The sequence below is a fragment of the Anabrus simplex genome, chromosome 5 (genome assembly GCF_040414725.1).
Source record: "Anabrus simplex isolate iqAnaSimp1 chromosome 5, ASM4041472v1, whole genome shotgun sequence".
NCBI lineage: Eukaryota > Metazoa > Arthropoda > Insecta > Orthoptera > Tettigoniidae > Anabrus > Anabrus simplex.
In genome coordinates, this window is record NC_090269.1 from 275159975 (window position 1) to 275304153 (window position 144179).

Below are 144179 nucleotides of genomic sequence, written 5' to 3' on the forward strand. Positions count from 1 at the left end.
TAGGGAAGCAATGATAATTCCCAACACACGTCTACCATTTAGTGGATGCCTTCAAAATAATAATCATCACTACCGCATTAGAAACTCTCAAATCGCATATCGTCAATTCCAACTATTTATATCAATGACATATCCAGTGAAACGAAATTCAATACATCAACCATGTGTTCTAAATGGTCTTTTATCCTTGAGGTCACATTATCTTAATATTCTTACGGACTTTACGTAACAAGTCACTAGACGTTTACTACCATGATTTTTAACCTTTACTAGAGTCGTTTTCACTTGGGATCTTACTAGAAATCTACGGTGCTTCACACAGTAGTCGTCTCAAATTTCGGATTGGTAGCGGAAAACACTACAGCCTATCTCAATACAGCCTGTTTCCTAAATACTTCCTCGGAAAAATATAGCCTGTCTCAAACTCATTCTCCTCGCCTTATCCCAGCGGTATCACTTAAAATCCAGGCTTCATTTCATCTTCAATATTCCTATCCCTCTCATCTCCACATACATATAAATTCTTCGCTCTCAATCCTTTTTTCTTATATTTCCAAGACCCTTTTTCATAATTCAATCCTCTGGTGAAAACAACGATCACTATATAACACACCTCTTACTTTACTGTTATTACGACATTCGGACCTCGAGAATCCAAGAACACACCGCGATTTTTCTCGTATCATTGATATACACGATGTCCCAAAATTTTACTTCCCATGAATAAATGTAACTCTATCGAATTTCACTGAAATTTTCTTTGAATGCCTGCGATCCTTGTAAAAATATACTGGTTAAATGCACTTTTAACATAGAAAAAATTCTTTATCCCGCGGTAGACATTATTATTATTATTATTATTATTATTATTATTATTATTATTATTATTATTATTATTATTATTATCGACAAACATTTCCGAATTCAACTGATATTTGAAATTTAGATATTCGCCACGACTAATTTACACTTATAACTTTCCAAAATTCCTCGCTTTGGACAATATCTCATCGAACATTAACACCAAATTTAAACGTCGCATTTTACAGTTTCTTGACGTGAAATTTACACACTGAAATTTTCACACGCTGACCAAAAATTACAACACCTTTCGCCTGATAATTACAAATATCAACCCGACAATCATCTTGAAAAATTTGTTGGGACAGAACAATAAAATCTAACTACGACATAATACAAATATAGACAGACCTGCACAATGGAGTCATTCCCAGTATTCTGGCTACATCGTCGCCAGCTGACCTCGTGCCTTTAGCCGTACATATGCACAAAGAACATTATCATTTCCAACATCTCACTCTTACAAACACTGCCTTTTTCACACGATATTAAATTACCACACAAATCACGCACTTTTCTCTATAATTTAGACCACGAACTTCCCTCGTTCTGCAGTCAACTGCGACTGTCTGGTTCGTTCCCAAAGTTGTCTCTCTCTGTTACTCCAACAAAACAGGTGTTCAACAGATAAAGAAAGCAGAACTACTTTGAATAGCTTCCCCAACTCTCTTACCACTTTCAAACGTACATGAGGTGATATAATAAAATCTGCTGTGTATATTTTAACAAACGCCTACACTTTCATAGTCCGTTGGCAAACATTCAGAACTTTTCAGTCACCTTCTCTTGCTAACCGAGTATGTGGACCTCAGCCACGGACATGTATTTAGTTGTTTGTAGATCAATCTGGTGCAATTTTCCACTGACGACGGGCGTAAGCTCCCGCTGGTTCAAGATCCAGATCGACACTGACACGGTGGGGGGTTCCTTTTATAATCTCAGGAGGGACGCTATCCACACTATTAAACTTGATTGCGTAATCTGCCAATTTTGCGTCCAATAGACCGATTTTTATGAGACTTGTCCCAGAATTCCGGACAGGCTTGTAATTATTTTAGATGTTAATCTTATAATTTTACCACACTCACAACAGGGGAAATAAATTATTTCTGCCCTGCGTTTCGCGCGTTTTCTTCATCCATTGACCTTGGCACGTGGAGCTAGTTCACTGATCTGACGCTGACATGTACTTAGGCTTAACTGCATTTATGTTTTTCCCTGGGGGCTCTGTCTTCACGTAGGGTTTACGAATAATTTAACTTATTTATTTCTTTATTTACTGTATTGCCAAAATCCCTCGTTATATAGAATTCCGTGAATTTAAAGAATTATCGGGCACTCGAGGTCCGCCGAGGTGTCACGGTATTTCACGAGCTTGCTGCGGGTGAGGTCTTTCCCATGCGACATCGGGGCTCTTAGGAGCGCAACATGGCTGCCCTCAAAAATAAAAGTAGCTTGTTGATACGAAATAAATATTGAGAAAAAATATTTTTCTCGCCGTAGAATTATGGGTTCAATATTTGCGAAGTAAGTTGCAGTAGGCCATCTTTCTTTTAAAGAGCACTATAGTAGACAGAGTATGGTAGCCCATAACCGTACCCTTAATGATAGGCAGTATATTATAATTATAATAGGTCCATTAATAAATCATATTTCAATACAGAGCAACGTGTGAAATTTTATAGTATTCAGCAACGACCAGAAATAATTAATTTTAAAATGAAGTATATAGAAATGTAATGCTCGGCTCCATAGCTAAATGATTAGTGTGCTGGCCTTTGATCACGGGGGTCTTGGGTTCGATTCCCAGCAGGGTGGGGAATTTTAACCATCACTGATTATTTCCGTTGGCACGTGGCTAGGTGTATATGTCGCCTTCATCATCATTCCATCATCATCATTCCATCATCATCATCATCAAGATGCGCAAGTCGCCTACGGGATTCAAATAAAAAAACCTGCACCTGGAGATCCCAACATGCCCTCGGACACTCCCAGCACTAAAAGCCATATGCCATTTCATTTTAGAAATATAGTTACAGAATTGGCGTACATTACAAAATACCAGTAGCTCGCGAAAATACCTTATTTTACAAATGTGTCATCGTAAGCAAATTCGTGAAGTCGTCCCGAGGTGGTGTAACTAATTTCAGGCACAGCCCTAGTGCAAATGAGCTGTATATACCGTTTTAACCACACAGCAGCCCCAATGCCAATCTTACATTTCTGGCAGTATAGGGCATCAAACAGGGAACCATAGGACGGTGGATAATAGCGCTAACCTTTATACTAAGGGCGTGGACTTCATCACTAGTACTATAAATACAGAAATAATATGTAAATAATCATTCATTGGCAACTTTGAGTGATTTTGATTTTTCTCTCGACATGCTGAGTTTTCTTGATAATGAATATGGGGTTTCAAAATCTTGAATTTCAATTGGTCCAACATCAAGCCTCTGCCTTTTTATCGGAAAAAGTTCTTCTAATTTGCTCCCCTTGTTAAATTCCCACGTTTGAGATGCGAGGACAAGATCATTCACAGGGTTTTTTATTTTTTATTTATTTCTTTCAAAAGAGGCACCTGAGCCAAGGATCATAATGGTGCAGTAAAATTAATTACATTTGGCAACAAAGAGGAGATTTGAGAACATCAGCTTCTAGGATAAAAATATGATATACTGTACAATTAATAATGATAATAATAATAATAATAATAATAATAATAATAATAATAATAATAATAATAATAATAATAATAATAATAATAATAATTACATTTGGCAACCAAGATGAGATTTGAGAACATCAGCATCTATGACAAAAATATAATATACTGTACAATGAATAATAATAATAATAATAATAATAATAATAATAATAATAATAATAAGGTATCATAGCGATAGAAATCAAATATGAACTGCAGTGATATAGTATATTAAATCAGTACGCTATAGGCTTGGCACTTTTACCTTTAGAAAATTAACAATCTTGGTTTTAAAGATGGGTAATTTAGCGGCTCCTCGAATATGCTCAGGAAGGCTATTGAGAAACTTTGCAGAGAAATGCCATAAAGAATTAGTGCCATACTTAGCAGACTTTGATGATTTACAGTGAATTTTAGTAGATCCTCTTGTACTGTATGAATGAATATCAGAATTCAAGTTGCAAAGTGTGTTCGAATGAGTTTGTCCATTTTTCAATTTATACGACATAATAGCTGAAGCTTTCTTACTAAGACCATCTAGTGACAGCACATTACAATACTGGTAGACCTGTATGGTTGGTGTTAAGGTGGGTAAGTTGAAGAGTATTTTCAGTGCTCTTTTCTGTAAGATACTGATCTTTTCAAATTGTTCTTTACTGCAACATGCCCAGATATGAATCATGTAATTCAGGTGGGTTTCAATTACTGCATGATAAATACTCTTCAACAGTCCACGAGAAACTTTGTATTTTAATCGGCTGAGTACACCAATAGCAGGAGTTATTCTATCACACTGCACTGTGATGTGATTCTCCCAAGTTAGCGACTCATCTATGCTAAGTCCTAGAAATTTGGTTGATTGAACTCGAGGTATCACTTGGTCATAGAAACTTAAGTTGGTGTCCAGAGGAAATGTACATAATGGTTTGTTAAATATGATATAGTTAGTTTTATTATGATTTATTCTTAGTCGGTTTGTAGTATACCAGGTCTGAACTTTTTTGCTAGTTGCTTTACGTCGCACCGACACAGATAGGTCTCATGGCGACGATGGGACAGGAAAGGTCTAGGAGTTGGAAAGAAGCGGCCGTGGCCTTAATTAAGGTACAGCCCCAGCATTTGCCTGGTGTGAAAATGGGAAACCACGGAAAACCATTTTCAGGGCTGCCGAAAGTGGGGTTCGAACCTACTATCTCCCGAATACTGGATACTGGCTGCACTTAAGCGACTGCAGATATCGAGCTCGGTAGGTCTGAATTAAAGATATGTCATGTTGCATCTTTTCTTCAAGATTATATATACAATTCCTTGTGTAGAAAATATTTGTGTCATCAGCAAATAATGACAATTTGCCGAACAGCGGCAAGTTGCCAATATCGTTGACAAATACAAGAAATAATATTGGTCCTAGAACAGAACCTTGAGGCACACCAGTTGTTAAAGTCTGCAACGTGCTTTCTGCTCCCATACAACTAACGAATTGTACCCTGTCTCTGAGATAATCTGTAAACCTGTTAAGTGCTAAACCTCTAACCCTGCTACTTCCAACTTCAGTAGCAGAATGTTATGTTCAACTGTGTCAAATGCTTTATGAAGACCTATAAAGAGGCCTGATGCTACCATACATGAGTCTAAGGACTCCTGTAACTTAATAATAATGCCTTCCACAGCATTGTAGGTACTAGAGTTAGGCAAAATCCATACTGATATGGATAAAAATAGTCATTACATTGTAGGAATTTTAATAGCTCATCTTTAACCACTATCTCTAGGATTTTTGATACAATGGGAAGGACTGATATAGGTCTGTAGTTATAAAGATCAAATTTATCAGACCCTTTATACACAGGTATGACCTTGGCAATTTTTAACTCACGTGGAACAATACCTTCACTTAACGATTTGTTGATTAACTTTGTAATGCATGGAATTAAATGGACAGCTAGACTCTTAAGTAGTTTATTACTAATACCGTACACATCACTACTGCTGCTATTTTTTTAATTTTCTTATAATTTCTGCAACGTCAAGGTCATTAGTAGGTTTCAAGAACAATGCATTACTTGGCCCATTTCCAATATTAGGTGATTTGTGGGTAGGAGTATTGGTACTAACTTTTTTCCTATATTAATAAAATGGTCGTTCAATAATTTAGATATTTCTGCTAGACAAGTCACAACATTATCTTGAACTTTGAGTTGGAAATTCCTGTTTTTGTTAAAATTTGATGTTAAGACTTCATTGACGATTTTCCAAGGATTGTTTTTGGCATTACTTAATCTATTTAAGAAATATGCATTTTCCAACTGTCTTTTAAGTTTAGTCACCTGATTACATAATATTTTATAGTCATTTATCAATTGCTGTGATGCATAATCACAGCCAAGTTTTACTCTAAGTTGTTGTCTTTTTATTTTACCGTAAAGTTTATTCTTTTAGTCAATGAGGCTGGAAAGTGTCCCATTCATCTATGGGCAATATTGACTACCTTTGAATGTCTTATTATTTGGTTTATTATTCTGATTTATAGGCCTACTGCTACTATTGGCTTCCTGCAGATAATTGTTAAGTTTATTTACTATCACATCACAACTATCACCTTCACTGATGATCAGAGGATTGGTAGACATATAAGCATTCGTGTTCTTCACATTACATGTTTTTGGTTTCAAGTATGAACTTTCTGTTCTTACTTTCGGTAACAAATTGATATCGCAGACTAATAAATTATTATCACTATAATCATTAATTACTGTTTATTATACAGTTTCCACCTACACAGCTTATTGACATAAACATGATCTAACAGACTAGCTGTACCGTTAGTAATCCTGGTGGGAAATCTGCTGTTACATGGATTTTCATCATAGCATTCTAATAACCTCTTAAGTTCAGACGTTAGTAGACAGTAAAACACATATAATTACTGTATTTATTCCATATGTCCTCAAGTACATTAAGAAACTCTTTGGAAAATTTCAAATGGGGATTATAACATCCCAAAATAAGAATATTCCTCTCCAGACCGTTCACTTTAACCAATAAAAAATTGTACTGAGTACCAGGAGTGTTAATCGAAACTAATATTTTAGCTTTATAGGGTTCTTTAATGTATGTAGCAATCCCTCCCCCTCTATCTTTTGTTCTGGAACAAAAATAACCTTCATAAAATTACAGATTATAATATTTCTCATCTTGTGGAAGTAACCATGTTTCTACTATAATAATGATTTCTGGCATCTGCACATCTACAATTAAACTGGTTAAGTTTAGCCATTTATTACGGATACTTTGCGAGTTAGCATAAAAAATTCTCAGATAGCAATCTCTGGTTTTAAGTTGTCTTAAGTTTGTAAACTGAGCCTTACAATTTCCATATCATAATTCAAGCTGGATTAAGAACATCTTCTATATTTCGTATGCTTATCACATTAGAGTTGTCCTCTTTCCTAACAAAAATCTTACCTTCCCGTGTCCACACATACTTATAACCTTTCATTCTTAAATCCTTGGCCCTCTTAAGAAGACCTTTGACTCTGGGTGTAAGATGATCATTGATGTAAATCATATGATCTGAAGCACTGAAGCCCACTGCTACAGATGATATCTGCCGGACATTCTTCTTTGCTGCCATAAATTCCTGTTTTTTCCATGTGTTCACAAATTTGACAAAGATGGGTCTGGGTAGTGTCTGGTTTGCCGAGGGAATTCTGTGAGCAATGTCTACATCACACTTATTTAACTCAAATCCAATAGCTTTACCAATATTTGTCACGACACTATAAACGTCTTCAATCGGAAGTTCTGGTACGCCATGGATTTCAATATTGTTTCTCCTTAAGTATTGGTTAACATTCTCCACTCCGTCATGGGAAGCGGCCTTCATCTTGTGAAGTTCCTGCTGAAGTTCCTTGATCCTTTCATCCCGTTTATTGATTTCCAGTTTTAAGTCTTCAATTACTTTAGTATTGAAATCAATACTTTCCTTCAGCCTGTCAATAACTCTGACAACTAACCGTTCCATAATTGAATCTAAAAATGTTGACTCACGAAGTATTTTATTCACCGCGGCCGACAGATCCTCTGAGTGACTGTTTACATTAGGTGGAGTCCTCACATTCCCATCCACTGCACTGAGCTACTGTGGCTGTTTATGCTCCAAGCTTGCCATCTCCTTGCTACCGCGACTCTTTTGTTTGTTCATGGATATAACCTCGAACAAAAATTCCGATCTGAAACACTGTTCACACTTAGTTCACGAAAAATAAATGTTATGTCTTGTTCACCCGTGACAATTTTAACACACACAGGTCGTTGTTACATACAACTCAGTAACCAAGAATCACTAATATCCACACGAACACAACAAATCTTCAGACCAACCACCAGACATCATTGATAGGGGGAACTGACTAAAAGTTTTCAGTCCGTCGAACAAGCAAGTTCAATATAAATATTACACTATAATATACCTGTAAAAACATATTATTAAACAAGGAAAGAGATTTCGTTCTTTGCAGTGTGTATTGTAACGGACTCTTCACCTCACCGGCAACTACTGTTATCAACCTCGCCACGCACATAACCTTTTTCTACAATTAATATGGACTTACCTTCATCTGGATACACACCACATTTTCTCTTCAACTGGAATTTATATACTTATGTGGATTTGCACACATCATACCTTGCACGAACTCTGCCTTATCCACCTTTCCGATCGACGATAAACTAACCTCCCTTTCGCTGCCTGATGTCATGTGACATCGTCCGCTTTGTCACGCATGCTCCACTAACTTCTGGAATATTCCAGACATATGTCTCATTATTCCACACTATAAATACCCGGCCTTCCTCTGAATGTGTTGAGATGGACTTTGGCCTGTGTGGAGGGAGGAACCTTTAACATCATCTCCGTCTTTAGCGACATGTGCCCTGGACTCTCCATTTTTGGGCAGAACTACTTGGTTCAAGATGAGGTATGACAAACTAAAAATGTCTTTATTGTAAATAATGCTGTGTTGCATTTGGAGCTATTTTATTTGCAAATTTTGACTGGGAGCAGTGCATTTCCAGGCCGAGATTTTACTTGCATTTTCAATTTCAAAGCCTCTATTGACTATCCAGTGACTGTTTGCTTTCAAAATGTGCGTGTGGTATATCCGCAACTCTGCGACTCCTATACACACTTGTGGTTAATGCTTCACCATGTATGTTTTGGTACACTTGGAGACTGTTTCATTATTGTATACAGTGACTTAAGCCAGTAGGACAATCTTTATTTGTGCCTATTTTCGGGTGTTAATTGAAGAGGTGGCAACTTTCACATGACATTAGACTTTGCTTTGTAGACTTCATGTTGGTATACTTCAATCTGGTAACTGCGAACATTCTTTCTTATTCTCGTTGTTCAACATTTTTCTTTAAACTGTATTCATCCCCTTTTTGTCCATCCCTTCCCTCTCCTGGCCCCTTTTCATATTTGCTTTCATTTTCTTGAATATTTTACTCTTGATGTAACTATTTGTATTAATTCTGGTTGGGAAACTTCCGTATTTGTACTGACTTCTATTCTTCTAATATTGTAAGAGTTTGATTTGATTTTTCTAATATATATATATTTCCAAATTTTTATCTTGGTTTTTCATCTAATTTTCACCTGTCATGTCCCTTATTTCTCCTGCCGTTTTCTTTTAGCATCGTTTCCACTGCGCTATCTGTGTTTATTCTGGAATGTTTATTTGAAGAACCCTTTTTACCACGGCCTCAATTCTCAATTTGGCATTTTTTTCATCGCGTAAATTTATTCCCTACTGTTTGTAAGCACTCGGTGTCACCGATACTTTGGATTTCCCTTGGCTGGATTTATGAATAAATATATTCATATATGCATATACCCCCATTGAGGGGTTTTACACATGGTAGCAGAGTATAAAGTCGCAGTTTACTACCACTCTAAATCTTCACCCTGTTACTGCCTTAGTTCTTTTGTTTCTTTCTTCTGAGGTTTAGTGGTTTTCCTCGCTAGACTTTGCTTTTCTTTTTGTCATCTCTTTCAACATGGCTTATTTTTCTGATAATTTTTCTCCTTATACTTCAGACACTTCAGACATTTCGTTTGATCTCCATTTCAATTTTTCGGATCCAAATCCTTATACTAATATGTCTTATAATCCTTTTCTCCCTTGTAATTCTGATCTTACTTCCACGTCTAGTACTCTTACTACTACTGTTTCTTCTAGTTCATCCTCTGAACCTTTACCAACCCCGCCTCAACCTAACACTCCTCTCTATCCTGATCTTTCTCTTTTTACTGCCGAATCCAAACTTCCACTTAATCAAGCACCTCCGCCTTCTCCCCATAAAACTCAACCAGCACAGCATTATTCTCCCGATTTGCGCACTCCACCACCATCCCCTTCTCAGCAATATTTTTATGAATCTCCATATCATCACACACCTTCTTCACATCAACCACTTAATTTCCATATTTTGACTAAATGTCTCGATCAGGTACCCCTCATTCAGTCTACTGATCCTGATACTTTGACACAGTGGCTTTTTTTAGTTCGCAAATTTCTACAGACGGACTTGGCTCCATTTTCCCAATTGCTTTCGTTGCTTTATCCAAAAACCTCTGGTCATCTTAGTAACTTTTGGCTCCAGTATATGAAGTCTTCTCATGATTGGGCTCATTTTCGCTCGGTTTTACATACTTATTTTCTGCCTTATGAAATTAGACAACAGCTGAGTAACAAATATATTAGACGTCATCAACGTCCAGAGGAATCAGCTTACGATTATCTTGACTCCATTATCGGCTATTCTGATGTGTTAGCTATTGCTCAACATCCCCAGGAAATTATTTCTCTTATTCGATTTTATGCCTCTCCAGCTTTCCGCCAAATCATCAATCCCTTTACGCCACCCACTACTATTCCTCAGCTTTACCACATTGCTCAACTAGATATTCTAAATACCCGTAGCAATTTTTCTTATTATTCGTCTACCCCACCTCCCCAGTTTAACACATCAACAACTCGCATGCCTTCTACCACTCGTTCACCTTCTCAGAGTGATATTTCTCGCCTTCGCTGTTATCGGTGTCAGGCTATGGGGCACCTCGCACGAAATTGTACCAATTCTACCTTGGGAAACTTCAATTCCCGTCGTCAGTAGGCAGCTCACGACCTCTTGGGCAAAATCTGCCTTATGTTTCCTCAACTTTCTCGCCTGCTACTAAATCACAGTCGTATACTCTTGTACAGTTACATAACATTCCCTCCTTAGCCTTCTTAGACTCAGGTTCTGCAATTTCCCTCATCAGTTTCTCCTTTTTTCAGCAACTTTTACAAACGCATCCGCATCTTCAATTGCGCCCTTCTACCATCAGATGTCTTTCCATATCTCAGCACACTCTTGAAATCATGGGTCACCTAAAACTTAATGTTAAAATTTCCCAATTTTCTTGGCCGTTTGAATTTCAAGTGGTTAATAATTGTTCACTTCCTGTTATTCTGGGATATGATTTTTTTGCTCATACTGGCCTTATTTATAATACTGCTATGGCCTCTATCTCTTTCTTTTTCAATCCACACGTTCAAATTCCTTTGGTAGACCCCCTCGATTTCCCTATGAACCATGTATTCAGTCATCAGCATATTTATGCCACTGCTCCCCAACTAGATGCAATTGAGGCCTTGAAATCTGAATTTGCCGATGTTATCACAGATACTTTAGGCTCCGTTGTTAATTATCTGGCTCACATTGATTTACTTGATGAAACACCTGTTCGTTCGTCTCCTTACCATCTTAGCCCTCCTCGGATGGCCAAAATGGATGACATTATTGACAAAATGCTTCTGGATGGTACCATTGTCCCATCTTCTTCCAATTATGCCTCTCCGGCCTTTCTTGTCGACAAGCCTAATGGTTCTTCGCGCCTGGTAGTTGATTACCGTAAATTAAACTCCAAAATCCTCTATGACTCCTATCCTATTCCTAAAATGCAAAACGCTTTCCACTTTTTTTCTAAAGCTAAATATTTTTCTCTTTTAGATCTCAATTCTGCTTACTACCAAATCCCCTTGGACTCTCGGAGCAGTCGCCTTACTGCTTTCATCACCCCAAATGGCCTCTTTCAGTTCACAAAAGTTCCTTTTGGATTGAACTTGGGGTCACAAATCATGCAGAGATTAGTGGATTCCTTATTTTCAGATTGCAAGTACAAATTTCTCTATCCTTATATTGATGACCTTTTAATATTTAGCCCAGATTTTGAGTCCCACATGTCGCATCTACACCAAGTTCTTTCCAGGCTACGTTCTATTGGTCTGACAGTTAACCCCTCTAAAATTTCTCTAGCTCAAACTTCTATAAAGTTCTTAGGTCACATTGTGTCATCTCAGGGAGTAGCTGTCGATCCCGAACGTACTTCGGCTATCTCTAATATTCCACCTCCCAAAAATCTCAAACAAACACGCACCTTTTTAGGCATGGTTTCTTTCTACCACCGGTTCATTCCTAACTTTTCTCACATTGCTGAGCCTCTCAATTATCTGAAACGTAAAAACGTCCCTTTCATTTGGACTCAATCTCAACAGGACGCCTTTCTTCAGCTTAAGTCTCTTTTGATGCATGCTCCCATTCTTCAATTTCCTGATTTCTCCCTACCTTTTGAAATACATACTGATGCTTCCAATCTTGCTGTGGCTGGTGTTCTAACTCAGGTCGTTAATGATGTTCCTCTACCTATCGCCTATTTCAGTCGACTTCTTTCTCCTACTGAGAGAAAATATTCTATCTTCGAGCGTGAAGCCTTGGCTTTATTAAATTCCATTGAACACTTTGCAGAGTATTTGGAACATAAAGAATTTCTTGTCAAGACAGATAATCAGGCTCTCTCATGGTTGTTACATAACGCACCTAAAATTGGTAGAACTGGCCGTTGGCTCATGCGATTGTCCAGATTTAAGTTTTCCCTTAAATTTATTTCTAGCACTGAGAATTCTGTAGCTGACGCTCTTAGTCGCTTATTTGACACTTCCACTCCTCAGTCAAGTACTACTGACGATTTACCCCCGAATCTTTCTATGATGCCTTCATCTTCCTCCATTCATGCGGTTCTTTCGTTAACAGACTTTCCTCTTTCCTTTCAATCCTGTCAGTCGCATCAGCTCACCGATCAGTTCTGCATCCAACTCAAACAATCCATCTCTGATCCCTCTTATCAGGGTCCCTTTACTATTTTTAAAGATCTCTTGGTTTACAAACCCACTAAGAAAGCTTCTCCTAAAGTGGTGCTTCCTCAGGCTCTTCAACCCATGATTTTACAATATTATCATTCCTCCCCTGTGGGCGGGCATCTAGGCATCACTAAAACGTACAACCGTATTGCCTCTCTTTTCTTTTGGCCTCAAATGCGCAAATCTATTCGCACTTTTGTTCAAACTTGTGAATTGTGTCAAACATCTAAACCTTTAAACATAAAGTCTGCTGGTCTTCATTCTGCCCTGCCACCCACTCATCCTGCCCAAACCTTTTTCATTGATCTAGTTGGACCCATAGTTCGTTCTTCTCGTGGCAACTTGTACATTTTTACCTTGTTGGATGCCTTCTCAAAATTTCTAGTCCTTCGACCCTTACGGAAATTCTCTACTAAGATTATCATTAATTTACTCACTGAACAAATCTTTCCTATTACCGGTTTGCCTGCTAATATCGTTTCTGATAATGCTTCTATTTTTACTTCAAGTGTTTTTTTAATATGTGCTTTCAGCTGGGTATCAAGCGTATCTTGACTTCTCCCTACCACCCTCAGTCCAACACCGTGGAAAGGTATCACCGTAATCTCAAAGTTGCTTTATCTATATTTCATAGTTCTTTCCAGAAAGACTGGGATTCTCATCTTTCTTCTTTGGCGTTAGCCTTTAATTCTAGTATCAATAGTTCTACTGCTCAGACTCCGGCTAAGCTTTTTCTTGGTCGTGATCTTCAAACTCCTCTTTCTCTAACCTGGGATCTGCACAACCTCCTTGAATCTTCTGATCAGCCATCCTCTTCATCACTCTGGAAAGACGCCTTTGATCAATTGTTAAAAGCTCAACAGGTCCACAAAAAAGCTTATAATGCTCGTCATAAGCCATCCACTTTTAAAATTGGTGATTTAGTCCTCGTTGCTAATCATCCACACAGCTCGGCAATTAATGCCATTTCTGCCAAACTTGCTCCTCGATGGCTTGGACCATACCGTATTTTGTCTTTCCCTACTCCTGTCACTGTATATTTGCAATCCACTTCTGATTTGTTTGATACTAAAAAACTTCATCTAAATCAGCTCAAGCGCTTTCATTCTTGAAAACTTTCATATCTTGATTTTCTTTTCTTTTGCCCTGTGTTTTTCTTTTCTTGTTATTACCTCCTCTTCTTTCTGCTTTTTTTTTCTCTCTATTCTCCATCTGGTCTGGTAATGTCTATTGCTCCCAGTGTTATTTATTTATTTTGTTCCTTTCTTTTTCTTTGTTTGTCTGCCTCATCCCCCCCTTCTTTTCTTTCCCTTTATGGAATTTCCTTTTTTTTCTCCCTCCACACAGGTTTCTCCAGTCTCCCTCCCAGCCAATTGGCACAGGTTGTAATGGGAGTGTACATAAAACTTCCCAACCATTTTATTTTTCTCTTTTGTAATTGTTCTTAAATTTTTTAAATTTTCTTGTCATTTGTAATATTTATATTTATATTTCTATGTTAATTTATCACTACCCTTTTCTCCTTACCCTTTTCCCTTTGCTAACGCGTTAGCCCTTTTCTTGTTTCCTTTCCTCCTCTACCTTTTTCTATTTTCTATTTCTCTATTTAGGCATGTTTATTGTGTTTGGACATTTTTCTGCCGCCTCTTGTTTTGTTTTGCAGTATTTTTTCTCTTTGATATACCGTTGCGGCTGCTATCGACCCCCGCTCCAGCTCATGGAAGGGCCCTCCATTGCTGTTCCTGGGGCCGCCTCGCCGTCGCCATCCAACTGGATCTTCCGCTTCTCATCTTCCACCAGTCGCCTTCATTTAACTCCAGCTGCTTCAACAACTACAAAAAAAAAATCCTTTGGATTTTTTTCTGGTGCCCGGCGGATGATGTAACGGACTCTTCACCTCACCGGCAACTACTGTTATCAACCTCGCCACGCACATAACCTTTTTCTACAATTAATATGGACTTACCTTCATCTGGATACACACCACATTTTCTCTTCAACTGGAATTTATATACTTATGTGGATTTGCACACATCATACCTTGCACGAACTCTGCCTTATCCACCTTTCCGATCGACGATAAACTAACCTCCCTTTCGCTGCCTGACGTCATGTGACATCGTCCGCTTTGTCACGCATGCTCCACTAACTTCTGGAATATTCCAGACATATGTCTCATTATTCCACACTATAAATACCCGGCCTTCCTCTGAATGTGTTGAGATGGACTTTGGCCTGTGTGGAGGGAGGAACCTTTAACATCATCTCCGTCTTTAGCGACATGTGCCCTGGACTCTCCATTTTTGGGCAGAACTACTTGGTTCAAGATGAGGTATGACAAACTAAAAATGTCTTTATTGTAAATAATGCTGTGTTGCATTTGGAGCTATTTTATTTGCAAATTTTGACTGGGAGCAGTGCATTTCCAGGCCGAGATTTTACTTGCATTTTCAATTTCAAAGCCTCTATTGACTATCCAGTGACTGTTTGCTTTCAAAATGTGCGTGTGGTATATCCGCAACTCTGCGACTCCTATACACACTTGTGGTTAATGCTTCACCATGTATGTTTTGGTACACTTGGAGACTGTTTCATTATTGTATACAGTGACTTAAGCCAGTAGGACAATCTTTATTTGTGCCTATTTTCGGGTGTTAATTGAAGAGGTGGCAACTTTCACATGACATTAGACTTTGCTTTGTAGACTTCATGTTGGTATACTTCAATCTGGTAACTGCGAACATTCTTTCTTATTCTCGTTGTTCAACATTTTTCTTTAAACTGTATTCATCCCCTTTTTGTCCATCCCTTCCCTCTCCTGGCCCCTTTTCATATTTGCTTTCATTTTCTTGAATATTTTACTCTTGATGTAACTATTTGTATTAATTCTGGTTGGGAAAATTCCGTATTTGTACTGACTTCTATTCTTCTAATATTGTAAGAGTTTGATTTGATTTTTCTAATATATATATATTTCCAAATTTTTATCTTGGTTTTTCATCTAATTTTCACCTGTCATGTCCCTTATTTCTCCTGCCGTTTTCTTTTAGCATCGTTTCCACTGCGCTATCTGTGTTTATTCTGGAATGTTTATTTGAAGAACCCTTTTTACCACGGCCTCAATTCTCAATTTGGCATTTTTTTCATCGCGTAAATTTATTCCCTACTGTTTGTAAGCACTCGGTGTCACCGATACTTTGGATTTCCCTTGGCTGGATTTATGAATAAATATATTCATATATGCATATACCCCCATTGAGGGGTTTTACAGTATTTCCTTGTTCAACAGTGTGTTTTACAGGTATTTTTAGTGTAATATTTATACTGATTTTGTGTGTTCGTCAGACTGAAATGCTTTTAAGTTACAACTGAGACGACAATGGAAAGTATGGCTTCCTTCTTAACAAAACATTTACAGGGTTGATTAATTCTGAGTGAACTGCATAATTAACAACTGAAATATACTTACATTTCTCTCACGGAGAGCATTCACGGGAACAATCGCCAGCTGAGCAGCATTTACCTTCGCTAACATGTTACGGTATTGTATTAAAATAGGCCAAAACTATTGTTCACTCTATTGTTAGTTCCTGCGAAGTGTTTTTTTTTGTAAATATGACCACTTTCTGCAAGATTGGAAGAATTAGGCCGATAGCTGTAATATAAAAAACTCTGAAGTCAGACTGTCGGCCATTGCGACACACGGGGCGACTACAGCAGATTGCGCGGCAACGCACGATAACTTACAATGTTCACCACACGCAGCGCAGGGGTGCATTTCCCTCATTAACGCACGGAGCCTATACTTACTCAACAATTCAGATCAATTTTGGTGAGTGAAGGACAGGTAGACTTGAAAGGCTATAGATGAAGCAAGTTTGAATCATTGGTAAGTCACCTTGGAAATTTTTCAGATTCTAGTGTTACAGTCAGTGAAAGACTAATTATGATAATCAATTTCTTTAAAAAATGCTCTCAAAGTGGATAGTGACTCCAACAAACTGAAGGTTAATAAAATAATATTTGCATTAGAGCAACTGGAATTATGTGGACAAATCAGTTGTGTTATTCCGCAAAATTATTAGTATGGACTGCAAATATTTCCATTTTATTCCTTGGTGTATATCATTTCCTCAGGTTTACAAATGTGATGACTTCGCCTCACTCTGTGTACTTGAGGAAATTTTTTATTAAAATAGGTCCGAACTGTCCACACATTCGGCCTTCACAGAAAGCATTATTGGAAGGAAAAGTAAAACTTCTTAAGGAACACGAAAAAGTAGTAACAGTGATGTTGGATGAGACTTATATAAATTCCAAGTTCTCGTACAAAGCAGGTAGTACACTTAAGAAAATGGAAATTGCAACACCATGAAGGCATTGGTCGTTTGTATTGATTTTCAAGATATGCAACGATGCCATGTAGGTATGTAAACGATCAACGTTTCAGACCCATTGGATTGTTGCTACAGGTCTCCCCACGTGATTGGCCGCGGAGGAATCAACTCCAGTATACGGACTCTGATGTAGCGTAGTTGACTTGCAGTCTGTGCAGTGAAGTGTTCCCCGTCAAACACGCCTCGACGACAGAGAAGAGCACGCTATCAACAACCCGCTCGGGCTCGGATAATTGGGCTGTTTGAGACTGGATTATCGCTAAGGATTGTCGCTGCACATGTTGGCCGACAGGCATCTACGGTACAACGTGTATGACAGTAGTGGTCAAATGAAGGTACCCACACTCGTAGGTCTGGCACAGGCCCAGCGCGACAGACAACTGTGAGAGAGGATCGCCGCATCATTCGGATGACCCGGCTGGAACCCCGTGCAACAGCAGCGCAAATTCGAGCAGCTGTGGCACCCCACGTTACACAACAAACAGTTGGTAATCACCTGCGTGCAGCTGGCTTACGAGCCCGTGTCCCTGCAGAAGGTGTTCCATTGACCACAAAACAGCGACGTGTAAGGCTGGCCTGGTGTCGAGAAAGATCGACGTGGGTCGGCGAATGGCATAGGGTCGTCTTTAGTGATGAATCACGCTTCTGTCTTGCCCGCAGTGATCGCCGGAATCGTGTGCGCCGACGTACCGGGGAGAGGGGCCGCCCAGATCTTATTGTAGAGAGGCACACAGGGCCAACACCAAGCATTATGGTCTGGGGAGCTATTGACTTTAATGTGAAATCACAATTAGTGCTTGTTCAGGGCACTATGACTGCTCGACAGTGGTTGATACGGTACTCAATCCAGTGGTTGTCCCTATGATGGAAAACATTGCTGATGGGATGTTTCAGCAGGACAATGCCCGGGTTCACACTGCACGCATCTCCAGAGAAGCTCTCCACTACATCACAACCTTAGAATGGCCCGCCAGATCCCCGGACCTCAGTCCTATAGAGCATGTGTGGGACATGATGGATCGACAACTGGATAACCGTCCCCAGCCACCCACAACTCTGGAACAACTGACCCGTACAGTGCAGAAAGCATGGGCCTCAATTCCTCAGGAAGCGATCCAGGGCCTTATTGACTCCATGCTTCGACGAATTCATCAATGTATTGCAGCTCGTGTAGGGCACACCCTGTATTGATTTTTGTCCAAACTTGCCTTCAGAGGGACTTGAAATCGTAATCATCGAATCACAACTGAATACTCGTCCTGCATGTTCAATTGCAGCAACGTAGCACCAATCCTTCTGGGTGTTGCAATTTCCACCTTCTTCAGTGCATTTATGGAATGGCGGAAAACTGTTCGCAGGTAGACCCAGCAAGTACCATGCAGGTTTTCGTGTATTCTTCCTTATCTTCTGATTCAAAGAATGTGGTAGGACTTTTCCCTCTAAAGAACATGAATGCTGACAACTTTTCAATCAATCAATCAGACACTACCGATCTTAATTTATTGCAGTCGTTCAGGTGGCAGATTCCCTATCTGTTGTTTTCCTAGTCCTTTTTTAAATGATTGCAAGTAAATTGCCTGTTATTGAACATCTCCCTTGGTAAGTTTGTCCAATCCCTAACTAACCTTCCTATAAACGAATATTTCCCCAAATTTGTCCTCTTGAATTCCAGCTTTATCTTTAATTGTGATCTTCCCTACTTTTAAAGACACCACTCAAACTTATTTGTCTACTGACGTCATTCCACACCATGTCTCCACTGACAGGTGGAACATACCACTTAGTCGAGCATCTCATCTCCTTTCTCCCAAGTCTTCCCGGCCCAAATATTTTAACATTTTTGTAACGCTACTCTTTTGACGGAAATCACCCAGAACAAATCGAGCTGCTTTTCTTTGCATTTTTTTAATTGCTGAATCTAGTAATCCTAGTGAGGATCCCATACACCGGAACCATACTGTAGTTGGGGGTCTTACCAGAGACTTATATGCCCTCCCCTTTATATCTGTACTACAACCCCTAAATACTCTCAAACCATGTGCAGAGATATATATCCTTTATTTACAATCGTATTTATGTGATTACCCCAATGAAGATCTTTCCTTATATTAACACCTAGGTACTTACAATGATCCCCAAAAGAAACTTTCAACCCATCGACGCAGTAATTAAAACTGAGAGGACTTTTGCTATTTGTGAAACTCACAACCTGACTATTAACCCCTTTTATCATCATACCATTGCCTACTGTCCATCTCACAACATAATCGAGGTAATTTTGCAGTTGCTCACAATTTTGTAACTTATTTATTACTATGTCCAGAATCACATAATCTGCAAAAAGCCTTATCTCTGACTCCACGCCTTTAAACGTGTCATTGATATATATATATATATAAGAAAACGTAAAGGTCCAATAATAATTCCTTGAGGAATTCCCCTCTTATTATTAAAAGAACAGATAAAGCTTCGCCCGCTCTAATTCTCTGAGTTCTATTTTCTAGAAATATAACCACTCATTCAGTCACTCTTTTGTCTAGTCCAAATGTACTAATTTTTGCCAGTATTTTTCCATGATCTACCCTATCAAATGCCTTAGATAAGTTAATCGCGATACAGTCCATTTGACCTCCTGAATCCAAGATATCTACTATATCTTGCTGGAATCCTACAAGTTGAGCGTCAGTGGAATAATCTTTTCTAAATCCAAACTGCCTTCTATCAAACCAGTTATTAATTTCGCAAACATGCCTAAATAATAAGAAAGAATGTTTTCCAAAGCTTACATGCAATGCATGTCAAATTGACTGGCCAGTAGTTTTCAGTTTTATACACAGGGGCTACTATAACAACTCTCAATCCATTTGGTATAGCTCCTTCGTGCAAACAATAATCAAGTAAGTACTTCAGATTTGGTAATATATCCCAACCCGTTGTCTTTAGTATATCCCCAGAAATCTTATCAATATTAGCCGCTTTTCTAGTTTTCAACTTTTGTATCTTACTGTAATTTGTCATTGCTATCATAGGTAAATTTTAATACTTCTTTAGTATTAGTCACCAACTCTATCTGCTCATTATGCTTGTAACCAACAATCTTTACATACTGCTGACTGAATACTTCTGCCTTTTGAAGATCCTCACATACACACTCCCATTGTTCATTAATGATTCCTGGAATGTCCTTCTTGGAACCTTTTTCTGATTTAAGTACCTATACATACACTTTTATTTTCATTAAAATTTGTATGACCACCCATTATGCTTGCCATCATGTTATCCTTAGCCGACTTCTTTGCTAGATTCAAGTTACTAGTAAGTTCCTTCAATTTCTCCTTATTGCCACAGCCATTTCTAACTCTATTTCTTCCAACCTGCAGCTCCTTCTCAGTCTCTTTACTTTTCTGTTATAGTATAGCGGATCTTTACCATTCCTTACAACCTTTAAGGGTACAAACCTATTCTCACATTCCTCAGCAATTGCTTTAAACCCATCCCAGAGTCTGTTTACATTTTTATTTACCGTTTTCCATCGACCATATTTACTTTTTACAAACTCCTTCATGTCTGTTTTATCAGTCATATGGTACTGCATAATAAACCTAATTTAATACCTACCTTCCTTTCTATCACATTTACTTTTAACTACGACAAAAACAGCTTCGTGATCACTAATGCCATCTATTACTTCGGTTGCTGACTCGTTGGCTGAAAGGTCAGCGTACTGGCCTTCGGTTCAGAGGGTCCCGGGTTCGATTCCCGGCCGGGTCGGAGATTTTAACCTTAATTGGTTAATTCCAATGGCACGGGGGCTGGGTGTATGTGCTGTCTTCATCATCATTTCATCCTCATCACGACGCGCAGGTCACCTACGGGTGTCGAATAGAAAGACCTGCACCTGGCGAGCCGAACTTGTCTTCGGACACTCCCGGCACTAAAAGCCATACGCCATTTCATTTTACTTCGGTTGCTTTATATAGATCATCTGGTTTTACCAGCACCCCACCCAGAATATGCTTCCCTCTAGTTGGTTCCATCACATTCTGAATCAGCAGCCCTTCCCATATTAACTTAATTGCCATTTGTTGGTCATGCTTCCTGTCGTTCGCATTACCTTCCCAGTTGACATTTTTTAAATTGAGATCACCCGCTACTATCACGTTCCTTTCCATATCCTTTCCCACGTAACTGATCATCTTATCAAATAATTCTGAATCAACGCCAGAGCTCCCCTTTCCCGGTTTGTACACTCCAAAGACATCAAGTTGCCTATTATCTTTGGAGATGAGCCTTACACCTAGAATTTCATATTTCTCATCTTTAACATTTTTGTAGCTTACAAATTCTTCTTTCACCGGAATGAATACACCCTCTCCTACCATTCCTATCCTATCTCTACGATACACACTCTAGTTCCGTGAGAATATTTCTGCATCCATTATATCATTTCTCAGCCATGATTCAACTCCTATTACAATATCTGGTAAGAATATATCTGTTACATTACTTAATTCTATTCCTTTCTTTACAATACTTCTACAGTTGAGCACTAACCTTTTAAATCTAACTAATGAAGTTATAAAAGTGATGCATGAAGTAGGACTTGTTGTTTGCTTAAGTTGTGACAATCATAGGACCAACAGGAAAATGTTTGAACTTTTACGTCGTGGTTTCTTCAACCCGACTATAACTAACTCGTACGATTCATCCAAGTGCATATTTCTTTTGTCTGATAATGTACATTTACTATAATGTATTAGGAACAATTGGTTAAATAGACCTAATGAGACCTTTAACATCCGTAATGTTCAGGAATTATTTGACGCAATTGCTGGCGTGTGTAGTATTACTGACAGTGCAGTTAACTGTGGATACACCACTGTCGCAACCAAGTTTTCTGATTTAAAGGACTTATTTCATTCTAAAAGGATATGTTACTGAAGTTGGAACCAAATTTATCCATACGAATACAAAGAGGAAAAATGTGTATATTTGTTTGTAACGGATAGACTCAAAAACTATTGAACCGATTTTAAAAATTACTTCACCTATAGGAAGCTACATTGCCAGTGAGTAACATGGGCTTTATTTTATTTTCAAAACGATTCGATGGGGTGCGCGATGGGGGTGAGATGTAAACATATAAAAATAATAGTCTAATATATGCTACCCCTGCTCTAGGAATCGGATAAAGAAATGAACTGCCGTAACCCTGGCAACGTCAGCTCCAGTATTCTACAGGATTACAGCAACGAGATTATCTGCAATATATCACAAAAACCTAACATGTTACAGACATGAAAATTGGTATTTTGAATCTCCTTTAAAAATATATGAACACACTATTTTTTTAAAATACACTTAAGGGGTGAAATAATAAAAAGCAGGTGAATTTTGAAAATGAGTATCTTCTTTTTATTTTACCGCTGTTCCCACACCTGTGAGGTCGCGGTTGCGAACTGTGTTCCACATGTGGATTTGTCCCTGTTTCACGGCTGGATGCTCTGCCTGACGCCAACCCTATATGTAGGGATGCAATTACTCTTGCGTGTTCCTGTTGTGGTTGGTAATGTGGTGTGTTGAGTTAATATGAAGGTGAGAGTGTTGGGACAAACACAAACAACTTGTTCCTGCAGTAGAAGAATTAATCACACGTGATTAAAATCCCCGACCCAGCCCGGAATCGAACCCGGAACCCTGTGAACCGGAGGCCTCAATCCTGACCACTCAGCCAAGGAGTGGGGCAGTTTTTTAAATGAGTATATATACAGCATATATCATAAACTTAACATGTTACAGACATGAACATTGGTATTTGTAATACCGGTACCCTTTAAAAACAAAGAAGCACATACTTTTTGTTTTCGGAAAATCAACTTAAGCTGGAGATGCAAAATAAGTGAAGAAGGAGTTGAATTCTCTTTATGAGGATACTTATGTCTCAAAAACTAAGATGTTGCAGATGTGAAAATTAGTATTTGGAATCTCCTTTAGAAATAAAGAAACTCTTCTTTTATGACTTAAAGGAGGACTGTTTCTTACATGTACAGTTCTATGTCGCATGTTCCAGATCTAGCTCCGCCAGTAGCCTGGTCATCTTATCCCCAAAAGTCAATGCCGCAAATGTGGTTTACAAAGAGTTTCTGGGGTAAATGAAATGCAATTTTTCGGTGAGTTTTCATACTTTAGGGATTTTCAGATAATGTCTTAGTGCAGTACCGAGGAACAATTACTTTTATCAACTTACAAAATCCTCGCGAGCGAAGCCATGGGTAACAGCTAGTCTTCTATATAGAGGCAGAATGGAACCCTAGCAGTTAATATTTTCAATCTAAAGAATATCGCTGCATTGGAAATGGTAAAAGAATCAACGGGTGGAGATTTCGATTGGGACTGTGCAGATTTTGAAAATCATTACTAAGTGGTGGAATATTTGCAACGTGCAGCACCCAATGAAATTGAAATATACTCCAAAAGACGCTGCAGATCCTATCACTGGCCCTGATGATCCAAAAATTTCATTTCTAAAAAGTTTTAAACTTTTTCTTGATATCTGGCACATATCTGTCACTGATGGCAAACTGACCCAGGAAACGTCTATTGCCTTGGCTCATACGCTTGCAGCAAAGGTTGGGTTGTGTAGGTACGTCTTCAGTAAATATGACTTTTCATACATACTTACTGCTAAATTGCAAACTGGTGGATTGGAAGGAAGTTTTAGTGCCTACAGACGGCTGAGTGGATGTACCTACAATGTATCAGTAGAGCAGATTTTAGAATTCGAAAGGAAACTTAAAGTATTGTGTATGCTGAAACTTAAGTCTGCACAACTTAAAGAGTTTTCTTTGAAAAATTTCTCATTGGCCGTTAACAAATTTTTATAGGTAGAAAACAACATTGAAAACTTAGAAACTTTGAAAACAGCCCTGGGATATTTGGACAGTATTGCGATTACCTCAGAGACACACAACGTTTTGGTTTGTATTGCAAGTTACACTACTTTTAAATTTACAGAAAGTTTAGGTACCGGTAGTGAATATTCTGCGCTGCAGTCAGAATAAGAAATGAGTGAACTTTGTGATTCAGATTTATATCCCTACTTTACTCCGCTAAACAGTGGTGGACTGAAGCGCCCTTCACCCATTCTTGAATTTATGCGTATTCAGATGTTCAGATTGTTCCAGGTTCTGATTAGTGAAGTTTATGAACAGGAATTTTTAAAATTAGACTGTCAGCAGTATGGATTGTTAACCTTAGTCATGCAGCTAAGTGAATGCATAATTAGTAACTGGGACGATAATATGCAAACATGGTACCCCATTAAAATATCATATTAAGAAGTGCACAAAAATTCTCTCTAATATTTTTATAAACAATTGTATTCAAGTCTTAGAAGAAAACAGTGCTTCTAAAGACATAGCGAGGAAACCAGCAAGCCAAAAATCTAAACAAACGTTGATGACCTTTATGAACTGAAACTGCAGATACAAAAACAGATGAAACGAAGTAGCAAGAGATCCAGTAATAATGTAAATGTTTCGAGTAAGTTCTCTTTTTGTGTTTTTGTTATTATTATTATTATTATTATTATTATTATTATTATTATTATTATTATTATTATTATTATTATTATTATTGAAATTTTTACGAGAATTTTTTTACATAATGAGCTGTGGGTACTTCTGATGTTGCATTGTATTTAATGTAAGGTTAATAATGCTATTTGTCGACCTATTATCTTATTTGCAGTCCGGAGTTTCATATGTGAAAATGTTTTATGGTGTGTCTGTGGCAACCTGACCTTTATAAAGTATTTCTTCTACTAAAACTGCAATTGGATTTACAATAGAATTACGCGATGACGATAATTTTGGTGTTTAATTATTCATATTTTGAGTTAGTTACTTGCATTTCATGACGTTCTTTTAGTTAACTAGGAGTGAGCACGCTTAACCTATTCCTCAACCTCTCATGTCGCCCACAAATGTATTTTCCTGTATTTCGGTTAGCAGGCACATTACAGGAGGCCAACACGACATTTCAAGGAGAAGAATAAGAAGTAGTTAGCAGGCAGTGGTAGTTAGTCTTGGTCTTGAATTTCTAAGAAATCTTCAGGTATTGCCAACATTACGTTCGTGAAATTTAAGATTTATTTTGACAGGAGGTTAGTTTGTAAATAACGGTCGCATGTAACATGGCTGTCAATAACAACACTGAGCCTGTTACTGATTCAAAAGACAAAGTTGAAGTATTATTCGATAAATACTTGATTTTAAATGAGGAATTACTGAAATGTGGAATAAGTGTAGAGGACTTGCAAGAGATATGTTTCCAGGGCGAAAAGCTACGAAAACCTGCTCTGCGATCTTTTACATGTTCGGGGGGTTTGGTTATGGCTGTAACACTTGTTGCAGCTATTTGTGTGAGTATTTTACTGAAAATACCTGTCATTGATTCTTTAATGAGAAGTACAATTGGTACACGGTGTATTTTACCAAATAATTACTTCGTGTGGGAAGCAACAAGACCTGAAACTGATTGTAATATGTGCAAAAATGTTAATGACGTGTTAGTATTTGAAAACATAACCCAGAATGAATTTAAACATTTCGCGTATTCTTCACGACCTATGTTAATGAAAAGAGCTGCGTTGCATTGGCCGGCAATGAATACTTTTAACTATCATTTTTTAAGGAATATGTACGAGAGCATTGAAGGTGCATATGAAAGTGTAGAAGAAGAATGCCAAATTTTAACTTTCAAGACTGAATTTAAATCCTTGGCTGACGTTTTCGCTATGCCAGAATCGAGAGTTCAGCTTTTACCTGGAGAAAAACCATGGTATATAGGTTGGTGAGTATCATTCATTTTTGTAGTAAACTTGATATAGTTTTGTTTAGTAGTCCCTGCAAGCCTCTGCTGTTAAGTACATAAAACTGACTTTATAGTATAGACAGTGGTATCCTTCGCAAAAAAAAAAAAAAATTCAGCAAAACATGTGCTCAGGAGAAAGAGGATAGTCCAAAATAAAGTTAAATGTATTCTCCAGTTTCTTGTATATGAAGACAGCCCTTTCTTAACCCGTAAAGACTTCCCTGGATGAAATTTCACCCAACAAAATTTTGTTTTACCTACCTGCTGTAAGTTGGCAAGCCGGCACTGAACTTTCTTTTAGGAGTAGGAGTGTAAAGGAAGCAGCCATGGCCTTAATTAAGGTACATACCAGGTGAGTTGGCTGTGTGGTTAGGGGCACGCAGCTGTGAGCTTGCATCTGGAAGAAAGTACCTAGGTTCGAACCCCACTGTTGGCAGCCCTGAAGGTGGCTTTCCGTGGTTTCCCATTTTCACACCAAGCAAATGCTGGGGCTGTATCTTAATTAAGGTCATGGCCGCTTCCTTCCCACTCCTACGCCTTTCCTACCCCATCGTTGCCATAAGACCTATCTGTGACGGTGTGACGTAAAGCTAGTTGTAAAAGAAAAAAATAAGGTACAGCGCCAGCATTTGCCTGGTGTGAAAATGGAAAACCATCTTCAGGGCTGCTGACAGTGGGGTTCAAACCCATTATCTGCTGAATGCAAGCTCACAGCTGCACGACCCTAACCGCACATCCAACTCACTGGTTATGAAAATACTAGAGCAGTACCTATTGCAAGTCCTAAGTTATCTAATTCCAGCTAAAAGTATGACTAGTAGGAACCAGCCTGGACAATGTGGTGCTGCATCCCAGGCTGCAGTTATCCAGTCTCTCACGATAATACGCTGTTCTGTTCTCAACCTGAGTCTTGATATGATCTCTTATCTGTCATTCACCTGAACCTGATCATCATAGACTGGATAAACTAAAATTTGCATATCTAAATGACCTCTATAGGCCTGTTGATGGGTAATCTTTCCCTCACCAGAAAACGTATCCCATTCTAATTGTAATTGCTACACGCACCAAAAAGCAAAAGCGATAATGCTTCAGCATTGTGTCGTCGTTCCCACCCACCCACCAGGTTGAAATATACAATACACAATTTAGATAGTTGAACATTGTAAAGCTTAGCCTACATCATGTTACATATAAAAGAGATAGAAATCTAGAGCCACCTGGACAACATCCGTAAATGCAGATCAGTGGTTACTGATTGATTGCCAGTGATGAAATGAAATGGCGTATGGCTTTTAGTGCCAGGAGTGTCCGAGGACATGTTCGGCTCGCCAGGTGCAGATCTTTCGATTTGACACCCGTTCTCAGTTCAATACGGACAAAAAATGAAATTCTTAGATTTAAATTGACACCCGTAGGCGACCTGCGCGTCATGATGAGGATGAAATGATGATGAAGACGGCACATACGCCCACCCCCCATGCCAGAGAAATTAACCAATGATGGTTAAAATTCCCGACCCTGCTGGGAATCAAACCCGGGACCCCTGTGACCAAAGGCCAGCACGCTAACCATTTAGCCATGGAGCCGGACATTGCCAGTGCTGAGGGCTGACCTGTCCACCCTAAAAAGTTTGTTTACTTTTATAGTAAAATTTCACGGAACAAGCAACATTTTCCAAACATTTGGCTGAATTTTATTCAGTGTGGCATTACTTCCAGAATTCAACACAGATTTTGTTACCAACTAGAGAACAATGAAAACTTGTAAACAATCAAACCATTGTCTCCCTCCAAGAGGTTCTGTGTTATAAGCACTGCTTATGTGTTACACCAATGGGTTTTGTCCCTAGCCAGGTCGTGCGCAGGCCAATACAGAAAGAGCGCTTCAGTAACAGTTGGTGACATTGTCTAAACAAATAAGGCACTAACAATGAGAGAAGATCATCCTCTGTGCCTAGTGCAGCGTGCTCTCAGGGCATTAGCAGAAGTACATTAGTGAAGTTCTACCATAAAAGCCTAACACTAACCGTTAATGTCATACTTCACTCAGCATGTGTATACTGTAGCTATATGCTGCCTTCGCGACACTCGAGCGGCCACTGGATGAATTAAATGTGGACTTGCCGCTTCATTTAGCTAAATTGAATCATGAATGTAGGGAGTAAGAAAGTACAGAAAGAAACAGGGAGGGGAAGTTTCAGACTGTGTTGTGTTGTAGGGTATTCCAATAGGTACAGAAATACTGCTTACGTGATATTCTATTCTTTCGTAATCTATAATCTTCATTTCCGTATTGACGAACTACACAATTAGAAATAGGAAAGGATTTCCACCTATCAATACTTGTTTATTGCACTTATTATGCTACAGGACCGGTTTCGACCCTTTACATAAGGTCATCCTCAGCTGAACCATGCATACATATCTATGTGACGAAGCTATGATTAAGATAGTATTGTCAAAGGAATGCCATACGATAATAAACATTAGGTGACATCCAAATGGGGCATGTCGTAACGTGAACTGGCATATATGTCACTATGTACAACAATGCATTGTATGTCTAAGATCTTAAAATTAGTTGATAAAACATATCTCTCTTGAAACTAACATATATACACTGACTGACAGTGACAATGCAACACCAAGGAGGAGTGGTTCGAAAGGGATGAAAGTTGGGGAAAAAACAGAGACGGCACGGATGAATAATTGATGTTTATTTCAAACCGATATGCAGGTTACACAATGTGCACGGCATCGACTCAGTAGGATGTAGGACCACCGCGAGCGGCGATGCACGCAGAAACACGTCGAGGTACAGAGTCAATAAGAGTGCGGATGGTGTCCTGAGGGATGGTTCTCCATTCTCTGTCAACCATTTGCCACAGTTGGTCGTCCGTACGAGGCTGGGGCAGAGTTTGCAAACAGCGTCCAATGAGATCCCACACGTGTTCGATTGGTGAGAGATCCGGAGAGTACGCTGGCCACGGAAGCATCTGTACACCTCGTAGAGCCTGTTGGGAGATGCGAGCAGTGTGTGGGCGGGCATTATCCTGCTGAAACAGAGCATTGGGCAGCCCCTGAAGGTACGGGAGTGCCACCGGCCGCAGCACATGCTGCACGTAGCGGTGGGCATTTAACGTGCCTTGAATACGCACTAGAGGTGACGTGGAATCATACGCAATAGCGCCCCAAACCATGATGCCGCGTTGTCTAGCGGTAGGGCGCTCCACAGTTACTGCCGGATTTGACCTTTCTCCATGCCGACGCCACACTCGTCTGCGGTGACTATCACTGACAGAACAGAAGCGTGACTCATCGGAGAACACGACGTTCCGCCATTCCCTCATCCAAGTCGCTCTAGCCCGGCACCATGCCAGGCGTGCACGTCTATGCTGTGGAGTCAATGGTAGTCTTCTGAGCGGACGCCGGGAGTGCAGGCCTCCTTCAACCAATCGACGGGAAATTGTTCTGGTCGATATTGGAACAGCCAGGGTGTCTTGCACATGCTGAAGAATGGCGGTTGACGTGGCGTGCGGGGCTGCCACCACTTGGCGGCGGATGCGCCGATCCTCGCGTGCTGACGTCACTCGGGCTGCGCCTGGACCCCTCGCACGTGCCACATGTCCCTGCGCCAACCATCTTCGCCACAGGCGCTGCACCGTGGACACATCCCTATGGGTATCGGCTGCGATTTGACGAAGCGACCAACCTGCCCTTCTCAGCCCGATCACCATACCCCTCGTAAAGTCGTCTGTCTGCTGGAAATGCCTCCGTTGACGGCGGCCTGGCATTCTTAGCTATACACGTGTCCTGTGGCACACGACAACACATTCTACAATGACTGTCGGCTGAGAAATCACGGTACGAAGTGGGCCATTCGCCAACGCCGTGTCCCATTTATCGTTCGCTGCGTGCGCAGCACAGCGGCGCATTTCACATCATGAGCATACCTCAGTGACGTCAGTCTACCCTGCAATTGGCATAAAGTTCTGACCACTCCTTCTTGGTGTTGCATTTGCTCTGTCAGTCAGTGTATATGTACAAGATGAGGATAACTGAGACAGACATGCGGCAAAAATGCATTCAAGCAGTGAATCGTAAAAAGTAAGTTGTCTTTTTTCACTCATTGACAGCAATTACATATCTACACAAAAATATATTTTCTTCTTTCTATTAGCCGAGATGGTTCACGTTGGGAACTAACACTACACTGGTCATCCTGAAAATCCTGCATATGTCCCTACAATCTTTCCAAAAGAATATAAGAAAAGGAGTATTTCAAATAATTTGGCTGCTGAGCGTTTCAAAAGAGCGGTAAATAGAACAGGAAGAAAAGAATGAGCTCCTGGAAGTAGATGGTTACAGTAGGTGTAAATTAGTGAATGCATTTACGGAAACTGACATAAGTAATAGTGTAACAGAAGAGTTTGTTTTTATCTGCATGACTGATGGTAATGATATTGCTACTAAAGCTTGTTTTCCCATCAGCTTGGGCCTAGGTAGGATATTGTATAAAAAGATAAAAATGATGGTGGATTAATTGAATTAATAGGCTTTGAAGGTTACTTGTCCATTAAAGAAGATTCCAAACGCTGTGATCTGACAGGTGTAAATACAGAGGTTTTCAATTTAAAGAAGTTGCTCGATCAAGCCTGACATACCACTCGATAAGTTAAATGAATTTTTTACTGAAGAAAGAACACCACCTAATGTACTAAATTCCCCAGACTCAGTACCCGACTCCGTTATGAACCCTTTACCTGACCAAGAACATTTTACATTTTGCCCCATTACTGCTAATAAAGTTAAAAAGGTATTATATTCTATCAAATCAAAAGCCGGAGGAGTGGATGATATCCCTATAACTTTCTTACACAACATTATTGGTGCTGTTTTACCCATTATTACCCACATTTTTAACTACTGCCTTAAAAATGGAACCTTTCCTTCACTATGGAAACTAGCCAATGTTATCCCTGTGCCTAAGAAGCCTGATCCCTCCGTACCATCCGACTACAGACTAATTTCTATCTTACCTGCGATTTCCAAAGCACTCGAGCGTCTGGTTCATGAGCAGGTGTTGGAATACCTAAACAACCATTCTCTGCTAGACCAATTGCAATCTGGCTTCAAGAAGGGACACAGCACAGCAACTGCCCTGCTTAAAGTGACTGATGACATACGACACGCAATGGACCAAAGACTGCTGACAGTACTTACTCTCCTCGATTTCAGTAGCGCATTTGATACTATAAACATCCAGACTCTACTAAATAAGATGCAATCTTACTACTTCGATCAACGAACTATTAATTTCTTTTCATCGTACCTCAAAAATCGCGCGCAACGAATCATAACCCTTGATCAAACCTCTCACTGGCTAACCAGGAAGGAACTCACGCCGCAGGGTAGTGTTTTAGGCCCAGTGCTCTTTATTTTGTACATAAACGACATTTCATCTAATTTAAAGAATTGTAGCTACCATCTTTATGCGGACGATTTACAAATTTATTGTCACTGTAAGACCTCTGACTTGCCTCATGCCATAACAGGCATCAATGCTGACCTTCAGCGACTTAATGCTTACTCCTTGAAAAATTCCCTCCTTCTTAACCCCTCCAAGACACAAGCAATCATTATTGGCTCTCAAAAATTGTTGGCCACACTACGGTACGAAACTATTCCTCCAGTTATACTGAATGGTAGAGTTATTCCATTCAGCCAAACTGTGAGAAATCTTGGAGTGACAATGAACGAAACATTAAATTGGACTGAATATATTAAGAATGTGTGTAAAAAAATATTTTCGATACTCCATTCGGTTAAAAGAAACAGCGATATTCTACCTTGTAATGTGAGAGTCAAACTCATGCAAACGCTAGTGCTTCCCGTCCTCGACTACTGTGACGTCATTCTGGTAGACGCAACAAAAGAGCAGACTTTGAAACTTCAGCGAGCGCTTAATTCTTGCCTTAGATTTATATACAGTCTGAGTTATGATACGCATGTCACCCCATACTATCACACTATTTCATGGCTGAAACCTGACAAACGACGAACGTATCACATACTGATACAGATATACAGACTGCTATCTGAAGACAAACCACTATACATTTCTTCCCAGCTTAAGTATTTGTCCTCCTTTCACAGCAGTAATACCCGCTCTGGTTCCTCCCTTTCTATTCCTGTCCACCGATCCTCTATGTACAACAATTCCTTTGTTGTGGCGGGTTCTAGACTTTGGAATTCCCTGCCAGTCAGTGTCAGAAATTCCACCTCATTACCTAAATTCAAGTCTGCTTGCCGAGACTACCTGCTAAATGCAGCTGACTAACTTGTATGACTGGAAGATCGAATGAATGTGAGTTAGAAAAGTGTAATGTATTTTTGTGTAGGTTATTATTTACTGTATAATATGATGTACTCAGACTGTATTCACTACAGTGGTTAAGTGTAAGAGAGGGCCAAGAGCCCTAACTTCGCCACCTACAAAGGCATAATAAATAAATAAATAAATAAATAAATAAAAATTACTAAAGCAAATCGCTTTCTTATTTTTTTTAATGATGAAAACTGGTTTGTCTTATTCAGCATTAAGAGTTTTGTTTGGTATTCATCACACTACAGTGTCTAGAATTATTACGGCAACAGTTATGACTTGCAGCAACTATGACGAACTTTGTTTTCTGGCCTAGTAGAGAAAGTGTCAAAGAAACTATGCCCTCAGAATTTTGAAATAAATATCCACATTCCAGAGTAATAACAGACTACAGAAATAAGAGTTGAACAACCAAGCAGAATTTGGCCATAGAATATATCTGTACTCACATGTTTATTTATTTATAATTTTGCTTTACGTCGCACTGACACAGATAGGTCTTATGGCCTAAGAGTGGGAAGGAAGCCACCGTGGCCTTAATTAAGGTACAGCATTTGCCTGGTGTAAAAATGGGAAACTACGGAAAACCATTTTCAGGGCTGCCAACAGTGGGGTTCAAACCCACTATATCCCGGATTCAAGCTCACAGCTGCGCACCCCTAACTGCACAGGCAACACGCCCAGTTGTACTCACATTATAAGGGATGTCACACAGAGAAATTTCTCATTGGAATAACACCAAATAGTATCATCAGCTTTAAATTCAAGTGCTACAGAAGGGCCAGCGACACATTTATTACTACTAACAATAGCAGACTGCTGTCATCGTTAGAAGCCAGTGATGAGATAATGGCTGACAAAGGGTTCCCTCGAATAAAAATACGCATACCGACTGTTTAGGAAATGAACAAGACTCTCAATGTTGCTAGTGTCTGAATTCACATCGAAGGATGTATTCAACGTATTAAAATAATTCACATTTTAATTAAATTACCTATCGAACTTCTCCCATATGCGGATAATATAATTCATAAGTGCTGTGTTAACTAATCTCCAAAACATTATTTATTTAAGAATGTGGAGCCTCCGTGGCTCAGACGGCAGCGCGTCGGCCTCTCACCGCTGGATACCATGGTTCAAATCCCGGTCACTCCATGTGAGATTTGTGCTGGACAAAGCGGAGGCGGGACAGGTTTTTCTCCGGGTACTCCGGTTTTCCCTGTCATCTTTCATTCCAGCAACACTCTCCATTCTCATTTCATAGCATCTATCAGTCATTAATATAAATCACTTTGGGAGTGGCGACCCCATCGTACTAATAGCCTATATATGATTCATTCATTACATCCCTGACCCGGTCAATGACTGGAAAACAGGTTGTAGGTTTTCATTTTTTTTTCACTTAAGAATGTAGAGCCTTCGTGGCTCAGGTGGCCGGCCTCTCACCGCTGGATACCGTGGTTCAAATCCCGGTCACTCCATACAAGATTTGTGCTGGACAAAGCGGAGGTGAGACAGGTTTATCTCCGGTTACTCTGGTTTTCCCTGTCTCCATTAACATTTCATCTCATCAGTCAGTCATTTATCATTGCCCCAGAGGAGTGCAACAGGCTTCGGCAGCCAGCACATTTTCCTATCCTTGCCGCTAGGCGGGGGCTTCATTCATTCCATTCCTGACCCGGTCGAATGACTGGAAACAGGCTGTAGATTTTCATTTTTACTTAAGAATGTAATTGGAACTTAAGAACAAGTGGCAAGTAACAGTGCAAATATCAGAACTTGGTACCGCTAGGTATCTCCTAACTTTGTGGCAAAGTAATCTTGGAAAAGGAGCGTTCATTGTTGATATAATAAAATACAATTGCAATGTGTTTATATGATCCTCCTCCTGCAGGCAAGAGACATTCTCCACTTAGAACACTGCGCTCTGAATCAATCCAATAAAAATTGGAAGTTTCTTATTTACTTAGTGCAAGTGGAATGCAAACGGAATGGATAACAAAAATATACACAATTATACAGTTACTTGGAGTTTACAGTGTATGGTGGTAGTGTCACAGATGTTTGCCATATCACATTTGCAGAAATAACGGATATATCATTTCTTATTTCCTTCACTTCATTTTTATGTTCACTTACGCACAAAATTTGACCCTTAGAAAGTTACACAAATCCATAATTTCTTAATACCACTCTGGAACAACTCAGTAGACGCAAGATCCACATTTAATTCGCCTCAGTAACGCTGTGCGTTGCCACTAGTACATCACGCTTGGTGCCTGTAGATCACCTACATTGGCTACATTTACCTTCTGCATGTCAAATATGATGGCCATCCAAACGTCAGCATGATATTTAAGAAAGTATTGATGGGCAGGTGGCCGTTAACCACTATCTTTAGGACTCCATTCAGGTATAATTCTTAAATATTTATTCTTCTTCAGTAGCATATCTTGAGATTATAACTTAGTACAGTTGTACTAGGTCTAATTAATGCCTTTAGTAGACTCATGTTTTTCATTACCTGTATGACATATAATATGCTTGGCTCCATGGCTGAGAGGTCAACACAGTCTGAGCCTGCTGTCCTTGGGGCTCAATTCCCAGCGAGTAAATCTTAAATGGTTAATTCCCTTCAATTGGGAACTGGGTATTTGTGCTGTCCCCAGTGTTGTTTTTAAATTCTGTGGTGGTACTCAGTATAAACTGATATAAACTCTTTGTGTTACCTACATCATTTGTTTGACTTGCTCCAATGAGATTGATTCAATAAGGATGTGAAATATGTAATGAATGGTGTTTTGTTCATCCTATTGTTTATTCAAACCAAATAAGTCCATATATTCTGCAATTGCATAATGCAGGGCCTCTCAGGTTGCATGCACTAGTGCATTGCGCGGTGCAACGTGCAAAAGACTACTTCGCTTGATTGACCAAAGTGCAGACCCTTACTCCTCGATTTGGAGCAATAGCGCTGTCACTCTTCTTTCTCCACACCTGTTCCCCTCTTCCTGACTTGCTCCAAATCCGAGCTGAGCTTAGCCAAGTTGTCCCAAGACAACGCACTGGTCTGAGCCGAGTGGGACCAATGCACTGTGCACAGGACCTGTGCGCCTCAGTTTGCGCGCGTGAGATTTTGGGCATTTGAAAGTCCCTGGCCTATGTGTCCATCATGGATAAGTTGATACAATCGCTATTTAAATATTGGACAACTCCACTAGAAAATGGCAAGACACCACCCGAACTTCATTTCCAAAGAATACTCTGAACAAGCTTAGATCTCATTAGATTACAGTCTCCTACATCAGCTTTCCCGAAAGGAACTTCAGCAATTATGAAATTTTACCCAACTGGAATGATGGTTCTATCATGAAATTACATGGGCTCTCATAGCTGAAAATTTGGAATCAGTGTTGAACAGCTCAGAAGGCTTTATTTAGTAGAACTGGGCCATGGATATATCATCAAACATTACTTCAACAAGTTACGATCTTACAAGGTGCATAGGAAGGAGTAACACTTTGGTTTCCTGCCACTGGCCCAGAGGAGCACTCAGATCGAATGAGGATTGCCTCTTCATACCGGTGACTGATGGTCCAAATTCCTCCCCGACAATGAGATGAAGTTGCCAGATCTCCCATTGTACTGGAAGAGAACTCTCGTGTGGAGACATTGTGGAGGATGTCCATACCTTTTATGGACCTAACTCTTGATCGTTGATTGATGAAAATAAGGCAATCTGTTTTCTGCTTGGACCTATGACATTCACATCAGTCAGGGAAGAATTGTGTCTAAATAGAAAGCATTGCTGGCAGTACAAATTATAAACTGATATAAACTCGTGTGTTGCATCATTTGTTTGACTTGTTCCAATTAGATTGATTTAATGAGGTTTGAAATATGTGATGATAGTGATTATGTTCATTCTGTTATTTATTCAAATATAGAACTACATAGGTATCATCCATTTCCCTCTTCCAACTCCTGCCAGGTTGAAATGCTTATTAGATCTTCCTCTATCCAACCACCGTCAATCCTCCTTAACAGTGCTCCAATCCAGATTTCTTCTAATTATGCTATGCGTGATTGTTTTCACCCACCATAGTCTAGGCCTGCCTCTTGCCCTTCCTCCTATCTGGGTCTCCATCATCTGCTTCGGCTTCCATCCTGTTAATATGTCCAAAACATCTAAGTTTCTTCCTCTCCATTCTGCCGTAAAGCTTTCCCACTCAGATTTCCTTCCTGATGTCCTCATTTCTTACTCTGTCCTTTCTTGTCTTTCCTATCATACTTCTTAAAAATTTAATTCCACTGGCCTGAATTTAATTCTCCTGCCTTTTTCTGTGTCCAGATCTCCACTGCATACATCAGTATTGGACAGCAATAGATTTTTTTTTTACGTCACACTGACACAGGTAGGTCTTATGGTGACAGTGGGACAGGAAAGGTCTAGGAGTGGGAAGGAAGTGACCATGGCCTTAATTAAGGTGTAGCCCCAGCATTTGCCTGGTATGAAAATGGGAAACCACGGAAAGCCACCTGCAGGGTTGCCGACAGTGGTGTTCGAACCCACTATCTCTCGAATACTGGATACTGTTAAAAGGAGAACAATAAAACTTTGATTTCCACCTATTCAATACATTAAAAGCAATTATAAAATTAGGATCTCATCCTTATTTTATTGCTTAGTTATAGAACATGTTTTGTTCATATTTTGAACATCTCCAGCTATAAATATTCTTACAAGGTTAAATTGGTAACATTGTTCTAGAACTTACACTTATGGTTTGCCATTAACAAACTTATCCATAATAAACTTTAAAATACCTCTTAAATATAAAGTGTTTATATATTATGTCGTCTTATTGAAAATGATATGACTATTTGTTGGGTTTGAAACTTTAAAACCTTATTCTAATATTTAAAATACAATGCCATTAGTTAGTCTCTGTATAAATACATTTACAATATGTTAAATTGCTAAATGTCTTAAAATTATTTGTTGAATATACATTAAAACATTTTGTTACAACTGGTGTAAACTTTTTCACATGTTGTACCATATGGAATTATATCTTGATACACTCTCAAAACAGCTGAGTTTAGGCGTGAACATTATTCTTTTCGTCCATAAAATGACAAAACTGATGCGCACTGTTGATTATAGGTTGTAAATTTTGTCCTACTTTAAATATTTTAGTCAAATTCTTTGAAATATTGGTCTTCTGCTTGTCGCCTTTGCCCTCCACCAGGGTGAAGGTGGCAACATGCACCCCGCAGAAGATCTTCTTTCTCACCACTTATTCCACATTCCTGGAGTCCATGCTGACCGCAAGGTGGACACCCTTCTTCTCCTCATTGTGGTCATAGATTCTCCAGCTACTGGGGTTTAGACCATGGTTCTGGCGTGCCATTCTTCTCAAAAGGACATCGTTGTCCTTTGGTTGTCCTGGTATCCAGACCATGACTCTCTTGTAGGGGAGGAGTTTATCCATGCCCACAATTGTGAGCCTGGCTCCTTCCCACGTCTATATATCTATAACAAGACTAGAGAGCCATGCTACAGTCTTGTTGTTCTCTGCAATAATGGTGGCCACACCTCTCAACAGATAGCAGTCCAGGAACTGAGGCTTAATTGGTCCCTGCTCCGGAAGCTCATCTATCAGATTGGTGATAGCCTCCTCTACAGACTCCACCTGTTTTTCAGTTAGCTGCTGGTCAGGATATCCTTCAGGCACTATGGTCCTCCTGATCCCAGCTTTAGCTATTCTGGCATACTCCACCTTAGGTCTTTTGTGGGCTTGCCGATCTTCTTCTTGGGTTGCCCCCGACAGGAGTCGTTTTCCCACTGGCGTCTTGGTGGGAGGAATCCGCTGTGTCCTGGAAGCAGAACCAGTTTCAGGGTCCCGTCTCTTGTGCCCATTAGATCCCCCCGCAGTCGCCGTTGCCATGGCAGTAGAAGGCCTCTCAGCTCCAGGAGTTAGGCCCTCTTTGGCCTGCTCCCGGGCCTTTAAAGCCTTCTTGTACCTTTTCTTCTCAGCACCGGAGCGCTGTTTCTTCTTCTTCCTCTGAACTGGAAGATTCCCCACCTCTAGAGTGAGCTCTCTTACGGTCAAGACCGTGCTGTCTGAGGATATCTCCAAAGAGTCCCCATCGGTTGTTGTCGAGCTAGTGTTTCTCTCAGAGGCCCCAGAGGAGCTCTCCGGTTTTTGGGTTGCTACAGTACTCATGTAGGTCCCACGAGTAGCTAGGGAAATATGATTTTCGCCCAGGCAGAGCCCTGCATACCCGGGTAAGGGTACTTACTTCGAGAGGGCGCCAGGTATCTTGAAGGCTCCGTTCAAGACACATCTCCGATGTGCCATGCACCCCATCGGCACGGGTCGCGTTACACCTTAGGGTTGGGTGGTGCTTTAGCTTCCTCCTCCTTGTATACCGAATGGTTACCCAACAGGGCTCCATTCGGCGTCTCAAGAAAGGAGCTACTAGTCCCCCTCACCACGCAGAGGATCTTCAATTGAAGAGGGTAACCAGGGTTATCTTCAACTGAAGAGGGTAACCAGGGTTAGCCCCTACAATTGTAGAAGCACACACGAGGGGGTAGTCAGGGCTGAATGTAGGGAGAGTGGGGCAGTTTCATACACATTCTACCTATTAACACTTAAGAAGATTTAGTGGCTGTATTTTGCAATCTAAATGGCTAAAAACAAGTGTTACACAAACATTGTTATATTAGAAACAAGTTGGACTTACATAATTACTCATTTATTTAATTCCCATAAAACGATTTTAAAATATTTATAAACATGTAATTTGTATGAAAGTACCCCAACATGGGGCAGTATCATACATTGCAGGGGCACTTTCATACATGTTCTACAATATTGACAAAACATGCTTTTATACATACAAAAACACCACTAGCCTATCCCAAATTGAATTCAGTCAGATCTACAGAAAAAGTTAAGGAAATTGCTCGAGCTGTTCCTCCAACCATGGTAGGCTGTGGAAATTTAGTGTAAACATCAGCCCGAGACATTTCACTGACATCTTTCTTTTCATGGAAAACAAATTTCTTTTTATAATTTGTACGTGAAAAGTTTGAGAAACTCTGAATCATTCATTTTCTCATCAACTTGACAAACAAAGTATTTCTTTGGTCTTTTTGTTGCAAACTCAACCAGAACACAAGTCATTAAGCTCAATATCACTGCTTTTATCAAGCAGGGGTAAGTCAACATTTTGGTCACTAAACTAAAGTTCACTTTCACCACTTGTTACAGCAACACTTTCTTCACTGCTTGAAGAATTCAAGCCTACAGATTCCTTGCCAGATTTAAATAATTTTCGTCTAGGGAGATTCGAGGATGTCATCTTGTTTGGCTTGCTTTTCGTTTTATTCTTAAGCTTCATCATTTCCTCCAATCTTTCTTTTTCAGGAATGGTGGTAGTCAGAATTCTTGACTTTCCTTTAGCTCATCCAGTGTCTTTAAGTGTTATAGGATTTGCTTTGGGATAAGGGTGGATATATTCTGGGGGTAATTGTAGGTTTTTGAGGGTTGCCTTGGAATTGGGTGTTGGCGTGGAAGTGGGAGTAGCTGAAGTGGGTATGTTACTGGATGGTTCTTGGACATGACTTTCTTGCCCTGAAGGTGCAGATGATCCCATTAAATCTTCCTCATGATGGGCAGGATCTGAAGATGTAGAAATTTTTGTGCAATCCTGTGGAGAGCATGGGAGATATGTTGTCAGAGATGCAACAAAGTCTTTGTCAGTAAAGACGAAACGATTTGGAGACCAAAGTCCAGTCTTCCTGAATGAAGACACAATGTTGATCTTGAAAAATGACTGACTGAATGGTACATTTGTCAGTTATGGTATGTTATAAATTGATATGGTTCTTCCTGGATTTTCATAGATCCATGTATTAAATGCTTGCCTGCATCTGGTCTTAAATGGACCGAATTTGTCAAACAAGACAAGTACGGGATCATCCTTAGAAGACTTGCATATCTTTTAGAGATGCTTGATGATTTCAAGAAAAGATGTTCCTGCAATCCAGCCACTAGGCCTAGGAGCCCCAATTATATCCTTTTGGCATTAAAAATAGATATAAGGGGGTGTATGGAAGTGCCCCATAGCCAGTTATTTTACTAATCTTGCCATGTGGCTTTTCATAAGTTATGGAGACTACTGTAACTTATACATAAGTTGCAGTGAAGAGTTTAGTATGATGTGAAACTTGTTTCAGAATCAAACACAGTGAATCAAAAGACTAACCTAACTATTTCACAGTATGAAGATTTTTTTTAAAATCAACAAAATTAAACTTTTCAGCACAGCTATTCGTCAACAGATGCTATGATGCTACAACTTGCACAGGAAGTAGATGAAGTCAAAAGGAGTTAATAAGAATAAAAAAGGTGGCACACTCTACCCTTAAAGGTAGGAAATTTAAAACTGTATGAAACTGCCCCACTCTCCCCTAAATGTGAAAAGGACAGGGTATCAAAAATGGTTCTGAACAAGAACTGATATAGATAGAGAATTGTATATAAATTAAATAAATGGAACAAAACCAATCATTGTAGAGTCCAAAAAGAAATCGTGAGGAGATTTTGGTAATAACTTGGGAAGGCTTGGTCAACTTGCAGGAAACCTTTCTGAACTGTAATGGAGAAAGAAAGAAAGAAAGAAAGGGAGTGATAAGGGAAATGAATAGTGTTTTGGATAAATCAGTTGAACTCATTGCAGATCCCAGGGGATCACTAGACAGTTTGCGAAGAATGTTTTGAAGATCTTTTTGCTGAAGTCCCGAACAGTGGAGTTATTGGAGAAGAGAACAATGATGGCAGTGAAATTATGCTTAAGGGAAGTGAAAAGGATAGTAAATTAAATTACATTTAAGTCATAAAGTAGCAGAAATATACAAAATAATGTTGAATTAAGTAGGAAGGCAGGGATGAAATTGCTTCATGGAGTAATGGGATGCAAGGAATGGCCACCAAGGTACCTTCTAATTGGACAGAAACAGTCATTTATAAGCATAAAAAATTGCAACAACTATCAAAGTCTTCATTGATCAGTATACCAGGCTAGGTGGTACAGACATTTTGGTAAGGAGGATATTATCAAGGGTGGAAAGTAATTTGAATGAAAACCAGTATGGTTTCAGACCATGGAGGGGCTATAAGATCAGATTTTAGTGTGCATGAAGTAACTGAAAAATGTTACGAGTGGAATAGAAGGTTGTGTTTCATAGATCTAGAGAAAGCATATGACAAGAGTACCAAGGGAAAAGATGTTAGCTATATTGAGGGATTATGGGTTGGTTATTACAGGTAATCAAATCATGTACCTTATGTTGACAATAAAAATTGTTGGTAGAATAAGTTCTTGATTCAAAGTAGTTCCTGGTACTGATGCTAGACAAGGCTGTAATCTTTCAGCTTTGTTGAAGGGCTGATGATGGAATCTGGGTGATTAATCGAAGTGAAAATACCGTGATACCTATTACATCGGATACGGATATCTGAAAGCTCAGGTACAGTCTTACCCATTACACATAGTACACCCCTTAAGTCATATCCAATGATAAGTTGTTTGTATACATTCCTATTGATGCCTGTGAGATAATTTCTCCGCTCCACCACCTTTCTATCGCTAAACTTAGCTCTCTACACCCAGCTGTACTTGGGTTTATTAATACAGAAATTGAGCTTTTCTCAGAGCATAAATTGAAGGTCACATTTTTTGTTTAAAATATTTGTACATCCTTTGTAAAAATTATTTTGAATTGTTTACAGTCTGTTTAGAAATAGTCAAATCAACTTTCTGACAGATTTGTCTATTGGTTAAAACTTTTAAGTATTGCTACGTTATGCCATCAAGTTTTGAATAAAAATTGTAACCCGAAGACTTAAAAAATTAATCTATAGTTAAAAATGCCCTCTTAGAGGGGAAGGGAGAGAGATATATAACTTATTCCTTTTAAGGGATAGAAATATAAACAAATCATTTTACATTGGTATCCACATGCAATTTATGTCACAGTCATTACATAAGGTGCAATTTATTTTTGAAAAACTCAACTCTGTTACTTTTTGAGTTAGTATGAAAATTTTGAAATAACTAGTTCTTGTTCCTTCTCATCATAAGTTCGTAGATTGCAAAATTGTAATGAGCGAGTACTTGGGTAATACGAGAATGAGCTTTTGAGTAAATGGGTACTCCCCGAGTGATACAGACACCTACCTATTATTACTCAGGTACCACTAGCCCTGCTATGTTGTTCATAGTATACCTGGATCATTTACTTTGTTAGGAAGGAAGGCATACTTTCCAGTCAAGAAATAAGGTCTTAATGATTGAGTGACTTCACTTTCCATTGTTGACTCAGTTAAATGTATATTGATAAGCTTTTCAGTCTGTTGAACACATTCAGTATAAATATTACACTATAACATAGTCCTACCTGTAAAAAAAAAAAAAGTCCACTATTAAACAAGGAAGAAAAATACTATTAAACAAAGAATGGCATGTTTCATTCTTAACCCTGGAGTGGTCGCGTGGGCTTTGTCAATATTAATGGTCGCACCGGGTCTCTCAGACCCATTTTTCTCAGTGTTTTACTATTAGATTTTTATACTTTATTTCCAATTACAGTATTGTATGACATGATTTCGTTTATTTTAATGCAGTTTACATGACTACAGTATTTAACTATCCCGTTTCTTAACCAAAAGTGTATTTTTTTGCATCATTTTTTTAACTTTTTCCTGCATCTACATGCACAAAGCAAAACTTTCATCTATTTTCTACACAGTCTTAATAAAACATATTTTTGAGAATTTCACACTTGTACTATTGGTACAAAAATATGGATTTTTTTTAGGTATGTGTGAATTATGTGTCAAAAAATCAAATTAATTTTAGAAACACATCCAAGTACAGGAAAACATCACTTTAATCAATTTCTATGCACATTCTGAAGCCAAGTTGTCCATGTTCTCCGTAAATGAAATTTTGGCACTTGGGGCAGATAAAGGATATCTTCCCGTCTTTGTTTGTTGGACAGAAATTATATCTCTTTTTTTTTTTTTTTTTTTTCCCCTGGGATCTTCTGTGGCAGGTGCTTGCACAGGGTAGTTATACCCAGAATTAGCTTCATCCATTGTTACACAGAAAAAAAAGTGTACTAAACTATCAATGCGAAGTTTGACAACAAAGACCAACGTTAACAGTCGCACCGGGTCTCCGAGACCCTGAACAGCCTGTACGCTCAAAGTTTCCAAGGTAACTGAGAGCGGACTACTGTGTTCGGTTGAAGGTCGGGGGCCAATAACCTACCAGGGAGGAGGAAGCGCTCGGTGCATTCCAACAACAGGAACACCAATAAGTATGTCCGCCCGGGTCTCGTAGACCCATCGCAACCACTCCAGGGTTAAAAGAACATCATATTCTATCAAGTCATACTTAATATTTGGAAATATTTGTTTATTTTGGTGCAAACACTTAGGCATTTGAAATTCGGAACTTATCTGAATGAAGTCCTGCTTTGTCTCCATATTGAGTGTGACTTGATAGAATCTGACAATGTTCTTTTAAGAACGAAACATGTCATAGTGTGTATTTTTATTCCTTGTTTAATAGCATGGTTTTGGTTACATGTATGTTATGCAAAGTAAACTGTAAAATGGCATCGAAGGGTTCAGTTGGGTGGAAATATTGTAAACATTTTGGCCTTTGTCGACGACTTAGTCTTAGTGGCAGACTGTGCTGATAGCCTGCAAACATTGGCATAAGCGGCGTCAATTGGGAAGAAATCTGTCAGGTCAGGAATACAAAATGGGAACAAATGGATCATTTCAAATATTTAGTATGTATATTTTCCCAGGATGATAATAATAGTAAGTAAAATGAAATCTAAAAAATAAAATCTAGTAAGTTAATGAGATATTGATAAAATACAAATATTTGCACTTATAGAAATGTACAGAAATTTAACTGGCATGTTTATAAACCTTTCAGCTCTCATTGGTATAATCACAAGAAGAACAATTTAAGTCTTCACAGAATGTGTATTCTAAATTGTTTTCAATCATGAACTGCTACAGAACATCATTTCTAAAGCAGTTGTTAAAATATTTACTTATATAAATTATCTGTACCTTGGTTCAAAGTTCAGCAGCTTCTATGAGTGGTTAAGCTTTAAGGGTTTTCTTGAGATAGGTTTCTGGAAACACCATATTGTAATTTATGAAATTAGGAAGAACATAGAAGCCTGAAGATGTTCAGAAAATTGAATAAAATATGATCTGTGGCTTATGCAATAATCATATTACATATTCCTTTGGGTGCTACTTTTCCTTATCTCATGCATTCCAGTTTTCTGCTGTTTTGCTAACATTTGGTACCGGCAGTTCTGAAACCATATCAAGCATGTCTATCTTTTCCCTGACCTTTAGAAAGCTTTGTTCAAGATTTAAAATAGCTGTAGACCTATTAGGTGAAACAGAATATGTTTGTTTTTCCTGAAGTTTATTATGCAGTGCATCCACATTTGGTATTAATAGATGGAACGCATTCAACCAAAAAAAAACATGGTTGTTGGATTCAAATAGAAGCCCTCTTGCCTGAGCTATGATGCTAGACTGTTTGCTTTGCTCTTTTATTTGTTCAAGACAGGCTATCAAGGATTCTGTAAACAGTACCGTATGATTGATATGCCAAGAAATCCCTTGCCTATGATCTCATCCAGAATTTTCTCTCTTGGTGAATTGAAGAAAAAGTCTGGCATTTCATTAATATCAGTGTTTTCATTTGTAGCTTGCACCATTACTAGATGAAGTTTATAAGTGGGCAGAGCAATGAGCATTGTGTGTGGGTGGATATTTTTGTTTGAATGGGACATGTATGCTAGCATTTCCACCACTTATGTTAACACCATCATAAGCTTATGGAATTAATTTGTTTTATCAGAGATGAGTTTAGATAAAACATCTTTAATACAACCTGAAAGAGTTCTTGCATTACAATATGTGGGATTTATTTATACAAGTCCAGCTAACCATTTGACATGTTTTCCATTGGGCAGAGCATAACATAAAACAGTTACCATTTGTACAAGAGATACACATCCATTATTTCTTCTACAATAACCAAAATATTGTCTCCGTTTTCAGTCTCTTCTTTTGTCCTCTTGTAGCAACAAATCATTCTGGATGTGCTTTGATGTGCCTAACCCTGTCGCTTCACTATTTGCTCTTTGAGAACTGAATCCAACTCTGATGTTAAATTTATTATCCACAAAATATTCTCGGAATTTGTCAAACCTTCCTTGTCATCATTTCCTCGCATTGCTAACTTATAGATGCTGCAAAACTTTATGCTTTTGGTTATTTAAGACAACACATATCTATTCCTGCTTATTTCTGAGCATTTCTTCTCAATAATGTGTTTTCTGTGTGCTCTGTCAAGTTGCTGAATGATGTTACTTTTGCTGAGTATTTTCGGGCCTAATTCTGCGTCTGAAATTTTCATGCTTGGTGGCTTTTTGTTGAAGGTGACTAATGTTGGCAAAACCAGTTAATGTCCATGTTGCAATTCCATCCTGATTTTGCACAAAAAGCAAGCAAAGAAAACAATAAAACATATTGGTGACCTCACAAACACATTGGTCAAATGCACATTTTTTATTGAAATTCCTGTACACTTCTTTCCTTTACAATTGATTATTGAACTAATTTAATGATCTCTTAATATTTTCTCTCTTGGTGAATTGAAGAAAATGCCTGGAATTTCATTAATATCGGCATGAAAATGGGTAGATTAAATTTATGGACATAGCAATGAATGTATTGTGTGTATAATAGCCTTCAAAAATTATGGTAATTTTAAGTTTTTTCCCCAGTTCTGAGTTTGAAGAAGTTGATTTCAGATCCTGGAAACTAATTTTTGCAAGAATGTGATTTCTAACACAGTTTACACGTCACAAAAACAACCGCAGTTTTAAAAATCAACACTCCGATATGATTGTGGGAATTAAAGGGGACTATATAAATGAAGCAAATAAAAGAACAATCACAGTGATTAAATCTACACAAACTACAATGGTTACATAAAATAAAGCTTCTCACTGGTTCTTACTTTCCACTGCTGAGACAGTTATTTACAGTTTTTGCCAAACATTCTTTGTATTACCAGAGCATATATCTATCCGTATTAGTATTTCTTCTTGTACTGAGCAAGTTGGCTGCATAGCTGAAGCTTGCACTCAGGTAATGGTAGGTTCAAACCCTGAAAATGCTTTTCTGTAGTTTCCAACCTCATTTAAGGCCACTACTGCTTTCTTCCCAGTCTTTCTTATCCTTATTTTGTCCATCCACATTGGCTAGATGCCTGAAGGACATTTTACTTACCTGTCTACCTATTGGTTGGTTTTTATGTACTGTAATGTTCTTATAAACAATGCAAATAAGTTTTTTTTTCTTTTTCAAAAGACATTCATATTCAGTATAGTACTGTGTATGTTATGAACCAACATTTCAGACATACTTGCATCCAATGATTGCCTCTGTCAATTTTGAATTCTTAAAGATCTGCTTATGAAATATTATGAAAGTGTTTGTCACTATCAGCCTCTTTAATCAGTAAAAATAGGCCTTCAGTGTGGTCTTTGTCCTGGTTTAGTCTTGTCAAACCTTACAATTTTGACCAGCATTACACACTTTTTGTTCACTCAAAATCTTTTGTCTTTTCAGTCATTAATTTTGTGTTTAAAATATAGTTCTATGATTGAGTGCAGCAAATAGACAAGGTTCATATTAATCTAAATTCAGTTCAGTTACCGTGCTAGAATCAGTGCAGGTGCCTTAAAGGCCTTAAAGGCTGCTTCGAAGATGAAATCAAGTTGCAGTTTACTTTAGAACTAACAGAATTATGACTAGGAACATATACTTCATGATATTTAGGCCTATACTGAAAGAAGGATAAAATCACACCATATTTTGTAATTGATAAAGAAAGACAGATACCAACAGTAAGAGGCAGTATATTCTGCTAATACAAATGACTATATCTTGAAAGAAAAAAGTATGAAATGTACACTTCATTTTAAGGGTAGATTTTTATGCATTATGATTTTATTGAATTAAGCATTTAATTTTGCTCATATTTTCATTATAATGTTGTGCTACATATTTTAGGAGCAATTGTCACCCAGATGTATTAGCAGCAATGCGAGAACACTATGAAACACCAAGCTTCCTACCAAGTGATGCAGAGCATGCTAGAATGGACTATGTCTTCATTGGATATGATCAGGGAGCTGTCATGCATGTAAGATCATTTTCTCTTTAAGTAACAAAATTGTAATAAGTTGTTTTTAGTTTGTATTTTAATGTTAACAAATGTTCCTTAGAATTGAAGCTTTCAATGCTGTGTAAGAAGTAATTCAGTGTTATTCATGTTTTCTAACATAGTCTGTGCTATTTGGAATGGTAATTACAGAACCATGAAGGGATGAGACTGCAAAGGTGCACTTGAGCACGAAGGACAGGGCATACTGTGGTATGATGATACATTCCACTTTCTGTGTGCTCATGTTTAGACAAAAGTGAGTGACTATCTAGACCAACAAAACATTTGTTCCTACCCTTTAATCCCAAGTATCACCCGGTCCTGAATAAGACCTGCACTCTTTATTTTAAGGGATTAAAAAAAAAAAGTTTCACTTAAATTTATTTACAATATTTGCTACAGAACAAGAATGTAATCTAACTAAGTTTACATGTGTTTCATGAATTTAAAATAGTTTCAGACACTTTTTAAGTGTCCTTGAAATAATACCCAATAAATTATTTAAAACACAGAAAAAGTTATCAATCACAGAATGATAGTCAACACTTCATTCATCATCAGAAGTACCAACTTCAGAGGTTTCATTATCACTTTCACCATCATTTTCCTACACAACGTCATCTTTGCTGCCATCCATAGCATTAGAAATACTGCACTTCTGAAAACTTTTCCGGGCAACAGAGAGTTGATCCCACGCCGTCTTCTAGGCGCTCAATGCGATCAGATGGCGTCAGGGCATGATTGTCAGCCACCACCCACTCGGTACACAGCTGTTTCAAGGCTGCTTTGAATGGGCGGTTTACATAGACATTCAACGGCTGTAACATAGACGTCAATCCGCCCAGAATGATTCCTAGATCGTTTTTTGTGTCCTTGGTTTGATTCTTCACAGTTTCTGTTGTGTGACTGTGGTAGCTGTCCATAACAAGCAAGCTTTTCCGACCAAGCAGTGCACCAGGTCAGTGTTGCCAAACACATTTCAGCCGGTCTTCCACTAGTAGACTGTCCATCCAACCGGAGTCCTGAGTTCTGACGATAACACCAGCTGGTAGATTTTCTTTCGGAAGCGTCTGTCTTCAAGACAACATACGGTGAAAGTTTAGTTCCATCAACAAGTATACATAACATTACTAACATTACTGTACACCTCTGTTTTCATTACCACCCATTCTGATGGTAACACATTTTGACCCCTTAACACTCGCAGTACTGTCCAATGGCATTTCAGAATAGATGGGCATCTGATCTGCAGTTCCAATTTGGGAAAGCAGATACGAATTTTTCTTTTGTAACTGAATTATATGGTGCTGGAAGGAAAACTGTTTTTCTTCATAGGCAGTAGGAACATGCTGTGAAATTGTGGTACACCTTCTAATGCTTAGTCCATTTCTCTTATAGAAATTTCATAGAGGATGGTTGCCTAGTTGTGCTTCCTCTTAAAACAATAATTACCACCACCACTACCACCACCACCACCACCACCACCACCACTTATAGAAATTTCTAATCCACCCTCAGCTTGCTTTAAACTCTGGTGTGCCGGGCTGAGTGGCTCAGACGGTTAAGGCGCTGGCCTTCTGACCCCAACTTGGCAGGTTCGATCCTGGCTCAGTCCGGTGGTATTTGAAGGTGCTCAAATACATCAGCCTCGTGTCGGTAGATTTACTGGCACGTAAAAGAACTCCTGCGGGACTAAATTCCGGCACCTCGGCGTCTCCGAAAACCGTAAAAGAGTAGTTAGTGGGACGTAAAACAAATAACATCATTTTAAACTCTGGTGTAGAAAGTTTTGTGATTTCTAATCTTTTAATTGGCACATTGCAGAAGACACGCCGTATCCCAATTCTGTTACGTATTTGTACAGAATCCTTTCAATTTCAGGAACTGTGCACTCTGCCCGCAGAAAGCTCTATGATCACTGCTACTGTTTAAAAGAAAATCTTACTTCTTTCTCCAATCTCGAATACAAGATTCATCTAGGCCTATATCATATTTCCTACCGGCGGCACAATTTCTGATAATTTCAGCTTCCTTTATAACTTTTAGTTTTTCACTTACAGTAAAAGACCGCAAACACTTTGTTGAATTCATGTTTACATGTGGCACTCTTGAGAAGATGAGACTGTAGACTGACTGCCGTCGAGCGCATACGGTAAAAGAAAAGTGAAAGTGTGTTTGGGGTTGGGGGAGAGCGTGCCAAGTCACGGTGACCACAAGTGTGCCAGTGTTTGATTTCAGGGTTATTCTGTACTTAAAGATAATCTTACTAAGCTTATAAACTACAGCCAACTTTTAGGAATATTTTACACACATTTATGTTATAGAACAAATCTCTATTATCACATGAAATAAGAGAGAACAATACATCACGTGTCCACTTGTTATTTTCAAACAAACGCTGTCAGAAGACATGGTTGAATCCAGTGCCAACCCTTAAAACTAAAATACATTTAAAAATGTAACATTCCCTAAGATGCGTGAAGTATCGCACCGCAAAATAAAAGACTTGAATAAGACCCGCACCCAATTTTTAGAAGCGATATTTTCGAAAAAAAAAAAAAAGTGCGGGTGGTATTCGGGATTATACGGTATTCTTTTAGGCATGGAGTCAGTGAGGCCTTGTGGAATCGTAGCCAGTGCTCGCTCCACAACAAGGGTTGGTTGTTTCACAGTTCAAGATGGATTATGAGAGTTGTTCAGTCATTTACCTGCCCATTATGTCCCACCTATATTGAGTAGTTATTATGCCCAGGAACCTAGAAGGTCATTGTAAAGTTGTGATGTCATGGAATGCTTCCCTGGAAACACAGGACTTGCAATGATTGTAACCAGTATATTTTTTATGGGAAGTTTCCGCTGTGCTAATCTTTTTACAGAACTTTATGTGGTCTAGAGAATGCTCCATACTATTTTTAGTAAGATTGTACCGCATAAAATTCTGGTCTGTATCACATTACTTAAGAACAAAAGTACCTAGTTATATTATTGGTTTTTATGGTTTATGGAGACAGCAAAATGCTAGAATTTTGTTCTGCAGGGGTCTTTTACAAGCTGGTAAATTACCAATGCAAGGCTGGCATATTGCAACAACTTCAAATATGAGCCTGGATTAAATCCTCCAACTTAGGCTCAGAAGGTTAGAGCTTCTAACCGTCTGAGCAACTCTACCTGGCAAGATAAAAATGTTCTTTGTTTTGAACTGTGTGGTATTAAACTAAAATAATAGATAGTGCCTGTTGTCTAAACATAATGATTTTACTGAAAGTCCAGCTTAGATAACTTTGTTCAACAATATTTTGCAATTTACCTTGTCAAAAGCTATTGAAAAATTCATGTGTGTCCTGCTCTCCAGGAAGCCATACCTTAAGTCAGGTGGCAAGATTTTACAGGACAAGCAAGAAACTTGACATGGGTGAAATGTATTGATTTTTGTATTTCAGCACCAGTAGTTTTATCCTTCAACTACATTATGGTAGCATTAATATCACTGTCAGTGCACAGGAAAGTCTCTAAAAAGCCTCTCAATACAGGTTATTTGCACTAATAAAAGACTTTCATGTAAGACTTTGTTGTCTGGGGTTTATCTTAACTGAAGCCCGTTTACTGTCTATGGGAGAGGCCTGTTATCCCGCTACATGACCTTGGCATCCCTGTTTGCTTCATTCTTGACTAAAGATAAAGGCTACAGGTGGCAGATATATGGAGAGAGAGAGAAAGATATTTCAGACATATTTTGTAACTTTTTTGTAGTGGCACCAATACAGCATACCTGATGATATTCAGGAAGTTTATATGTAATGATTACTTTTCATCATGGCTCAACTCTGATAGTGATGTGAGTGAGAGTGAATATGATTCAGGAGACAGCACAAACGTGCTATCATATATGTGCTTACGAAGACTGAAATGATAATGACTGTTTTTTTAACTACATTGTACAAGATTATAATCAGTAATGCATGTATATTTTAATTTGGTACTGAGAAGCAATTTGCAAATTGATGTTCTTTATTTCCTATATCATTATTATTCTATTCAAATTTTCATAATATATTACAAAATATGTCACAATAATTAGAGGTTGTGCATGACATGGAAATCTAATAAACAGTACTAGTATTTGTTATAAGTATAAGTGGTATTTGAAGGTGCTCAAATACGACAGCCCCGTGTCGGTAGATTTACTGGCACGTAAAAGAACTCCTGCGGGACTAAATTCCGGCACCTCTCCGAAGACCTTAAAGAGTAGTTAGTGGGTCGTAAAACAAATAACATTATTATTGTTATAAGTATATAGTGAAATTGTAATAATGATGGTTTTTTTGCTTAACGTCCCACCAACACAGATATGTCTTATGGCGACGATGGGATAGGAAAGGTCTAGGATGTGGAAGGAAGTGTCCGTGGCCTTAATTAAGGTACAGCGCCGGCATTTGCCTGGTGTGTAAATGGGAAACCACAAAAAACCATCTTCAGGGCTGCCGACAGTGGGGCTCGAACCCACTATCTCCCGATCACTGGATACTGGCCGCACTTAAGCAACTGCATAATGATAATGTAACTGTATGTCTGTCCGGTTACTCCACTACGGTATTGACTAGACTGTGCAGCCAGCGTCTTAATGCTGAGAGTCGGGCAGCGGTAAATAACCCAAACCCCCAGGGTGACCTACGACTTCGGGCAAATGAGTTTCCTTAGGTGGGGTGATGGGGCCCCCCAGTGTAGGAAATGATACTGGAACTGGGGGAACTGTAAGAAATGGGCAGCCAGTAGAGAAAATTATGAAGGTGGCAATAATCAACCTTCAAATAGAAGCCCTCTTGCCTGAGCTTTGATGCTGGATGTTTGCTTTGCTCTTTCATTTGTTCAAGACAGGCCATCAAGGATTCTGCATAATCAAAAACAGTACCAATGTTTGATATGCCTAGAAATCTCTTGCTAATGATCTCATCTAGAATTTTCTATCTTTTGACTTGAGAAAAAGTCTAGAATTTCATTAATATCAGCAAAAAATATTTCCACTTCAGTGTTTTCACTTGTAAGTTAGCTTGCACCATTACTGGATGACTTGAGAGTTAGAAGAGGTGATGGATTTTATGAAGGAGAATGTAGCTATGATGGGATTGAATGAGGTTAAGTGGAGAGGAAAAGAAAAGAAAATGTTAAATAAGGAATACAGTCTCTACTGGAGTGGGGGATATAAGGCAAAGAATGGAGAGGGGATAATGACCAACAAGATCTTAAATGAGTATCGAGGTAAAAGGACTAAGTAAGTGATATAATAATAAAGATACAGTTAAGGACAGAGAATGGAGTGAAGTATTTCATCCAAGTGTATGCACCCCAGACTGGATGCAAAGAAGAAGATATCGTCGCCGTAAGACCTATCTGCGTCGGTGCGACGTAAAACAACTAGCAGAAAAAGAAGAAGATATGGACAAATTCCTGGGTACGGAGAGAGAAATAAAGGACGTAGAAGTGACTGAAATCAAGGTGAAAAGAAAGTTGCATAAAGGTCGAATTACAATGATCAAGCAGGCAGCGGCAGCACAAGTGAGTCCAAAGTAGCGAAGGTGCTAGTGGAGAGAGCAGAGATCACCAGGCCCAGGTGGAAGGGGGCAACAAAGAAGAAAGGAATAGAGTCGGCAGCGAGGAGAATCACGAAAGAAGAGAGGGGGAACGAGCTGAAAAAACAAGTAAATTTCTGAGGAGGGGAAGGGGAAGATCCTTAATTCTGAAAGACCTGTGGGGGAAGAATAAGAGAGGTCAGGATGAGAAGGTGAATAAAGAATGTTCAAAAATGAGTAAAAATAATGGTCTGGATGCAGAAAAAGAATGTGTGATAATAACAAGAAGTAGGGCAAGTAACGTAAGCGGAGGAGGTAAAAACAAGCACGGAAGAGAGTAGGGGAGGGGAATGGACTAGAATGGAAAATAGGTTTTGTAAATATAGAAGGTTTGTTAAGCAAGATGGGGAACGAAGAAGCAATTAAATTAGTAGAGAGTTTTGATATTGTAGCCCTACTAGAGACGTGGCAAGGTGAAGGGGAGATGTTTACATGGAAGGGGTTTGTGGTGAAAAATAAAAGAAAAACGGAAGGGGTGAGGCGGAGGAATCCAGGAGATATTGTTGTCTTGATAAAAGAAGAGATTAGTGAACGAATTGGAAACATTGAGAAAGAGATAGAGGAGGTGATTTGGATCAGATTTAACATAGGGGGTGGGGGAGAGATAAAAGGAAGAATGTAGGCTTGGCCTTCCTATATAACCATCCAAAAAATTCGCCCTAACGAATGACAAATTTTTCTAGGATCTTTTATTGTGAATAAGCGTGATTGGTGAGAAATACGAAGAAGATAGATTTCTTCTGTTTGGGGATTGGAATGCAAGAATTGGGGGCTTACCTCTAGTAAAGAGGGAGGTGGGAAGATGAAGAGATAAAGATTGCAATAGTTATGGTTTAAAATTGTTTGAATTATGCAGGGCAGGTAATCTGTGTATCTTAAATGGTTGGAGTGATGGAGATAGGGAAGGGGAAATGACATATATTACGCCACCGGGAGGGGGGAGTGTGAAAGACTTGGTAGTCAGCCCGGAGGATATGCTTGATAGAATTAAGACCCTTGAAGTAGGGGATTGGATCGAGTCTTATCATAGTCCGGTATATATTAGGTTAGGAAGTGATGAGAGGGAGGTAAAGAGAAGAGGTAGTATGAAAGGCATAGATAAGAGTTCGATGTATCCTAAATACATATGGTCTGATGAGATAAAAATGGGGCTAAACAAGTTGCTAGAAAATATATGTAAATGGTTAAGATAGGATGGGAGGTGGTGTTAAGGGAAGGTAACATGTATAGGGCAGTTGCGTTAATCGAGTACCCAATAAAAAGGGTAGCTAGGATAGCAAAGGTTGGTAATAGGAAGAAGGAAAGGGGAGTAGGTTTGTATAATAAAGAATGCTACGAATTGAGGATAGTAGTTATGAAAGTGCTAAAGGAGTTCAGAAAATATGTAGGGAGCAAAAAAAAAAGAAGGCAGTTTTGTGAATTATTGAAAGAATATAAGGTGAGGATTGTTGAGAGAAACAAATCATGGCAGAGAAAGCAGACAGAGGCGATAAATAGAGAATGTGAAATGAACCAACCAGTTAAAATTATGGGAGGAAGGAGGGCATGTACAAACGAAGATAGACTGCGACGATTGGGTGGAATACTTTAGTAAATTATTAGCTGGGGGAGACAGATAGAAACAAGAGGGAAATTGGTTATGCAGAGGGGATTAGTGGTGGAGATCTATCAGCTGGATAAAGAGATAACAGGAGATGAGATAATGGAAGTGGCAGGAAAAATTAAGAACAAGTCAACAGGAGATAGAAATGGAATAAATAATGTATTTTGGAAAGAAATGATGAAAAGTAGGCAGATGAGGGAGGGTATAGTAAAGTTAATTTAATGAGATATTTGAGAATGGAGGGTTTCTAAGAGAATGGCAAAAGGGAATTATATGCCCAATCTATAAGAAGAAAGGAGATAGAAATCTTCCGTGTAACTATAGAGGAATAACTCTGCTGGATTCGTTGAGTAAGATTTATACAAGCATTTTGGCTAATAGATTGAGAGATTGGGTTGAGGAATTAAAAGATAAAAATTTCATGATGTTCCGTATTGAACTGTATCACAATTAAATTGTAATAACAAATAACGTAGTTCAACCTATTCAATACAAGTAAATAAGAAATATAGTGTTACATTCTTATTTAATTATAAGCAGAAGCGGTACCGGTTTCGACCCCAATCTGGGTCATCATCAGCCGAATAAAATACAAAAACAATGTATAGGAAAACAAGAAATTAAAGGATGAGTCTTTCACAAAAACAGTTGAAGAAGCAATATAAGATCATGGGGATTAGCACTGCGGGATTTTAAATCGTAAAGTCTAGAAGAAGTAGATGGTTAGTCACTTATATGAAGTAAGGCGCAATCTTCTGAAGAGTAGCACAACACACGCAAAGTTCGGCACTGTGTCTCAAAATGTTTACGAGAAGAGGTGAAATACTATCAGGCGCGAAGTCACAACACGATTTAACAAATATGAAGTCCCAAAATTGTGTAGAAGTTAAAGACGAGTCGCTTGATTGAAGCAAAATGCTAGCTCCTGAAGATCAGCGCAACATACTCAATGTCTGGCACTGTGCTTTCAAATGCCGACAAAACTCTGTGAATAGCTTAATGATCCAGCCTGTAATTGTTTCGGTTGTGAAAATGTATATAATGCAATTTAATATAATTGAAGTATGTAACTAGGATCTTGTAAATTCTTTAGAACAGTTGACGTAAAAAACAATTGTGCTAGTTCCATAATATTAATACCTATTTGAGTCATTAGGTGCTCCAAATTAAAATGTAAATACTGTGAAACGTTTATTTAAATGATAAATCTTAATTATTGTCAGGATAATTGCATTAATTACATTGGAGTTTAGCTTGACTCGTGTAGTGTCGTGCACGAGCATTGTCTGGAGATTGGCGAGAAATTGATTCCGTATGGCATTACAAACCTGTAGGGCACTCTACAGCAACCAAGTGGAAAGCAGCGGTGTTACACGATTATGAACGAGCAGAACACTACAAGTTCAAGAATACTCTGTTATGTCTTGTTTGTGATAACACTGAAATAGTACAGTTTTGCAGATAATGTTTACCTGTCTGATATTTTTGTTAATGCCCTGGAGGGATTATACCGAAATGTTATCATATTCATTTTTTACGTATTCCCTGCCCAGCTACTCATTCCTGCCACCTGGCTGACGAAATTTTTGGGGGAAAACACTGAAAACTATAATATCAACTATTAATTTTCATTTTTTTAATAACTCAGGATTCTTTTTTATGCTATGTAGTCCTCATGTAGAAAATTTCTTGACAGTATTTGCCATACATCGATATATATACGCAAATTTTATCCGTGAGTAAAATTGTCTTGTTTTTACTAGTGACATACCTTTGATTATTTATTTTTTATGTTTTTATTTTTCTCGCTCAAAGTTATTTTATAGAATTAAATTTAGAAATACATTCTACATCATTACATATATTCTTTTGTATAGTAAACGATGTTTTTCAAAGTAGATATTGAGAGAGAAAGTGTGAAAATGTTTTTCTCTTCCTAAAAATAAACGTTATTGACAACCAACCATAATATCAACAATAAAACCTTTTTTATTCTTTATATCACTCTGAATCAGTTGTTTATTCTATGTAGTTGATATGTAGAAAATTTCTTGTCGGTATTTACTGTACACCGGTAGTTATATGCAAATTTTAAAGTATATGTTGGCCTATTTTTACTAAAAACGGCCTGGCACTTTACAGTAGCAGAGTGGAGGTGGAGCTCTGGCCTCTTCCAGCTGATGGTGGGTGGATTGGCTCCTGGCTCCAAGAGGGTTAATAGGATTAGTTTAGTTAATAAGATAAGAATTAACAACATAGACAGATCGGTAAGAAGTGGTTTTTTTATTGTGGTTGCTGGGCTTGTAGAAGAATAAGGGGTGGATAAGACAGATACAATGGTATGTACGGGCAGATTGCCATCTGATATTTGAGTGTAAAGAAACAAAAGGAGTGAGAGAAAAGTTATTAAGCGAGATAAACAAGTTAAATCAAACTATCAATGAACAAAAAATTATTGTGTGGCTTGTGAAAGAATGGAAATGTGCAGTTGTAAGTGCCTCGTTACTTCTAGCAGATATCGCTACATCATCTGCATAAGCCAAAACTTGCCTCAGTCTGTTGTAAATATTACTACCCGGATTAGTTGTTATTGATCTTGCAGCTTTCTCCAGCACTAGATAAAATAACACTGGTGATAAGGGATCTCCTTGCCTTAGGCCTTCTTTTGTTCTGAAAGATCTTGACAGACTTCTCTGCACTTTTACCTGATTTTTGCTGTTCTCCAGGGTCATCTTAGTCAATTTTATTAATTTCTGCGTGAATTTAAACTCCTTCATTGTTTCCCTTAATGTCAATCTCTTTAGTTTATCGTAGGCTTGGTTAAAATCTATAAAAGATGTCCTAGTCAAACGTTGTATCCGTATGTCTTTTCCAGAGTCATTCTCATGGTCAAATACGGTCCGTCGTTGATCTTCCAGGTGTAACTCTCTTTGTTATGGCTGTAGAGAGGATTTTGTACACTATACTCAGTAAGGATATACCTCGATAATTCTTGCATTGTATACGTGACCCCTTCATATGTATAGGGCATATATTTGCTAGTGTCCAGTCCTCTGGCATTTTACCTGTTTCCCATACCTTTTTGATTATTTCATGTATTCTCCTCACCAACACTTCTCCATGTTTTACCATTTCTGCCATTATGAGGTCATTCCCTGGGGCTTTACTGTTCTTCAGTTGTTTTATAATTTCTCTTATTTCTTCAATCGATGGTGATCCCATATTGTCTTCATCCTCATCCCGTTCTCATCATTCCTCTCTTCCCTCTCAGATTCAACTCCACATTCCCCCTCCTCATCTCTCTCTGAAGTTTCCATACTACCTGATCCTTCTCTTTCTTCATTTATTGGTCTAACAGAAAGTAATGTTTCAAAATGTTTTGCCCATTCTTCCAGAATTCCTTCTTTCCCAACAATCAGTCTATCAGTCTCATCCTTAAGCATATTCACTCTAGGTTGCTATCCCTTCTTTACTTGCCCAACCCCATGGAAGAATTTTCTACATTGTTTGTTTTCAAAATTATTCTGCATTTCTTCCACTCTCTCCCTTTCTTCTATTCTTTTCTTGTTCCTTATCAATGTCTTTGCTATTCTTCGTTTCTCTTTAAAAACTGCCATATTATTTTGAGTGGGTCTCTGTAGCATTCTTTGTCGGGCTAGATTTCTCTCTTCCAGAGCCTTACCCACTTCTTCGTCATACCATTTAATTCTATTCTGTTTCCTTCTCTCTCCAAGTACTTCCTGCACTGTTGTATTTATTGCTAGCTTGGTTTCTTCCCACATTGTATTGATGTCCACATCCCCGTTTCTGCCCATCTGTAGTTTTCTTTGCAGCAGGTCTCTATACTCTTCCTCCTTCTTCTCATCCCTTAACAGTTCTACATTATAGACCTTGCTCTGCTCAGCTGTGTCTCTGAGTTTATTGCTAGTCTTCCTTGAACTTGATCCTCACCAGTATGTGTTCTGAATCGCTGTCTGCACTACGTATGCTTCTCACATCCATCATATTGGAGGCATGTCGCTTATCTATCAGCACATGGTCTATCTGGTTCTTTGTCAGGCCATCCGGTGATATCCATGTCTCTTTATGGATCTCCTTATGGGGAAAACATGTGCTCTTAAGCACCAGCTCCTTGCTAAAGGCAAAATCAATAAATTTCCATCTGTTCTCATTTAATTCTTGGTGTTTACTGTGTTATCCTCCCACTGAGTGGTTTTCTTTCCCTTTGCCTACTTTGGCAATATAATCCCCTAGGACAACTTTAATATCATATTTGGGCAACTTGTCATATACAGTGGAACCTTGGATTGCGAGCATAATTCGTTCCGGCAACATGCTTGTAATCCAAAGTGCTCGTATATCAAAGCAAGTTTTCCCATAAGAAACCATTGAAACGCGGATGATTCGTCCACAACACAAAAATATTTATTCTCATGCCATTTCTAAAACAAAATATAACATAAAACAAATTAAAGTGCACTTTTCCTTACAACAGAATCATTGTTGGTGTAAGGGAGACGAGAGATGACATGAGAAGAGCTACTGTGTAGCACGAATTTCACTAACGGAATCACTGCTATCTGTTGGCTCACTGGAATGGTTTTCATTTGGGGCAACGTTAACGAGGAACCTGTCCAATGACTGTTGCTTTTGCCTCATATTGAGGATTTCACAAAAATGTGACATTGCATTGTCATTGAACTGAATTATCGCTCGCACTGCTACAGCCTTATTCGGGTGGTGTTTTCCTACAAAATGTTGCACCGTTTCCCACATTTTGCACTTCTCCCGAATCTCAGTTGAAGTGAGAGATTCCATTGACTTTTCCTCCTCCTCTTCCCTGGACGAGATCTCCATAACCTCCTCCTGTTGTTCGCAATGCAGGTCCATCAGTTCATTGGTGGTCAGTTCCTGGCTATGTTCTTCCACCAGCTACTACTACAGAGGAAATCAATTGAAGCCTAACCCATCTAAAACTCAGGTATGTGCCTTCCATTTAAAGAACAGACAGGCGTCAAGGAAATTGCAGGTAGTATGGGAAGATACTCAACTAGATCACTGCCCAACACCTAAATATCTAGGTGTAACATTGGATCGTGCTCTCACCTACAAACAACACTGCATGAACATCAAGCAGAAAGTGTCGGCTAGAAACAACATCCTTCGCAAGTTGTCTGGAACCAATTGGGGTACACATCCAAAGACGTTGAGAACTACAGCCCTGGCTCTGTGTTACTCCGCTGCAGAGTACGCTTGCCCTGTTTGGTACAGATCAAGTCATGCTAAACAAGTTGACATTTCTCTAAATGAAACATGTCGACTCATTACTGGCTGCTTGAGACCAACTCCACGAGATAGAATCTACTGTTTGGCTGGAATCGCCCCACCAGATATAAGAAGAGAAGTTGCATCCATGAATGAGAGAACTAAAGCACTTGCCTCATGTGCACACCCATTAAATGGATATGAACCTGCCCACCGAAGATTGAGGTCTAGGAGGAGTTTCCTGAATACAACCGAAGATTTAAACGAATCTGCCCAATCCACACGGTTGAGATTATGGAGAACTAGAAATCCTCAACTTGCTGATTGGATGCTACCAATTGAACATCTCCCCCCAGGACACGAGGAACATTGGTCTACGTGGAAATCGCTGAACAGGCTTCGCACTGGGGTTGGTAGATCAAGAACCAATATGGTAAAGTGGGGCTTTCCTGGCACATCCAGGCAATGCGAATGTGGTGAAGACCAAACCACAGCCCATTTCATGAACTGTAGTAAGTGTCCTTTAAGATGCACAATAGAGGACTTGATGGCTGCAACACCTAATGCCCGTGATTTGGCAAAATTTTGGGCAGACACTATTTGATATGTATGTCATTAAGTACCATTATGCAATGTAAAATGTATGCTTCTGATACGAATAAATAAATAAATAAACCTCCAGCCCCATAGTCTTCCCTAAGGACACAATTTCATCGACAATCGGCGGCTCATTGTCACCAACAATCCCCTCAAAGTCAGTCCAAGAACACAGTCAGGCCACAGCTTTCCCCAAGCGGAAGTGAAAGTTCTCATGGTGTCTCCATCCCAGGCTTTATCGATGATCTTCAGGCAGTTCACGATGGGGAAATGATTTCTCCCAAACTCTAGGAGGGTAAGGTTTGTTTCTTCGGTCACTTCGAAGCATCGCTGAAATAGTGCTTTGGTGTATAGCTTATTGAAGTTCGAAATGACTTGCTGATCCATAGGCTGGAGCAGTGTTGGGAAGAAAGAACTTAACCTTAACGAACTTGAATTCCTCCAGCAAGTCGTTCTCAAGGCCTCAAGGCCTGGAGGATAAGCAGGAGCATTGTCCATAACCGTCAAGACTTAGAGCGGCAGATTATGTTCTCAAAGGTATTTCTTCACTACAGGACCAAAGACCTTGTTCATCCATTCAATAAACGAACAGGGAGGGGGAAACGTAGGCACACATCACGGTAGCTCTTCTAGCTACCGTGGCACACGTGACGCTCGTATTGTGGAACCTCACTCGCTTATCAAGTTACAATTTATTTAAAATAATACCAATATAAATGGTCCGTTATTGGACATTATAAATTTTCCAGCTAGCTCATTCTTGGTTGCCAGCGTTTCGCCCTCGTGTGCTAGGGTGGGCTCATCAGTTGGTACCTAGCACACCTACCAATACGCTGGCTAGTGCATACCGTGGAGGCCACTGCGTAGGCTAACTGGAGCCACTGGCAGTGCCAATGCACTAAGAGACTTTGTCTCATCACTAAAAATTGATGCCTGCTTGGCCATCAGATGATATAGATGTTGATTCCCATAGGGAATCTGAAATATTTGTCCTGAATGAGCAAATTTATAATACCAATATAAATGGTCCGTTATTGGACATTATAAATTTTCCAGCTAGCTCATTCTTGGTTGCCAGCGTTTCGCCCTCGTGTGCTAGGGTGGGCTCATCAGTTGGTACCTAGCACACCTACCAATACGCTGGCTAGTGCATACCGTGGAGGCCACTGCGTAGGCTAACTGGAGCCACCGGCAGTGCCAATGCACTAAGAGACTTTGTCTCATCACTAAAAATTGATGCCTGCTTGGCCATCAGATGATATAGATGTTGATTCCCATAGGGAATCTGAAATATTTGTCCTGAATGAGCAAATTTATAATACCAATATAAATGGTCCGTTATTGGACATTATAAATTTTCCAGCTAGCTCATTCTTGGTTGCCAGTGTTTCGCCCTCGTGTGCTAGGGTGGGCTCATCAGTTGGTACCTAGCACACCTACCAATACGCTGGCTAGTGCATACCGTGGAGGCCACTGCGTAGGCTAACTAATGTCCAATAACGGACCATTTATATTGGTATTATAAATTTGCTCATTCAGGACAAATATTTCAGATTCCCTATGGGAATCAACATCTATATCATCTGATGGCCAAGCAGGCATCAATTTTTAGTGATGAGACAAAGTCTCTTAGTGCATTGGCACTGCCGGTGGCTCCAGTTAGCCTACGCAGTGGCCTCCACAGTATGCACTAGCCAGCGTATTGGTAGGTGTGCTAGGTACCAACTGATGAGCCCACCCTAGCACACGAGTTAAAAATTAAATAACTGGAGGTTCAACCTGTTCAATACTCAAAAGAAAGAAACGTAGCAATCACATTTCTATTTAAATGGGACCGGTTTCGACCTTAGTCTAGGTCATCATCAGCCATAAAAAACATGTAAAATGTTTAAGAATGTTGGAGGTCAGTTTTTCACTGTTAGGCACAAAGACACGACATCACATTCTGTTCTGCACAAAGTCACAACATTAACAATCAAATTGCGAAGATCAAAAAGGCTTGAATTCGCAGACGAACAGATCTGTAGAAGAAAGCCGCCAGCTCCCGGTGACTACGTGGCACACTCAAGGTCACGCGCTGCGGCCAAACACCAAAGTAGAGTGGAGAAAGTTTCGAAGGTCCAGAACCTGTCACGGCTGCGGGAAGCCAAGTACGTATATAAAAGTATACGATGCCAATTAGTATAACCGAATGAGCACCCGTACTCCAGCTAAGATCTTGGTAAACAGCACACGAGGGCGAAACGCTGGCAACCAAGAATGAGCTAGCTGGAAAATTTATAATGTCCAATAACAGACCATTTATATTGGTATTATAAATTTGCTCATTCAGGACAAATATTTCAGATTCCCTATGGGAATCAACATCTATATCATCTGATGGCCAAGCAGGCATCAATTTTTAGTGATGAGACAAAGTCTCTTAGTGCATTGGCACTGCCGGTGGCTCCAGTTAGCCTACGCAGTGGCCTCCACAGTGTGCTAGGTACCAACTGATGAGCCCACCCTAGCACACGAGGGCGAAACGCTGGCAACCAAGAATGAGCTAGCAGGAAAATTTATAATGTCCAATAACGGACCATTTATATTGGTATTATAAATTTGCTCATTCAGGACAAATATTTCAGATTCCCTATGGGAATCAACATCTATATCATCTGATGGCCAAGCAGGCATCAATTTTTAGTGATGAGACAAAGTCTCTTAGTGCATTGGCACTGCCGGTGGCTCCAGTTACCCTACGCAGTGGCCTCCACGGTATGCACTAGCCAGCGTATTGATAGGTGTGCTAGGTACCAACTGATGAGCCCACCCTAGCACACGAGGGCAAAACGCTGGCAACCAAGAATGAGCTAGCTGGAAAATTTATAATGTCCAATAACGGACCATTTATATTGGTATTATAAATTTGCTCATTCAGGACAAATATTTCAGATTTCCTATGGGAATCAACATCTATATCATTTATTTAAAATGTTTGCTCGTCTTGCAGAACACTCGTAGACCAAGTTACTCGCATTCCGAGGTTTCAGTGTACTTGCTCCATTTTATCATAGAACTGTTTTTTCTCTTCCTCTTCAGCATCCTCCGTTGGGGCATGGACACTAATTTGTGACCAGGCGAGTTGGCCGTGCGGCTAGGGGCGCGCAGCTGTGAGTTTGCATCCAGGAGATAGTGGGTCCGAGCCCCACTGTCGGCAGCCCTGAAGATGGTTTTCCATGCTTTCCCATTTTCACATCAGGCAAATGCTGGGGCTGTGCCTTAATTAAGGCCACGGCCACTTCCTTCCCACTCCTAGCCCTTTCTATCCCATTGTCGCCATAAGACCTATCTGTGTTGGTGTGACGTAAAACAGATTGTAAAAACTAATTAGTGATATGTTGGCAAATCTCCCTTTTAACCTTAACCAGCATAGTCAATCATATTATGACTGACCGATTTCTTGACCATAAACCCTGTTTCTATTTTATTTTCTTCCTCCCTACTATTGAACAAAATGTAGTGCTGTAGATTTGCCACCTCGATTGTCTTCCATCTTATCTCCTGTAATGCTGCCACATCTATCTGATATTTAAGTAATTCCTCCTCCAATTTTCTACTAGCCCCAGCCTGAAAGATACTTCTCACGTTCCATGTTCCAATATATCCGTATCGTTGCCATTTAGCGCGCTTTAGTCGCCGTATGTTTGGGACCATCAGGTTATCTCGATTTGGTTTCTGAACAATATGTAGTTTTGTGGTGGTGGAGTTGTTGGCCCCATGCACCAACCCCCAACCTGGAGGAAGGGTATCACTCCTAGTCTGGATCATCACCTTAGACCTGTCCGACTTGGGTGGCCGTACCAGGAGCATATGCTCCCACCGGCATAGCTCTAAGGATCATTTGAACATGCAAGCCTCCAAAACACCCAGCAAAATGTATTTTACCTTTGTCAAGGTGGTGATACCATCAGGAGGCCAACTACAGTTAGTTGGGGGAAAAGCCTGAAAGTGTAGCAGTCTCTTGAACAGGCTTAGAACTACTTCAAGAGGAAAGGAAGAGAATGGAACCCCGCTGACACTGGCTGACAGAACATTAAGATATATGCTGACTCACCACAGGACATTTAGTAAGTAAGAGGTGCAAAATGAGGGGAGTTTGAGAGAAACAAGTCCCAGACCAACCTTTAAGAGCTTTCAGTGCATTAATGTTTACAATACTTTTGTCCTTGATGAGTACACGCATACCTTCTTACATTATTCTCAAACTCGTATATGTCCAAATATTTTTTTAAAAATTAATTTTGTTTGCTAGTTGTTTTACATCGCACCGACACAGATAGGTCTTACGGCGATGATGGGACAGGAAAGGGCTAGGAGTGGGAAGGAAGCGGCCATGGCCTTAATTAAGGTACAACCCCAGCATTTGCCTGGTGTAAAAATGGGAAACCACGGGAAACCATTTTCAGGGCTGCCGACAGTGGGGTTCGAACCTACTATCTCCCGAATACTGGATACTGGCCGCACTTAAGCGACTGCAGCTATCGAGCTCGGTCCCAAATATTTTAACAGTTTCCTTGGTATTTGGGCTGATGAGAAATTGATAGTCCAAGCAACATTTATTTTATACTCGTATAAACTACTTCAAGAGGAAAGGAAGAGATGTTCAATAATGACACCCCACTGACACTGATTCACTGACAACAGAAGATTTGTGGTGTAATTATTTATTATATTCAAAAGTGTGGCAGGGGGCACATCCAGCCTGCAGGCAGCATGTTTGAAATGCCTGCTGTAGGTTAAAGGAATTTTTTCACAAGTTTATGAAAGTATGAATCACAAAAATATATCTAGGGCTGTCATCTAGGTAGCATATAACCTCTCAGTTGTTTACCTGGTCTCTTCTTAAATGATTTCAAAGAACTTGGAAATTTATTGAATATTCCCCTTGATAAATTATTCCAGTACCTAATTATTCTTCCTATAAATGAATATTTGCCCCAATTTGTCCTCTTGAATTCCATTTTTATCATGTTTAGATTTTTCATGCCTTTCAAAGCTCTACTCAAGCTTATTCGTCTACTAATGTCATTCTACACCATCTCTTCACTGACAGCTCAGAATATTATGCGTAGACAAGCAGCTCGTCTCCTTTCTCCCAAGTCTTCCCAATCTTGTCCAGTTTACGTATCAAGTACCATATTTATTCGCGTATTAGACCCCTTTTTCCCCCACTTTTACAGCCAAAAATAATAAAGGGGGGTCCAATATGCGATAACCTCAAAATTTTGTGCAGTGAACACGTGACTTCTAGGTTATAAAGAGCTATAAATTGTATGTGTAAACATTCTATACTATTATTTAACAAACTTAGAATGTATTTAAGTTATACTGGCTATTTTCTTCGGAAGGCACTGTTTCTAAACGTAAAAGGACAAAAAATGGTGAACACAAATTTTAGGCCTACGGTACGTATAAAAGTCCGTTTTAGTTACTCATATCACGTTATTCGATACATCTCATTAATTCCTCTGGTGAGGTTGACGTCAGGAAGGGCATACGGCTGTAAAAACTTGCTACGAAGATTCGTCTCACTTCATACTCGATCCCGTAGAAGAAAGGGATAAGGGTATTGTGTTTTCATATAATTAAATATTGATACAAAAGAACTTAATGGCCAGTCATTTGTCTGTGTCAGTTCAGCAGTAGGCCTACCACACAGTAAACGTGATCACTGCTTTCATTTAAATTATCGCCTTGCGCCGCCAACTTCCCTGTCGTGCTACCGGCGTGTCGCCATTCTAAGTGACGTCATCTTCACTGCTATCCCAGTCGGGTGAAAGTCTAATGGGGTTTATGGTTCCAATCTGTAGCTAGCTTCAGGTAGTTTGTCTCTTATTTTAGATGGCACTGGAGGTCATTCATAACATGTAGATAGTTATATAAAGGTTCTGTAGATGGCACGCAAGTAAGCATGAAATGAGCGATGTTAATAATTAAAGGCAGTTTGTCTCAAAGTGAAGTATTTCAAGTCTAACCTCAATCAGTGGGCCCTTCTAATAAATTAATTAGTCATATAACGTCAAGCATTGTGGAGATAATATTGCTGGATTGCATCGAATTCAACTTGACCCAATCGATTAACCTTGTTCTAACTTATATCGATTTTAATCGATAGTTCGCATGATGCTACAGTATTTGTGTTGTTTGAATTCCAAGTGCTCATGTGCTTGTGCTGTAAATCTTTGTTCCTTGTGCTTCTTTATTTTAAATATATCTTCGCCAGTCTTCCTGAAATCCTGTATTTCCTGTTTGAGTACACATCAGGGGCTGAAAGCTGAATGGTTTTATTAATGTAGTTCCATATATTTCCTGTCTCAGTGCATTTAATTCTGTTATTTTTATTTTCATGTGGTACTTGGATATTGATGTGATACCCCATTCTCTTGCATATGGTGTGCTCTGCTGTCTTGCTTTCGAAGGGATTTCTTATTTGTTATAATATCAGCTTTGTGTTAATGTGTCAATCATTCATTTGAAGTTAAAGCTGCTTTGAGGTGTGTGGTTATGTTCTCAGTAACATAGTATGCCATACGAACTAGGGGTATCAGATCATTATTTACAACATAGTAAGTACTTGGAAATAAAAATATATGAATTACAATGTATTGGGCATGGAAGTAGTAGAACTGCATTATTATCGCCGTGTTGGAGGGGAGGGGGTCGGGCAAGGGGCAGGGATAAGGAGGGGGGAGGAGCTGGAAGCATACCCGGATGTGCGTCATTGTGCTGGATGTCGCTTCTCTGCGCTATCTGTTGATAATAGCAGTAAGATGGTGCAAAAATGCGCACTGTGGCGCTATCTCTGATGAGAGACTGAAACTACTAGCGCCGAGTGGCTTGGTACCGAAATTTATCATTGAGTTTCATCTCTATTCTATTCTATCCTCTTTGCTGCTATCTCTCGTCAGTCGCATCAGCCATGCTTCATTGTTCATTCTCTTCGAGCCATGCACTGCAATCAAGAGCATGCGAGGTCCCGTCTTTTTGAACCTTTTAAAAATAATTTTGTTCCCGGCTATAGTGTCTAAACAGTGTAAATCTATTCCCAGTTGGTGTATATGTAGCAGAAGCCACTCCTTCCGAATAAAGCCATACTGTAGAAGGCATGCCAAACCATCAGCTGATAACTAACTAGCGTATGTTACGAGTTGTACTTCCGAATGTAATACATAGTAACTGGAAACATTCTTTTGATAACTGCGGCTGTTGAAACACAGAGCCTTATTTTTGAGTATATTTCATGCTTGTCCTCTACATTTATCACATCAATCAGGATTTGCGTAAACAGCTGTCCATGAGATAAGACAGACCACATTGTTTAGGTGAGGTATATTATTGACCTGATAGTGCCAAACGTTCGACGGAAAAAATAAAAATAAATAACATGAAAATATACCGCATTTATGGATATCTACAGGTGTGGCGGTAATGAGTATTATTATCATAATGTTTAATTGTGTACGTTCGTTGTCTCTTTTTTTATTAACGCGTATGGTACCCTAGTATGTTTTGTTTGGCATCTCCGAAAATCGTTTAAAGTACGTTGGGACATAAAATTATTATTATTTGTTAGGTACATCGGTGAGTAAAACGATTGTTTGAATTGGATAGCTTTTATCACGTTTTAAAGTTACTTCTCTCCAAATATATACCTATAATGGCCCGAGTTACGAGATATTAAACAACCACTTATTTATGATCTTGCCTGCTGTATAAATAGCAACAACCGCGAATATTTCTCAACTAAAGTAAACTCGTTTCCTCATCCTGAGGTGATACAGCTCTTTTTAGACACACGCCTAGTGGAGGGGAGTTACAGGTACCGCTTTTACCGCGTATCAGCCTTCCTGCCATTCGTAAATCTCTGGCAGTATGGTATTGGGAATCGAAGTCAGACCCCCGAAAACAGCAACTAATTGTGCTAGCCATTACGCTGGCGGACATTATTAACTACAAAACAAAGACATATAGCATGACTGATGCATGCTTGGAATGCGGGTTTAACACGAAGCTAGGCCTATTCATCTATTTGTGCGACGTCATCAGAGCTGCAGTAGACGTACGCTACAGAGGTGGACATTTAACTATGAAACACAGATGTACCGCATGGATTCGTCGCGATTTTCATTGCGTAGGTCGTACGGATGAAACTATTCACAAATTTGTGCGATGTCATCAGAGCTGCAATAAGACTTGTACCCGCTTCAAAGCGGAATCGTCATTGTTCTCTGACGAATTACGTTGGGGGGTCTTATAGGCGAGATTTTTTTTTTTCATTTTCTTCGTCTCGAAAAGCCAGGGGGGATCTGATACACGAATAAATACGGTAATCCTGGTGTGGGTCCCATACTCTAATTGGTATCTTACCGGTAACTTATACGCGCTCTCCTTTACATCATTACTACAACCCCTAAATACCCTCATAACTATATGAAGAGGTATGTAACTTTTATTTACGATCTTGTTAATGTGATTGCCCCACTGAAGATCTTTTGTTATAATAAACCTACTGTAAACACTTACAGTGATCACCATGAGGTACATCATCCCATCAACACAGTAATTAAAATTGAGAGGACTTCCCTTCTTTATAATACTTACAACCTTACTTTTCATCTTGTTTACCTTCAATACCATTGTCTGGTGTTCATCCCACAACATTGTCATGGTCTTTTTGCAATTGTTCACAATCTTGTACCTTATTTATTACTCCATACAATATTACATCATTCGCAACAAGCCCAATATGTGATTCAAGTTCTTTATTCATATACATCAGAAAACATAAAGGTCTTATAATAAACCTAAATACTTACAGTGATCACCATGAGGTACATCATCCCATCAACACAGTAATTAAAATTGAGAGGACTTCCCCTCATTATAATACTTACAACCTTACTTTTCATCTTGTTTACAACTGGTGGGATTTCAGCAGGATATATCAGATCAATTGCATTCAGGAAGCCAGTTAGATTGCATAGCCATAGATCTTTCCAAAGCCTTTGATAGAGTGGAACATGGAATATTATTAAAGAAATTGGAGGGAATTGGATTGGACGTAAGGGTTACACGTTGGATAAAAACATTTCTAAATTCAGGGGTTCAGAAAGTCAAAGTAGGAAATAATGTATCGCAGGAAGAGAAAGTTTGTAAGGGAATTGCACAGGGTAGTATAATCGGTCCGTTACTTTTCTTAATAAACGTAAATGATTTAGGGAATAATATAACATCAAAAATAAGATTGTATGCAGATGACATAATTGTTTATAGGGAAATAAATAACATTGAGGATTGTTCAGAATTACAAAGGGACCTTGAGAGTATCCAACAATGGGTTGAAGAGAATAATATGAAGGTTAATGGAGGCAAATCAAATGTTACAACATTTACAAACAGGAGCTTTAAAACTGAATTTGAATATACTTTGGATGAGGTAGTTATCCCAAAAGATGGCAAGTGCAAATACTTAGGTGTGAGATTTGAAAGTAATTTGCACTGTAAGGGTCATGTGGATGACATTGTTGGGAAAGCATACAGATCGTTACATGTCATAATGAGGCTACTTAAAGGATGCAACAAAGAATTAAAAGAGAAAAGTTACTTAAGTATGGTTCGTCCATTATTGGAATATGCAAACAGTGTTTGGGATCCTCACCAAGAATACCTAATAAAAGAAATAGATAGTGTGCAGAGGAAAGCAGCAAGATTTGTAACAGGGGATTTCAGGAGAAAGAGTAGTGTATCAGAAATGTTAAAAAACTTGGGTGGGAAACTTTAAGTAAGAGAAGGGAGAAAACTAGGCTTATAGGATTATATAGAGCCTATACAGGAGAAGAAGCATGGGGAGATATCCGTGAGAGGCTTCAGTTGGAAAATAATTATATCGGCAGGACTGACCACAAATATAAAATTAGAAGGAATTTTAGCAGAAGCGATTGGGGTAATTTTTCATTCATTGGGAAGGGTGTGAAGGAGTGGAACAGTTTACCAGGGGTAGTGTTTGATCCTTTTCCAAAATCTGTACAGATATTCAAGAAGAGAATAAACAGGAACAGAGAAAATAAATGAAATGTTAGAGGGCATTCGACCAGTGCAGGTTAATGTAAATAAGAAATGTTATTGAATAAATTCATTCCATCCCCTGGTCTAAGGAGTTTGGATAGCCAAAGTAGGGGACTGCCTGTAGGGGTGAAGTACAGTGGGGACTTCGAGGGCCCTGGGACCGCTACGGTAGCTGTGAAGGCCCTTCAGGAACTCTGAAAAGTGGTGGCAAAAGGGGCTCTGGTTAAGACGCAGCAGGTTGTTATGCTACTTAGGTTCCAGAATGGGTAAAAAAAAAAAAAAAAAAAAGTAAATAAATGCAATGTAAATTTTAATCTTATACCAGTTGTATAGTATCATTTGAAGTAATTCCACATACCGGGTACTGTATATTGTTTGACTATATTTGTAAGTAGTGCAGAAGATATTATAAGTAGAATTTTGTAAACAATATAAATTTATTAAGGGTGAGCTGTGTGTTTAATAGAGAAAATTGTTAGCGTAAATTGTATAATATTGTATTATAGGAAAATTTTCTTCTTGTTAATTTAATATTTAGTGACTGAGCTCGATAGCTGCAGTCGCTTAATTGCGGCCAGTATCTAGTATTCGGGAGATAATGGGTTCCAACCCCACTGTCGGCAGCCCTGAAGATGGTTTTCCGTGGTTTCCCATTTTCACTCCAGGCAAATGCTGGGGCTGTACCTAATTAAGGCCACGGCCGCTTCCTTCCCACTCCTAGCTCCTTCCTGTCCCATCGTCGCCATAAGACCTGTCTGTGTCGGTGCGACGTAAAGCAAGTTGAAAAAAAAAATATCTAGTGCTTGGCAATAATGTATTTTAGTGTACCATTTGCCACCGAGGTAGACACCTCATTTGCAAATAAAGAGATTTTGATTTTGAATATACTGCCCTGCTGGATTCTCTTCTTAATCATTACAGGATCACATGATACCTTACCTATTCAAATTCTCTGAGTTCTTTTTTCTAGAAATTTATCCACCCATTCAACCACTCTTGCCTAGTCCAATAGCTCTCTACTTCATCAGTATCCTCCCATGAGCCACTCTATCTAAGTCTTGGATAGGTCAATTGTAATATAGGCCATTTGATCACCTGAATCTAAAATATCTGCTATAACGTGCTGGAATCATACACGTTGAGCTTCACTTGACTAACCTTTCCTTCCTTCTATCAAACCAGTTAGTAATTTTGTGAACATGTCTAATATTATCAGAAAGAGTGCTTTCCCAGAGCTTACAAGCAGCACATGTCAAACTCACTGGCCTTTATATTTATCATCCTTTCCTTTGTATACTGGGGCTACAATTACAGCTCTCCATTCATTTGGTATAGCTCCATCATACAAACTAATGAAATAAATATTTCAAATAATGCTATATCCTAAAACATTGCCTATAATGTATATCCCCAGAAATTTTACCAATTACAGCTGCTTTTCTACCTTTTAACTTTAGTATCTTTTTGTAATTATCTTTATTATAATAGGTAAATTTCAGTAATTTGACAGTATTAGTTGCCTCCTCTATCTGCACACTATCTTTTTATCCAATTACCTTTACATACTGCTATAATATAATTATAATTTCATGTGGCTATTTCTAGCCGAGTGCAGCCCTTGTAAGACAGACCCTCCGATGAGCGTGGGCGTCATCTGCCATATGTAGGTAACTGCGTGTTATTGTGGTGAAGGATAGTGTTATGTGTGATGTGTGAGTTGCAGGGATGTTGGGGACAACACAAACACCCAGCCCCCGGGCCATTGGAAGTAACCAATAAAGGTTAAAATCCCCGACCCGGCTGGGAATCGAACCCGGAACCCGGGACCCTCTGAACCAAAGGCCAGTCCGCTGACCATTCAGCCAATGAGTCGGACTACATACTGCTGACTGAATACTTCTGCCATCTGTAAATCTTCACATATACACTTCACTTATCCATTAAGATCCCTGGAATGACTCCCCCCTGGAACCTGTTTCTACCTTAAAATACTGCCAGTTATGTCTGCTAATGTTTCTTAGCTGAATTTGTTCTAAATTCAGTTTCCTAGTAAGATCTTTTTTATTTTTTATTTGACTTCTGCTTTCTTCCACAACCATTCCTAACTCTATTTCTTTCCAACATGCACCTTCTTCTTAATCTCTATATTTTTCTGTCATAATATAGTGGGTCGTTACCATTCCTTACCACCTTTAATGGTACATACATGTTTTCACACTCCTCAACAGTTGCATTAAGCCCATAAGCTGTTTTGCTATTTTTATGTACCATTTTCCATTGATCATAATTAGTTTCTTAAACTCTGCCATATCTCTTCGTATCAGCCATATGGTATTTCCTAGTAGTCCTCCTTTTACAACCTTCCTTTCTATCACATTTATTTTCGACTACAACAAACACAGCTTCGTGATCTCTTATATATTGCTTCAGGTTCTCTATAGAGCTCATCTGGTTTCGTCAGCATCACGTCTAGAATATTTTCCCCTCTAGTTGGTTCCATCATTTTCTTATTCAACTACCCTTCCCAGAGTAACTTATTCACTATTTGTTGGTCATGTTTTCTGTCATTCGTATTACCCTCCCAGTTATCAATTGGTAAATTGAGATTAATCATCTGCTACAATAACGTTCCTTTCTGTGTTGTTTCCACATAGCTGATTATCTTATGAAATAATTCTGCATCAGCATCAGCCCCACCCTGGCCAGGTCTGTGCACCCCAAATACATCAAGTTGCCTTTTATCTTTATATATGAATCTTACCCCCAGAATTTCATGTTTGTCATACTTAATTTTTTTTCGTAGCTTACAAATTCTTCCTGCATGACTACTCCCCCTATTAAGTGTTATTGTCTTGTCACTACTATAAACAGACCAGTTCCATGAGAAAATTTCTGCATATATAATATTTAACATGCTTGTAAAACCTTTCATTAAGTTGAAGTCAATCTGCACAAATACATACCAGCATAACAGCAAAGATAGAGTAGTGTTAATGGGCAATTTCAGTGTGAGAACTGGGAACAGAATTGAAAGATATGAGATGATGGGTAAATGTGGGGAAGAGATGGAAGCTTGTAGGAATGAAAAACATTTACTGGACTTCTGTGCTTAATGGTATTAGTAGTTTCCGCCAACCCACACTGATCAGCAAATATATACTCACCACAACACGAATACTTACCTCGTGGACTCGGTAGGAACAGGCTGAAAACTGCCTGGAGCTGAACTCATGCCTCTTAAATTACGGGGAGGAAGTAATAGAGGCATAAACCCCAATAAAAGAAAAGGGATCCAATAAAAGGGTTTATTAACATAAAAATTAAATTAAATGAGTTAATGAACAAAAGCTGGGGTTACAAATAACAAATAACTTACATGTTCTGTCCAAGGAATACCATGTGTATAGTCAATTTCCTTTCAATTCAGAAAAGTGTATCTTTTACAAACACTAACAGAGTTGTCAAGGCAGCGTTGCGTTGAGTGAGAATCACAATTCAATACAGATCAAAACCATGAAGTTTATATCCTATGAGTGAAAATTACATCAATAATAAAACAAACCTTTTCTCAGAACAGTAAGTCAAAATACGAAGCATCCCTTTTCTCGCTACAAAAAGTAGGACACACGCAAAAGAACATACATAATTCAGAAAGTTGCATAATGGAGTATACGGCAATGTTAGGCCTCAACAGTTACGTCCATTCAAAAGACGCGGGCCACTGCAACAATAGCTCCATAGAGACTCGCACCCCCAGCTATCAGAAAAGCACCGAGAAGCGAAACCCCTAAGATGACAGGTCGCCATAGTTACCGAGATCAATCAATATCTCAAACAATGAAACATGTTAACTGAAAGAAAAATTTTTTAAAAATAATAACTAATCCGGCATACAAAGCCGAAAACAAATATAATAAAGAAAATAAGAAAGGCACAAAAATAATAATCACGAGATGCAGAAACCAACACAAATCTCATCCATCAATGCACACAGACACACATGCACACACAACCTAGAGACCAATATGAGCAAATCCAAATAAACATAGGGGTCAAGCTAGGATATGAGAATGCTCGTACCGCATGATAAATAAAACCAGAGGCTCGTGAGCTTGAACAGTATACCCATCTCACAACGTCGGATGGCCGCGCAGCAACCCAGGCTCATCCCAAATACAATCGTGATCCACACATATAACGCACGCTACATTGCATACTCATATCACCTCTCTTTTGGTGAACATGAGATGTGTATCATTAGCGTCAAAATATATCAATACTGTACGAGCTCAGCCAGTTGTAGACTCGAAGAAAATTAAACAGGGTGTCAAATCAAGGTCACAGGTACAAACATAATTTACACAGATCGGTGTCACTCTCCACTCTCGCTTATAGTAAAGTTACACACGGAACAAGCAATATGTAAATTAAAACTTACGAAGTCTACAGCGACCAAAAAGATAGGGGTCTGCAGAATAGAATCTTAGAACACAAGATCACAATAATTATGACAAACCCAAAAGAAAAATGTAAATAAATACCTTAAACCTTTTTTAGAATGAAATCTGCAGATTATGTAATAATCAACATTACCCCAATGCTGGGAGTTGCGTAGGGCGGATAGAAAATCCACATACAATACCATTTAAAATTAAGCATATACATGCCGCCGTTTAATGTATCCATCTTTTTACCAGCAGTCATTGTTGTTGACTCTCTACCCGAGAGTAAAAGATAAGGTATTTGAAAAAGGGAAATGCTTCGTCGCTATTGATGGTCAAAGAGCGACATCTGTCTAAGAGAAGCGAATATTATGTCACAGTCGGGAATAAACATAAATTGATGTGTCATTGACATGTTCCATGAAGGTGATGATAGAATGGTGCGACACAAGGGAACCTTGGTATGGCACAAATTGCGAATTCATTCTTCAAGTATGAGGCTATACACCATTGCACATGGGAGGGTAGGGGCACCTTGTAGTGGATAGCATCCATAATGTACTGTATCATAATTTACTTCAAATTCAAAAAAAAATCTATTAGGTATGTATGGATATTCCAGACATTTTTCTTTGATACAGACCACTATCCAAACTACAGTGAACTAAGTATGATATTACTAGGCCTAGAGAAAATGATGTTTGTCTGCAGACATATACGGTAAGTGTACAATATCTTCAGGGTGAGAAAATTAGAAGTACATATATATGTGCCATGAATAGTTCCTGTTATATTCTACGATATGAAATGTTAACTATTAAAAAAAAGGCAAAACAGTTATTAGTGTCATAGAGAAAAACGTAGTCAACCTGTGTCACTTGGTTGATTCTTGGTGGTATAGTGTTTTTTATTGATCCAAGAGAAAATGTGTGGAAAGCAACTACAATGGTTTAATATGTGCTGTAAGGAGATACCAATAAGTATCATTCTAAAGTTGGGCTACACACTGGAAGTCATCAGAATGACACCTAAGGGATGACCTAAACAGTGGACTGATGTACTACACAACAATATGAAGAACCTAAACTTACTCCCCAACATGACCTGTGAACAAGTAAAGTGGAAACAGCCCAGCCACATAGTACCTTGATGTCCAGCCAGAAGGTCGGCTACATTGTTCGGTAAACAGGCTTCCTTCCCTTGGAAAAAGACTGACAGTTTTAATGTATTTTATGTAGTTCTAAGGTGGACAATTTTTGGGCTATCTTGGATTAGCAAAATTATTTGTTGGATAAGAATGGATAGAATAAATCTTATAATCTTTTCTGTTACTGAGCGAGTTGGCTGTGTGGTATGAGCTGTGTAACTGTAAACTTGCATTCGGGGGATGGTGGGGTTTGAATCTCACCTGCAGCAGACCTGAAGATGGTTGTGTATGGTTTCCTAGTTCCATACCAGACAAATGCAGGGGGCTATTATCTTAATTAAATCCATGTGGCTTCCTTCCCTCTCCTAGCCCTGTGTTATCCCATCGTCGACGCAAACCTATCCGAGTTAGTGCAACATTAAAAATGGTGGGAAGATAGAATATTTTCTGTTGAAAGCTAGTTTTACATTGTTTAAGAACCATGCTGAGAAACTTCAGAATCTTGTATAAATGTATAAAGTCACAATTTTTAGTTGCTATTCTACAACGGTTGTAAATCTGACGAAGGCAGTCCCTTGAGAGAGATAGTGAATAGACTGGATTGATGATAAACTCTGTATCCTTGTTAAGATTGAAGAAGAAACCTGTAGGAAAAGCCTTTGAGAGAAATAGAATTCCTGGAGTTTTATCCCATAAATGATTGGTTTTTAGTGATATATAGAGCCCGGAGCAAGTATAATCTTCCTTCACAACGTCTATACTATGGGGTTTGCATAACCATTAGGGATAAGGCCTATCAGAACTCCTATAATTTATGTTACTCTTGCTACATTATGGAAGGTCGGGTGGCCGACACTTCCTACTAACCAAATTAGTTTGCACTCTAACCTGTCACTGCATAAAAATCCGGGCTTTAGTGATATACTGTGGTATTGTTTTCAATACAAATTATATCATAATGTTATCATGTAATAATTCATTCATGTTCTGTTCATCCCATTGCTTTACATTTTTTCTGATATATCAATAATGTCCTAGAATTTCTTTAAACAGTTAATAAATATTATTTTTATTGTTATAGAATTGTAGATGTTCTTCTTGTTTATATTTCAGATTGACTACATCAGTCGCCTTATGTGGCAGGCTCAGATCCAAGGACATAAGACGTGGAGGTTAGTTCCTCCTCCAGATTGTGACAGTGTGTGCACTTCCTTAACATTCCATGTGGAACCTGGTGATATAGGTCAGTGAAAATGAAAACTAATGAATTTCCTTTTTAAAAAGACTTGGTAGTGTAAAAGATGTTGCCTAAGAAATGAGGCTGGTGTATAATACCTCTGACACTGCTTGTCAAGTATGGTACAATTTCTAACTTCCTCTGTCTCAGGCTCTCCAGTGCAATGTTTTTTGATTCTCTTAGCTACGGGTAGACAATGTTTAGGCGATAAATAAGTTTTGAGTATACTGGATAAATCAGGAGAAGAATAACCCCATGGCACTACAGCCCTGAAGGGCCTTGGCCTACCAAGCGACCGCTGCTCAGCCCAAAGGCCTGCAGATTACGACGTGTCATGTGGTCAGCATGACGAATCCTCTCGGCCGTTATTCTTGGCTTTCTAGACCAGGGCCGCTGTCTCACCGTCAGATAGCCCCTCAATTCTAATCAAGTAGGCTGAGTGGACCTCGAACCAGCCCTCAGATCCAGGTAAAAATCCCTGACCTAGCCGGGAATTGATCCCGGGGCCTCCGGGTAAGAGGCAGGCACACTACCCCTACACCACGGCACCGGCAGAAGAAGAATACCAGTTACAAAATTTACTATGACACAGCTGACCAAAATATGGAAGAGTCACGACATTACTTTCACTACTAAAATGCAGCTCACCAATTCTTTAGCGTTCTCCGTCTTTCTCTATGAGTCTGAATATTGGACACAAGACTACCTACACCATATCATTGACTTCAAAGTACCGTATTTCTCCGAATCCAAGACGACCCTGAGTGTAAGATGACCCCCTCGTTTTGCTTCAGAAATATTAAAACAGGCTTAAAAAGTGTTTTCTGAAATCAAAATTTTATTTATAATGAAAAATTTAAATTGAGAATAAAATACACACACAAATACATACAACTACACAATTACCTCTCTGATCATTTTCATTATAGACATCTGAATTGCTGCTATCGATCTAAACATCTTTTCACAGAATGTCATCTATACTAAGGTAAATGCACCGGTTTTCGTCACTGCACCCGTAGTCATCACTTGGTTATTTCAATGTGTATGTTGAGAGTTGCTATCAACGTACTGATAAGCTCTTTAGTGTGTCATCTGTAGTGTAGATCCGAGTGTCATCGCAGTATAAATTGATATCCGTACATGTCGCATATGGCGGGAAATGAGCTTCGTTATTCAGTCGCACGTTGTTACTCATGCATATGCTAGCTTTTCTTGCTCGTCGGCGATAAGCGGGTAAGTAGCTTTTTTTTTTTTTAATTTTTAGAAATCTTCCTATATTTTTTTGCCCCCCTGGGTGTTGAAGTATGATTGCATGGTGCTATTTAACATTAGATGTAAGAACTTTAATTTATATTTGTGAATTAGGGAGCAAACAAGGTGACGAACATTGGATTCATAAAAGCTGCATTTCACCGGTGTTTGGCACGTATGACGAATACTAGTACACACCAGTTCCTTATAAATTCCATAGTAGATGTGTGCTAATGGCATATACAATAATACAGTTCTGAAGTGTTGAAGTTCATAGAATTATCGTAAAATAAACGGGTCCAGTTAGTTGTCACAGGTGCTGACCAGGGTAAATGGGTGACAGTTACTGAGCACATCTTTGACAAACATTGCTGCTCATCAAATTACATATATTAGTAACTATTTATGAGAAATTATTGAATATAAATGCGCCTGTAATATAAATTATCAAGCTTCTCTCCCTCTTATTCTTATTTGGTCCCTCATCAATTCTGGAAATATTTTTATATAAGTTATTTGATTTTTATGAATATATTTTGGTAAGCATAAACATTTTCTCTTGCTATGCGATGTCAGAAATATAACAATAATAATAATAATAATGTCATCCATTTAGTCGAATCCGACTGAATTATGAATTAGCGCTCTCCAAGTTGTCCTGTTCCACACTGCCTCCTTTAATTGTTCCAGGGTGAGGGTTGTGTCTGTTTTAATGGTGTCTAACCAACGAGTCCTCTGGCGACATGGTCTTCTTGTCCCACTGATCATTCCTAGCACGACTGCTTTTTCCAATGCGTCTGATCCCATAACGTGGCCAAAATAAGTTAGTTTCAGCTTCATAATCTTACCAACCAATGACATACGGGGCTTGAAAGCCAAGAATAACGGCCGAGAGGATTCGTCATGCCGACCAAGTGATGCCTCATAATCTTCAGGCCTTCAGGCTGAGCAGTGGTTGCTTGGTAGTCCGTGGCCCTTCGGGGCTGTTACGCCATGGGGTTTTTAATAATACTATTGGGAAGTTGGAAAGTGAAGTAAGAGTTTGAAGTAATTTTGCCATGTAATCGAGTAAATTATTTTGAGGTTAATTGTGAAAGGACGTCCTTACTTTATCATACATGTGAGGGGTCAAAGCACAACTACAAAAAATAATTTTAATTATTAGTCTAAACTTCAAGATAATCAAACTTGTTTACTACATAATGCACGAGTGACGATTACTGAGCACATCTGTGACAAACATTGCTGCTCATCAAATTAAATATATTACTAATTATTTATGAGAACTTATTGAAGTTAAATGCGCCTGTAATATAAATAAATGCACTGAAATAGTTTGTTTCATCACTGCATGCTCAACATTACCGACATTACATATGACGACTTTTGGTTGATTAAGGTGACAAATACTGGCCAAAATCAAAATTAACATGATGAATACTTGCACAAAAATTGCATTTTATACAGTGAAAAATGTCCATACAAAACTGTCCAATTCTGTTCAATAATGACGAATGGTCATTAAGAGAAGTTTGAGGTAATAGGTACACGATCCATTTAGAAATCTTTAAAAACATGAAAGACGATACATGCACATTTTAAACGTGAAACAATAAGAAAAAAATAAACACATTAATATCGTGTAAATTCTGCCTAGTTCCGAATAACTTTCTCTGGAGATTACCGACTCAATGCCACTGATCTGAATATGCTTTCAAAGAATGTCATCTTATTGAAATCTTAAAATGAATTTTAAAATTTAATTGGAGAAAAAATACACACACAGACACAAATATCATGAAAAATCTACCCAATTCCCCAATCACTGTCATTGGAGGCATCTGAATCACTGCCACCACTGTTCTGAACATCCTTCCACAGAATGTCATCCTCACTCTCATCTCGTGCATTGGAGATACAACTCTTCTTAAAATCCTCCACAATTAAATCACTGAAGATCTGGCCCCAAGCTGTGAGGATCCACTCCCCAAGCAATGCTACTGATGGCTTCTTTAACTTCTCTGTAGGAGTCAAGGCATGAACCTCCCCCTGAGTAACCAGTCATTACACTGCTGCTTCAGGTGGTTCTTGAATGGTTTATTTACCACCACATCCAGCACTTGCAGTTGTGATGTCATTCCTCCTGGGATAACAAGAAGGTTTGTATTGGATTTGTAGATTTCCTATTTCACATTGGGAGTGAGATGGCCCTTAAACTCATCTAGAACCAACATTCCATGTTGTTTTAGGAGAGCTCCAGGCGTCTGTTCCACTCAGTTTGCACCCAATCAACCATAAGTTCATTTACCATTCATCCCTTTTCCTGGCATTGAAAAATTATTCCTGATGGCAGCTGCTCTTTTGGCATATTTCTGCAGCCAAGAATGACATAAGGCGGCATCTGCCTTCCATTGGCAAGCACACACAACTTCACTGTGATACGTGATTTTTCATTTCCTATACTACATACCAACACACTTTCCAGCCCTTTGTCTCCCTCTGATGAAGATAGTGCAGTGTATATGTTTCCTCTTTCTTCTTTGCACCGGGCGAGTTGGCCGTGCTGTTAGGGGCGCACGGCTGTGAGCTTGCATCTGGGAGATAGTGGGTTCGAATCCCACTGTCGGCAGCCCTGAAGATGGTTTTCTGTGGTTTTGCATTTTCACACCAGGCAAATGCTGGGGCTGTACCTTAATTAAGGCCACGGCCGCTTCCTTCCTACTCCTAGCCCTTTCCTGTCCCATCGTCGCCGTAAGACCTATCTGTGTCGGTGCGACGTAAAACAACTAGCATTAATTAAGGCCACAGCCGCTTCCTTCCCACTCCCAGGTCTTTCCTATCCCATCGTCACTATAAGATCTATCTCTGTCGGTGCGACATAAAGCAATTAGCATTTCTTTGCAGTGAGTTCTGTGTATTTTTTTTTTTTCTGTGTCTTCTTTGCTTTGTATGTTGCTATCATATAAATATGGCTGACTATGACACAATGTTTTATTTATGATGTATGTTAACATTTTTGGTGCCGAAACCTGGGCAGGAATAGGAGAAATACTAAGTTAAGTTTCACAAACGATAAGTGATAATAGTGTACACGAGCTGAAGAGCCCTGGGAGTTATGGAATATTCATGATTGTGGACACTACGAGCATCTGCAGCGAAGACAACCAGCCACGCTACATGCCGAAAGATGCTATTGGACTTGCTCTTCACTAACGTATATTCAGCTAAGTCACACAAACTCATTGCGATATGTATGCATGTTTCCACACCACACCATAGATGTACAATAATACTATTCATTAGAAGACACATGAGGTCTCTATGAGCATGAAGATGAACAATGAATGTGCGATATATGAATATCTACTTAATCCACTCAAGCTATCTTACGGCGAATAACGGTACACTGGCACACTAACCTATATGGGCAAAAGTTGGTTACACTATCTCCAAGACATTCGCTGCAGCGTGTATAGCAAATTAATGAGACAATCATATACATCACCTTTCTTCATCAAGCAACATTGTTTATGTAAGATTCTACAATTATTGGTTCTCAAGACTAATGAATTACAGTTATATAACCCCTTGTATCATTCAGTATGGCAGAGGATAACCTGAAAAGGAAATGAGGAAATCTCAGAAGGAAACGTAAGACTGTAAGATCGAATATAACAAGATTCAGTTCCGCAATTAATGACAAGGAAGTGGATCTGACCACGGACTATGAATACAACAAGCTGAGACTGGAAGATGAAACAAACTGATCTCTCTCTGACAAGGAAATTCACAGACTCTTATCGGACACTGAGTACGAAGCTGACATTAGTAATTGCGAAGAGTACATAGGCATAGCTAAGCAGGCAATTTTAAAGGCATCGCGCATCATCGGTGATAAAGAGTCCACATCGATTGCTGGTTCGAATCTCACGGCGTCGATATCTGTAACATCTGAGCCATCACCTTTGATACATGGTGTGAAGCTTCCTGCCCTCAAGTTAGAGCCTTTCACAGTTGATTTTGAAGAATAGTCAAGATTTTTGAAGCAATTCCAGTCCTCCATAAATAATAACCCATCCATCACAGTCATCGATAAACATTTCTCTGGGGTTGTTTGGAAGACGAACCAAAGTACTTAGTTGAAGGCATCCCTGTAACTGCTGACACATATGACAAGACAAAGCGAACCCTAATATCATGTTGTGGTGACAACAACCTCATCATCCAGGCACTTCTCGGATACCTCAATGTCTTAAAGTCAATTGTTGAAGTTTTGAAAGTTTTGTTCATAGTGTGCAACTGCTGTATCCAGGCCTATGAGCGTTTCCCAATGATATCGTCCACCGATGGATTATGCATGCCAGAAGGGAAAACATAGCGGAAAGTCACATGACAAGGCTTGTGGAATTCCTAAATGATGAGGTAGAGAGTGCCATGATCACGCCTACAATGCAAGGTTCCAGTTTGACAAATACCCATACATCCACTGCTGCTAGCTTCCAAGTAAACACGAAATCAAGCAGTTAGATGCATACTAGATGCTGGTAGTCAGTCAAGCTTTGTTAGCACTGATCTTGTGAAACAACTGAAGGTAAACATTATCGGACAGAGTGATTTAGTTGTTTCAGGATTTGAATCGCAGCATTCCACACTCAGATCTCATAGACTCATTAACTTCAAAATTAGCATTAAAACAACCTCTATACCCATATCAGCCTTTGAAAGTGCCAACAGGTACTTGCTACATCCAGCAACAACATCTGACATTCAGTCATTCCTGTGTGTGTGAAAACTTTAAATAGCAGATCCTGCAGACTAAAACTACTGATAGAAATTTTGATAACAATACTTCTAGAAGAATCAGCTGATGACGCATTTTACATGCCTCATCATGCAGTCAAAAAAGGAAAGACATGACGCACAAATGGAGAATCGTCTTCGACACTTCCTCCCATCCCTTAATGATGTTCTGGAACCCGGACCTGTACTGAAATATTATCATTGCTATTTCAATTTCGGATGTACTATTAGACGTTAATCGCTGATGGGACTCAAGCATTTTTGCAACTCATAGATTAGAGGGACAGGGACCTAACAAGATTTTTCTGGTTCCGTGTAGAAGAGGATGACAGTGGATACTTGTGGACTACAAAGGACAATATGACATACAGATTCACACACTTGCCGTGCAGCCTCATCTGCAACCCTTTTCTTCTATTGGCTACCTCCATGAACTGACTGCAAGATTCAATGACAGATATCCAATTGCTGCAAAGATCTTGGAGAAGAATATCTTCATAAATGACTTCACCCACAGCTGTGAAGAAGGAAATGGAGCCGTAAGTACATACTATGAACTGACGAGCTAACTTAAACAAGTAAGTCTACCGCTGGCAAAGTGAGCAACTAAATGCGAACCACTGAAGAATATCTGGAGTGCTGAAGGCCATGAGATCAAGTACATCACCAGTGTCCTTAGTGTCATCTGGAACACGGAAATATATGAACTGCTGTTGGTCATCGAGATATTTTGGACATTGAGAACCCCTCCACCAAACAACAGATGCTCCGAACAGTTGCAAGATTCCGCGACCCTCTTGGCATGCTGTCACCTGTGTCAATTGTAGGGAAAATGATCTTTCAAGACACATGGTGCAGGGGCCTCAGAGTGGGAAGGAAGCAGCCATGGCCTTAATTAAGGTACAGCCCCAGCATTTGCCTGGTGTGAAAATGGGAAACCATGGAAAACCATCTTCAGGGTTGCTGACAGTGAGATTCGAACCCACTATCTCCCGGTTGCAAGCTCACTGCCGCATGCCCCTAACCGTACGGCCAACTCGCCCGGTGCAAAGAAGAAAGAGGAAACATATACACTGCACTATCTTCATCAGTTCTCCGCACCATTCTTTGTTTAATACTGTGTTCTTTTTACAGACATGTTATAGTGTCATAATTTGTGTTCGACAGATTTTATGTAACAAATTATCGTGCTATTCTTTCCTACCACGCCCGCCTGACTCCGCCCCTTCCATCGCCCCTCTTCCCCTCCCTCCTGATCCACCCCTCTCCTTCCTTAACACTGTGCTATGCTCCTAGTAAGCTCCAGCCTTCAGTTCCTCTCCGTTCTCCGTACAAATAGGCCCATCTGAAAGAACAAACTGTTTTTGAGAAGTTTGGCAATATTAATTACTGAAATGAAGATATCAAATAAGATTCTGGGCTTTTCGGAAATGTCATTCAGGTTCAGATTTGGGTTGAAATATTGCTCCAAATATATATAGCAGACCTCCGTGGTGTCTAGTAAGGGGCCTTTGCTCAACGTATCTAATATTGTTAAGTCCTGATCTATTCCGTTAAATTTGTGCTTATAATCATGAATGTGCTGGCCTACTGCAGAAAACCTGTTGTATTTGATTGCATTAAGATGTTCTGCATATCTAATCTTAAAGTTCCTAACAGTTTGCCCGATATAAGAGCTGCGACAGTCGTTGCACCTAAACCTGTAAACACCTGACTTCGTGAAAGGTAACATGCATGTTACTATTCCTGGTGTGGAAGGCAATATTAACGTTATGTTTCTTGAATATGTTGGTGACATTGTAAATGTTGTGATTAAAGGTGAAAGTCGAAAATAATTTAGGTTTGGGTTTATCTTTTATTAGATTAGAATTTGAGCAATGCCTGCATTTATTAATAATACGTTCGATGAAAAGTTCATTATAACCGTTAAATTTAGCTATTGCACGTATGATATTGAGTTCTTTATTCAAGTCTGCTTTTGGCATTGGGACTTTGAACGCGCGATCAACTAAGTTATTGTAAGTAGCACACTTGTGAGAGTAGGAATGTATTGAATCTTGTTTTATTGTTGATGCTGTATGGGTGGTTTTCCTGTAAATTTTGTATTTATATGAAGAAGGGAGCCTAGTGATCGTTAAATCTAAAACATTTATGGAACCATTAATTTTGGATTCCGTTGTAAATATGATATGAGGGTCTATGTTGAGGTTTACAATAGTGTTTGGTGCATCAATAGAACGTTCGTTGAGGATAAAAATAGTATCATCTACTAATCTGGCCCAGAACTTGATATTGTTAAACTTTTCATTATTGTCAATAGCATTATGCTCTTGGAAATCTAAATATATTTCTGCCAAGATATACAAGGGCGGTTTGAAAAGTTCTCGGAATCACTGCTAGGTGTCAGTGCTAGAGCAACGAGGTTCCCGCGCAATAATCATACATCCTTTGTGAGTGAACACGGGACGCATCAGTGCTCTAGCTGCAGGAGTGTGGTAGTGACGACTCTTTGTCGTTGTTCCCACTTAGTGATTTGTGACAATGGAAAAGCTGAGATTTGAGCAGTGATTAAATACTTTGTAAAGAAAGGTATGAAAGCAAGGGAAATTCATGCTGTCTTTCAGAACACACTGGGAGACTCTGTTCCTTCATTTTCAACTGTTGCCAAGTGGACCAGCGAGTTTAAATTTGGTCGGGAGAGCTTGGATGATGATCCGCGTAGTGGACAGTCAAAAAGTGTTACGACCACAGAATTTATCGTAAAAGTGCATAAAATGGTCATGGAAGATCGTCGACTACAAGTGGGGGAGATTGCTGAAGCTGTAGGGATGTCTTCTGAACGGGTATATTATATTTTAACCGAAGAATTGGGTACGAAAAAATTATCCGCAAGATGGGTGCCGCGGCTCTTAACATTGGACAATAAACGCACCAGATTGTAAATGTCCGAACAAAGTCTGGCCCGTTTTCAGTGCAGCCATCAAGATTTTTTGCGCCGGTTTGTAACTACAGATGAAACTTGGGTCCACTACTATACCCCAGAGACAAAACAGCAGTCAAAGCAGTGGAAACATGCTGATTCACCACCACCAAAGAAAGCAAAGGCAGTGTGTTCAGCCAGAAAGGTCATGGCCTCAGTTTTCTGGGATGCAAAAGGCATTCTGCTGATAGATTATCTTCTTACTGGCCAAACAATTACAGGGCAATACAATGCAAACCTCCTAGACGAACTACAGGAAAAGATACGCGAAACAGGGCCTGGTTTGGCAAGGAAAAAGGTCATCTTTCATCAGGACAATGCTCCGCCGCACACAAGTGTTATTGCCATGGCAAAACTTCATAAACTGGAGTACGAATTGTTGCCACTTCCACCTTATTCACCTGATTTGGCACCATCAGACTTTCATCTATTCCCCAAGCTGAAAATTTTCTTCGGTGGTCGGAGATTTTCTACAAGGGAAGAACTGACAGCCGAATTGGAGAGGTATTTTGCTGGCCTGGAGGAATCTCATTTTCGAGATGGGATCAAGGCATTGGAACATCGCTGGACCAAATGCGTTAGTCTACAGGGAGACTATGTTGAAAAATAAAAGCACTTCCACCGAGGTAAGATACTTAATTCTAGTACATTCCGAGAACTTTTCAAACCACCTACGTGTGTGTGTATATATATATATATATCTTTGTTCATGTGACCTATTGTGGTGGCTGATGATTGTAACCAAAGACATTGAAACCAGTACCTAATAAAAATGTTGTGATCTTGTATTAACAACTATTTTGTATTGATATAAGGTGGATTATTAGTACCCTCCTTTATTGTAAGTTAGTCTCCTTTCAATACGGACCTAATATGCTTTTAATATTAAAAGCTATGCTGGAACATACACGCGTACATTTCAGTCATTTTGGACATTTTCTTTTTCATCCCTTCTCACTCCCATGCCGATGGTGGCTGAAATTGGACTTGAATGTCATCGGGAGTGTCACTATTCATCTCAGTGGCCCCGAAAACTGTGGATTCAACACTAATATAGGTCATTTTTAATTACTTTTAGACATCACACTCTTCCCACTCATCCCTTAGAGGTGCTAAGTGTGTCTTACTTCCAAGGTATTTCTCTCCAGATAGTATTAAGTCACATGTGTATCAAGTTTGGTTGAAATTGCTGGTTACCTATAGTCGCTGTTATTTCTAATTGTTCAGCTTCACCGATATCTTTACGTTAAGATATTGCTCCTTTACTGTGTGAAGCCCACTAAGTACAGAATGTATTGCAGGCTAGGGTAAGTCTTTGCCTGCAACTATTGGAGTGATCGTTTAATGATTTGATTATAGGAATACTCAAAAGTTGACTGAACTTAGATCAATGTCTGATATTTCACCGGCAGGTAATTCCAGAGAGAATGAAACACAAATGAAGCAAATCAGTTGAGTAGAATGGACAGACAGGCTGGACACATCTGTCTTTAGTAAACTTTTTAAATATATAGATGTTATTATTATTGTTTTTATAACTGTAATTATTGTTGTTATTATCAAATTGTTTTGGAAGTTAATATGGGTTGTTTAATGGGCTGGCTAGTTTACCGTTAATTTTCTTCCATTACATCATTTTCCGGTGGAAGTGTATTTGCTAAAATGCTGCGTAATTTCAGAGAATTTACTACAGATGAGAATATCCTAACTCACGTTCTGGACACTTAAGTCAGCGTAACCTCCTGTGGGATTTATTAAGCGCTAATGCAAAAAAGTGTGAAATGTTGTTCGAAAGTTAAGTACTTACTCGGACTTAAACATCTGGAATATGGGTTAGGATACTCTTATCTGTAGTAAATTCTCTGGATTTACACAGCTTCTTAGCCACTCCAGGTATTTTAGTCGATTATTATTATTTATCGTTAAAAATGATGTCACCGAGCTCGATAGCTGCAGTCGCTTAAGTGCGGCCAGTATCCAGTAATCGGGAGATCGTGGGTTCGAGCCCCATTGTCGCCAGCCCTGAAGATGGTTTTCCGTGGTTTCCCATTTTCACACCAGGCAAATGCCGGGACTGTACCTTAATTAAGGCCACGGCCGCTTCCTTCCACTTCCTAGGCCTTTCCCGTCCCATCGTCGCCATAAGACATATCTGTGTCGGTGCGACGTAAAGGAAATAGCAAAAAAAAAAAAAAAAAAAAATGATGTCTTACAAGGTACTCTTTAATTCAGTTTCATACTTTTATTTCATCAAAATAATTAACTTACATATAGGGTACTCTCTAATACACAATAATAATAAAACTACAAATACACTTCAACAAATGGTGTTGATGTCACCAAACAATAATGTAACGGAAAATTACCAGTGAACTATCCAGCCCATAAAATGTTCATTAATAATAATTGTATGGCCTCAGCTACTGCATTCAAGCATTTTAATTTGACGTCCTCTGGCTGCTTGCTTATCAGTTTCAATATTCCATTTTATTCTAAGCCTACAAGATGGCAGAGTGAACCAAATCCCTCATGGGCATCTATCACCGAGGTTTCAATTAATTTTGTCGGGTAAACACCCAGTGTGTTACCAGAGATCTTTTATATGCTGGCATTATATGACGTTAAGTGTCAAACTTTTTTTCCACCCTTCAAAAATCCTACTACCTCTGTCGGGTTTGAATCCGCTATCTTGGGATCCGGAGGTCAACATTACAGTACCGTTGATCCACAGAGGGAGCTAAATGCTCATTAAGCAAACCAACCTCAATGACCACACACATTAAGAAATAAAATCTGCCCTATTCACACTACTTTATTTCTGAACAACATTTTACACTTTTTGCATTGTTACTTAACCCTTTCCTGCCCACATTTTCAGTCCGCTTATCGCCAGATTTCAACCTATTATTTAGGAGAAATTGAAGCAGAGCACACTGTTTCAGAAAAAGTTAAATATAATAAAAACTGTTGATCACAATGTATTCAAAGTTTCAAAAATATTCAAAAACACACCATCACATCCATTTCCGTATTCATTGAGTCATAAGGTTGTTGGTTCAAACCTCCACCCCCCACCCCCCCATTGTGGTACTCGACACAAAGGTAGGCTCTATTTGTCAGATTCTCATGTTGTATGAATCCCTCTAAACCAATAACCGCATGATTCTGGAAGTGGAATGTATACTGTATATCAGCTTCTATTTCCCCTGAGCAAGTGTCTTCACATTCTGTATCTATGTTTCCAGACTGTGCCTGTTTGAATGCTGCATTGATATATATGCAAGTGGCTAGCTCACTAAATAGTTTGTCTCCTCCTAACATATGTCAAAAATAATATATTTCTCGTAATACTCTTTCGAAATTATGGACAAGTTCAACATCATCCATATAATCATTCGGAGTATCGAAATGAAATATTTGTGTTAACTGAAATGGTGCAGCATCGCAATCAGGTCCGACTTCTCGATGTCAGTATTTCACTTACATCACTATTATCACTAAAATTATCTTCGTTGTTACGTTATTCCCTCACTAAAAATTCACCTTCACCCCTTCTCAACGATTCTGTGTCACTTTCGTCGCCTATATTCAGCTCAGTTTCAATATCCGCAGTATTCAATCCCGCCATGTTTATGAACGAAACAGCTGTCTCACGCTCGCGGAAGTTCAAGACCATATCCTAGGCGACATCAAGACAGATGATCGCTCTTCTTTCATTTCCTAAGCCTTGTAGATCGTACTGCGTGTTCATAAACGCCTCATAAACACTTCAAAGCCGAAGAAGACAAAAAACTATCGCATAGCTTGTGTAAGTGTGCAGATAATGCAGCCGGGCGCTAAGGACCAGAAGGCAAAGTGAAGAGTCGGGCGCTTTCGGGCGCTACTGGCAGGAAAGGGTTAATAAATCCCACAGGAGGTTACTCTGACTTACATGTCTGAAATGTAGATTAGGATATTCTCTTCTATAGTAAATTATCTGAATTTATGCAGCGTCTTAGCCACTCTAGACTTTTTAATAGAAACTTTCTTTCATTTGAATCAAACTTTCATCCTTGGAGAAGTCTTCCTTGTGAACAGTTGAGATTTTCTTCTGAGAACACAGAGCAAAGTTCTGTGCGAAACATAATGAATTTCACCTTATTTTCTTGACACGGCATAAACCCGTATATTATTTTCATATATTATCAAGGAAAAAGTGTTATTTTGCAAATTAACTGTTTTTACTGTGTGTAGCAAATAACATACTGTTGGAAACTATCAGTCATTTTCAAACTTAAAATCAGATTTTTCTCTCTGTCATGATTTCTCATGTGCTGTGGACTTGTGTAATTTTAATCAATCTTGAGTGAATGAAGCATGTTTATTTTGACATATTGTAATAAAGATTTCTATTTTCTTTCTCAGTTCTGGTTGACACTCGACAGTGGTACCATGACACTTATATTGATCCAGGAGAATTGAGTCTGACTGTAAGCTCCGAGTATGGTTAGATTACTTTGTTCCAGTGTTGTAACTGGAATCGGCTCATAGAGATCTTGCTAAATAATTTGGGAACACGCATCCCAAAATAAATATGCAAGATTCATCATTTGTAGAAATTTCTCATATCCCATTCAGAGTATTTTTATAGACTAGTTCAGAACTTTTTAGTGTTACCTAATTTCTATAAAAGTGATATGTTGAAGTCAAACATATTATTAGTTTGTATCTTTCTACCAAGATATTGTTAAAATCAGGTATGGACTGTAGCTGATGTGTGAATTTTAAAGTTACCTGCATAAAGTTAACCAAATCTTTCATACTTATGATTACTTTTATGTCTTAAAAGTAATCAGCAAGTTACTAGTCAATTGAAATGCTTTAAATTTCAAGCACATAATTTTCCAGTCATTTACTTGCTCATTTTGTCAGATAATTTTATGATCTAATATTACATACATATAGATATTTTATGTATGACTTTAAATTACAGCTATTTTAGGCCTTGTGTATTTTATAATGCCATTTTTGTCATAATTGTGTAGTATTTATCTTTTTCTAAGCCTGCTATTTTAATTCTGTATATTAGTAGACTATTTGTTTTTGAGTTATATGCATATTTATAATCTCCAATATTTACCTGATTCCTAGTCACATATATCCATTTTTGTTTGATATTGTCAGCCTTCTGTTGTTCTTCCATCATTCGAAATTGATATGTAATTTGTTTTTATACAGGGCTTTCAAATTAGTGTTACTAGCTGCAGAGACCTTGAGTAAGCACTCCTTTCAGTTGACATAGCAAATGTCCTTGATATACAAAGCGTTCCAGAGATGTCACTAGTCAGCATTCAGCCCGCTTAGTTGTAGGTCGTCACTGTGTTCACTGGAAGCACACTGTGAAATCTCTGTGGCCGACTGAGTTTTAATTTGAAAGCCCTGTATAAAATGTTTTCTAATTTTATATGTATATGTACATCTTTTATAGTACTCTCCTTTTTTCCATATGTGTTTATTTCCTTCATTGATGCATAACTGCTAAATTAGTTAAGTCAAAGCGCATGTATGTCTCAGAAATGTATCTCGGTTTATGTTTTAGTGCTTTTATTCATTCAGATTCATATTGTTTGTTTTCTATATTATGTAAGGTTCTTGATGTGTTGATTGCATTAATCTTCACTATTTTTGCACCATTTCTTGCTCAATGTACATGTAATATAGAGAAATCTCAGAAGGATGGCTTTAATAATAGAAAAATTTTGATAATGACATATTTATTATATCGAAGGTGTAACATGCATTTTCCTACAGTGAAAAGTTTCTCTTTACCAGTTCTTTACAACAATCCTTTCCATACGAATACATTTGTAGAGAAATATTGGTTGCCTAACCAGTAGGGCTATACATACATTCATACATACAGATTTTAAGGAATCCATAAAACTGTTTTTGTGGTGCTTTGAAAATATTCTTGGCTGTAGTAATTAATAATACTCTACAGATGAAATATTATGCAGGATGTTTTTCAAATCTTAGAATACAGTATACCTTAAGTGTTAAGCTCTGTTCAGTCAGTAGGCAAAAGTCCCAGTGCTACCTGTTGATCTGAGGAGTCCATTAATATGATACTCTGTTAACCCATTGCCTTTATCTTTTTGTTCCATCTAGCATTCACATTCTCTTTGATTGGCTTTCTCATGTACCATATATGCAATTACACGGTTGAAAACCAAACCAAAAGGAAATCTTTCTTTTATGTAAGTTTTACAAACGTCCTTCATTTCTGCTACTTGCATGAAAATATTGTGATAAAGAAATGACTCATTTGAAAAATAAAAGTGAATATTCCTTCTTTCAATAGCTGTCACTGACAGAAGAGCTTAATATAATGAATCCATATGTGCCACACTAGCTGTTATTTACAAAAACATAGTAGATAAGTAAATGATTTGATTATAATGTAGAACCCATTATGCAAAAATTTTGGAACCTAAGAGTACAGATAACTTTGTTTAACTCAAACTGTAACATTTTTCAGACAGGCTGAAGCTTATTCTTTTGAAGTCATGTAAAACTCTTCTGGTATAAATTCATTTGTGTCCATTTATTCTTACTATAACTGTTGCTCCATTTAAACTTGATGTATTTAATACCATTAGAGTTATGATTCCAACCTCATCCATAATTCATTTTGACAAAAGTTTGAGTCACAAGACTGTCAGTTATTGGCTGATGTTTTATGTTTTGGCCATTTTGTTAACTTATGCATTCTTGTGTCTCTTATCCATTACTGTTCGGTTCTTGGTATCCTTCTGGAGTGAGCTATATGTTCTTATTCTTTATGCCAGTTAAGCAGAGATTCAGCCACATAGTTATCAACCAGTAACTAAGGAATTATTATTATTTTGTTTGTTTAACATAGCTTGCAGTACTCCCTAGACTTGCTAAAAATGAGAAACTTGTGAGACTAGTTCTAATGGTATGATTGATAGCATTTATGAACCTATTCACACTTCTCTTGTTGGGGAATAGAGAGTATAGGGTCAAAGCATATTACATATGAATGGGTGAAAACCATAACGGTATAAGTAACATTTTGGTCATTCAGAGAAAAAGACATTTAAACATCTTCAACACTCATATAAAGCATGGTATTTGTATTTACACCACCCATCAGTAGAGCGCAGAATATTACCGCTATCACTTGTATCTCCTGGTTGGTGAAAGGATACATCCTCCTGGAGTTACATCCTGCACTTAACTCATTTTTTTAAGAAATGTCACTTATACCGTTATGGTTTTCACCCATTCATATTTGAATATCACAATACTATCTGGTCATAAAACATCACCTATCCATAAGAGAGTACAAACTGAAACAATTTATGTACATTTTTGGAGAATATTGTCTGGTTAAAAAATATTTACTTCAAAGTTATGTAGATTATATATTTATGAAAGAAAGAAAAAGGTCATGCAATAGGTATATTTAGGAATAAGATTTACAATGATATGGCATTCTAGCACTGCTTGAGGTAAAATAATTCAATAGCCTTGCTCATCTGTAAAGAAACTGAGGTACAAATTAAAATTTACTAACGTACAAAGTCTACAGTTAATGTAAAAAACAATTTATACTGTAATCGTTTATCACTGAACTCAGAATTTATAAGTTTGCTTACATATTGTGATTATCAATTTCATAGTACTAACATTATCACTTTCCTGTAGTAAGTGATAAGTTTATTATATTGGTAACGTATGTAAGTGTACAGTACATAATTATGTACAAGTTGGAAGAAATTTGACTTCTAATTAATATATTTATCAGAATAGTATTCATATTTTAATGCAGTTCTCTTATGTGTATTCACCCCTTACCCTCATCAATCATAAATGTTGTTTTAAACATCACTGAGGTTGGATTTTATTGTAAAAATAGTCATGTTTGGCATATTGTAACTGTATTTTAAGTTCATTTCAATTTACAATATGCAAGCTCCGGATTGTCAGTTTTATTGCATTTTAAATGTTTTGTCTTATACCTACATATAATCAAACATATTTTAGGAAATGCATGTTCGGAAATAATCTTTATTGCTTAAATTTATGCATTTGATTTACAAAGCAACCAAGGTATATTCATATATGTATATCTTAGAGACACTCTGATAACAGTCATCAATGCCACTTCCTTCCTCACCTTAAATTATGCCATAAAGCATGTCTATTTTGCTTGTCAAAAAAAAATGTTCTGTAGTGATTTTCACTTTGTTAACTCATCTTAAATCCTGTAAAGATTTCCTTTCATTTAGTAGTGTGTTAATTTAATAGTTTCTGTTGCCATGTATTTAGCTAAGCATTTAAGTGCATCATTAAATTATATTTTATTTTCACATTTTTAAAAGATTTCTTTTAATGCCATAATAAATGCATTGCATTTGCTTTATATCTTTCTCTTTTTATTTAAAAACAATTAAAGCATTATTACGCCAGTAATGTCTTATCTTTTCTTCTGTTTTTATTTTAATTTTTTTTATTAGCAGATATTGATCTACCTCTTGTGATTTCTAACAATCCATTCAATCATACACTGACTGACAGAGCAAATGCAACACCAAGAAGGAGTGGTCAGAACTTTATGCCAATTGCAGGGTAGACTGACGTCACTGAGGTATGCTCATGATGTGAAATGCGCCGCTGTGCTGCGCACGTAGCGAACGATAAATGGGACACGGCGTTGGCGAATGACCCACTTTGTACCGTGATTTCTCAGTCGACAGTCATTGTAGAACGTGTTGTCGTGTGCCACAGGACACGTGTATAGCTAAGAATGCCAGGCCGCCATCAACGGAGGCATTTCCAGCAGACAGACGACTTTACGAGGGGTATGGTGATCGGGCTGAGAAGGGCAGGTTGGTCTCTTCGTCAAATCGCAGCCGATACCCATAGGGATGTGTCCACGGTGCAGCGCCTGTGGCGAAGATGGTTGGCGCAGGGACATGTGGCACGTGCGAGGGGTCCAGGCGCAGCCCGAGTGACGTCAGCACGCGAGGATCGGCGCGTCCGCCGCCAAGCGGTGGCAGCCCCGCGCGCCACGTCAACCGCCATTCTTCAGCATGTGCAAGACACCCTGGCTGTTCCAATATCGACCAGAACAATTTCCCGTCGATTGGTTGAAGGAGGCCTGCACTCCCGGCGTCCGCTCAGAAGACTACCATTGACTCCACAGCATAGACGTGCACGCCTGGCATGGTGCCGGGCTAGAGCGACTTGGATGAGGGAATGGCGGAACGTCGTGTTCTCCGATGAGTCACGCTTCTGTTCTGTCAGTGATAGTCACCGCAGACGAGTGTGGCGTCGGCGTGGAGAAAGGTCAAATCCGGCAGTAACTGTGGAGCGCCCTACCGCTAGACAACGCAGCATCATGGTTTGGGGCGCTATTGCGTATGATTCCACGTCACCTCTAGTGCGTATTCAAGGCACGTTAAATGCCCACCGCTACGTGCAGCATGTGCTGCGGCCGGTGGCACTCCCGTACCTTCAGGGGCTGCCCAATGCTCTGTTTCAGCAGGATAATGCCCGCCCACACACTGCTCGCATCTCCCAACAGGCTCTATGAGGTGTACAGATGCTTCCGTGGCCAGCGTACTCTCCGGATCTCTCACCAATCGAACACGTGTGGGATCTCATTGGACGCCGTTTGCAACTCTGCCCCAGCCTCGTACGGACGACCAACTGTGGCAAATGGTTGACAGAGAATGGAGAACCATCCCTCAGGACACCATCCGCACTCTTATTGACTCTGTACCTCGACGTGTTTCTGCGTGCATCGCCGCTCGCGGTGGTCCTACATCCTACTGAGTCGATGCCGTGCGCATTGTGTAACCTGCATATCGGTTTGAAATAAACATCAATTATTCGTCCGTGCCGTCTCTGTTTTTTCCCCAACTTTCTTCCCTTTCGAACCACTCCTTCTTGGTGTTGCATTTGCTCTGTCAGTCAGTGTATTAATGCTGAAACTACTGCCTTGCATGTACATCATTTTCTGCGAGAAAGAAAGAGTAATAGTTCAGTGTACACAAAGCTGACCTTAACCATGCTGACTAATTGAAACTTCCTTTTGCCTTCATCATAATGTGTTTGAAAATATTTTTCTGTGATATTTTGCAAGACTACATTTATTTTCCAAGTATTTTTTTTAATATTGGCTTTAGGTTGCACTTGTATCTTATTGCTTCCTTGCATTTCAAAAGTCTTCACTGAAAAATATCACTTTATTTTTCTGCCTCTTTTCTTCAGTTCTGCTTTCAATTAGCAATTGTAATTGCACCTGTATTATTCCCCTTCTCTTTCATGGCAACTGTAGATGCCTGAAGATGGTTTTCCATAGTTTCCTATTTTCACACCAGGCTGTACCTTAATTAAGGTCATAGTCGCTTTCTTCCCACTCCTAGCCCTTTCCTATCCCATCATCACCATAAGACCCAAAAAATTGCAAATAAATCAATTGTTTGCCATGTTACATGCTTTCCTATGGTAATTGTAGAGAACAGTGGTGATAATTGATACTTCAGTGGCTGTGTGGGAATGAGAATTGTAGCGCATAGCATTGTTTGATAAGTCAAAGCAGCGAAGAATCAAGGTTAAACAAAGCAGTAGGCATTTTATGTATTTCTTAACGTTGTGAATTATGTAACAATAATTGGAGAAGAAATGATGACACTGGGTGAGAAAGTGAAAATTTTGTAGCAATATCAATATGGAAACATGCATAGGCTTGGTCTGCATATTTCTACGTTAAACAATCATGAAGAGAAGAGTGGAAATCATAAACAGTTTTGTGCATTACAGCCCTTCTTTCTCAAAAGATTGCAAATCCATGAAGGTGTTAGCATTGGAAGAGTTACTGCAGTGCAAATATTGATAGATCGCATATGAATAAAAAGGTGCTGTGTGTCACTGCACGGCTTGCAATTGACAGCTTCAGAGCATCAAACAGCTGGATTGACCAATTCAAGAAAAGCATTTTGTTTAGAAAAACAATCTTGTTTACAAGAGTTTCTGGGGAGAGTGCGGCTGTTTATCTTGCTACGGTCAGTGACTGGAAAGATCATCTTCTGCAGCTAATTGAGGGTTATGAAGCGAAAGATGTTCAAAGGTAACCCATGCCACGGTAGTATAAAATCCAAGCAGAGGGTTACAGTTCTCCTGACCTGTAATGTTCATGGAAGTGAAAAGCTCCTCTCGCTTGTTGGAAAATTTAACTAGCCTCGGTGCTTCAAAAACACGAGAGCTGTCAACAAAATACAGAGCCAATTCATAAGTCTGGATGACATTCATAATTTTTAAGGCGTATCTCGTTCAGCTGGATCAGCAAATGGGCTCCAGAAACAGAAAGACACTTCTGCTTATTGACCAATGCTCGGCTAATTCTCTGAGAAATGCTAAGGCTGTGTTTGTCCCCTAAACTGCACAAGTCAACTGCAACCATGGGATTTGGGCATCATTCATGCTTTCAAATACCACTATTGTAAGCAGCTGATCAGAAAGGCTGTGGCAGGAGGCTTGAGGATGCATCTAAAATGAAATTAAATGTTCTATCAGCTCTTCACTTTGTGAATGAAGCTTGAAGATGTATAACCTCATCAACCATTTAGAACTGCTTCAGAAAGTGTGTCTTGTGACTGGAGATGATGATGGGAACAGTGAAAATATGCTTCCATTAACAGAGCAAGAGAATCTTAACTCGCTTGCATTTAAGCCAGCTGACATTGACTTGAATAATTATATCATGTTTGATAACACAATAAACCAAGAAATACTTAATAGGACTCAAAAAAGCTTCTCATTTTTATTTTCAAGTGAGAAATCTGTGAAAAGATAAAATATCCAGAAAGCAAAATTGACCACATTTCATTCCCACTTCATTCCAGTTCTCACCTATGGGCTCAAAACATGTACCCTACACAAGGCTAATAGTAAAATCCAATCAAAATAAATGTAATTCATCAGAACAATGAACCAAAACACCAGGAAAAACAAGATTAAAAATGAAGCAAACAGAAAAGAGGCTGGTATCAAAATACTTGTTACCGAGCATTTAGGAAGATGCAGGCTACAATGGTTTGGACATGTGATAAGGATGGACAGAAGGAGAACAGCAAGTAATTCCTTTGATAGAGCAGTGAGAGTGAAGAGATCAATAGGGAGGCCAAGGAATCGATGGATAGCCATAGTGAAATCGGGGGGGCAGCAAGAGGAATGTTAAATGGGAGGACATAAGAGGAACAGGAACTATATTCTGACAGGAAGAAGTGGTGAGCGCTTGTACACCACACCCGAAAAACTGGAGCTAGAAATGATCATGATGATCATCATGTTTGATGTTGATTTGAGCACTGCTGAAGTCCTAACTGTAGATCAAATACTGGAGGAGTACACATCTAGAAAGGTAAATGATGATGAGAAAGAAAATGAAGTGGAGGATGCTAAAGTTGTGGCGGAAAAGGTGATCTTCATTCATTCATCTACAAAAAGATATCTGTACTGTACAGTGTCGAGGTCAGTGTGTTAGAGAATGAACTTTCAAGAAACGATCTGAGAAGGTAAAGCAAATTCTGTTCTTGATTGGCTTAAGAAGTAGGTCTAATGATATTGTCTTTTCTTTTGCTGTTATGAATATAAATTGCCACGTTTTAATAATTGTTTTACCATATCTTTGTCACCCTTCTCTCAAATGTGTAGCCTATTGTGTTCTTCGCTCGGTAAGTCACGTTCATATTGTTCATTTTTAAGGCTTGACAGTTCTTTTTTCCAGTTCTTTCTATCCTCTTTGTAATCGTAAGTCCATTAGTTAACATTCCATCATTATTTTTAATAACATTACAAACAAAATCTATGCAAAAGAGATACTTTTTTTTCATTTTACATTCTTTCAAAATAGTCGTCAGAGTGGTGCCAAATGGGAGGTTTCACTGTATATAGTCATAGAATTGCATACAGACAGAATTACAGTACTTGCCATAAACAAAGCCATGTGTACAGTACTCCCTTCATTTGCTGTGTAGTAAGATTTGGAATTAAACCTCGGGCTTGGTGTTCAGTGGAGGTCAGGAACATGCACAAGGATAAACACAATAGCCCAGTAGTAATGATCATTTTTTTTAAAGATTATTATGTCCCTCTTAAAATTAATGATAGGAGAATAATAGATCTAACCTCGCAAAGAATGAGTTTGTTGACTAATGAAAAGAAATGGATATGAAAGGTAGGATAAAAGACTCCCCAGGATTCTCAAATTGTATACTATTAAAATTGGAAGAGAAGGTTGTTTGGCTAAGAGAAGTTGGATGTAAATGAAAAATGGGGAGCCTGGAATAAGAACAAGGAAGCAGTGTGAGGCTCAGCTAGAGACATGTGGAGGAAGAAATTGTTTTCAATACTATCTTTAATTGTCGTGAAGTTTAGCACTGATAACAAGGTTCATTGTGAATCCCAAAATACTGTTGCCACTATCTTGACAGCCACAGCTTGGACTCTACAAATTTAGTTACATTTTCTTCCTATCTCTAACAATTTTATGGAGAAAAAGTACCTTTTTGTATTTTGGCGCTTGCTTTATGCAGGAAAAAAATGCAACATGAAATGTAAACTCTTCGTCGTATCCAAAAGGAAGCATGTATGCAGGGTTTAGAATTAAATTTCCTACAAAATATCCCAATGAATTTTCATTGTAATTTGTTAATAAGAAAATCATACTTTTCAGAGTTGACTCTACTTTAAAGCTTTTCAGATTTTTTTTTTTTTTTTTTTTTTTTTTTTTACAGGTATACACTAAGTGTTATATTTAGTGTTCAACTGACTAAAAAGCTTTTAACTTATGTTTTCTTTGTAACTCTAAAATTTTGCCAGATAATTACACTTTTCCATGTTAAAGGTGCATTTTGAGCAAATGTCAAGCATTCTACCGTTGGGTGGGTTAGGGTGAAATTTTTTTTTTTTCATTAGTTGTGCAAATCCAACCATTGTTATACTTCATCGCCGTAAGACCTATCAGTGTCGGTGCGACGTAAAGCCACTAGCAGAAAAAAAAATTATACTTTCTCACTCTCAGAAAGAAACTTTGTTCAAGTGGAAGATAGGGTCAAGCCAGAGGAAATGTACATCTGGTACCCTTAAAAGACACTGCCTAATCTGTTAGAAGTACAAGTGATTGTTCCCTGGCAATGGGTATTGACACACTGCTGAGGAAGAAGATCAAACATGACAAAGAGGTTGATCAGAGGTAAGTTATTATTGGACTGTTTACTATTGTTACCAACAAGTATTGGAAAGGAATGAACAAGTGTCAGATCAAGTCATATATGGAAAGATAGGGTTGTGAAAAGTGTTTGTCCAACCTTCGTCCTGTTTCTCTATGGGGTTGAGTATGAGGTGAGATGAATCTGTCATGGTGGGTTTTTATGACCGGATGCCCTTCCTGACATCAACCTCATCAGAGAAGTTAATGAGATGAAATGAATGATGTAATATATGATAGTAGAAAGGAAGAGGGTGAAACCCAGTGCCAGCACATAGCCTAATCCTGTCTAATAGCACCAAGGGATCTGCTCAAAGCTTAACGTCCACATCCGATGGACGAACCACCCTGAACGGACTCATGTGCCCATATGAGCACTGCGGAGAGGTTTAGAATTTAATCCAGGCTTTTGGCGTACATTCTAGTGATTAGAAATTGTATACCACCATCTCCCCTACCCTGCCAGCCAAAATTCTGATGGTGAAAATTTTTTTGACCAACGGGATTCGAACTGGCTAACCACGGTGTCAGACCGCTTAGACATCAATGCCTTAATGATCATGAACAACAGGCGGGCAGGAACGTGAAAAGTAACTTGAGAAAAATATACATATAGTTTAACCACCCAATACAGCACTGCGTTCTTCAAATAGAGGATGGAGAAGAACTGGGGGTGATTAAGAGATAAGAACTCTTCCCTTAGGCCTCGGTGTCAGGATTGGAAAAAAAAAAAAACAAGTTTTAACAAGCAAAAAAGGATAGGAAAGAGAGAGAAAGCAAAGCAAGCAAACTTTTAGTTTTACATGACTGTTATTTTTGTGATCGTTGCTACAGGACATTCAATTTTACATGGAATCAAAACCACAGGCATGTGACTGTATTTCAAAATCCCACATACATTGGTTGGGATCCAAACCACAGCCACCTTGGTGAAAAGTCAATGACGATGCCACTTGGCTATCACACTCCTCAAAGATGAAAGAGAGGAACATGACACAATTAAGTGGAAATATTGTTAAACTCAACTGGAATTCTTCAGTCACTGTGTCACATCTTGGATATTTAGTACTGGATACACAAAACTTTTGTACGTTATTTCTCTTATCACAAGCTCACCAATGACCATTATCTATTTTATCTCTGATACATTGTACCACTGATCCAAAGTATTCAAATTTTCTGATGTTTTCTCCTCATATTGGTTCTAATGTTGCTCTTTTAGTGCTTCTCTCTTAATTTTTTAAACTAGCCACCTATTCATCTTGTGATACTCGACTCATCTCTAAAAGTTCTGCATTCTCCACGAAGTCCTTGCATGTATCACTTAAGACATGGAATCCATGGATAATGCAAATAGTAGTTGACTGACTGCTGACTTCACTGTACCACAACCTCCTCATAAAGGTATGGCGGGTCTTCATGGCATATCTGCTGTCAAAGAAGTGCTGTTACATGTTTATTGAACAATAATCTGCTCAATTAGATTATAGTGGTGCAGCAAATAGATTCAAATGTTATTCACCATGGTGTCTTAGCACTAGAAACTGCTGTATTCATGACTTCCACTTTCAGCCTACTTGCTGTACCCATCAAGAATTTAATTTCTGAATGTAATATCATAGAAGGAAAATGTGAATGTGGGAAGAGAAAGTTATACTGGGCACAGAACCTGAGTATCCGTGATACAGCAACTCTGATTTGTGAAACACAAAATAGGAAAAATTCCTCCATGATGATCACCAACCTTCTTTGAGGAGACAGCACAACAAGAAGAAAATCTAACCTGCCAAGTGTTCCTACTAACTTACATTGCTAATATATGTCAGAGTTTCTAATATCACCAAAGGAATGAAAACCATCTGAAAGCCACCCACATAGCTAGTTGGAATGTGTTAGACAGCTCATCCTCTGAAATGAAGTGGCTGTCCTTGCTTGCCACTTTTATGGCGGGAAATGTTGTTAGACTTTTGATCAATTGAACATAATACCTCACTCTCTTAGAGGCATTTTCAAAAGCATCATTCACCAGTATTCCACACGCTGGTCTAATATTCGATGTCCATTGCTTTTTATGATACAAGTGGGAAGCTTTTCTTGACAAAGCTGTATCAATCAATCACTACTGATCGCCCTGGTGGCAGATTCCCTATCTGTTGTTTTCCTAGCTTTTTCTTAAATGATCACAAAGAAATTGGCAATTTATTGAACATCTCCCTTGGTAAGTTATTCCAATCCCTCACTCCCCAACCTATGAATATTTGCCCCAATTTGTCCTCTTGAATTCCAGCCTTATCTTCATATTGTGATCTTTCCTACTTTTAAAGACATCACTCAAACATATTCGTCTACTGATGTCATTCCATGCCATCTCTCCACTGACAGCTTGGAACATACCACTTAGTTGAACAGGTCGTCTCCTTTCTCCCAAGTCTTCCCAGCCCAAACTTTGCAACATTTTTGTAACGCTACTATTTTGTCGGAAATCATCCAGAACAAATCGAGCTGCTTTTCTTTGGATTTTTTCCAGTTCTTGAATCAAGTAATCCTGGTGAGGGTCCCATACACTGGAACCATACTCTAGTTGGGGTCGTAATCCTTACTACAACCCCTAAATACCCTCATAACCATGTGCAGAGATCTGTAACCTTTATTAAAAATTGTATTTATATGATCACCCCAATGAAGATCTTTCCTTATATTAACACCTAGGTACTTACTATGATCCCCAAAAGGAACTTTCACCCCATCAACACAGTAATTAAAACTGAAAGGACTTTTCCTATTTGTGAAACTCACAACCTGACTTTTAACCCCGTTTATCATCATACCATTGCCTACTGTCCATTTCACAACATTATCAAGGTCATTTTGCAGTTGCTCACAATCTTGTAAATTTATTACTCTGTACAGAATAACACCATCTGCAAACAGACTTATCTCTGATTCCACTTCTTTGCACATATCATTGATATACAGAATATAATAAAACATAAAGGTCCAATAATACTCCCTTGAGGAATTCCTCTCTTAATTATTACCGGATCAGATAAAGCTTTGCCTAATCTAATTCTCCGAGTTCTGTTTTCTAGAAATATAGGTAGCCACCCATTCAGTCACTCTTTTCTTCTGGTCCAATAGCACTCATTTTTGCCAGTAGTCTCCCATGATCTACCCTATCAAATTCCTTAGATAGGTCAATCACAATACAGTCCATTTGACCTCCTGAATCCAAAATATCTGCTATACCTTGCAGGAATCCTACAAGTTGAGCTTCAGTGGAATAACCCTTCCTAAAACCGAACTGCCTTCTATCGAACCAGTTATTAATTTCACAAACATGTCTAATATAATCAGAAAGAATGCCTCCCCAAAGCTTACATGCAATGCATGTCAAACTTACTGGCCTGTAATTTTCAGCTTTATGTCTATCACACTTTCCTTTATACACGGGGCTACTATAATAACTCTCCATTCATTTTGTATAACTCCTTCATGCAAATAAGTACTTCAGATATGGTACTATATCCCAACCCATTGCCTTTAGTATTGTACCATTATGTCTGACTGCGAGTATGGATATTTAACGCAGTAAAAATTTTGCAGTAGGACGCCGCTTGTGAGGGCGTGATGCTATACAGAGCGCGGGAAGCGAGAAGGTGATTTCCCGAGGCAAGGCGTGGTCATGTGTGACGAAGAAAGAATTAGTGAGGAAGAGAGAAAGAGAGATGGGATTTTGTCTGGGGGAGAGACCTACCATCTTAACAGAGATTTTTAGCGGGAGCAGACAGGCCAACCACATTACGGAAATTGGGTCGTAATTCCCGTAATTGAAGGTTTCTCAGGTAAATAAAAAGATGGAAATGATGGCCGGAATTGTACGAAGCTGTAGATACCTTTAGGTTTATTAACATATGATTAGATCAATAAATATGTACCAAGCAGAACCACCGTGGGAAGCTCTGTAGTGGCCACATTCCAGACTCAAGTTGTTTCTCGGGACTTCCCCTGGCGTCCTCTGGTGTGCTGCCTCATATAAAAGCTGAGTGATATGGGGGGAGATCATCCAGTTGACTATCATATTGCTGCCAGCACGCGTCACACGGCTGCCTAGATTGTGCCAGAAACCCTTTGTTTAGAACAAAGACAGTGTGTAATTATTACAGTGCGATAACTTTGATCCAGTGGATAGGTCTTACAGAGTTACAGGTGGTGGATTTGTAAGTGGCGCGATATTCAGATACCTATCAATGAGATCGCGTGTGCTTAATGGTATCAGTAACAATAGAAAACCGCACTTGCAGACTCGAATAAATAACGGTAGGGGCGAAGCTGCCGAGGTGCCGAGGAAGTGTGGACAATAGGCTAAGGAGGTCTATATTTATCCTCTGATAGACTGTTGAATCCAAGTTAAGCGGGCATAAAAACACAATAACTGAGTGGATAGTCTCTAGAGCAGAAAATAGTTTGTGGCACAGTACACAAGTTAGCGAGTATGCAGTTATACGAGAAGGGAGGACGGGGAATGTGTATTGCAAAGTGTTAGCGCTGTGTGCTAGCTCAACCTAAGTAAATGTCTAGAATGTGGCGTAGTGTTTAAAGTGAATATTTCATTCTAGTAAGAAGTCGAGATATTCCGAGGGGAGTGAGCGGCAAGAACTTCAGAACGTGGCTTCGAAGACGCCACCTTGAACGAGGCATCCCTCAAGAAGAAGACGGCACCATGAACCAGCGGGGCAGGAAGACTGGACTCCAAGAATCGAACCTGGCTGAGACTTCTACCGTGATGAGCTAAATCATGCTAGCCTACCCGGAGGGAGAGACGAGGAGATCAATTAAGATAAGTGGACCATGAATTATTAGACATATGGTAGAGTTAAGGTATCACGCAGAGATAGTAGAATTAAACGTGTAAATATTCATATAGGATTTGATTGTGGCCCATCAGGCTGCATATTAAGATTGTTTGATATATCTAAGGGTAAGAGTAGTTAGATTTGTTTCCTTGTATCTTTATGTAAAGCAGACAATGAGGTAATATTTGTTATCGCGGCAAGAGATAGTGTGACTAGTGATACATATTTGTTTGCGTACTATAGACCGGATATTTTCCTTTGGGTCGGTCGTGAAATACATTTTACTTGTAGGATCAGGCACTATGTGTAATTCCCATTATATTCCAGGGGAAGGGCAGATATACCTGCGTAATGTAAGGTATGCATGCTGATGGTATTTATTTAGTATAGGGGCTCTATTTTCATGCCTTAGACGGGCGTAAACTATAGTGGAGGCATAAGTTTTATCGCTATTCGACTCTGTGCTACTCTGCCAAACGTTCGGTTTGAACCTTTGACCCCCAAGGTTACTGTTGACACGTCGCATATTGACGGTAATGATTTATGGGATAGTATGGTAGAACACTTCATATGATATAATTGCAGCTCGTGTGGCCTGTTAATAAAGCCTGATGCGTAATGGGAGATTTATTTTTTTCTCCACTTATTTTGTGGCCATTTGCTGCGCTATGCGAAGAAGCATAATAGCCCTTTGTAAATGGAGCTGTGTGAGCGCAAGATGTAGGGTACGGAGTCTGGCAGTAGTTTGTTTACATTTTTTTTTGTGGTATGGGCAAGGCTCTGCCGAGACAGTAGAGGTTAACGTCCGGTCTGCTCACTGCGAGGGGGTTGGGACGGCCATCTTTATATTGCCTGGGGGAAGGTCGTCTTTTCCTTTGGCAGAGAAGCTTTTTGGAGACATTTTTGCTTCATTCATTTGAACGTTTACCTCCTTTCCTTTCTGTTTTTGTTGTTTCTGTTTTCTGGTGGTTGCGCATTACTCTTAAGGTATCCTGCACGATGTAATTGTTATGAGAGCCCATCTTTTCACACAAAGTTCTGCTTGGCGGACGTGGGTTCACGTCCATGTAAACATGTAATTGAGGGCGCTAGAGTAGGTTATCTAAGTTTATTTTTATTTACTTATTGTGCTGCTAATTGTTGTGTATATAAATATCCCGGTGTGGGAGGAAACTTTCATAATAGCGGTAATCTCTGCGGGTATCCTTAATTCTACCATTATATCATTTTATGTCGCAGACATAGGGATGCAGTTTCCATGTGGGAGAACACATCCGGTTTTTTCTTGGTTCACAGATCGACAAATTTCAACATAACGTCATCATCCAGATTGTATTTGCTTTGTTTTCTTTTTAATTTGTAGATGTGAGCCTTCGGCGCACTTATTTTGGCACTACAGGTGCAATCCTTGTAATTAACTTGTGTTGTGAATACAAACTTATGCTCAAAATTTTGATCACAGCGAAAGTGTTCCTCATTTCGTAGTTTAATGTAGTATATGAGTTCCCCATGATCCTCTCGTCATAAGAACCCAAATTATCGGCCATTTCTGCCGACTGTAGCTGAGCTGGTGCCCGTATGCAAGAACGGAAGAGCAGGTAGGTATCATGCTGCAGTATTAATGTGCCCTGTAGGGTATATAATAATGGCGCCCAACGTGGGGCGAGAGTATCCATGGGGAAGGAGAATAATATCCACCATAATGTAGTAATTTGCCTTTAATTGTGTATGACGAGAGTATAGATGCAGACGCTATGAATATCCAAGATAGGATACAAAAACGTGTCTGAATGAAGGTGGATTATTATTAGGAGTTTTCTTTGATAAATGAGGAACTGAAACAGAGAAGCCAGTAGTTTGGTATTGAATCTGTTCAAAATTTCAGTGCGTTATTTTTAACAGTGAATATCGTACATGTCGGTGTCGATATTCTCTTATATTTCGTAATCATGGTGAGGAGGATTTCTTTCAGGACTGTGATCTGGTAATTAACCATTGCTATGCAACACACTGTTATTTAGATTTTAAACTATAGTGTGTTATGTCATTTTTTTCAAAATTTCTGACATTTGTGGTTCATATATGATCAGACAGAGTATAAGTGGATAGGTAGAAATTTAACGAAATCTAGGGTGATGACGGTGTGCGGGAAAGACCTCTAAGTCTCTCTTGACGGGTTGGCGTATTCTCATTGTAATAAAATGTCGTTGACATTAGAGGAGATAAGCGAGCTATTGAAGGCAGGATTAGAGACGCAGATGTCCGAAATCATGGCGCAGATAGCTGCTGTAAAATCACAGGTTAATGATGTAAGTGAAAAACAGATGAGTAAAATTGAGGAGCAGAAAGTCGAGTTAGAGACTCAGGTAGCTGCGATAAAATCACAGGTTATTGACGTAAGTGAAAAACAGATAAATAAAACTGAGGAGAAGTTAATAGGACTAGAAGCCCGTACGAAAGAACAATTAACGGCTTTAGAAGAGCACACGAATGCTAAATTAGACCGGTTAATGGCGGAAAATCAGCAGACGCAGACACGGCTCGGAAAATTGAATGAGAAATTAGAGAATGTACGCATTTGCTGTCGGAAAAATACAGAGGAGTTGAAGAGGCAAGTGTCAAACTTGAAAGAGGAAACAGGAGAGCAAGTCGTTGCACTAAAGAAGGCAGTTGAAGTGTTAGAAGAAAGGACGATGACTAATGAAATTGCAATTGAAAGGACTAAGGCAGAGGTGGCTAGTTTGAAAGCTCGGGTAGAACAAAATGAGATGAAGATAACTGCCAGGACGTCAGGATCAGAACTACCAGCAGGTCAGAAAGTTGAAAATACACACCCCAGTTACATGGCTAGTTTGGAGAACGTAGAGAACACTGTTGAGGTAGAAAGACAAGGCGAAGCGACCCTAGCTTCTCAGATAACCAACGAGGGGGAGAACAGCGCCAGTATGTCTGAGGCGACTAATGCTGCAACGATGACAGAGGAAGGTAACAGCCTCCACGGAGTAGAATTGGAAGGGAAGTTGAAGGCCGACGGAGGTGATTTAAGGCGTGAAGGAAGTCCAGCTGAACAGCGTACCCAACAAATGACGGCAGACTTTAAAGCGAATCCAAAACAACCCACACTACACAAAAATGCTAGACGACGGAATAAAAGGAAGGAAGGTCTGCAATTTACGTTGAAAGGATGTTACTCTAAATCGTACCGAGGGTCGAGTAAGAAGATGAGACGGCAAAGAAGAGAAAGGCGGCTCTATAGAACAAGAAGGAGATGGTTACTGGTACCGCGCGCGAGACATAGGACCAAATTACGGAACAAGAAAGGCCGATATTATTATGGGAATTCCGGTAGAAAGCGGAAGAAGAAAGAGGGAACTGTGAACTCTAAGCTCAAGAAAAGGAAGCCACGGATGTTAAATTATAGCCCTTGTCATGAATTGCTAAAAGATAAATGGAAGATAAATTAGACCAAGAGCACGGGGATCGAGGCTAAGGTGTATCATATGTAAATGAAATTTTACCGTAGATATAATTGCCTGTATATACTCTATAGTTGACTGCAAGAAAATTAGAAATTACTCCAACACGAGACTGCTACCAGAGAGGGAGAAGAGGACGATGAAGTAGAAGAAGACGTAGTAGGCGCAGAAGAATTCGCAGAGGCACAAGACGGAGAAAATTCAAACCTTGGAAATGACCCGAATGAAACGTCTCTAAGTATGGTAGAAGCAGAAGAAATGGAGACCTCGACCACAATCCGACTGAAGTACCCCTAAACGTAAGAAAGGTAGAAGGAGTTTCGCCGCAGAGCAGCGCAATAATGGGAGTGGCTGCTGTGGAGTGCAATGAATGTTCGGGGAATCATAGAAAATTCTTGGCTTTGTTGGATGCCTACTACGAAATGAGGAAGGAGCGTGAGGAACTACTCGAGCAAGTTCCGGAAGAACCACAGGATGGCTCGGAATGAAAGAAAGGGCCACGCGAGCGTTAAATATCAGACGCAAAGAAAAATACAAATAAAATAGATTTTTTCATATTTTTCTTTGGTGTGTAGGGAGGCAAATATACCATTTTGTCTGACTGCGAGTATGGATATTTAACGCAGTAAAAATTTTGCAGTAGGACGCCGCTTGTGAGGGCGTGATGCTATACAGAGCGCGGGAAGCGAGAAGGTGATTTCCCGAGGCAAGGCGTGGTCATGTGTGACGAAGAAAGAATATGTGAGGAAGAGAGAAAGAGAGATGGGATTTTGTCTGGGGGAGAGACCTACCATCTTAACAGAGATTTTTAGCGGGAGCAGACAGGCCAACCACATTACGGAAATTGGGTCGTAATTCCCGTAATTGAAGGTTTCTCAGGTAAATAAAAAGATGGAAATGATGGCCGGAATTGTACGAAGCTGTAGATACCTTTAGGTTTATTAACATATGATTAGATCAATAAATATGTACCAAGCAGAACCACCGTGGGAAGCTCTGTAGTGGCCACATTCCAGACTCAAGTTGTTTCTCGGGACTTCCCCTGGCGTCCTCTGGTGTGCTGCCTCATATAAAAGCTGAGTGATATGGGGAGAGATCATCCAGTTGACTATCATATTGCTGCCAGCACGCGTCACACGGCTGCCTAGATTGTGCCAGAAACCCTTTGTTTAGAACAAAGACAGTGTGTAATTATTACAGTGCGATAACTTTGATCCAGTGGATAGGTCTTACAGAGTTACAGGTGGTGGATTTGTAAGTGGCGCGATATTCAGATACCTATCAATGAGATCGCGTGTGCTTAATGGTATCAGTAACAATAGAAAGCCGCACTTGCAGACTCGAATAAATAACGGTAGGGGCGAAGCTGCCGAGGTGCCGAGGAAGTGTGGACAATAGGCTAAGGAGGTCTATATTTATCCTCTGATAGACTGTTGAATCCAAGTTAAGCGGGCATAAAAACACAATAACTGAGTGGATAGTCTCTAGAGCAGAAAATAGTTTGTGGCACAGTACACAAGTTAGCGAGTATGCAGTTATACGAGAAGGGAGGACGGGGAATGTGTATTGCAAAGTGTTAGCGCTGTGTGCTAGCTCAACCTAAGTAAATGTCTAGAATGTGGCGTAGTGTTTAAAGTGAATATTTCATTCTAGTAAGAAGTCGAGATATTCCGAGGGGAGTGAGCGGCAATAACTTCAGAACGTGGCTTCGAAGACGCCACCTTGAACGAGGCATCCCTCAAGAAGAAGACGGCACCATGAACCAGCGGGGCAGGAAGACTGGACTCCAAGAATCGAACCTGGCTGAGACTTCTACCGTGATGAGCTAAATCATGCTAGCCTACCCGGAGGGAGAGACGAGGAGATCAATTAAGATAAGTGGACCATGAATTATTAGACATATGGTAGAGTTAAGGTATCACGCAGAGATAGTAGAATTAAACGTGTAAATATTCATATAGGATTTGATTGTGGCCCATCAGGCTGCATATTAAGATTGTTTGATATATCTAAGGGTAAGAGTAGTTAGATTTGTTTCCTTGTATCTTTATGTAAAGCAGACAATGAGGTAATATTTGTTATCGCGGCAAGAGATAGTGTGACTAGTGATACATATTTGTTTGCGTACTATAGACCGGATATTTTCCTTTGGGTCGGTCGTGAAATACATTTTACTTGTAGGATCAGGCACTATGTGTAATTCCCATTATATTCCAGGGGAAGGGCAGATATACCTGCGTAATGTAAGGTATGCATGCTGATGGTATTTATTTAGTATAGGGGCTCTATTTTCATGCCTTAGACGGGCGTAAACTATAGTGGAGGCATAAGTTTTATCGCTATTCGACTCTGTGCTACTCTGCCAAACGTTCGGTTTGAACCTTTGACCCCCAAGGTTACTGTTGACACGTCGCATATTGACGGTAATGATTTATGGGATAGTATGGTAGAACACTTCATATGATATAATTGCAGCTCGTGTGGCCTGTTAATAAAGCCTGATGCGTAATGGGAGATTTATTTTTTTCTCCACTTATTTTGTGGCCATTTGCTGCGCTATGCGAAGAAGCATAATAGCCCTTTGTAAATGGAGCTGTGTGAGCGCAAGATGTAGGGTACGGAGTCTGGCAGTAGTTTGTTTACATTTTTTTTTTGTGGTATGGGCAAGGCTCTGCCGAGACAGTAGAGGTTAACGTCCGGTCTGCTCACTGCGAGGGGGTTGGGACGGCCATCTTTATATTGCCTGGGGGAAGGTCGTCTTTTCCTTTGGCAGAGAAGCTTTTTGGAGACATTTTTGCTTCATTCATTTGAACGTTTACCTCCTTTCCTTTCTGTTTTTGTTGTTTCTGTTTTCTGGTGGTTGCGCATTACTCTTAAGGTATCCTGCACGATGTAATTGTTATGAGAGCCCATCTTTTCACACAAAGTTCTGCTTGGCGGACGTGGGTTCACGTCCATGTAAACATGTAATTGAGGGCGCTAGAGTAGGTTATCTAAGTTTATTTTTATTTACTTATTGTGCTGCTAATTGTTGTGTATATAAATATCCCGGTGTGGGAGGAAACTTTCATAATAGCGGTAATCTCTGCGGGTATCCTTAATTCTACCATTATATCATTTTATGTCGCAGACATAGGGATGCAGTTTCCATGTGGGAGAACACATCCGGTTTTTTCTTGGTTCACAGATCGACAAATTTCAACATAACGTCATCATCCAGATTGTATTTGCTTTGTTTTCTTTTTAATTTGTAGATGTGAGCCTTCGGCGCACTTATTTTGGCACTACAGGTGCAATCCTTGTAATTAACTTGTGTTGTGAATACAAACTTATGCTCAAAATTTTGATCACAGCGAAAGTGTTCCTCATTTCGTAGTTTAATGTAGTAAATGAGTTCCCCATGATCCTCTCGTCATAAGAACCCAAATTATCGGCCATTTCTGCCGACTGTAGCTGAGCTGGTGCCCGTATGCAAGAACAGAAGAGCAGGTAGGTATCATCCTGCAGTATTAATGTGCCCTGTAGGGTATAGTATATCCCCAGAAATCTTATCAATTCCAGCCACTTTTCTAGTTTTCAACTTTTGCATCTTACTGTAAATGTCATTTTTATCATAGGTACATTTTAATACTTCTTTAGTACTAGTCACCTCCTCTGTCTGCACATTATTCTTGTAACCAACAATCTTTACATACTGCTGACTGAATACTTCTGCCTTTTGATGATCCTCGCATACACACTCCCCTTGTTCATTGATAACTCCTGGAATGTCCTTCTTGGAACCTGTTTCTGCCTTAAAGTACCTATACATACCCTTCCATTTTTCACTAAAATTTGTAAGACCACCAATTATCCTTGCCATCATGTTATCCTTAGCTGACTTCTTTTCTAGATTCAATTTCCTAGTAATTTCTCCTTACTTCCACAGCCATCTAACTCTATTTCTTTCCAACCTGCACCTCCTTCTTAGTCTCTTTACTTCTCTGTTATAATATAGTGGATCTTTACCATTCCTTACCACCTTTAAATGTACAAACCTATTTTCACATTCCTCAACAATTGCTTTAGACCCATCCCAGAGTCTGTTTACATTTTTATTTACCGTTTTCCACTGACCATAGTTACTTTTTAAAAACTCCCTCATGTTTGTTTTATCAGCCATATGGTACTGCCTATTAATCCCAATTTAATACCGGTACCTTTCATGTTTATTTTTAACTACGACAAAAACAGCTTTGTGATCACTAATACTAATATAGAGCTCATCTGGTTTTACCAGCACCACATTCAAAATATTCTTCCCTCTAGCTGGTTCCATCACTTTCTGAATGAGCTGCCCTTCTCATATTAACTTATTTGCCATTTGTTGTTCATGCTTCCTGTTGTTCGCATTACCTTCCCAATTGACATTTGGTAAATTGATATCACCTACTACTATCACATTCCTTTCCATATCGTTACCAACATAGCTGATTATCTTATCAAATAATTCTGAATCAGCGTCAGTGCTACCTTTTCCCATTCTGTACACTCCAAAGACATCAAGTTGCCTATTATCTTTAGAGATGAGCCTTACACCTAGAATTTCAAATTACTCATCTTTAACTTTTTCGTAGCTTACAAATTCTTCTTTCACCAGAATGAATACTTCCCCTCCTACCATTCCTATCTCTAAGATACACACTCCAGTCCCGTGAGAATATTTCTGCATCCATTATATCATTTCTCAACCATGATTCAACTCCTATAACAATATATGGTAAGTATATATCTATTAAATTAATTAATTCGATTCCTTTCTTTACAATGCTTCTACAGTTGAGCACTAACATTTTTATGTCATCCCTACTTTACTTCCATTTCCCTGTACCCTTATTACCGCTACTTAGGCCACCCTGTTTCCCTGAATGTTCCTGTCTATAACCCTTTTAAACAAATTTCCTAGCTTATATGCACCACTGTGGTTTAAGTGAAGGCCATCTGAGCACAGATCCCTGTCTCCTACCCACCCATTAGGATCTAGAAATCTTACTCACTCCATAGTCTTATTTAAATCCCCAATCACCTTCCATTCAGTATCCCTCCTACACAGTATTCCACTGATAACAATCTCCGCTTCCTTAAACTTCACCCGTGCTGCGTTTACCAGATCCCACACATCCCGAACTATGTTGGTATTTATACACGCTTGTCTTACATTGTTAGTACCAACGTGAAACACTACCACCTTCCTTCTCTTCTACTTTCCTCAACATCTGCCTCAACCTAATTCCTACCGTGGTTCCCTTCCTCCATACACTTTCCCCATATGTCTAATCATGGAATCACCCATGACCAGTGCCTCAAACTTACCCACCTCATTTGATCTCTGCCCCTCCTGGTCAGCACAGTCTTCTCTCACTGCTACAGAAGCTACTTCCTCCTCCCTTTTCTCCCTTCCATGACCCTGTTCCACCTGTCTTTTCTTATCCACTACTCTACATTTCCCTTTCCTAGCTTTTCCCTTCCTCCTACTTCCACACATCTCAGCAACAGTTTCCTGTTCCTCATCTTCCCTCAGTTGTTCTACCTGCAGTGACGTACCGATTTCTCACAGACATCTGTCCTGAATTCTGATCCTGAATAGACCCCTTAGCCTGCAATCTCCTTCCCTTTAAAACATTAGACCACCTGTCTTCTACAATTCCCTCTTTCGTTCCCATCCCTCTTTTACACCTACTGTATCCTGTACATTGTTTGAGGGAGGCCTACTTTCCTTCCTGTCTTCTAGGAGTATCCTGATTATCTCCCTCAAACTCTCCAACTCCTCCCTCATACTCTTTAATGCCTGGCCACACCCACAGTTCCTACACTTGCACTCCTTAGCCATTCTTTACGGAATAATGCGAAAAGGAAAATTAAAATAACTTTTTCTGTGGAAAATAAAAATGAAAGGAAAGAATTGTTGTCTACAAAAATAAAAGGAAAGAAATATTGTCTAGGTATGGTTCACAAAGATCACACAACAAGGTCATTAATATAAGCTACAACTACACTACAATAATACTTATTTGTACAAAAATTTTTTCTACAACACCCTAACAGAATGAAAATTGCTGTTAGTTACTGAAAACCACACAAGAATTAGGCCTACACAATTCTAAACTGCAGTTAAGTCTACCCTAAATACTGCAACAGAACTCAAGTAAGAGAGTTAATACAGATACCACAGTTACTCAGAGACTTTACTACACAAATATTTCACAGTAATAGAATAAACACATTAATTTGTAATAACATGCCTACCATAATACCGGTACATTACAATAATTTTAAACTATGTTCAGACGTATCCTAATTACAGCAGCTTATTACTAAGCACAAACAGAAATGGAAATTACAATTAATGTTTGAAATTTGCAAGACTACTCAAAATAATAGAATAAGCACTCTAATTTTTAATAAGTTACTACAATAGTTTTTAAACTAACTACAATAGGTTATTACTAAGCACAAATAGAAATGAAAATTGCAATTAGGCCTAAAGTTTGAAATTCGCAAGAACTACCGTACCAACAAAGTTAAACGCGTAGACAGAAGATTATTATTAGTACTACTTTATCCTGCTATGCTCTAATAGAAATGAAACCTAGCATTTGGTTAAATGCTAAAGTATCGAAAGGGTTACTGTACACAAAGAAAAACACGAATATAACAGGCAAGATAATATCTAATATATTATAACCTTCCAATGTATGTCAGGATGAGGTTGGTGAACACATTGGAAGTTTATGTTACTTCGATCATATTGACTTCCAGAGGCTCTTCTGTTGGATTTCGGCTTAGACTGTCTGCCAACACGTTATTTTTACCTGGGCAAAATTCAATTCTTAAGTTAAACTGCTGCGCATAAAGTGCCCATCGTGATACTCTCTCGCTGGATAATGTGGTTTTTAACACAAACGTTAGTGTCTTGTGGTCCGTCCTAATGACTACTGGATACCCATACACTATTTTCCTCCACTGTTGTAATGCGTAAACAATGGCCAACATCTCAAGTTCAGTAGTCGTGTACTTAAGCTCATGGTTCCTCAATCTTCTACTAACGAAGGCCAAATAGTTTATATTATTCTCCCCATTATTCTCCTGATACAGAACAGCTCCAACTCCAACTGTTGAAGCATCGGATTGAATAATAAACTCACGATCAAAGTCCGGATATCCAAGTTTTATACTGTTAGCTAGTAATTCTTTCGCGTTAACAAAAGCTCGATCATGACTCTCATTCCACCGCCAGCGATTATTGGTCTTCAGTAAATCTTGCAGGGGAGCTAGTATCTCTGTATATTTTGGACAGTGGCTAGCGAAAAATCTCGTCATTCCCAAGAACTGTCGGATATGCTTAATCCTTCTGGGCTTCGGAAAGTTACATATGGCCTGGATCTTAACTGGGTTAGGTCTTATACCAGTTCCGTCAATTACATGTCCAACGAACAAGATTTCGGATTGGCAGAATTTCGACTTGGACCGATTGATTTTGAATCCAGCCTCATCCAAATTACTTAGCAACTGCTCCAACTTGACTACATGCTCCTCGAAAGTTGCTGTCGCCAGTACGATATCATCAACGTAAATGGTTATAAATTCCTTTACTTCCGGCTTCAAGTACCTGTCTAGAGCTCGTATAAACGCGGCCGCAGAGTTAGAAATGCCAAATGGGAGTCTTTCAAAGATATACGTTTGATTATCAAACATGAAACCAGTAAATACTCTGGATTTACTCTCCAAGACTATGTGGAAGTATGAGGAAGTCAAATCTAATATCGTGAAAAATCTCTTGTTCCGAAATCTCCTTATTATCTCCTTTATTACTGGAGCTTTGTCATACTCAGGAATTAACTTGGCGTTGACCTGTCTCGCATCAATACACACACGGATCGACCCGTTGCTTTTTCTTACCACTACCAGAGGGCTAACGAATGGTGAATGTGCTTTAGATATTATGCCATTATCAATCATTTCCTGTATTACCTTCCTAGCCTCGGGCATAAATTTATCTGGCATCGGGTACGGTTTGATCTTAAACGGCCTCCAATCCTTCACCAGTAACTTGTACTCAAAGTTCCTTATTGCTCCAGGCTGGTTCTTAGAAGCATTGCTATACCTTTTCAACAGATTCTCAATTATCCCTTGCTGTTCAATACTTCCTCCTATTCCACTGTCGACTGTGTGTCCACATATAGCATCTTCTGTGTCATATCTTTCCATTATCCTCTCGGCAACATGTGTAGCTTCATTTATTGAAATGTTCATGGTTTTCTGTAGCTCACTCGTCTCCTTGTTCTCTATTCTAGCTGTAATATCCTGTCTTCCTTCACCGTCACGTCTGATCCTTATTTCTTCTCTATTTAAATCAATTATTATATTGTTTTCCCTAATGAAGTCGGACCCGATAATTAAGTTGTATTGGATTTTATCCATGACTACAAATGGGTGTTCCATTAAATTTCCTCCAATCTCTATTGGCAAATATGTTTGTATCTTGCATTTCGTAACCTTGTCTGGAATTATGCCCTTGATTTTCATATTGGCTATCGGAATTACAGGCAAGTGTGTTTTATCTTGTAGCTCTGAAAATAACAGCTTGGAGATGATACTAATACTCGCTCCAGTGTCCAATAACGACAACACTCGAATACCCAATATTGTAACATAAATAACGGGTAGTCCTCTCTTCAGTTTCGTTCCTTCAGGTTGACCGTCTTCGTGCAGCAATTCCTCAGGTTCGAATTCCCACGATTCGATTCCAGCTATAACCCATTCGTGTTGCTTATAATTTAGATTTAATTTACTAATTCTATTATCTATTGCTGATTCCAGAATGAAGTTTTTTTCTCACCCCGTCATTGCCTTGATTATTCTTGTCAAATGTTGCGGCTGCGGGATTTAACGTTTTATCGGCGCTTTCTTTTCTTTGCTCCTGCTGATACAACAGACTAGTCGCGCCCACGCAATCAGCATTCATATCTTGATTTAATATTGCTCGCTCCCATTGTTTGCCTTCCTGCTGTTTTCTTAATTCGCTAAAGTACCTTTCCCTTTCTTTGTTTATCTCCTCGTCCTGTCGAATATCTGACTGTCTCGAATTTTCTCGATACCTGTTTCTGCGATACGGCCATTTGTCTCTGTTCCGATTCCACTTTGTATTTCTGTAGTACCTAGGATACCTTCGTTCTTCGTTTCGAAACGGTGTCCATTTCTGGCGCGTCTTATCACTCTTCTCATCCCTATGTTCCATTCTTCTGTAGCCTTCATTCGCCACAGGTCTATCTCCTTGACCATGACTGTTGTATCTCTCGTTCCTTTCTACACCTTCGTCTCCTGCTGGTGTTACAACATTTACCGTCGGATCGACGTGTCTTACTATGCGGCTACTAGTATGCGTTGTCGTACTGTCAATTTGTCGAAGTATTGACTCCGCTTGCACGGCTGATTGAATGTTCGCCGCCGTCAGTAATCTCTGTATATCCGCGGGAAATTGTTTGACTATTGCTCGTACCATTTCTGTCTCTGTAGGTGGGGAATCAAGTTCTTTCAACCGATGAAATTGCATCGTGAAGTACTCTGCAAATCTACTCGCTCCCGATAGAGAATATTTCTTTGAGTACAGTTCGAGTCTTGTTGAACGTCGACTCCCCAGAATTTATCCAAGAAAGCTTGTTTGAAGCCTGTATAGTCTTCAAAAACGTAGCGGAAAGCCTTAAACCAAAAAAGGTGGTGCTCCTTCTAGGTGTTTCTCCACTGTCTTTAACTGTCGCTCCGTGGATACCTTCGCTTCCCTAAAGTACTCTTCTATCTCTCTGAGGAAACCACGAGGAGTCATACTGGATCCTATGTTCCCGTTAAATTTCTTAGGCCTATCCTCATAAGTACGTATAATGTTAACAATCTGGGTTCCGCTTCCTGTATGAACTGTCCCATTGTCGTTAATATCTACGCTAAGCTGCGGTATCTCAAATTGACTGTTTACTTCGGTCTTCCTTCCATCCTCAATTATTGTCTGCCGGTCGGTCAAAGATGACACTAAATTTCTGTTTGTTTCATTTTCAATCCTCAAGTTCTGTACGTCCTTTTGGATAGCATTCAAATCGTCCTTTAATCCTTTTATTTGCTGATTCATCGAAGCTTTATTCTCGTCCGATTCTTCCGTTATCAAATTGAATCTGTCATTGATTTGTTCTCTTGCTTGGGCTATCTCCTTCCGTATATTCTCATTGGTGATATTAACTTCATCCGTTACTTTCTTGAATTTTCCGTCCCAATTATTATCAGACTCTTGCATCACGTCTACTTCTTCTTTGAGCTCCTTAAGATCATGGTCAACTTGGACTCGCAACTCTTGGATGCTCGACTTAAAATCAACCTTCAATTCTTCGAATTTTTCTTGAAAACTTCTCTTATTCTCATTCATTGCCGCATTTACTTCCTCTTTTAAATTTAATACTTCTCCTTGTACTTCAGCGACTTTCGATCCCAACGATACAATTTCCTCTTGCATTACCTTTATGTTTTCTTGTACCATATCAGTGATCCGGTCAAAATTTCCTTGCATTTTCTCTTGTGATTCGTGGATTTCTGTCCTGGTAGTATCCTGTGATTCCTGGATTTTCTTCTCCGTATTCTCCTGTGATTCACGTACTTCCTGTATTCTCTTTTCTGTACTTTCTTGCGATTCACGTACTTCCTGTATTCTCTTTTCTGTACTTTCTTGCGATTCACGTACTTCTTGAATTCTCTTTTCTGTACTTTCTTGCGATTCTTGCATTTTATTCATTTTCCCCGCGAGCTCCTCCAATAATAACTTTACTTGTGCAAGAGACGCCATCCTAACTTCCTATATTATTCCTTATTAAGAATATATAACTCTCAATCTCTCTATACAGTCCTTATCCAGTGTTCCCTCAACACCTATACTTGCCTAACACATCACGAAATTAAAATCAATAAATTGAACGTATGGGTCTCTCCGGATCTGACCCGAAATATGACGGACATCCAACAATAAGTGACACGGAACAACATATCGTGCTATCCAAGTTAAATGACTCACTATCCCGATTAACAAGAGCTGAAGTTTTACGGAATATCCTTCCATAATGTCATAAAATAAAATTGAGTAAAATCGTAGTACTGTTTAACGGACAAATCCTTCCAATATTATCCATAAAATATACGATTAAATAAATATTTCAAACATCCTTCACCAACGACGTCATAAATTCAATGTTCTCTCTCATTACCAATATCGTCTCGAGTTTTATTTTTTTTAGTAAAATAATCTCTACTCCATTCTCTTCATCTTGGGCTCCAGCGATAAGCATTAAACGATGATGTATACAGCTCAAGTCCACTGCCAGGCGATAAATAATTCGACTCTAGCCGTTGGGTGACAAAATAATTCAACTCTAGCCCCACGTTGGGCGCCAAATAAAATTATAATACCTATATGAGCCCTGACAGCAATCCCTGTGACCATTTTGCACATCTCAATTCTGAATCTCAGTGTTGGGTTACGCCACGGAAAAGCAAAACAGTCGGAGATCCATGAAGGCTCCACTCTAGGGACGTGCAAGTCCGACGTGTCGGGTCACAGGTTTATATAGTGGACTGGTAACAGTATAGTTTAACGTAGAGAGTAATCATCATTTCCTGCCTAAAAAATTTACGTAAATATTCCGTAACAGACTGTCAAGAGATCTAAGATATTGGCATATTCATCAAGATACATTGATCATTATTTCATTTTATCCTAAATTAATTAATTATCCTAGTATTCCTACGCTACATCAAATGAAAACTCTGTGAAATATTTCATTTATGGAAGGATTTTCCATTTAGTGGCTTCAAAAAATGACTTCAAATAATAGTTACACAATGAGCAAATTAATAGCAACACAAACGGATATAGAAAGGAAAAATGAATGTTTCGTTAAATTGAAATAAACACCTAACTTCTTGCTCTTGTTACAAAGAAATTATAACATCGTCAATCAAGAGAAAATCGAAAAACAAAAGAGACAAAGTGTCCCACTGCTGAAGGCTCACAGTGAAAGATCTATTATCCATCACATATTTTCGAAATAAATAACAGGGAATTGTTGAATCGTCCACGTCAGAATGCTGTTCCTACTCAAATATGTCATAGTATTCCGTCATTCTCATTTAAATCATCGCATTGTTTATCGGTAAATTATCTGCCTAACAACTTGAAAACACCGTTATTCTAAATTCATAAATCATCATAAATGCAAGAGAAATGTTTGAAAGACACAGGATCGTAGCATAATACGTCATCCATCAATACCTTGCACCTAAAAGACAGACTCGATCCTCTCGGATATTCATCGAAGACTGCACCTAGATAATAAAACATCAATAGACAGTGCAACATCTACAATAACCTTCTCTAACTATGCTGATTCTGCGCCTCCGGATTCCACTGCGAAGTTTGGCCTGAAATAACTACATCAGCACTAGGCATCAACTCAAATGGTCTACAAAACATCCAACTAGCAAAGAAATGATTTACTTACCATAGGAGATCGTATTCCCTTTACGACATATCCCAATATCTTTACGTTACCGTTTATTTTGTGAAGATCCTAAACATCCCTTAATACCGTCCGCTCTGGTCAATCTTGTATTTAAATAGGATAAATGTGACGACCATCTATTAGTGTTCATGAGTGCAAAAATCCTCTAACACTATCTCAAATACGGCCTCGTGCCTAAATAAATCATTCATCACAACGACGTTAAAATTCACGCATGACCAACACAATTCCTAACGCCAAGACCATCATCAGGACCTTCACATTACATCGTCATAAAATACGCAATCCTAATGACACGTCTATAACCATCCACATTTCATTATCCACATACATATTTTCAAAGATCCTACCATATCAGACACCTTATCACGTCACACAAAACGTCATGCACGGCGAATTCACAACACCTAGGAACAATCTATTCAGGCATTTCACGTCAAAGACTACTAAATCTGTTGCCGCATTAATACTATATCACCACAATAATATCGTAATGTCATTATCAAACACCGTATTTCTGCACAAGCACATAATATTTGAAGACCATAGAATCGCACGTCGCAAATACCGAGCTCCTCAGAGGTATTTTGAGCCACGAGTTAGGTTAACGTTCATCACAATAACACCATTACGGTACTAATATCATCGATGCCGAAAATCATTCCGTAAAACCTTGCTAGAAGACATTAAAAGAAAACTCACACGACCCATCGCATATTATCACAACATAGTTTGAATCACCGCACTAGACGCAACGATTATAATTAATGCAACGCAATGATTAACAAATAACGGTCGTCTTCAAGTTGGAAATTATACATGTCATGAATTGACATTTAAAATGAATACTACTGTACATCTAAAATAAGCAACTACATGGCGGAATATATAGACGATATTTGAGTACTCATCTTGGGTTGATGCTCCACGACGGTGTCACCTTCCATGTTCAGCTCTCAATTATTAACATTATCCATTAGTGTCCATCACATTCCTGGCCAGATCCTTCGAGGTCCCTCTATTTTAGTTGTTCATGTTAATACGTGTTGTCATCTCGTGTCTATATTCCATAAACGTTGGTTCCATGTTACCTGAAACTCAGAAATGTTTATTAGGACAAGGTCATACACCTTGATACAATTTTACAGTTCAATTAATACATTTGCCTTTACGTTTTTTCGATAACAAGATATCTTGTTTTACAATATAATATGTGTTTATAATATGCTAATATCACGCTAATATATCTCTTCAACACAATCTTCTCCTCACGAATTTTCGCTTTCGATCCTTCTAAGAAACAAGGATTGAGAGAGTCAACTTCCTCAGAGACAGAACAAATTCTACAACAACATAATAATCGCAGACGGTTTGCTTTTTAGAACTCTTCTATGCTTCCAGCTCCCATGTGTTCTTGACAATTGGAAACATTTGACACATAATGCGTAACGATCTCGTATAAATCAGCTGTACTGGCAAAGGAACTTGTTTAATAATTGCTGCCTCGTATTTAGGTTAGTAATCGACAGTTTCATTCTTCATCTCGATCGTCGAATCGTGCGAGACTAGATGTACAAGGTATGGCCCTCTCATATAAACTTATTATTCACATATTTCATGGCCCTCAGTAACATTCTGTCATTGATATATTCTGCCGTTCATACGCATTTCAGTAACTTTACTTGAGGAATGTGTATTATTCATTTAATCCTGCCCTATGTTTCACGATGTTTTATTGTCCACCAATATTTCCTAGACACCACGGGGTTTAGAGCTTATTATCAATCCGCCGATATCTTCAATTCAGCGATGCTGTTCACATAATTAGACAAGTCAACTGAACTCAAATTCTCCTGGAGGCGTGATGACCGGACATAAGATTTCATTGACATTATTTCTCAACATAAACTTCCAATGTGTTCACCAACCTCATCCTGACATACATTGGAAGGTTATAAAATCTAATATCTTTACTAATTCTCAACTGTATTGCAATATACTCTTGAGGTTTTCTTATCTTGGAATGTCTACAGTTTGCACCAGCATATGAATCATATCACTTATGTATGGTATCAGTGCAGTTGATTAAATGTTGTTTCCTGAAGCACTCATTCTTGTAGGATATTCTTGACCATCTAGCTTGGTTTTGCAATATTGCCATTAGATGTGACTTGCAGCTCACACATGCATTGGCTGGGATTCGAACCATGGCCATCTTGTTCAACTAACCTGGGTGCACAACCTCCAACATCTAAGATACAGCAACTCCAATTTGGGTATCACATTTTTTTTTCAGAGGCTCACAGCTTATACATCGGGAGTGGTAATCATAGGTCCCTAGCTCAGCATGACATTCGTTCCCTTTACTTGTGCCTCGGTTCTCTCTCATCTTTCCTATTCAACCTCCCTTGGTCATGTCTTATTCTTAAATCTGATAGTATTTGGATTGCGAGATCTAGGTTTTTGGAGTTGTTGAAATGTGTCTTCCGTCTGCAAGAATGTACCGGTAAGTGCCCGCTGGAGGTGTTTTCTCACAGTTGGAACAAACAGTAGCCTACTGGCATTCTGGAAATTCAGAATACTATAGCTTGTTGACCAATTATAATAATAATGATACTGATTTTATGTCCCAGTAACTACTTTCACAGTTTTTTGAGGTGCTGTAATTTTGTCCCACAAGAATTATTTGAAGTGCCAGTAAATGTGGGTAGGAATAGCAATGAACAATTAATCAGTTAAAATGCAAAAGATTTTAGTTGTGGCATTTGTAGGTACTTGTTGTTTTAAGGGTGAAAGTATTATCAGCCCATATTAACATTGATCTTAGGAGATAAAAGAAGAGTTCAGTTCATGTGAAGATCACAGTTTAGGAAAGGGAATGTATGTATATGAAAAGCATGAAATTAAAAATGTATGGTATTTTTTTTGTAATGTATTCTATTTAAACCTAATTTCTTGACTTTTCTTTCTATGTTAACATATCATGTCTTGCTGATAATACACCAAAAATGCTTGTACTAACTGTAAGCTACATTTTCACATCTTTCATGAGCTATTACTTTCTGTAACAATTCATTTAATATTTAAAACCACCTCTTCCTCCGTTCTTCAGAAGACTTGAATGTGTAGGCCTTCCATGACATATCTAGTACAGAAAATCATCCTCCTCCTAGGAGGGCTGCAACATGACTATTCTCTCTCATCTTTTTACACAGTTGGTCAGCAGATGGGTTGTAGCCCAGTGCTGTAACCATCTGAGCCAACCCCTGTTAAGGAGCTAATGAAGATGAAATGAATGATGATTGAAATAGGAACTGTCTTGGCATTTGTCTGGAAGTGAAAATGGGAAACCACAGAAAACCATTCTCAGGACAGCTGACAGTGGTACTCGAACCCACTTACCTCCTGAATGCAGAGTGTGGCTCCATAGCCATGGCATGTTAACACACAGCCACTCCACTTGGTATCATATTCTTCTATGATACCTTCTTTAACCCTAGAACGGTCAGGCTGGACCTCTGACACCCAGCCATATGAAATTACCCCTAGGCCTCAGCATTCAGAGGGCTGGTCGTCTCTGTACCTTCCTGTATTGTCATAGGAAAAAATGTGTTGTAGTTCTTATCTAGGAGCTACATCAGTTAGTCTTTTTCTGTCACTTGCACTAGGTAGCAGTGGGTCTCTCAGGCCCAAGCCAACCATTTAACATACCTAATTCTGTCTGTTGTTTAAGTGACAAAGCTCCTACCATGTTCATATCTTCAATAAACAATAGCACTAGCGTTTCCATGAAGTTTTAAATATGACAGCATCAAGTGGAAAGATTTCAACACGTGAAATAGAGGAAATGTCATAAGTTGATGAATTTGATGAACCAGATCAGTAGTGGCAATGAGGGGGGCAATGGGGAGCAGTCGGCCCCCCCACTTTCTGGAGAAAATATTTAATTTTTCTTTCATTTTGACTGGCTGAAATTAGGAGTTATAGAAATGATTAAAAACAGCAATTTGTACAAGCCCTTTTATCTTTTCAGCTAATTCTTTCCTCTATTTTCTGTAATTATTAACTCAATTATTAGCAGAAAAAAGCACAAAATATCGTTCGTCCCGGCTAACCGATTTGTATAGCGCCGCAGCAACTAGTGAAGACTTTGCATGTGCGGTGAGGAGGGGTATATATTATTTTTCGCCAAGGTCACGGACACTGACGTGCGGTTCACCCGCTTGCCGCGCGCATTCGTCAGACTGGCAGTCTCTTCAGTGTCTGTTAATTTCTACTGTGTAGTCAAATACTAAATTATTTTAATTGTATAATCACACCGTACTTTTTGGTAATTGCATTAAATGTCTAATATTGTTCCTTTGATGAAAGTTTTATTGTACTTATAGTATTAAATCAAAATCTCAAAGAAAGCTATTATTACCGCACTTATATTGGTAAACTGTCAATCTTTAACTCTCAGTCGAAATTCGCTCAGAGAGCATAAAATTCCTTACCCTTTTGTAGCTTTTATTTTTCACTTTTGATGTATATTTCCCCCCACAATATCCCATAAACCCGGGTACTACTTGTTGTCTATATGTTTTTCCCCCATACTTTTAATTCCCAATTGTCGCTACTGATTAAGACACTGGTCCGGATTTTGCGATAACCAGTAATCCTGAATCCAACTCCAACAGTGATTTTAGTGAAGGAGGAGAAGAAGAAGAAGACCTCAAAGATGCAACTATAGTCAGTACCAGTATTACAGATGATTAAAATGCAGGTAGTTCTCCTTGTTATTTTGGTGGTAAAGACAGAACAAAACTACCATACATGGGCGCCCGCAAGGGGGGGCACTTGCCCCCCCTGGAATTCTACAGATGTTGATGTTCAATTGTTTAATATCATACCAGATTATTTCATAAACTGAAATTACTGACAGTCATCTAGCATATGTTATAACTGGAAGTTTCTGTAAACAATTTAATGTTGCTGACGTTATATTGGTTTTTATATTCAAGAAAATTGTTAATGTGCCCCCCCCCCTGGAAAAGATCCTGCGGGCGCCCATGCTACCATAAGGAATCTGACCCAGCTGGAACTTCTCTAAGTGTTATTTACATGTTACATTTTGTTCAGCCTATAGAAAATCATTGTGTTCATTCTTGGAAAATGAAGTTAACAAACAGATACGGTACCGTAAAGTGGGGTTTACTTTGTGACAGTTTTTTGTGTTTTTTGAAAATAAGGGCGAATATATATACATTTGCACTCTTTCAGCGGTATAATTCCAAAACTAGAATCTTGGAAATTATGGTTGAATTTTCTTGCAACCATTACAAAATATTTTCAAAATAAAATGTCGCAAAGTTAGGTACCCCATGGGTCGGGGTAACTTTGTGACATCTAAATTCTTCATGGAAAACATTGAGGTACAGTCTCCCTATCACAGAGTTAGACCTCAGCGAACCAATAGGTACTACATATAAGGAGAAAAAGAAATATTAAAACAAAATTATTGCCCAAAATTACGAACACAACATTAATTTTAGAAACACAGTCATATGAAAGAAAAAGTTAACTTGCTTCTCAGTTTGTTATAGTGCATAGCGATTGTAATTTTCCTCGTCAAACATTTCCATTTCGGGCACATCAAATAGCTCTCTTCTGCCTCTGTGTATGGGTTTGTTAATTCTCATAACTATTTCATTCTCGTAAAATATCTCGTCCTTCTCACTTGGTCATTTCCACTGCTTTTCAAACCGTTTCATGACATTTGCATGAACGTCTTTTTCTGTTGCATGTTTTATTATTCCTCGAAAGAATTTCCCCTCAAAAATCACAATGACATAATTTCCAGCTGTTTTATCACTCTCTTGGAAAACTGGAGCAATATTTCCCTCTCCATCAGATGACAATTCTCCGTCTGGTGTGCTATCATCACTATCTTCGTGCGCAACATCTTCCATGTCACTGCTGTCCGAGGAATAACTTCGTCCTCTGCGGTATAAATACGATTTTACCACACACCGCAAGTTGTATGTTGTGACGGGAAATCCGAACGTGGACATGGCAACTTCTTCTTCTTCTTCTTCTTGGTTAGTTTTTGGACATCGTCGTAAGACGCTACGTCCAGTCACTGGTTTGCGGGATAAGTAATGTCTGGGAGAGGTACCAACATTAGAAGAAATTAGTACACTACGAGATAGTAGGGTTAGCTATGTAATGAAGCTAATTACAGCCGGTAATAATGAAACTGAGGAAAATACCAAGAATATGGATGCTAAACTATCAAGGCATAACACAAAAACACTGGGACACAGGGTTCTAATGCTTCACGTCTGTGTGGTCTGCCACGACGTCTTACTACAAACAAACTAGACCGGACCACAAATAGGGGTTGGGATGCGAAAGTTCGTACCTATAGGGAAGGAAAAGGTTACAACTGGATGTTACAGGTAACTAAAAAAGTAAGTATTAAGTCTACAACGCGAAAAGTTGGTTGAAACACTAAACACGAAACATTTAACGGCAGTTGGTAACCCGCATGAAGAAGCTTAGCTATGAATTCGCGACGTTGATGTTCATATGTCTGACACTGAAAAAAGATATGATTGACAGTACCTACTGCCCGACCGCATGGACATAAGTTACTTTCGATAAGATTAAGGCGATAGAGATGAGCAGGCGTACACACATGATTTAAGCGGAGCCGTATGATTGTAGTAATATGACGCCGAGTGTAGTTACCAAAGGCGAACCACGGTTTATTAGGAATATCAGGCATAAGCGTGAATAAGTGCTTACCTTTCAATTGGGAAGTTCGGCGCCATTCTGCACACCACTGATCGTGGATGAAGTGACGACAGTGTTCCCATAAGTCTGTGTGTGGAACTGCGATATAGTAGTCCAATCCAGTACCCTGGGCGGCCTCTTTAGCTAGGATATCCGCTGTGACGTTACCGTGTATTCCAGAATGGCCCGGAATCCATGCGAATAATACTTTAACATTACGGAGGGACAAGTCATAACTTAATTTGCGTAGATTTTGAATGTACCAATTATCGGTATGTTCGGGATTGTCTAAAGCCATCAAGGTGCTTAAGGAGTCAGTACAAATGAGAGCTTTTAATATTCCAGAATATTTTATGTACAATAAAGCCTGGCGTATGGCGAAAATTTCGGCCGTGAAAGAAGAAGCGAGGTGTGGGAGAGTGAATTGTTTGTTCACAGCCAGTTGGGGGGAGTAAAATGCAGCACCTACACCAGGTGGGGATAGATTCTTTGAACCATCAGTGTAAAAAGTAATATATTGCTCTTGGTTATGCCTACTGAACGCAAATTGAAATAGACTGGTCGTGGCATGACTATTTGTTCGTAGTATTGGAGGACTAGTTTCGAAGATAGTGTGAAGAATGTCAGGTTTAAATGTACTAGCTCGAAAAGGTATAGAGTATTTCGGGTGGTTTAATGTTTGTACCATGCTAGTACGAAAGTGACCGAATTGGTTAAATGCCCATAATAGAGCCGGTTGATGTTCTTCATTAACATTCCGGTTTTGATAATATTCGTGTAACAGCTGTAGTTTCGGGAGGATTGGGTGGCGATATTTATTTAATTTGTTAAGAAGATATTTGCTAGCGAGTTGTCGTCGTCGAAATTTTAATGGCGGTTCCGATGCTTCAGCTAAAAGTGCGTTCGTTGGAGAGGAGGACATAGCCCCCATGATTAAGCGGTGTATTTTAAACTGAAAGGTATCAAGTTTGCGTAGTTGGCTATGAGATGCTATATCAAGAAAATGACAGCCATATTCGAATACTGACCGGATGATATTTTTATATACCGTAAGAAGGACATATGGATCCGATCCCCAGGTGCGTTTAGTGAGAGATTTAATGATAAGGTATTTAGTTTCTAATTTGGAAAGAATATATTCGATATGTTCTTTCCAGAGTAATTTGTTATCAATTTTAATGCCTAAATATTTGATCGAAGTTTTGATACGAATCTCATAGGAACCAAAGGTAATTGGCGTACGATCATAATTCCGTTTCTTCGTAAAGATCATTGCAGAGGATTTTTGAAATTCGATTTCTAAATTATGCTGTAGGAGCCATCTATGGAGGATCGTTAGTGTACGTTCAATGGTAGTACGGGATTCAAGTGCCGATTCCTTAATGGAATAAATAACTATATCGTCAGCATATTGTAGGATTCTAGCCTGTTGAGAAATCACCCGCTCTAAGTCAAAGGTATATAACAGATATAAGATAGGGCTCAAAATATCACCTTGTGGGAGACCATTAGAAGTGTATCTAGAATCGAGCCTCTGGCCATTGGTCTTTAGAAAAATGTGACGATTGGTGAATAATTGCCGTATGATATTAATAAACGGAAGAGGAAATTGCCACTGATATAATTTGGCAAGAAGTACTCCAATGTCCACATTATCATATGCTCCTTTTATATCGAGAAATATAGCCGTCAAAACGTCACCTCGAATGCGAGCGAGTAATAAATCTGTAAAAAATATATTAAGAGCGTCTGCCGTACTTCGGCCTTTCAAAAACCCAAACTGATACACTGGAAGTATATTATAATATTCTAAACACCAGAGAAGACGGTGCAAGAGGATTCGTTGAAAAGTTTTACGAAGGCAGGAACCCAAAGTGATCCCTCTATACCCGTTTGGGTCTTGAGGATGTTTACCTTGTTTTAATAGGGGTATAATTGGAAAATCGTTCCAATCTACAGGAATGGCATGGCTGTCGAGTATGGCGTTAAATGTATTTAGCAGCGTTTGCTTAGCGTGGAACGGTAGATATTTCAACATTTTATAGGTGATAGAATCTCTGCCCGGACTAGTATCTTTTCGATGTTCGAGTGCCATATCTAGCTCATGGAGGGAGATATTCTGTAATAGACTAGAAAATTTGTCGGAGGAAGGTATATTCATAAGAAGGTTCCACGTAATCTGGTGTTAGTTGGTGGTAAAATTGGGCAATTCCGTGAGGGTGCGATTGAGAAACAGAATTTGTATGAGTATTACTTAAATGTTGGATGGCTGCCCATATATCTTTGAGGGGGGTTTGTCGATTGATAGATGTGACAAATACTTTCCACGCTGTTCGTCGTTTTTCATTAAAAATAGTCTGTATAGAAGCGACTATTTTTTATATTGGATATAGTGATCATAGGAGCCAGATGTTCTATAAGCTTTTAAGGCAGCTTGTCTGCGACGAACTAAAGACGCACATTCGGAATCCCAATAACGAATAGCATTTCTCTGCATTTTAAAAAACCGCTTGTGTTCAAGAGGATGATAAGTATCTAAATAAGAATGAATAAAGGATAATAGTAGATCATAGTCAAGAATATGGGGAGCTGGAAGTGTATAGCGGATTTTATCTGCAAGAAAGGTCGTGAATAGCGTAGAATCAAAAGAGTGGAGATTACGGGATGCAGTAAAGTGAGAGACATTCCTGATAACCTGTGGGCCTATATCTATTAGAATGGGAAAATGGTCGCTTTGATGGGTATCATAAATTACCTTCCAATTTGTTTTATGTGCCAAATCTACTGTGCAAACAGTGAGATCTACTGCACTTTTATTAATGTTAGGAGCTGTTAACCGAGTAGGAGAACCGTCGTTGAGGATAACCAGTTCCTGTTTTACGGTGATTCGTCCAATATTCCGCCCTTTGGGGCAACTAGATATGCTCCCCCAAAGAGGATTGTGGGCATTAAAATTACCACCGATTAGGGTGTTGTTTTGTGAGAATTGTGAAAAAAATTTGTCCCATTGGACATAGTTACCTTTTATCCACGGCGGGCAGTATATGGAAACCACGGTCCAATCTTGAATTTTTACTACAAGGGCTTGAGTGCCCGGTATGATATAGTTTAATGGAGCTTCCTGAAAGTAGATGTCTTGTTTGAGTAAAATGCATGTACCTCCAGAGATGGGTGCATCATGCCGTATGACCGTAAAACCTTTCATACGAAAATGAAAATGAGATTTCAACCAAGTTTCGCTCAAGAAAATTACCGCAGGATCAAAAGAATTTATCAAACTCACTAATTCATGTTTCTTATTTAATATGCTCCGACAATTCCATTGCAGTATCCGCATGTTTTACTTGGCAGTAGGGGAAGGTCCCACGTATAGAAGAAACTCATCATATACTGATTTTAACTTATGCTTCCATGGGTCGTTTGGGCCCATGTCTGCGAGTATATCTGCAAATTTGTTAAAGGTGTTTCGACATTGTTCATTAGAATTAACGTGTGATTTACAATGTAAAGCCATGACAGAGGGAGATGCCGATATTGGCGCGTGGGGATCCGAAGGTTGCCCTTGAGGACTTGGCTTCCGTGATGTAGATGCAGTCTCGGTAGGAGTAGCAGGTATCAAACGCACTATTGGAGTGCCAGAATGTTCTGGAACCGTTTTCGGATTACTTATTAAATTCAGATATGATGCCCTGTCATAACCTGGTGTGACAGGTGGGCGGGGGGGGTTACTAACTACCATAGTAAACTTACGCTTTCGAGGGAGAGTTTCTTCCGATTGGGAATATCTAGTGGGTAAAGGAGGGAAATGTTGGGGCATCATAAGGGGGTTAGATATGGACTCTAATGGGGCAAAATAGTTTTTTACTTCGAAATATGATTTGTTTTCAACACTCATAATGCGTTTAATTTCTTTCTGTTGTTTGTGGATTTCACAACGTTCAGCCCCCTCAGGGTGATTTTCTGCACAATTAGCGCATTTAACGAGTTGGTGAGTGCAATCTTCGGTAGAGTGATTTAGTGAACATTTTCCACATCTCGGCTCCCTGGAACGACAATTAGTGGCGGTATGTCCATACCGCTGACATCGTTTGCATAATAAAGGAGAAAATATAAAGGCCTGAACTTCTAAAATAACCTTAAAAATGGACACACTTTTCGGAAGGTGTTGACTTTCAAATATAACCTTCACAGTACCTGTAGGAATATATTCAGTTTTTCCCTCTTTGGAGGATCGACGGTTTAGACGTTGTACTTTCACTACCGGATATGGCGATTCTAAATAGGTGAGAATGTCGGATTCGGAAAGAGTAGTATCTACTCCCCGTACTACTCCTACGCGATGAATATTCGATGACGGAATAAAAGCTTTCAATTTCTTTTCTTTCAGAAGGTGATGAAAAAGAAAGGCGTTTGCAGCCTTACTAGACATGAAAGTAATTTGGATCCTATTGCGTCCCTTCCTATGAATGGCCTTGACTTCCCCAATTTGCTTTTCATAGAAAATCCGACCCAGAGTCATAGGATGAATATGTCCGATTTTATTTTGAGATTCGGTCGATTCCACATAAACTATGTAGGGGCCAATATGAGTGTTAGAATATTTAGATACAGGAACGGGCTGGCGCTGATCCATGTCACGTATTGTATCTTGAGAACTATCTCGTTGGGTATCCGTGTTACTAGCGTCCATGTGTAAATCCTCACTTATGGCATCCTTGCCATTATCAGGAGGTCTGCCTAAAGGGCCACCGCCACTATCTACAGACATAGTACCCCGAAAGATGAGTACACTATACAAGCACCTATACAACTACAAGGGAAGAATTACTAGGATACAAAACACAAAGCACTCTACTTATCTACAGACGTGAAACGCCGCTGCACCAGTGACCGGAGAGAGACGTGTGCACTGCACAACAGCCGAACGCAGTTGACAATCGACATGACAACTGAATGAGCAACGAATGCATGTTCTTCCTCTTCACTGAAGACTTTCGGTCTCCCTTACGACATCGGATGTTTTGCTTTTAATTTCATCCACAGAGTGTTCCTATGAATACCATACTTTTTCTGCAGCGCTACGGAGTGAAATCCTTTTTTTTAATTACATCCAAAGCGTCTTGGACAGTTTCTTCGGTGTAGTTCCTATACCAACTCGGCGGATATATTTCCGCGCCATCTTCGGTCCTGAAATATAACAATTTATCATGGGTATTATTTGTTATCCTTAAAACTCTTTGGATTCTATGCTATAAATATTAACTGTTTTGATTTATATCTAATACTCTCTAAATTAGGTGCTATTAACACTTTGGAATCAATTTTGAACATCCTACACTTGTGTCACAAAGTTACCCCAGCCGTTGCCTACGAGATACATAAAGCCAGGAAATACAACACACTAGACGCGGCCTCGAGATACTTCCGACAAACGCCGCTAGAGTCATCTTTACTGAGCTGTCTCGCCCGCTCATTGCAACACGTTCCAATACGAAAACCTATAAAATTCATGAAGACTAGCAATTTCGCAAGACACCAAACAGATGTCAGATAAAAAAAATAGAGCAAGAGCAGTTGTATGACTTACTTTCTACAACGTATTTCTTACACTTTGCTTAAACGAAATAAGTATTTCACGAAATATGTATTTCACTAAATAAGCTAAGTGTAAGAAATACTGCACCCGCCCACCTCCTGAGTCCCAGACTAGCATTTATCTCAGGGGTGATCAGTTCGAAAACGAATAAAAAAATTTTATATCAAAAAAATATATATATCGGCGCATCAAATGAACACAGGGATGAACGGGGCATGAAAATTTTAAGGTTACGGGGGACGACTCATTCATGGATACAAAATTCTGACTCCACAATAGGAATGGGAAGTGACAACTTAAATTCCATGGGCATACTAGACTAACTACAATGAAAAGATATGGAAGCTGTTTCCTATTGAAATTGCAATGAGGAGCAATTTATTCACTTATTTTGCATACTACACATGATGACAAATTTACATTGTGACACTTTAATCCTGAAAAATAAATGACATAATACTTGGATTTTACCTCACTACTCTGGTAGTGTAAAACATCTGGTGAATTCGTCCCAATTGGTTACTGGGGATCGAATTCACATCCGTATGATTGGACGTTTCACCGCTGGAGATCTTCTTTCGGAGACGAAGGCACGACAGTAACTTTTTACTGTCGTCTCCTCGTTCCGCTTGGACATGAGACACTTCCGGTATGTACATTCTGGTGAGCCGGACACCCACCGTAGAAAATGTTATCGCCTCGAAAAAACGGGAATTTATAATACGGACAAACTCTAGCCTATTATTTCCAGATTCACAAACACACCAGGTAGAGTTCATTAACTCAAAAGCTACTTTAATATTTACACTTGTCAATACGACAAGACGTACGGAAAGGTTCATTACTCTGCTCTGACCCTGCAAACATGTGCCGTCCGTGGGTTATTTACGTATCTACCGCTATCTCCCCGTGAAAACCCAACATGTGGTTCGGAGCAGTTCGACACAGGATGACTGTCCCTAGCATACCCTCCTATGATTATCAAATAATATCATTACCATTCTCTGTCTGATCATTAGCATATACTTTGACTACCATCAATTAATTTTATTATTATCATTAATTTCAATTATAATCCGGTATTTGATTATTATCATTTGTCATCCGGGATGATTATATGCCAACCCTTGCCGACGTTTCAAACGAAGGTTAGTTCTTCCTCCTAAATTATCCGCACAATATAATGATCAGCTTCCTCATAAATATTTTTATTATTATTATTATTATTAATTTTAAAAATATTATTATTATTATTATTATGATATTCGTAACAATGAATCATCGCCCATTAAATATCTTAATTTCCGTTCATCATAACTATTATTCTCAAATTACTATTGCAAGTTCTTTATCTTCTGCTCCTTCAACTTTTCATTATTATTATTATTATTATTATTATTAATAGTGGAAATCGTGATTATCGTAACCCGTAATCATCCTTTCTATAATACTTCAACTTCTCGCTCTTATTAATTTCATCAAAAAAATAAGTTTAACAAAAAGTACCTTCATTGGTTATTCTTCTTCTCCTTCTTCAAATATTTTATTTATTATTATTATTAGTTAAAAATCTCAAATCTTTCATTTCATCTCCCAACATCATTATTATGTCCAAAATATAAAAAAAATTATTCTTCAAAAAAAAAGTAGCTTAGTTTTTATTATTATTATTATTATTTTTTAAAAAAAACTTAAATTCGCCTGTTACACGGTAGTTCACTCTTAATATGTTTAACGCATAACCCCTTTTACGATTCCGATTTATCTTGGCACTAAGCACTCGATTTAAGACAAGATTCACTTGGAGTATGATTATTGTTATTATTATTATTAAAAATGGAAAGATGATATTTTAATATCCACTCTTTAGAATTTAGTCACATATGTTAAATCCCGTTATGAACCACTAAGATCTGCTTTATATCGGTCGGAACAACACGGTATTCGGGACCGTACCTTCAACTTCGTACTGCCGTTAATTTTATATGGGGACACCTGTCCTCCCAAGACACATCTCACAACCTATGGCACATCGCGGCTGGGCAAATACCTCCAATGCCGGCGATTGCTAAACTATTCCTTCAAATTTGAAGTCCATTTCCTTTCATCGGAACTCTTCAAACATTTAATTCATAAAATAATCCTCGGTGCGTGGATTCTACCACTAAGAACACCGGCATATGCATTTATATCATCTTAGGCCTTGAGATTCATCTATTTCATCATTACAAACAATACGGCTCAACTTATTTCACGCCGGATATTCGTCCCTCATGACTTCCAACTCTAAATATGGGCTCAAATCATTCTGGGCTTTTAACATATCGTGACCATTCTAATTCACGTGCCTATATCGCTCTTAAACAAAATTTTAATGGTTAAATTAAAGTCCAAAAACGTAAAATCAAAAATTTACGTAAAATCAAACTGATTACGCGAATGAAAGTCTTTAACGCTACATGTCATCTCCACATTGATTATTATATTTGCACTGGCTAACTCACGAAGCACTGTCATTATTATTAATATACTTTAACTTCTACACGCCCAAATATTATTATTATTATTATTTTACTTTCCTTTGTCAACTCATAAACATTATTATTATTAGTATTTTAATGACCTTCCGTACGCAACACAAATCTTCCATACTCTGGCTTTTTCATAATCTGGCTGTCTAATAGAAATTATTCCTAATTAAATTACAAATGATCACCGCAGTGAATGAAATTCAAATAAATGGGTTAGCACAAAAAAAGAATTTAACACTTGAAATGAACTTAATTCAAAGTATTATAAACAGCATGCATTAATTGACAGAAATATATCCCATATTTACATTATATACAACAAACAAATACTCAAATTAATTAATCTAACCCATTATTACATTAATATAAATTAGTTCGTCCGTCTAACAAAAAAATAAAATCATGGACTCGGGAAGCGGACCATGTTAAGTAACCATAATTAATTTACACTGAACCCCGTTTAGTCGCGATAACATCCCCTAAATATCAAAATTGTGTACTCATTCCTATGTAGAATTCCATTGTCTCGTAGCGGAGGAGATATAGGCTTTACGGCCCCATGGTGATTTACCCGTCCATCATGTCGCACAATACAAATTTTACACAATAAAACACTTCTGGGTGACTACCCATGATTAATACCTTATTACACTATTTTACACAACAATACTAATAACAAAAAAAAACACTTATAGGTGCTCCTAGACCCCTGACACTCGCACAATATACTCTTCATATACGCCCGAAACACACGTCGTGACACATTACGACGAAATGTCGTTCATTTGAACCGGCGCGTATCGCGTCTTCAACCGGCACTTCCTGGTTTATTTTCAAGCCGTCTTGATCATCGCCTAGCTCCATATAATTCCCTGCTCGGATAGTTATTCACCGTCTATCTTGAGGTGTTTACTTCAGGCTCCGCACACTGCCTTCCAAAGGTACTATCGGCGTTCCGTTAGTTAGTTATTATTTAAACACATGACATTCATTAATTTCAACATACAATTGTACTGATTATACACACTCGGTACTATGGATAATTTCACTGTTCGTATTCATTCTCCTAATAATTCACGTACTTTCAGCTCTAACTGACTTCGAATACGTCCCGAGGTACTGACTTACAGAGTCAACGTGTCAGAGTCTCAACTACTTCATTACGACTGACACGACTGGTGACCGATAACGACTGGTGACTGGTAAGAACTGAGTGATGTGAGGTCCGCTCGGTCACAACTGGTGACTTCAAACGACTGAGTACTGGTAGGAACTGAGTGATGTGAGGTCCGCTCGGTCACAACTGGTGACTTCAAACGACTGAGTACTGGTAGGAACTGAGTGATGTGAAGCTTCTCTACTGGACTTTTATGGACGATCTGATTTCCCGCCGGGGTCATCCGCGGTCACTTCCTGGAGAGGGGGGTTGGTTTCCTAAATTGGCATATGCAGGTGGATTTGGATCTCTTGCTTTATCCTACTTAATACACTGGCGATACACATTCATGTGTCGTATTCTGAACTCCTATCGTTCGGTGATTATGGAAATATCACTTAATTTCTGTCCTCCACCTTTCGCGCGCTAACTCGGCGTCCCTGATGGCGTGCTCATCTCGACCAATGGCGAGATAGCGTGGGTCATTTCCACGAATTCAATACTTGAATTTATTATGATTACAATTAATCAACATGGGAATGATATCACAAAAATCCCCTCTATTCAATCATGTGGTTGGAATAATTTAATTATTGTTATCGGAGAAGCTAACTGGAGTTCACTCTTAGTTTTTCTTATGTTGGTTTATCTGCGGGCCTACGATACATTTTCTCATTGGTCAGGACCGCTTTGGTTAGTTTGAAATCTCTCCCTGTGAAACGTGGCCACACCAAATGCCTAGGGCGTGGACGAAACCCGTACGTCATATTCTCGGTATTGGCGATGCATCTTGCTCGGCCTTGGTCCGAAATATATACTCTTTCACTTCCTTGTAGTAATTATTCTGTTGTTGTGAGCTCTAGATTTTAATCCTCTTATCTTCTGACCAGGAAACCTTCTTCCCCTTAATGACAAGCTTACGGTGGCGCCGGACTGTCGCGATCATGTGGAAATTCTCCCCGCCACACAAAACTGACACTGTATTTATTTAATATTCCAATATATCTGTATTTCTCATATCAAAATCAAATCATGAAACTAGGGCCTATCTCATCCGGGTACAATACGTTGTAGAAAGTAAGTCATACAACTGCTCTTGGTCTATTTTTTTATCTCACATCTATTAGCGAGTTTGTCACTTCTTCCCGTTTTCTCTAATTCTGCCTCAGTGTATCCGATAAACTGATCGAGATTGCGGTCATAAACAACTTTGGGTTTAATCACCATCTTATAAATTATCAGCTATCCTACCTTTTCCTCCACACATCTGATGTTGCGACATTCGTATTGAAGCCGCTGTTTGGAGAGCCATGTTATGCCCGTTTCTCCTTTAGAAAATCCTATGTAATTTTTTAGCATCTTCTGATGTGGTACAGTTAGGCAGTGCAAGGATCTCAAATATGTAGATGGCGACTACTGTGTGTGAGTCAGTGATATCCGTAGTAGATAATGGTGTAAGATGCAGTGAAAAATGTGGCAAATGCAGAAGAGTAGTTAAAAATGGGATTCTGTGTCGTAAGTGTGATGAATGGTACCATTTTCGTTGTGCAAATATTGTAAATAGGACTGATATTGAAGAAAGTGAGTGGCTGTGTCCCGAGTGTAAACAAACTGAGAGTGAGGCAGAACAACAAGAAAGAGAGACTTACGAAACTATAATTAAGATTTTTAGGAGTGCTACAAGAGGACCTATGCGCTCTGAAACATGAAAATGAAAGCTTAAAGGACAGAATAAAGAAACTCGAAGATAAAGAAGACATTGGAGAAGAAAGATCGCCGTGGACGGAAGTGACGCGTGGCCATTTTAGGCCTAATGTTAAACATATGGGAGAAACTACGTACAACTTAAAACCGGGAAAAAACTCTTTGCAGTGCCAAAATAGATTTCAGTTATTGCAGCAAGTTCCAGAAGAAGACACACCAAGTTTTCCAAAAAAATTTAAATCCAGTGGAGGTAAGCTACAGAAGAAAACCAACCGAAAGTCAAGATCGCCAAAGATTCATCTCTACGCAGACAGTCAAGGGCGGGGTATGGCAGAAGGCATCAAGGATGAGTTGCAGAATCCAGAGACTGAGGTTTTAGGACTAATAAAACCAGGTGCCAAAACTGAAGACGTCCTTTCAAGTTGTGATCCTGTGTTAGAGAAGGACAATTATGTGGTGATTGTGAGTGGTACAAATGACATTGCTGCAAATGAAGGTGAGGAATTAATTACGACTCTCAGAGGTAATATTTCTAAACTACCTGACTCAAAAGTGATTGTAGTAAATGTGCCACCCAGGTTTGACCTTTTAGAGGACTCATGTGTGAACAAAGCTGTACATGATGTAAATATAAAAATTAAGAGATTAAGTAAGAGTTTTAGAAATGTCCATGTAGTAGATACTTTAGGTCTTGGCAGGCAAATGTTCACTAGACATGGGTTACATCTAAATGGTAATGGAAAAGCAACTCTCTGTAGACAAATTGCTACAATTATCAACAGAGATTTGCAAACTAATCTGTACTTAAGGAAACCCATACCACTAAACTGGCACATACAGGGAAACTTGCCAGAAAACCCAGACCCTTAAATCAAGATCTATGTACAAGGATCTGGGTTCCAGGGAAGTTCTCAACTCATGAGTCAAACGTTACCCAATTGCAACAGTCAAGTTTTAGGGAGGAAGGAGGTCTGAGATTGCTCTTGGTAAACTGTCAGAGTGTAGTAAATAAACAATTAAAATTCGGTACATTGATGGAATCTTATGAGACGGATGTGGTGATAGGAGTGGAATCGTGGTTGAGAGAAGGGGTGGGTAATACAGAAGTATTTCCAGAAGGGTATACAGTCTATCGTAGAGACCGAGGAGATAAAAAGGGAGGAGGGGTATTTATTCTGGTGAAGGAAACTTATTGTTCGCATGAATGGTTTACTGATGAAAGGGATGAAATATTAGGGATAAAATTAGTTTGAGATAATATGAAGGAGGTGGGAATTATAGGAACACATAGGCCTGGAAGAGAGGAAAGAGACATGGAAATATTTGAGAAAATAATAGATTATACTCATAAAAACAATAATGATACGGTAATAATTGGGGGAGATCTAAACTTGCCTGAAGTTGAATGGAATGGAGCTGCAAGTGAAGCCCATGAACAGAAACTGGCAAATAAGTTAATTTGGGAGGGAGGATTTACACACGTAGTACAAGAACCAACTCGTCTCAATAACTTACTAGATGTATTCTTGATTAAACCATGGGAAATTGTTGATAAAACTGAGGTAATTGAAGGAATAGGTGACCATAAGGCTGTAATAATGGATGTAGGACTGGTACCAAAAAGGCTTAATAAGAGGGTCACACAAGACAAGAAATTGTACAGAAAAACTAAAGTTGATGAATTTGGGACTTACCTTAAATCACAATTCAGTTGTTGGATAAGTGAAGGGAGTAATGTGGATACACTTTGGGCTAAATTCAAAGGAATCATTTGGGAAGGAGAGAAGAGATTTGTACCTGTTAAGAAGGGTAAAATGACCTCAGACCCTGTTTATTACACAAGGGAAATAAGAAAATTAAAAAGAAAATGTAGAATAGTAAACAGGAAAATCAAAGAAGGTAGGGAGAGCAGAGAAAGTAGAAAACAGCTAATGAGGGAACTGAATAGAGTGAAAAAGGAAGCAAAAGAGTTATATGAATGGCATTCTTCAAGAGGGTAATGACCACAAAGGGAAATGGAAAAAACTGTATTCATATATTAGGAATCAAAAAGGAAAAGGAATCCAAATTCCTACAATGGTGGGAGAAGGGGGTGAACACTATTTAACAGATACTGAGAAAGCAAACCTCTTTAGTAGGGAATTCCGAGATTCAGTAGAAGATTGTCAGGACTTGGAAACCGTAACAGAAGATAGAGAGGGAGAGACACAGAGGGAAACAAGAAGCTTCTCATTCACAAATGAAGATATTTTCAGAGAAATCCAACTGCTTCAACAAGGAAAAGCAGCAGGAAGTGATCAAATTACTGGGGAGGTATTAAAGACAATGGGGTGGTATATAGTGCCTTATTTAAAATTTCTCTTTGACTATGTCATAAATAATAGTGTGATACCAAAGGAATGGAAAGAATCTATAATAATGCCAATTTATAAAGGAAAGGGTGATAAAAGGAAACCAGAGAACTACAGACCAATCAGCCTGACCAGTATAGTTTGTAAAATACTGGAGAGTTTAATAGCAAAGTACATCAGAGGGATATGTGATGATAAAAATTGGTTCATGAGGAGCCAGTATGGATTTAGAAAGAAATTTTCTTGTGAGGCACAACTGGTGGGATTTCAGCAGGACATATCAGACCAGTTAGATTCAGGAGGCCAGTTAGATTGCATAGCCATAGATCTTTCCAAAGCCTTTGATAGAGTGGAACATGGAATATTATTAAAGAAATTGGAGGGAATAGGATTGGATATAAGTGTTATACGTTGGATAAGAACATTTCTAAATTCAAGGGTTCAGAAAGTCAAAGTTGGAAATAATATATCCCAGGAAGGGAAAGTCTGGAAGGGAATTGCACAGGGTAGTATAATCGGTCCGTTACTTTTCTTAATATACGCAAATGATTTAGGGAACAATATAACATCGAAGATAAGATTGTATGCAGATGACATAATTGTTTATAGGGAAATAAATAACATTGAGGATTGTTCAGAATTACAAAGGGACCTTGACAGTATCCAAGAATGGGTTGAAGAAAATAATATGAAGATTAATGGAGGCAAATCAACTGTTACAACATTTACAAACGGGAGCTTTAAAACTGAATTTGAATATACTTTGGATGAGGTAGTTATCCCAAAAGATGGCAAGTGCAAATACTTAGGTGTGAGATTTGAAAGTAATTTGCACTGGAAGGGTCATGTTGATGACATTGTTGGGAAAGCATACAGATCATTACATGTCATAATGAGACTACTTAAAGGATGCAACAAAGAATTAAAAGAAAAAAGTTACTTAAGTATGGTTCGTCCATTATTGGAATATGCAAACAGTGTTTGGGATCCTCACCAAGAATACCTAATAAAAGAACTAGATGGTGTGCAGAGGAAAGCAGCAAGCTTTGTAACAGGGGATTTCAGAAGAAAGAGTAGTGTATCAGAAATGTTAAAGGAACTTGGGTGGGAAACTTTAAGTAAGAGAAGGGAGAAAACTAGACTTATAGGATTATATAGAGCCTATACAGGAGAAGAAGCATGGGGAGATATCCGTGAGAGGCTTCGGTTGGAAAATAATTATATTGGTAGAACTGACCACAAGTACAAAATTAGAAGGAATTTTAGCAGAAGCGATTGGGGTAAATTTTCTTTCATTGGGAAGGGCGTGAAGGAGTGGAACAGTTTACCAGGGGTAGTGTTTGATCCTTTTCCAAAATCTGTACAGATATTCAAGAAGAGAATAAACAACAACAGAGATAATAAATGAAATGTTAGAGGGCATTCGACCAGTGCAGGATATTGTAAATAATAAATGTGTGTGATTAAATTAATTCCATCCCCTGGTCTAAGGAGTTTGGATAGCCAAGTAGGGGACTGCCTGTAGGGGTGAAGTACAGTGGGGATTTCGAGGGCCCTGGGACCGCTACGGTAGCTGTGAAGGCCCTTCAGGAACTCTGAAAAGTGGTGGCAAAAGGGGCTCTGGTTAAGACGCAGCAGGTCGTTATGCTACTTAGTTTCCAAAATGGGTAAAATATAAATATGTAAAGAAATTCAGTGTTAATTTTAATCTTATACCAGTTGTATAGTATTATTAGAAGTAATTTCACATACCGTACTGTATATGAGTTGACTATGTTCGTAAGATATTATAAGTAGAATTTTGTAAACAATATAAATTTATTAAGGATGATGTGTGTGTTTAATGGAAAAAATTATTAGCGCAAATTGTATAATATTGTACTCTAGAAAAATTTTCTTCGTCTCCTGTTAATTTAAAATTTAGTGCTTGACAATAATGTATTTTAGTGTACCATTTGCCACCGAGGT

At 38.9% G+C, this 144179-nt stretch overlaps 1 protein-coding gene across 1 annotated transcript; it reads left to right on the forward strand.

The window, feature by feature from the left end:
* Positions 1-25406: 25406 nt before the first annotated feature.
* LOC136873981 (uncharacterized) lies at positions 25407-93927 on the forward strand. Its single transcript, XM_067147387.2, has 4 exons — positions 25407-26066; positions 47681-47813; positions 77736-77865; positions 91298-93927. Exons 1-4 carry the CDS (start codon positions 25408-25410, stop codon positions 91381-91383), a joined length of 1008 nt encoding a protein of 335 aa, XP_067003488.1. The 5' UTR covers position 25407; the 3' UTR covers positions 91384-93927.
* The last annotated feature ends 50252 nt before the right edge of the window (positions 93928-144179 follow it).

Excerpts from the sequence above, each read along its gene's own strand:
- LOC136873981 (XM_067147387.2), top strand. The coding sequence starts at position 25,408 with ATGGCTGTCAATAACAACACTGAGCCTGTTACTGATTCAAAAGACAAA. Across the intron at positions 26,067-47,680 it reads AAACCATGGTATATAGGTTG|GAGCAATTGTCACCCAGATG; the intron begins GTGAGTATCATT and ends TACATATTTTAG. Across the intron at positions 47,814-77,735 it reads ATCAGGGAGCTGTCATGCAT|ATTGACTACATCAGTCGCCT; the intron begins GTAAGATCATTT and ends TTTATATTTCAG.